Genomic DNA, 132,028 nt, shown 5'->3' on the forward strand with positions numbered 1-132,028 from the left:
AGACCCAAAAACAAAACAAAACAAAAAAAAGAAATTGAAGGAAGTATTATTTCAGAATTGCTGTATTGTCTCTTAATGGTTTATTGAATGACATATATAACATCTCAAAGGCTTATAAAAAAAAGCTGTATGTGACTGGCATTCAGGGTCCACGGACCACTGAAGATTGCTAATTGCATTGCCCACTGTTATCTTTCTCTTGGATAAGCCGGGAGAGCACTCGGATTCTCAACTCACTGTCCTGTATTTTCTTCATCCCTGGCTTTCTATACCTCTAACCTCTCTTCACTGGAGCAATCTGAATATTCCCTTGGGTATGGATCCTCCAAACTGAAAGCTCTTAGAGCCGGAGGCTGAGAAGGCACCCGTGGCAGGATAAGGAGACCACGAGCAGGTCTCCCCCAGATAAAGATGTGTCCCCTGCAGAAGAAAAGCTGCACACAGTTGATAGGTGCTTATTGGTTGAAGCAAAACACTGTCCCAAAAACTATTTGGCAGACTGCTCCTCTTCTACTCCTGTCTCAGGCTTCTCTGTCTTTAACAATATATATATAGCTTTTTACTACAGGTGTCCATATTACCAGGGGCTCAACTCTAGACACCGGCACTCCATAGGGTCTGAGACCTGCCAGGAGCACTTAACCAGGAGTACTTAGTAAGAAGTAGAACCTGAGTATCACTGGTTGTGGCCCCCAAACTAAACACAAAAAACAATGAACAAAGGAGGCCACAAACAGCAGACGCTAGAGCCCATGCTGGGAACCACACCTTGAAGCAAAATTTCTTCCTGAAACATCTCTGGGCCCCATGTGCCCTGGGGGACTGCACACTACTCCCCACCACACACACACACACACACACACACACACACACACACACACACACACTCACCTGGTCCCTCACTAAGCTTGCACTTATCCCCTACCTGGAAACAGGAGGTCAGAGGATATGACCCCATCTCCCACCTGGATTATTCCTAAAGAGCAGTAGCCAGCCCCTTTGCAGAAAGCCCAGAAAAAAAGTCACAGCTGTAAGCACCAGAGATGAGCACACACATTTGCCCTGACTGGAAGTGCCTGCACTGGGGCTACACCCCAGGGCATCAGCTCAGACCCACATGGGAGATAGGGCTAGAGACTTCTTTCTCTCCTGGGGATGCAGAAGCAGGTTGAGATCAGGATGTGGGAGGACTGGAACACCAGCATCATTCTGCAGGGTAGAAATAACATAAATCAGGGATCTCCTGATGAATGCTGATGCAAAGATCTTCAACAAAATCCTGGCAAATAGGATACAATGCATCATCAAGAAGATCATACACTATGACCAAGTAGGTTTCATCCCAGGAAAGCAAGGATGGTTTAGCATCCGTAAATCTATTAACATCATATACAACATCAACAACAAGAAAAATAAAAATCACATGATCATATCAATAGATGCAGAGAAAGCATTTCATAAGGTCCAACACCCATTCTTGATCAAAACTCTCAGCAAGATGGGAATGGAAGGAACCTTTCTCAATCTAGTTGAAGCCATCTACCACAAGCCAATGACAAATATTATCCTCAATGGAGAAAAACTAAAAGCCTTTCCTCTAAATTCTGTTACAAGACAAGGCTGTCCGCTCTCACCACTCCTCTTCAACATAGTACTGGAAGTTCTTGCTATAGTGATCAGGCAAGAAAAAGATATCAAGGGAATCCAGATAGGAGAGGAAGAAGTTAAGCTCTCACTGTTTGCAGACGACATGATATTCTACTTAGAAAACCCTAAAGACGCTACCAAAAAGCTTCTAGAAACAATAGACGCATATAGCAAGGTGGCAGGCTACAAAATCAACCTACAGAAATCAATGGCCTTTTTATACACCAATAACAATAGGGAAGAGATGGAAGTCAGGAAGGCAATCCCATTCACAATAGTGCCACACAAACTCAAATATCTTGGAGTCAACTTGACCAAAGACGTGAAGGACCTATACAAAAAAATCTATAAAGCCCTGCACCAAGAAATAAGAGAGGACACACGGAAATGGAAACACTTATTCTGCTCATGGTTTGGCAGGATTAACATCATTAAAATGGCAATACTCCCCAAAGCATTATACAGATTTAATGCAATTCCCTTAAAAATACCCATGACATTCTTCAAAGAAGTGGATCAAACACTTATGAAGTTCATCTGGAACAATAAACATCCTCGAATAGCTAAAGCACTCCTAGGGAAAAGGAAAATGGGAGGCATTACTTTCCCCAACTTTAAACTGTACTACTAAGCAATAGTTATCAAAACAGCATGGTATTGGAATAAAGACAGACCCTCAGATCAGTGGAATAGGCTTGAGTTCTCAGACATTGTCCCCCAGACATACAATTACCTAATTTTTGACAAAGGAGCAAGAAATCTTAAGTGGAGCAGGGAAAATCTCTTCAACAAGTGGTGGTGGCAGAACTGGTTAGCCACTTGCAAAAAAGCGAACATAGACCCCCAGTCAACATCATGTACGAAGGTAAAATCCAAATGGATTAAAGACCTTGATATCAGACCAGATACCATAAGGTATATAGAACAACACGTCGGTAAAACACTCCATGACATTGAGACTAAAGGTATCTTCAAGGAGGAAACTGCACTTTCCAAACAAGTGGAAGCAGAGATTAACAGATGGGAATACATTAAACTGAGAAGCTTCTGCACCTCAAAAGAAATAGTGCCCAGGATACAAGAGTCACCCACTGAGTGGGAGAAACTATTCACCCAACATCCTTCAGATAAGGGGCTAATATCCAAAATATACAGGGCACTGACAGAACTTTACAAGAAAAAAACATCTAATCCCATCAAAAAAATGGGGAGAAGAAATGAACAGACACTTTGATAAAAAAGAAATACAAATGGCCCAAAGACATGAAAAAGTGCTCCTCTTCACTAATTATCAGAGAGATGCAAATCAAAACAACGATGAGATACCACCTCACACCACAGAGATTGGCGCACATCACAAAAAATGAGAACAATCAGTGCTGGCAGGTATGTGGAGAGAAAGGAACTCTTATCCACTGCTGGTGGGAATGCCGTCTAGTACAGCCTCTATGGAAAACGATATGGAGGTTCCTTCAAAATCTGGAAATTGAGCTCCCATTCAAACCAGCTATTCCACTCCTAGGGATATACCCTAAGAACAAAAGAATACAATACAAAAACCCCTTCCTCACACCTATATTTATTGCAGCACTATTCACAATAGCCAGGCTCTAGAAACAACCAAGATGCCCTTCAACAGACGAATGGCTAAAGAAACTGTGGTACATATACACAATGGAATATTATGCAGCCATCAGGAGAGATGAAGTCATGAAATTTTCCTATACATGGATGTACATGGAATCTATCATGCTCAGTGAAATAAGTAAGAAGGAGAGAGAGAGAGAGAGAGAGAGAGAGAGAGAGAGAGAGAGAGAGAGAGAGAGAGAGAGAGACAGAGACGCAGAATAGTCTCACTCATCTATGGGTTTTAAGAAAAATAAAAGTCATTTTTGTAACAATTCTCAGAGACAATGAGAGGAGGGCTGGAACACCAGCTCACTCCATGAAGCTCACCACAAAGAGTGGTGAGTACAGATATAGAAATAAGTACACAGAGAACTACCATAATCAAGTGAATGAATGAGGGAACGGGAAAGACTGTCTGAAGTACAGGTGGGGGTGGGGTGGGATGGAGGGAGATTTGAGACATTGGTGGTGGGAATGTTGCACTGGTGAAGGGGGGTGTTCTTGACATGACTGAAACCTAATCACAGTCATTTATGTAATCAAGATATTCAAATAAAGAGAAAAAAATTATATATAATAAAAAATAGTTTAAAAAAAAACATAAATCAGGGATCTCAAACTCAATTTACCTAGGGGCCGCAGGAGGCAAAGTCAGGGTGAGTCAGGGCTGCATAAGAAATTTCACAAAAGAAAAGTCCTCAAACATCGTTATTACCTGTTTTAATTATTTCTTCTGAACATGAATAGAAAATTGAGTAAAGATCATGAACAGTTCTTCTGAACATGGTGTCTTTTGCCTATTCCTTGCTGCCAGAAACTTGACAGTGCTTCTCACAAATCTGAACCACATTTGGATTTAGAGAGGAAGCAGTTGAGCCCTCAGTATGGCTTGAAGATGATCATCATTAAGTCTAGACCTGTACTTTGACTTATTGAAGTTCAATGTGGAGAATAACTTTTCACACAAATACGTGCTCCCAAAAAGGCACATGGTGCGCTTGAACATTTGGGAAAGCTCAGGGAAGCTGGGGGACAATTCTCTCAAAAATTGCCCATGCATGTCTGCTTTTCCACGAATATCCCTGAACTTGGCTTTGAGATCAGAGTTGCATTACAGGTCAGTGAGCTCCATTTGAAGCACAGGAGGGGCATCTTGCACATCAAAGGAAAAGGGGTCCACAAAAATTTGGAAAGTGGCTCTGTGCTTTTTGAAGTCTGCAAATCAGTGATCAAATTCCTTCTCTAGCTTAAAATTTGCATCAACATATTTCTCACCACTGAATGGTATGCCTGCATCCACAAGTTCCTTGCATGCTGGGAAATGGCAAAGGTTTGTCTGAGAGAGCTGGGATTTCCATTACACAAGTTTTGTGGAGAGTGCTCTCACATTTTCATAGGCAGCACTGATAAGCTGCCCCGGGCCTTGTAACATCTTGTTTAGTACATTCAGCTTATGTGTGATGTCAACAAGAAAAGCAAAATCCATGAGCCTTTTGTGATCACTCAACTCAGAAACAGCATTCCCATACTTCTCCATGAAGGCTTTCACTTCTTCTCTCAACTCAAAAAATCTTTTCAGGACATTTCCCCTGCTGAGCCAACGTACCTCAGTGAAATAGAGCACATCTCCATATTCTGACTCCATTTCCTTTAAAAAAAAAAAAGAAAGAAAAAAGCACAGAACCTCCTGTGCTTTAAACCCCTGGATCTGATTTGGTTGATGCATTTCACAACAACAGACATCACATTGTCACATGGCAGGCATTTACTGCAAAGAGTCTGCAGCTCAAAAAATTAGAAAATGACCAACAAAAGGAACCAAAACTAGGAAGACAGAGGAAATAACAAAGCTGAAAGTAGAACTCAATAAAGTGGAAAACCAAAAAACAATCCGAAAGATCAACAAAAGGAGAAGTTGGTTCGTTGAAAAAATAAACAAGATTGATAGATCATTGGCAAAGCTCACAAAGCAAAAGAGAGAGAGAAAATTGATAACGCAAATTAGAAATGAAAAGGGGGAGATCACGACAGATATTGCAGAGATCCAAAAGGTAATCAGAGACTACTTTGAGAAACTTAATGCTACTAAACATGAGAACCTAGAAGAAATGGAAAAATTCTTGGACAGTTATAACCTTCCACATTTAAGTAAGGAGGATGTAGCATATCTAAAACCCCCATCACTACTGAGGAAATTGAAACTGTAATCAAACATCTTCCAAAAAGAAAAGCCCAGGCTCAGATGGATTTTCCTTTTTTTTTTTAATGCTGTTGTAACCAGTTTTTTTTTGTTTGTTTGTTTTTTGCTTTTGTTTTGTTTTGGTTTGGTTTTTGGGCCACACCCAACATTGCTCAGGGGTTACTCCTGGCTGTCTGCTCAGAAATAGCTCCTGGCAGGCACGGGGGACCATATGGGACACCGGGATTCGAACCAACCACCTTTGGTCCTGGATCGGCTGCTTGCAAGGCAAATGCCGCTCTGCTATCTCTGTGGCCCTCAGATGGATTTTCCAATAAATTTTTCAAATCTTTCAAGAGGAGCTACTACCAATCCTAGCCAAGCTCTTCCATAAAATTGAAAAAATGGAACACTCCCAAACAGCTTTTATGAAGCCAGCATCATCTTGATACCAAAATCAGACAGAAATGCTGCCAAAAAAGAAAATTACAGTTCAATATCCATGATGAATGCTGATGCAAAGATATTCAACAAAATCCTGGCAAATAGGATACAATGCATCATTAAGAAGATCATACACTACGACCAAGTAGGTTTCATCCCAGGAATGCAAGGATGGTTTAACATCCATAAATCTATAAATATCATACACAAAATCAACAAGAAGAAAAATAAAAATCACATGATCATATCAATAGATGCAGAGAAAGCATTTAATAAGGTCTAACACCCATTCTTGATCAAAACTCTCAGCAAGATGGGAATGGATAGTTGAAGCTATCTACCACAAGCCAATGGCAAATTTTATCCTCAATGGAGAAAAACTAAAAGCCTTTCCTCTAAATTCTGTTACAAGACAAGGCTGTCCGCTCTCACCACTCCTCTTCAGCATAGTACTGGAAGTTCTTGCTATAGCGATCAGGCAAGAAAAAGATATCAAGGGAATTCAGATAGGAAAGGAAGAAGTCAAGCTCTCATTGTTTGCAGACGACATGATATTCTACTTAGAAACCCTAAAGACTCTACCAAAAAGCTTCTAGAAACAATAGACTCATATAGCAAGGTGGCAGGCTACAAAATTAACACACAGAAATCAATGGCATTTTTATACACCAATAATGATAGGGAAGAGAAGGAAGTCAAGAAGGCAATCCCATTCAAAATAGTGCCACACAAACTCAAATATCTTGGAGTCAACTTGACCAAAGACGTGAAGGACCTATACAAAGAAAACTATAAAGCCCTGCTCCAAGAAATAAGAGAGGACACACAGAAATGGAAACACACACCCTGCTCATGGATTGGCAGGATTAACATCATTAAAATGGCAATACTCCCCAAAGCATTATACAGATTTAATGCGATCCCCTTTAAAATACCCATGACATTCTTCAAAGAAGTGGATCAAACACTTATGAAGTTCATCTGGAACAATGAACAGCCTCGAATAGCAAAAGCACTCCTAGGAAAAGGAAAATGGGAGACATTACTTTACCCAACTTTAAACTGTACTATAAAGCAATAGTTATCAAAACAGCATAGTATTGGAATAAAGACATGCGGCTTTCTGGGGACCCCGGCCAGCAGGGTGAAGGGGATGAATGCCGCATCTTATTCGTGGGTTCACTGAAGCCGACCCGATCTGAAATATCTATGGGAAAAATCTGTAGAGGTTAGAAAGAAGGCCTAAGTCTTTTATCTGATCAAAGGCGATTTATTAAGCAAGCAAGCACTTATATATATTTTTTACACAAGGGGAAGTATGTCTCAAAAACTATTGGTCATTTTAAACCATCTCTTATCCAATTATATTCCAAGCATAGGCACATAACCAAAAATGAATAAAGGTACTAAACATTAAACTTATGGGGCATACAAGCATTGGTCAATTCAAACAAGCTTTTCACCAATTATATGCTTACTACAGGTATTTGGCCAAAAAGGGAAAAAGGATAGAGTATGTTTTGTTAAGCACAGCCCAAAGGACGTGGGAAAGAAAAAAGGGGGAGGCATGACTCAATGACTCAATGACTGATCCTAGCAACCTTTAGCTCGACCGGAATCAGACATATAAGGAAATATTATCTTATCCCTGGCCTCATGGCCCTGTGGTTAGTACAAGGGGATATGTTGTTCCAAGATTTCCTATTTGCTCATGGGCTAGGAACCTGCCGACAGTCACGTATGCAGCTCAGTGGAACTTTCCACAGAGATAGAGGCTAAGGTTGATAGCATCCATTTTGTGCAAGCTAGAGCAGTCTCCCACAAAGACAGACCCTCAGATCAGTGGAATAGGCTTGAGTTCTCAGACATTGTCCCCCAGACATACAATTACCTAATTTTTGACAAAGGAGCAAGAAATCCTAAGTGGAGCAAAAACAGCCTCTTCAACAAGTGGTGCTGGCAGAACTGGTTAGCCACTTGCAAAAAAGTGAACATAGACCTCCAGTTAACATTATGTATGAAGGTAAAATCCAAATGGATTAAAGACCTTGATATCAGCCCTGATACCATAAGGTATATAGAACAACACGTCAGTAAAACACTCCATGACATTGAGACTAAAAGTATCTTCAAGGAGGAAACTACACTTTCCAAACAAGTGGAAGCAGAGATCAACAGATGGGAATACATTAAACTGAGAAGCTTCTGCACCTCAAAAGAAATAGTGCCCAGGATACAAGAGTCACCCACCGAGTGGGAGAAACTATTCTCCCAACACCCATCAGATAAGGAACTAATATCCAAAATATACAGGGCACTAACAGAACTTTACAAGAAAAAAAAACATTTAATCCCATCAAAAAATGGGGAGAAGAAATGAACAGAAGCTTTGATAAAAAAGAAATACAAATGGCCAAAAGGCACATGAAAAATGCTCCTTGTCACTATTTATCAGGGAGATGCAAATCAAAACAATGATGAGATACCACCTCACACCACAGAGATTGGCGCACATCACAAAGAATGAGAACAATCAGTGCTGGCAGGTATGTGGAGAGAAAGGAACTCATATCCACTGTTGGTCGGAATGCCATCTAGTCCAACCTCTATGGAAAGCAATATGGAGGTTCCTTCAAACTCTGGAAATTGAGCTCCCATTCGACCCAGCTATTCCACTCCTAGGGATATAGTCTAAGAACACAAGAACACAATACAAAAACCCCTTTCTCACACCTATATTTATTGCAGCACTATTCACAATAGTCAGGCTCTGGAAACAACATAGATGCCCTTCAACAGACAAATAGCTAAAGAAACTATGGTACATATACACAATGGAATATTATGCAGCCGTCAGGAGAGATGAAGTCATAAAATTTTCCTATACATGGATGTACATGGAATCTATCATGCTCAGTGAAATAAGTCAGAGGGAGAGAGAGAGACGCAGAACAGTCTCACTCATCTATGGGTTTTAAGAAAAATAAAGTCATTTTTGCAAAAATCCTCAGAGACAATGAGAGGAGGGCTGGAACTTCCAGCTCACTTCATGAAGCTCACCACAAAGAGTGGTGAGTCGAGTTATAGAAATAACTACAGAGAGAACTACCATAATCAAGTGAATGAATGAGGGAACTGGAAAGCCTTCTAGAGTACAGGTGGGGGTGGGGTGGGATGGAGGGAGATTTGTGACATTGGTGGTGGGAATGTTGCACGGGTGAAGGGGGTGTTCTTTACATGACTGAAACCTAATCACAATCATATATGTAATCAAGATGTTTAAATAAAGAAAAAAGTTTCAAAAAAAGAAAAAGAAGAAGATGCAACTTCAGTAACACATGAAAATCAAAGAGGAGAGGAAGAAAATAAAAGAATACAGAAATATTAACAAAGGATTAGAAAGGAAACACATAGCACAGCAAAATCAGAAAAGAAATACAACCATAATTTTTCATTCTTCATTCTTCACAGCATGTTCAGCTCTCAATTAGGTAATGTTGCACTTGGAAACACATGTAAGAAAAAAGCAGTAGGAAAAACACAAAGACCACTGTAAAATTGTTCAAGCTTCAGCAAGAAGAATGTTAAAGAAACTTAAGGAACACAGGTGAATCAAATAATGAGATGAAGAAATACCAAAAACAAAGCAATATTCACAAAGGATTAGAACAGAAACACAGGCACAGCAAAATAAAAAATGAATAAAAGAATCATGAAGGACACAACTCAAATGAGTACTTTTGCACGCGAAAAGCAAAAGTACAAAGAAAGCAGTAGGAGAAACACAAAGACCACTGCAAAATTATTCAAGCTTCAGCAAGAAGAAAGTTGAAGAAACCGAAAGAACACAGGTGAATAAAATGAGATGAGAAAATACCAAAAAGAAAGAAATATTCACAAAGGATTAGAATAGAAACACAGGCACAGCAAAATCAAATATGAATAAGAAGAATCATGAAGGATACAACATTTTCAGCTCTCAAATGAGTAATTTTGCACGTGGAAATAAAAGTAAAAAGAATGCAGTGGGAAAAATATAAAGATCACTGCAAAACTGTTCAAGTATCAGCAAAGAAGATGCAACTTCAGTAACACATCAAAATCAAAGTAGGAGAGGAAGAAAAACAAAGAATACAGAAATATTAATAGAGAATTAGAATAGAAACACAATGCACAGCAAAATTAGAAAAGAATAAGAATATAATGAATAACAAAGCTTTTTAGCTCTTAATTGGGTAGGGTTGCACATGGAAAGCAAATCTAAGAAATCAGTAGGAAAAACAAAAAGATCACTGAAAAATTCTTCAAGCTTCAGCAAGAATAAGAAAAAAGAAAAAAATTAAGAACATAGGTAAATCAGATAATGAGATGAAGAAATATCAAAAAGAAAGTAACATTCTCAAAATATTAGAACAGAAAAAACAGGCACAGCAAAATCAAAAATGAATAAGCTTCAGCATGAACAAGAAAAAGAAAAAATGAATAAGCTTCAGCAAGAATAAGAAAAAAGAAAAAAATTAAGAACACAGGTGAATCAAATAATGAGATGAAGACATATCAAAAAGAAAGTAACATTCTCAAAATATTAGAACAGAAAAAACAGGCACAGCAAAATCAAAAATGAATAAGAAGATTCATGATTACCCTTTGGATCTCTACAATATCTGTCGTGATTTCCCCTTTTTATTTCTAATATGGTTATTAGATTTCTCTCTCTTTTTGAGTTTTGCTAATGGTCTATCAATCTTGTTTATTTTTTCAAAGAACCAACTTCTCCTTTCGTTGAACTTTCGGATTGTTTTTTGGTTTTCCACTTCATTGAGTTCTGCTTTCAGCTTTGTTATTTCCTTCTGTCTCCCTAGTTTTGGTTCCTTTTGTTGGTCATTTTCTAATTTTTTGAGCTGCGTCATTAAGTATTTCAGGTATGCCCCTTCTTCCTTCCTGATGTGTGCTTGTAGAGCTATAAATTTTCCTCTCAGGACCGCTTTTGCTGTGTCCCATAGATTCTGGCAGTTTGTATCTTCATTATCATTTGTTTCCAGGAAAGTTTTGATTTCCTTTTTGATTTCATCTTGGACCCACTGGTTGTTCAGTAGCAGGGTGTTTAATTTCCAATTGTTAAAGTTTTTCTTCTGTGTACCTTTGTAGTTCACATCTAATTTCGGAGCCTTGTGGTCAGCAAAGGTAGCCTGCAAGATTTCTATCCTCTTGATTTTATGAAGGTATGTTTTATGTGTCAGCATATAGTCTATCCTGAAGAATGAACCAAGTACATTGGAAAAGAATGTATCTAGGATTTTGGGGATGGAGTGTCCTATATATATCTACTAGTCCTCTTTCTTCCATAACTCTTTTCAGGGCTAGTATGTTTTTCTTGGGTTTCAATCTGGTTGACCTATCAAGTATTGATAGGGCTGTGTTGAAGTCTCCCACAATTATTGTGTTATTACTGATTTCTTCTTTCAGATTTGTCAGTAACTGTATTAGATAATTCACTGGTCTCTCATTGGGTGCATATATGTTTAATAGTCTGATTTCTTCCTGTTGCATATATCCCTTGATGATAATGTCCATCTTTGTCCCTTACCACTTTTCTGAGTATAAAGTTGGTGTCATCAGATATTAATATGGCCACCCCCGCTTTATTGAGGGTGTTGTTTGCTTGGATGATTTTCCTTCAGCCTTTGATTTTGAGTCTATGTTTGTTCTGACTATTCAGATGTGTTTCTTGTAGGCAGCAGGTTGGATTCATCTTTTTGACCCATTTTGCCACTCTGTGTCTTTTAATTGGTGAATTTAGTCCATTGACATTGAGGGATATGATTGTCATAGGATTTAATGTCATCTTTGTAGATAAGTTTGCTGTGTTTGTTGGTCTCTCTTGTCTTAGAATAGACCTGTCAGTTTTTCCTTTAAGGCTGGTTTCATCTGTGAAGTTTCTGAGCTGTTGTTTATCCATGAAGCTATGTATTCTTCCTTCAAACTTGAACATGAGTTGGGCTGGATGCAGTATTCTCAGTGAGGCATTCATTTCATTCAGTCTTGTCACAATATCCCACCACTGTCTTCTAGCCTTGAGAGTTTCTTGTGACATGTCTGCTGTAAGTCTTAGGGATGCTCCTTTGAATGTAATTTTCCTTTTTGATCTTCCTGCTTTTAGTATACTATCTCTATCTGTGGTATTTGTCATAGTAACGAGGATGTGTCTTGATGTGCTTTTGTTTGGGTCTTTTTTAGCTGTTACTCTTCGGGCATGCAGGATTTGATCACACAGAAAAATAGAAAAAAATAAGAATATAATGAAAAAACAGCATTTTCAGCTCTCAATTGGGTAATGTTGCACATGGAAAGCAAATCTAAGAAAAAAGCAGTAGGAAAAACACAAAGATTACTGCAAAATTCTTCAAGCTTCAGCAAGAAGAAAAAAGAAACTTAAAGAACACAGGTGAATCAAATAATGAGATGAAGAAATACCAAAACCAAAGTAACATTCACAAAATATTAGAATAGAAACACAGGCACAGCAAAATCAAAAATGAATAAGAAGAATCATGAAGAACACAACATTTTCAGATCTCAAATGAGTAATTTTGCACGCAGAAAGCAAAAGTAAAAAAGAAAGCAATAGAAAAAACAAAAGATCACTGAAAACTGTTCATGTATCAACAAAGAAGAAGCAACTTCAATAACACATGAAAATCAAAAAAGAAAATGAAGAAAAACAAAGAATACAGAAATATTAAAAAGTATTAGGAAGGAAACACAAAGCACAGCAAAATTAGAAAAGAAATACAATCATAATTCTTCATTCTTCCTTCTTAATTCTTCAAAGCATATTCAGCTCTCATTTGCATAATGTTACTTGGAAACACATGTAAGAAAATAGCAGTAGGAAAAACACAAAGACCACTGCAAAATTGTTCTAGCTTCAGCAAGAAGAAAGTTGAAGAAACTTTAAAAACACAGGTTAATGAAATAATGAGGTGAAGAAATACCAAAAACAAAGCAATATTCACAAAGGATTAGAACAGAAACACAGGACCAGCAAAATAAAAAATGAATAAAAGAATCATGAAGGACACAACTCAAATGAGTACTTTTGCACGCAAAAAGCAAAAGTACAAAGAAAGCAGTAGGAAAAATCACAAAGACCACTGCAAAATTGTTCAAGCTTCGGCAAGAAGAACGTTGAAGAAACTTATAGAACATAGGTAAATCAAATAATGAGATAAAGAAATATCAAAAAGAAAGCAATATTCACAAAGGATTAGAATAGAAACACAAGCACAGCAAAATCAAAAATGAATAAAAGAACAATGAAGGACACAACATTTTCAGCTCTCAAATGAATAATTTTGCACTCGGAAAGCATCAGCAAAGAAGAAGCAACTTCAATGACACATCAAAATCTAAGAAGAAGGGCCCGGAGAGATAGCACAGCGGCGTTGTTTGCCTTGCAAGCAGCCGATCCAGGACCAAAGGTGGTTGGTTTGAATCCCGGTGTCCCATATGGTCCCCCGTGCCTGCCAGGAGCTATTTCTGAGCAGACAGCCTGGAATAACCCCTCAGCACTGCCGAGTGTGGCCCAAAAACCAAAAAAAAAATCTAAGAAGAAAACTTTTGGAAAAACACAAAGACCACTGCAAGCTTCAGCAAGAAGAAGAAAGCAGAAGACACTTAAAGAACACAGGTGAATCAAATAATGAGATGAAGAAATACCAAAAACAAAGCAATATTCACAAAGGATTAGATTATTCACAAATGATTATACACACAGGCCCAGCAAATTAAAAACTGAATAAGTAGAATCATGAAGAACACATTTTCAGCTCTCAAGTGAGTAATTTTGCATGCGGATAGCAAAAGTAAAAAGAAAGCAGTAGGAAAAACACAAAGATCACTGCAAAACTGATCACGCATTAGCAAAGAAGAAGCAATTCCAAAAACACATCAAAAGAAGGAGATGAAGAAAAACAAAGAACACAGAAATGTTTTTGTTGTTGTTGTTGTTGTTTTGTTTTGTTTTGTTTTGTTTTGTTTTTGGGCCACACCCGGCGTTGCTCAGAGGTTACTCCTGGCTGTCTGCTCAGAAATAGCTCCTGGCAGGCACGGGGGACCATATGGGACACCGGGATTCGAACCAACCACCTTTGGTTCTGGATCTGCTGCTTTCAAGGCAAACACCGCTGTGCTATCTCTCCGGGCCCTGAACACAGAAATGTTAACAAAGGATTAGATAGAAAACCCAAAGCACAGCAAAATCAGAAAAGAAATAGAATCATGAAGAACACAGCATTTTCAGCACTCAATTGGGTAATGCTGCATTTGGAAAGCAAATTAGATTTGAAAGCAGAAGAAACTTAAAGAACACTGGTGAATTAGATAAGGAGATGAAAAAATATCAAAAACAAAGCAATATTCACAAAGGATTAGAATAGAAACACAGGCACAGCAAAATCAAAAATGAATAAGAAGAATCAAGAAGAACACAACATTCACAGCTCTCAAATGAGTAATATTTCTTATTTAACTTCGGAAGGTTCAGTAGTTGAGCGCTGATTTTACTGTGTTTTCTGAGATGTTCTGATTTTACTGAGTTGTCTGTGGTTCTGTCTCTTCTTCCCTGCTTTTGCTGTGTTCTTTACTTTCTTCTACCTTTTGCTGATTTTCAGATGTTCTTTGTGTTTCTTTTTCTACATTTTTTCTGATTTTACTATTTTCTTTGTATTTTTTCTTATTATCATCACATTTTCTTGTGTTCTTTGTGTTTCTTCATCCACTTTCTTTTATCTTCTTATTTAACTTTGTGAGTTGTGGCAATTGGGAGATGATTACTGTGTTTTTTGTTGTCCTGCCTCTTCTTCCCTGCTTATGCTGTGTTCTTCATCTTCTACTTTTTTTGATTTTGAGTTGCTCTTTGTGTTTCTTTTTCTAAAATTTTGCTGATTTTGCTATTTTCTTTGTATTTCTCTTATTCTCATTACATTTCTTATGTTCTTTGTGTTTCTTCATCAACTTTCCTTTTTCTTCTTATTTAACTTTGTGAGTTAAGGCAATTGGGAGCTGATTACTGTGTTTTCTGTGGTTCTACCTCTTCTTCCCTGCTTTTGCTGTGTTCTTTATCTTTCCTCTACCTTTTGCTCATTTTCTGGTGTTCTCTGTGTGTCTTTTTCTACGTTTTTGCTGATTTTGCTATGTTCATTGTATTTCTTCTTATTCTCAACAGATTTCTTGTGTTTTTGTGTTTCTTCATCAACTTTCTTTGTTCTTATTTGACTTAATGAGTTGAGGCAATTGAGAGCTGATTACTGTGTTTTCTGTGGTTCTTTCTCTTCCCTGCTTATGATGTATTTATGCCTTAATTTCAGTATTGTTTTAGGTCATTATTTTTTTTAATTTTTTTTAATTTATTTAAACACCTTAATTACATACATGATTGTGTTTGGGTTTCAGTCATGAAAAGAACACCACCCATCACCAGTGCAACATTCCCATCACCAATGTCCCAAGTCTCCCTTCGCCCCAACCGACCCCCGCCTGTACTCTAGACAGGCTCTCCATTTTCCTCATACATTCTCATTATTAGGACAGTTCAAAATGTAGTTATTTCCCTAACTAAACTCATCACTCTTTGTGGTGAGCTTCCTGAGGTGAGTTGGAACTTCCAGCTCTTTTCTCTTTTGTGTCTGAAAATTATTATTACAAGGGTGTCTTTCATTTTTCTTAAAACCCATAGATGAGTGAAACCATTCTGTGTTTTTCTCTCTCTCTCTGACTAATTTCACTCAGCATAATAGATTCCGTGTACATCCATGTATAGGAAAATTTCATGACTTCATCTCTCCTGACAGCTGCATAATATTCCATTGTGTATATGTACCACAGTTTCTTTAGCCATTCGTCTGTTGAAGGGCATCTTGGTTGTTTCCAGAGTCTTGCTATGGTAAATAGTGCTGCAATGAATATAGGTGTAAGGAAGGGGTTTTTGTATTGTATTTTTGTGTTCCTAGGGTATATTCCTAGGAGTGGTATAGCTGGATCGTATGGGAGCTCGATTTCCAGTTTTTGGAGGAATCTCCATATCGCTTTCCATAAAGGTTGAACTAGACGGCATTCCCACCAGCAGTGGATAAGAGTTCCTTTCTCTCCACATCCCCGCCAACACTGTTTATTCTCATTCTTTGTGATGTGTGCCATTCTCTGGGGTGTGAGGTGGTATCTCATCGTTGTTTTGATTTGCATCTCCCTGATGATTAGTGATGTGGAACATTTTTTCATGTGTCTTTTGGCCATGTGTATTTCTTCTTTGTCAAAGTGTCTGTTCATTTCTTCTCCCCATTTTTTGATGGGGTTAGATGTTTTTTTCTTGTAAAGTTCTGTCAGTGCCTTGTATATTTTGGAGATTAGCCCTTTATCTGATGGGTATAGGGTGAATAGTTTCTCCCACTCAGTGGGTGGCTTTTGTATCCTGGGCACTATTTCCTTTGAGGTGCAGAAGCTTCTCAGCTTAATATATTCCCATCTGTTAATCTCTGCTTTTACTTGCTTGGAGAGTGCAGTTTCCTCCTTGAAGATGCCTGTAATGTCCTGGAGTGTTTTGCCTATGTGCTGTTCTATATATCTTATGGTTTTGGGGCTGATATCGAGGTCTTTAATCCATTTGGATTTTACCTTTGTGCATGATGTTAGCTGAGGGTCTAAGTTTAATTTTTTGCAAGTGGCTATCCAATTGTGCCAACACCACTTGTTGAAGAGGCTTTCCCTGCTCCATTTAGGATTTCCTGCTCCTTTATCAAAAATTAGGTGGTTGTATGTCTGGGGAACATTTTTTGAGTATTCAAGCCTATTCCACTGATCTGAGGACCTATCCTTATTCCAATACCATGCTGTTTTGATAACTGTTGCTTTGTAGTACAGTTTAAAGTTGGGGAAAGTAATTCCTCCCATATTCTTTTTCCCAATGATTGCTTTAGCTATTCGAGGGTGTTTATTGTTCCAAATGAATTTTTTTTTTGTGGTTTTTGGGTCACACCCGGCAGTGCTCAGGGGTTACTCCTGGCTCCATGCTCAGAAATTGCTCCTGGCAGGCACAGGGGACCATATGGGACGCCAGGATTCGAACCGATGACCTTCTGCATGAAAGGCAAACACCTTACCTCCATGCTATCTCTCCGGCCCGTTCCAAATGAATTTTAAAAGTGTCTGATCCACTTCTTTGAAGAATGTCATGGGTATCTTTAGAGGGATGGCATTAAATCTGTATAATGCCTTGGGGAGTATTGCCATTTTGATGATGTTAATCCTGCCAATCCATGAGCAGGGTATGCGTTTCCATTTCCGTGTGTCCTCTCTTATTTCTTGGAGCAGAGTTTTATAGTTTTCTTTGTATAGGTCCTTCACATATTTAGTCAAGTTGATTCCAAGATATTTGAGTTTGTGTGGCACTATTGTGAATGGGGTTGTTTTCTTAATGTCCATTTCATCCTTATTACTATTGGTGTATAGAGAGGCCATTTATTTTTGTGTGTTAATTTTGTAGCCTGCCACCTTGCTATATGAGTCTATTGTTTCTAGAAGCTTTTTGATAGAGTCTTTAGGGTTTTCTAAGTAGAGTATCATGTCATCTGCAAACAGTGAGAGCTTGACTTCTTCCTTTCCTATCTGGATTCCCTTGATATCCTTTTCTTGCCTAATCGCTATAGCAAGTACTTCCAGTGCTATGTTGAATAGGAGTGGTGAGAGAGAACAGCCTTGTCTTGTGCCAGAATTTAGAGGGAAGGCTTTCAGTTTCTCTCCATTGAGGATAATATTTGCCAATGGCTTGTGGTAGATGGCCTTCACTATATTGAGAAAGGTTCCCTCCATTCCCATCTTGCTGAGAGTTTTGATCAAGAATGGGTGTTGGACCTTATCAAATGCTTTCTCTGCATCTATTGATATGATCATGTGGTTTTTATTTTTCTTGTTATTGATGTTGTGTATTATGTTGATAGATTTACGGATGTTAAACCAGCCTTGCATTCCTGGGATGAAACCTACTTGATCGTAGTGGATGATCTTTTTAACGAGGCATTGAATCCTATTTGCCAGGATTTTGTTGATGATCTTTGCATCTGCATTCATCAGTGATATTGGTCTGTAATTTTCTTTTTTGGTAGCGTCTCTGTCTGGTTTAGGTATCAAGGTGATGTTGGCTTCATAAAAGCTATTTGGAAGTGTTTCTGTTTGTTCAATTTCATGAAAGAGTCTTGCCAAGATTGGCAGTAGTTCCTCTTGGAAAGTTTGATAGAATTCATTAGTGAATCCATCTGGACCTGGGCTTTTGTTTTTGGGCAGACATTTGATTACTGTTTTAATTTCATCAATGGTGATGGGGGTGTTTAGATATGCTACATCCTCTTCCTTCAACCGTGGAAGATTATAAGAGTCCAAGAATTTATCCATTTCTTCCAGGTTCTCATTTTTAGTGGCGTAGAGTTTTTCAAAGTAGTTTCTGATTACCCTTTGAATCTCTGTCATATCAGTAGTGATCTCTCCTTTTTCATTCCTGATACGAGTTATCAAGTTTCTCTCTCTCTCTTTCTTTGTTAGGTTTGCCAGTGGTCTATCAATCTTGTTTATTTTTTCAAAGAACCAACTTCTGCTTTCGTTGATCTTTCGGATTGTTTTTTGAGTTTCCACTTCGTTGATTTCTGCTCTCAGCTTTGTTATTTCCTTCTGTCTTCCTATTCTTGGGTCCTTTTGTTGAGCATTTTCTAGTTCTATTAGCTGTGTCATTAAGCTACTCAGGTAAGCTCCTTCTTCCTTCCTGATGTGTGCTTGCAAAGCTATAAATTTTCCTCTCAGTACTGCTTTTGCTGTGTCCCATAAGTTCTGATAGTTTGTGTCTTTATTGTCATTTGTTTCCAGGAACCTTTTTATTTCCTCCTTGATTTCATCTTGGACCCACTGGTTATTGAGCATGAGGCTGTTTAACTTCCAGGTGTTAAAGTGTTTCTTCTGAGTCCCTTTGGAGTTCACAAATAATTTCAGAGCCTTGTGGTCAGCGAAGGTAGTCTGCAAAATTTCTATCCTCTTGATCTTATGGAGGTATGTTTTATGTGCCAGCATGTAGTCTATCCTGGAGAATGTCCCATGTACATTGGAGAAGAATGTGTATCCAGGTTTCTGGGGATGGAGTGTCCTATATATATCCACTAGGCCTCTTTTTTCCATTTCTCTCCTCAGGTCTAGTATATTCTTGTTGGGTTTCAGTCTGGTTGACCTATCCAGTGTTGACAAAGCCGTGTTAAGGTCCCCCACAATTATTGTGTTGTTGTTGATATTATTTTTCAGATTTGTCAATACTTGTATTAAATATTTTACTGGCCCCTCATTCGGTGCATATATGTTTAGGAGAGTGAATTCTTCCTGCTCTACGTACCCCTTGATTAATATAAAATGTCCATCTTTGTCCCTTACAACCTTCATGAGTATAAAGTTTGCATTATCTGATATTAGTATGGCCACTCCAGCTTTTTTATGGGTGTTGTTTGCTTGGATAATTTTTCTCCAGCCTTTTATTTTGGGTCTATGTTTGTTCTGACTATTCAGGTGTGTTTCTTGTAGGCAGCAGAAGGTTGGATTGAGTTTTTTTTTTATCCATTTAGCCACTCTGTGTCTCTTAACTGGTGCATTTAGTCCATTGACGTTGAGAGAAAGAATTGTCCTGGGATTTAACGCCATCTTTATTTCAAAATTTGGTGTGTCTTTTGGGTAGTCTTGTCTTAGATTAGGTCTTTCAGTTTTTCTCTTAAGACTGGTTTTGTGTCTGTGAAGTTTCTGAGCTGTTTTTTGTCTGTGAAGCCATGTATTCTTCCGTCAAACCGCAAAGTGAGTTTTGCTGGGTATAGTATTCTGGGTGAAGCATTCATTTCATTCAGTCTTGTCACAATATCCCACCACTGCTTTCTGGCATTGAGTGCTTCTGGTGACAGGTCTGCTGTAAATCTCAGGGAAGCTTGCTTGAACGTGATTTCCCCTTTTGATCTTGCTGTTTTCAGAATTCTGTCTCTATCTGTGGGATTTGTCATTGTGACTAGGATGTGTCTTGGGGTGGTTTTTCTGGGGTCTCTTTTGGTTGGTACTCTTCAGGCATGCAGGATTTGATCACATATATTCTTTAGCTCTGGAAGTTTCTCTTTAATGATGTTCTTGACCGTTGATTCTTCCTGGAAATTTTCTTCCTGGGTCTCTGGGACTCCAATGATTCTTAAGTTGTTTCTGTTGATCTTATCATAGATTTCTATTTTCATCTGTTCCCATTCTTTGACTAATTTTTCCATTGTCTGCTCATTTGCTTTAAGTTTTTTGTCCAATCTCACCTGCTGTATGGAATTGTTATGTATCTCATCTTCCACAGCACCAAGTCTATTCTCAGCTTCTGATACCCTGTCCCAGAGCTTATCCATTTTGTCATTCACTTCGTTTACTGACTTTTTCAGTCCTGTTAGTTAACATGTTATTTCAGTTTGGAGTTTTGTGATTTCTGTCTTCATATTTTCTTGGTTCTTATTCGTGTTCTGTTCAACTCGATCCATGGTTTCTTGGAGTCCGTTGAGCATCTTCCATATTGCTAGTCTAAAGTCCTTATCTGAGAGGTTGATTAGTTGGTTGGTCATTATCTGGTCCTCAGAATTGTCGTCTTCATTCTCTATGTCTGATGCTGGCCTGCGTTGTTTCCCCATTGTCACACTTGTATTGTGGGTTTTTCTACGTGTTGTGGTGGTATTCATTGTCTATATGATGCAGGCAGCACACTCCTCTGTCTCCTCCCTTTCTGGATGGGCTGACTTGCCTCTAAGGGAGGGGAGTCCTCCGTGGATGAAGCCTCACACTGGGTCAAATCTTAGGCCCGAGTATGCAACAGAGAAGACAGTCCAGAGAGAAATGTTTGCTTCTGTGATATAGCACCGTTCTTAGTGTAATTTTTCCTTCTTGTTGCAATGGTGTTCTTTCCTTAGAAAGAGTGCACGGCCGCGTAGCGAAGCGGAGCAGCCGTGCTCCGCTGGAGCCTCTTTTTGCCCCACTCGCAAGAGTTTCACGCAAGAGGACAGTAGACAGACATAGACAGGTCACACTCACAGTTTTTCACAGTTGGGCTCCACTGGGTCGGTGTACTTTCGCGGATTTTCCCCGCCTGGTGTCGCACACAGGGAGCCGACTTTTGCAAAGCTTAGCCGGTTTTCATGCTCTGTAGTCCCTCCCTGAAAATGGCGTCTGGGCGAGCGAGGTTTCTGGAGCCTCTTTTTGCCCCACTCGCAAGAGTTTCACGCAAGAGGACAGTAGACAGACATAGACAGGTCACACTCACAGTTTTTCACAGTTGGGCCCCACTGGGCTGGTGTACTGTCGCGGATTTTCCCCGCCTGGTGTCGCACACAGGGAGCCGGCTTATGCAAAGCTTAGCCGGTTTTCATGCTCTGTAGTCCCTCCCTGAAAATGGCGTCTGGGCGAGCGAGGTTTCTGGAGCCTCTTTTTGCCCCACTCGCAAGAGTTTCACGCAAGAGGACAGTAGACAGACATAGACAGGTCACACTCACAGTTTTTCACAGTTGGGCCCCACTGGGCCGGTGTACTTTCGCGGATTTTCCCCGCCTGGTGTCGCACATAGGGAGCCGGCTTTTGCAAAGCTTAGCCGGTTTTCATGCTCTGTAGTCCCTCCCTGAAAATGGCGTCTGGGCGAGCGAGGTTTCTGGAGCCTCTTTTTGCCCAACTCGCAAGAGTTTCACGCAAGCAGACAGTAGACAGACATAGACAGGTCACACTCACAGTTTTTCACAGTTTGGCCCCACTGGGCCGGTGTACTTTCGCGGATTTTCCCCGCCTGGTGTTGCACACAGGGAGCCGTCTTTTGCCAGGTCATTATTTTTTATTGTAAAAATTTATTCAAGAGACAAAATTGATTAACATATTGAGGTAAACTGACATAACATAATATAGTAACATAACATAAATAATATAATATAATAATACATGTAAGTCAAAGAACATTTCTGAATAAAACACAATTTTTTATCATAATGACTTACATATCTTTCACAGTAGTATTTTAGGTACATATTAACATTGAATCATGGGAATATCCATCACCACCAGTGTTGTCCTCCCTTCATCCCTTTCTCCCTCCTTTATCCCCCAGAATGCTAGTGTAACTAAAAGCATATATGTTAACACTAATGTAAACCTTTTTTTTTTTTCAGTTCCAGATATTTTTACTAGTGGTTTCTTTCAAAGGAGCACTGTATAAACAATGTTAGAGTGGCAATTATCATTTGCATGGGCCCACCAAAGTATGGGGGTCATAGAAAGGAAAAACTTTTGGCTTAAGTACAAGGAGACCTTACCCCTGAAGTTTCCTGACATAAGACCATTTCTAGGCTCCAGGCAAACTAGTTTGTCCAATCCTGGTCATTGTCTGTAGTGCCCATACAGTTATATTTTTCACAGCCTCTGTTGTTGGTATCCTGTTTCTGTATTGAAGGTCCTGGAATCTGAATATCCTACATTGAAGTCAGGATGGTGCGGAGCAGCATCTAATTTCAACTTAGCATTAAAGGGCAATGCAGAAAGTCCTGTCCAGTACACAGGTCGTTGTTGTTGTTGTTTAAATCTTCTCAGTGTTAAGGGAAGACTCTTTTGAGTAAATCAATGTCAGAGCAGCAGTAGGGTCTTCTCTGGTAGAGAATTGCTTTTCAGGTGATGTCATAGACTACTTTGGATGTTTCGTAGATGGCTTCCCTGGTTCAGGGGTGACTGGAAAATGCCCAAACCTCTGAGGCCTGTGCCAGATTATCATGTCAATGTTCAGGGTGTAAGGTTCCGTTGTATGTTTTAGGTCATTATTAATTAGAAAATTTTGTTATATATTGATGTTACTTAAGACCTATATGAGAGAAAGATCTTAATCATATTAATGTTGCTTTATGGTTGTGTATTGAGATATTCATTTGGCAACTTTTGACTTTTTATTGTAACATCATTGTTTTATTGCCCTCAATGTAGATTTTGAGATGGAGGTATAATCATAGTTTTAATATAATCATACTTTTTGGGTAGACTCTTTTCACAGTGCTCATTATCGATGACTGATTATGATAGATTTACTGTTTCATATTTGCATTATAGGACTTCATGGTTGTATTGCGCATGTAATTCTTTTTCAGATTTACTCAATTCTGCTTTAAAAATAGTTTTTTGTTATTGTGAATTTGAAGATATCCATCTAAACAGTTTTTCCACTATTGTATTTTTAAAGTGCTTTTTTGTTGATTCAACTGAATTTTTTCTTTGGCTCTATTTTAATTCCTTCCCAATAGATATTTTTGGTAATTATGAGTAAGTGTTATTCCCATAATTTTGTATAATATGTATTTGCATGTCTTATTGCTTGTCTGTCTGTCTTGCATGTTTTGTATATGGCTCCCTTTTCCTGACATTTTATCCCCTAATTTATTATTCTACATCATTCCCTCTTTCTTCCTAGTCCTTAACATTTTATTTATAGGGATCCCTTCACATGTGCGGATCGCCTTTCACCCACAATTGCAAGCCTCCTGATTTCGGACTGAAGAATACATCGTTAACTGTTCCAGTGCTGTATCCTGTATCAAGTTACAACTCATCTTCCCTGATTCATCAAATGTCTTTGGTTGGATTTTTAGGAGTTCTATACTCCCTATCTTTTTAGAGTAATTTTGAACTTGGTATGTATTTGTATTCTTTACGATTGGAATCCTTTGAAATGTATTTGATTCTATATTTTTTATTATTGTAACTGATGTTTTTATATTTTAGTTTTTTTTGGGGGGGGGTTTGTTTTTTTTTTTTTGGTTTTTGGGTCACACCCGGCAGTGCTCAGGGGTTATTCCTGGCTCCAGGCTCAGAAATTGCTCCTGGCAGGCACGGGGGATCATATGGGATGCCGGGATTCGAACCAATGACCTCCTGCATGAAAGGCAAACGCCTTACCTCCATGCTATCTCTCCGGCCCCTATATTTTAGTTTTTAATCTTATAAAATTGATGTATTTTATTAAAGTTTTGCTTTTGTAACTATGGGTTTGGGGTTAGATATTGTTACATTATTATTATTATTGTTATTGTATTGTTCATTATTATTGTTTGCTTACAAAAAGGGAGAATTGTTGTGTATTTTTTATAACATTGTTTTTGCCCGTTGTCCCAACTGGATCTTTCAGAAGGGGGCGATTAAGGAAAGAATAAAATAGCTTGTTGGGAGGCATAAGGGACTTTTTTTGGCAGAGCTGATAGCTGGTTCGGTTTGCTTTTTGGAGCTGGCTACAGCCTGACAAAAGACTCTATTTACTGAACTTTCCTTTACTGAACTAATCTTTTGTCTGTGTTGATTATTTACTCCGGATATTGTTACCAAGGTCTCCCCCAAAAGGAGGGATGGAAGAATGGGATTTAATTTATCTTTCTGGGAGCTATTTGTGGACTCAGAAACAATCAATAAGGAGTTCAAATTTCACCAACAGATGTGTTCTTTGTTTTTCTTCTTTTTGAGCTTCTTCCCTGATTTTGCTGTGATCATTGTGTTTTTCTTCAACTTTCTTTTTTCTTTTCTCTCTGTCTCTCTCTCTCTTTTTTTTTCCTATGTAAGATTAGGCACTCAAGAGCTGATTTTTCTTTGTACTTTTTGTTCCTTCTTATTCTTCTCTGATTTTGCTTTGTGATTGTGTTTATTCTTCCTTTTTTCTTCTTCTTTGACTACACAAGGTTAAGCACTTGAGAGCTGAGTTGGTGTTCTCTGTGTTTCTGCTTCTTCTTGCTGATTTTCTGTTTTCTTTGTCTTTTGTTTTTCCGATTTTGCTGTATTCTTTGTTTTTCTCTAATATTTTGCTACTTATTTTGTGTGCTGACTTTGCTGTATTCTTAGTGTTTTTTCTTTCTTCTTTATTATTTCTTGCTTATACGAGGTTAGGCAATTGAGAGCTGACTTGAGAGAAATTTTGCTGTGATCTTTGTGTTTCTTCTTATTCTTCTCTGATTTTCCTGTGTGTGTTTCTTCTTCCTTCTTCCTTCTTTCTTCTTCTTTGACTACTTCTTTCTGATTTTGCTGTCCTCTTTGTGTTTCTTCTTCTTTGACTACATGAGGTTAGGCACTTGAGAGCTGATTTTACTGTAATCTATATGTTTCTCTTTCTTCCTGATTTTACAATGTCCTTTATTTTTCTTCTTCTTTGCCTATACGAGGTTAGTAAGTGAGTGAAAGCATAAGTGAAGTCATGGTAAATTGAGTTGTTTCCTTTTAGTGTAGGAATTTTGTATTTCGTGGTGTTGCTTATTGGTGAAGATCTTAGGTGAAGATCTAGCAAATAATAATGTATATAAAATGAGTAGAGTAGGTGAGTTGGATGTATTTCATATAACTTCTTTGTACAAGTAAGTGTTTGAAGATCGGTATGTTACATCGGTTAACATAACAAACTGTAAGTGATGCGACTAACAGCATCAAGAAAGAGAAAAGCTACAATTTGAGTAAGATGTAACAGATCCAAAAGATGTACCCTTTAGTTGAGGGATGAATTAAGAAAGTGGAAGTTGATGCAACGTTACTGAAAATGAGTTAGATTGTTGAGTGATGTGAAGGAAGTTGAATGAGATATCAGTTAGATGTAACCTAGTAAAGAGATTTCTCAATGAGTTGAAGTATGGGAGTTCCATTTCACAGATGGAACCATTGCAACGATGTGTTCAATTAATGAATTGCAGAAGTAAGATGTAACAGAACAAACAGAAGTAGTGTGTTAAGTATCTGATATAGATGTAATAAGTGTAACCAATGTAACGGAGTAAACTGAGTTATGTTAATAATTTTAATGCATGAGATCAAAAATATGATACAAATATATGAGAAGGTACAATAAGTTAGTTTTCTTAAGTTTATGTTAAGTTTTAATGTTTGTTCTTTTACACCAAAAACATAACATAAGACCTAAAAAATATAACATTTATGTAATATAAACAATGGAGTAGTGTGTAATCTGAATACTGTGAGGAATTCGGGGGGTGAGGGGTATCAGATGCAGCAGCGCTCAGGGATTACTCCTGTCTCTATGCTCAGAAATTGCTCTCTCCTGGCAAGCTCAGGGGACCAGATGGGATGCCTGGATTTGAACCACCATCCTTCTGCATGCAAGGCAAATGCCCCACCTCCATGCTAGCTCATCGGCCCCTAATGTGAGTAATTTGAGGATGATGTTGCAGATCCAGGCGATGTAATCTTTAGTTGAGCCATGTGTTAAGAAAGCTGAAGTTGGGGGGGGGGAAAGAAAGCTGAAGCTGATGCAACGTTACTAAGATTTGAGATATGTGAGGTCACTGGACTTTGATATAACAGTTACATGTAACCTATAAAAGATATTTATCAGTGAACTCATTGTGTTTAGCATTTAAGTTAGATGTCACAGACCTGAGCATAGCAACAGTGTTCAGTTGATGAGTTGCATAACTACATAAAAGGTAACAGAATTAACAGAAGCAGTGTGTTCAGTATCTTAAGTTAGATGTAACAAGTGCAAGCAATATGAGTAAACTGAGTGATGTTATTAAGTTAAATGCTTGAGACAAGACAGACAATATGAATTGAAGAGTAAGTTAAATAAGTGTGTTCTGTTAAGTGCTTAGGTGTTAAAAGCCTAACCAATATAACAGTCTATAAACTGAGTAGTATAGGTGAGTGAGATAGAATTTCTCAAAATGATGTACAAGTGAGTCATGTGAGATAATGTTACATCGCTCAAACATAACTGACATAACTTTGAGATAGGAAAGTTCAGATAATTCATTTGAGCAGATCGTATCTAACAGAGGTGGTAATCCCTTTGATAGGTTGTGGAGATGCAAGAAACAGAAATGATGCAGAAGTGTGTTATGTATATAGGACCAGTCATTTGTGTTAGATGGAACCTATCCAAGAGATGGAACCATTAAGGTGACGAAGTTGAAGTAGGTTGATTGCCATGCGAGTTTTGTGAGTGCAGTGGAATCGGCTACAACAATCAGGTTCCTAACAAACAGATGTGACAAGAAGTTAACTCCTTGATTAAGGATCAGGATGGGTATTAGATGTTGCATGTCTAGTTTTTGCCACAGTGAGTGAGTTCAATTAGCGAGTTGTATATGTTCATTTCAGTAGATGTAACAAGAAGGACAGACGCAATAGTGTGTAAAGGAACTTGGCATAGACGGAACATTGGTGCCAGATGTCACAACAGTGACTTAAGTGAGTTCCATTAGTAAGGAACATATTTGCCTAAGTTTGGACACTGAAGGAAAATCATAGTAACTTAAGGGTTAAGTTTAGCTGTATTGACTGTGCTCAGTGAAGATAGTTTTCAGCTGTGTTGTATAGTTGAGAGATTTTAGGTGTAATGGATATAACAATTAGAGGGGAGAGAGTAGGAGAGTTGGCCGTAAGAATACATCTCACCTATGTACAAGTGAGTCTTTGGACTGGACTAAGTATGTTACAACGGTTAGCATCAGAGCTGCCAATGACCTAACATTTACTGTGAGAGTTGGATAATTCAGTTAAGGGAATGATGTGGATTACGAGACAATGCCACTAAGATTGAGTTACATGAGATTCCTTGACTAGATCTACCTGGTAGATGTAGCCTAGACAACACATTTAACAATGATGTAACCAATCATGTATGTTAAGCATGTGAATTAGATCTCACAGATCTAACCGTTGTGACAGTGTGTTCAATGAATGAGTTGTCTATGTTAAATACATAAGTGGATCAAGTGTAACCAATGTAACCATGTAAAGTGAGTTACGTTAATACGTTAAATGCATGGGATAAAACAGACAATATGAATATAAGAGTAAGTGAAATAATTTAGTTATGTTAAGTTTATGTTGTTTTAATGTTAGGTCTTTTACAGTATGTTCATATATATATATGATAATTATTGTTACCCTTTTGTCACTCCCAAAACACACGTGTTTTGGGGTAGAAGCTTTTGGGAGTGTTCCCGTATCATACTGTACACCCCTATTGGTGGATGCCTTGAATCTCTGGATTGACTGTCATGGTGGGGCTCAAGCCCTTTCTCCCCAGGAGGCTTTCTGAGTGGAGAAGGATCAGCCAGGCTTCAGGCTCAAGCTTCAAATGATTTTTACTAAAAGAAAAGTCAGGCTATAAAGTAGAAATGATCTCATTTGTGTGTTTCTTTGAGCTATTACTTAGCAACTATCATTCCAGAGACCAGAGGAGATGGAAATACATGGCTTCCACAGGTCTTTCTAAGAAAAGGTTTATCCCTAGTTTCACTCAGAAAACAGCATATAAATAAATAATGATATCAGAGATGATCTCCAAAGTTTCTCATCTGGGCATCTTAGCATGAAAGAAAAGACTAGTCATTGAAGAGAGTGAAAACAGAACATAGCTTTGTTCTCCTAGGCTTCCAGATCTCTCACCCCAAAACCATTCAGAGAATTCAGCTGGGAATTCTGAAAGAGGGCATCTTTTGTCTCCTGAATCTTAGGTAAAATTTTCATTCTGGGTGGTCAGGCCTGTTTCTGGTGTGATCTGGACCTTCAGAGGCAATAGTTTTCAGTAGCAAGCAGGAGCATGAAAGGAAGAATCTGACAAATGCTAAAAACAAAAATTCCAGTTTTAGAAACAAAAATCCCAGATTTAAAATGTGTTTTAATTATTGGGCACTGCCATACATATTCATTTTCATCTTTACTTCCTTCCTGTTTTCTGGATTTCAAGAAAGAAAATGCTTCAACACTGGAGTCTCGTGCCATAATACTACTGCTGTAGATTCTCTGCTACAAAAAGACTGAGGAGAACATCTGAAGATGTGTGACTGGTGAGGCATCAAGTCTTGCTGAGGGAGTGAAACAAAGCCTTCCCATATTGTCACCATTATAATAATCACTTCCATTTTAGTTTAAAGGATAGAAATAACTTTTCTTATGTGGCTTATTTAACTATTAAAGAATATAGGCCATAATGCAACTAGTCCCCTTGAATATGAAATAAATAAGAGTGTAATCACTTCCATTGGCTTGAAATCCAAGTAGAACAGAAATGAAGACTCAGCATTCTCACCATACTGAATGAGGTGGTAGGCATCCTAACTTGAGGTGCTTTGTCTACAAAGAGAGGAAGGTTTCCTCCCAGCCAAAAGATGGCTATGGACCACTCTGAAGCCTCAAATGGACAACTCTGTTAACAATTGGGGCCTGGAAGGTGGCGCTAGAGGTAAGGTGTCTGCCTTGCAAGCACTAGCATAGGACGGACCATGGTTCGATCCCCCAGCATCCCATATGGTCCCCCCAAACCAGGGGCGATTTCTGAGCACATAGCCAGGAGTAACCCCTGAGCGTCAAATGGGTGTGGCCCAAAAACCAAAAACAAAAACAAAAAGAAACAAACAAACCAAAAAACAATTACACTACTTGCGGCCAGAGTGGTGGTGCAAGCGGTAAGGCATTTGCCTTGCACAAGCTGACACAGGATGGACCGTGGTTCGATCCCCCAGTGTCCCATATATGGTCCCAAGCCAGGAACGATTTCTGAGTACATAGCTAGGAGTAACCCCTGAGCATCACTGGGTGTGGCCCAAAAATAAACAACCAAACAAATAACCCCCCCCAAAATTACATTACTCCTTCAGGAACACTGGCAGGAACAGAGTTTCCCTTGACAAAGAAATAAAGGGACTGACCTTTCCAACATATCAGCTAATCCTACATTACAATTTCAAATAGAAGCTATATTGAGTCATTAGAGAGCAAAGGGAACTATCTTTCACTGCTGGTGGAAGATTGAACTAGTTCAATCATTTTTAAAAATATGAACATTTTTCAAAAGTCTAAGAATTGAATTCTCAGATGGCATAAATTTTACTTCTTGGCATATACCCTGAGGACCCAAAACATTATTCAGAAATAACATTTGGACGTCTATGTTCAAAATAGCACTATTTGCAACAGCCAAAATCTAGAAAATAATTCAAGTGTCTAAGAACAAATTACTTGATAAAAGAAACTGATATACATACATATATATGTATATATACATATATATATATATACACACAATGGAGTGCTACTAAGCAGTGAGAAGACAAAATCATGCAACTAGATTCTACATGGATGGATCTGAAGGATATCATACTGAGAGGAGTTAAAGAAGAGAGACAGATACAGATACAGAATAATCTCTTTCATATGTGGTATATAATGGAATATTAGAAGGAAATAACAAAAGGTCAAAGACAAAAGGACTGAGTTTTTAATCATGGAGGATGAAGGGTAGAAAGCGTTATGTTAATGTGGGAACATTTTAATGGTGTTGAAACACTGCATCTCTGAAACCCTGTTATCAGCTGCTATCAGCATTATTATTAATCACTGTGCCTAAAATAAAATAATAAAATTTTTATGTAGAAAACAAGATGATAATACATATGAAACTTGTAGATTGGGAGTGAAGGTGGGATCTGGGACAAATTCCTCCAAAATCAATTATGTAATTTTACTTATATCCTCTAGATAAGGACTCCCACCTTTTTCTTTTTTTGTTTTGTTTTGTTTTGTTTTGGGGCTATACCCGGCGGTGCTCAGGGGTTACTCCTGGCTGTCTGCTCAGAAATAGCTCCTGGCAGGCACGGGGGACCATATGGGACACCAGGACTCGAACCAACCACCTTTGGTCCTGGATCGGCTGCTTGCAAGGCAAACACCGCTGTGCTATCTCTCCAGGCCCGACTCCCACCTTTTTCATTGAACTTGAATTTTTTTTCTGCCTCATATTTCTATGTCCATCTATAAATTGAGAAAAGAAAGAAAAAAATTGGATGGGGCCCAGGGGCCAAGTGGTCTCAGGAACATTGAATGGAAATTAAAAATGGACAGATCTGAATGTCCAAATCAAAGTTAATGACAATAGTATGAGATTTATGATGAGTTGGTGAAGGAGATCAACACTGGTGGTGAGAATGGTCCCTGAAATACAACTATGAAAAACTTGTAACTCACAATAGTCTCAATAAAATGTTTGTTATATATTTGCTCTGGGGTACCTTTGCTTTTTAAAGCCTCATTGGTTGGCAGCCTAGAGCAGTGGTGGGCAACCTTTTTTTTCATCTGAGCCAAATCTCACCAAAACCACTATTGAAATTTATTTTGAGAGCCACATTTTTAAAATGGAAAATACATAAAGTGGTACACTGTTTTTAGTTTCAATAAGTTTTTATTGAGAATATTCTGCATGCAAGCATCCACATAGGTCGGGAGGATACAAATAACAGAACTCATAAAACAAAAACTTTAGAACAATATTATTTGGGGCCGGGAAGGTGGCGCTAGAGTGCAAGTGCTAGCATAGGACAGACCACGGTTAGATCCCCCCGGCGTCCCATATGGTCCCCCCAAGCCAGGGGCGATTTCTGAGCGCATAGCCAGGAGTAACCTCTGAGCGTCAAACGGGTGTGGCCCAAAAACCAAAAAAAAAAAAAAAAAAAAGAACAATATTTTATCGATAACATTAAATTCTGGAAAATTTGCCTTACAGTGTAGAGAAAATTACATCCTGACAATGACTGACAAAGTCACAAACACTAATGTGAACATTGGTCTTGCATTTCCTTAGATAGTTTGAGTAAGTAAGGTTTGTATGATGTTTTTAATTTTAGGCATGATTCCAGGTTGTCATCAATGAGACGATTTCTCAATTTACTCTTAATAAGATTCATGCTTGAAAATGATTGTTCGCATAAATATGTGGACTCGAACAAGAAAAGAACAGCAAACACTAGCTTTTTTAGTTGATTATGTGAGTCAGGAATACTATTTCAGGTGTTAAAAATCAACATGTCTTCCTTCTCCAGGTCTTTCAAAGCAGACCGACCAATTGTGCTGTGAACTAAGTACACATTTGTGTTTCTCCAATCTTTCTAAATTAGCATAAAGACATTCAAATTTTGAGCTCCACAGTTCTTTGTTTTTTAAATCCAGCAATCGCATTTCAAAGTTGCCAATGTCGATATTAAAGGGAGAAAAAATTTAATTCCGTTACAGTGGCATCCAGAGTTGTTGTTTTTTAACAAAGGCCAATGTCACTTTGCTGTTTCTGAAATCCTGAAACTTCTTAAGAAAAGCTTCCCTCATATTTAAAAGTGCTATTTTAAAATAGGTAAGTCAATATCAGAATTATTTTCTTGGCAATGTTTCAACAGGCTTGGAAAGTAAATGAAAGTTTCTCTGTCAAAATCTTGAGCAAAAACAGTTTGTTTTTAAACAAAATAACTTCTAATATCGAAAAAATTGTGTTTCCTTTCCCCTGTAGTTTATGGTTAAGTTGCTTTAGATGTGAAGTAACATCCACCAGAAATACAGTTTTTGAATCCACTGATCGTTTGTTAATTTTGGATAGTGAACACCCCTCTCTAGGAAAAATGCTTTGATTTCTGATAAGAAAGCAAAACGTTTCAAACGTTTCCTCTTGATAAACAACAGGGGAAGGGATGGGGCGGGGTCCAGGCTGGACAGTGACTCACCAGGTGCACTGACAGAGGCTAGGAGGCTAGGAGCAGCCGCCTGGCACACAGAAGAGCCGCATTAAAAAGTGTAAAGACTTGGGAAATGGAGAGCCTGTTTAGAGTACAGGCGGGGGTCGGGTGGGTAGGAGGGAGACTTGGACATTGGTGATGGGAATGTTGCACTGGTGATGGGTGGTGTTCTTTACATGACTGAAACCCAAAAACAATCATGTATGTAATCAAGGTGTTTAAATAAAAAAAATGTTTAAAAAAAAGAATTGAAAAATCAAAGTGACAGTCCACTGCTAATCTGTTTAGGAAGGCATGAATTGTTAATCAGGCTTCAGGCAGCATTGTTTCATACCAAGTTTAATAAAAAGTCCGCCTGGAGGAAAAAAAAAAAAGTGTAAAGACGGTCCCGGAGAGATAGCACAGCGGCGTTTGCCTTGCAAGCAGCCAATCCAGGACCAAAGGTGGTTGGTTCGAATCCCGGTGTCCCATATGGTCCCCCGTGCCGGCCAGGAGCTACTTCTGAGCAGACAGCTAGGAGTTAACCCCTGCAGCACCGCCGGGCGTGGCCCAAAAACCCAAAAAAAAAAAAAGTGTAGAGCCGCATTTGGCTCAGGAGCCTCAGCTTGCTGACCTAGTCTTTTCTTTCTTTCTTTTTTTTTAATGTAATTTTTATTTTGAACATAGTGGCTTACATATTGTTGACAATAATATTTTAGGTACATATTTACATAAAATCGGGGATTCCCATCACCGATTTGTCCTCCCTACACCTCCGTTTTCGTCCTACCTCCCAAATCCTCCTCCCTCACCCCCAGGGCTGCTAGAAAATGTGGTCCCCTCTGTACCTAGTTTACTACTTAGTAGTCTTGCACCTGTTTGGTCTTGGTGCCTCCCTTATTTCCCCCTCTAACTGGGAGGCAGGACTAGATAGTTTAAGTTATGTGGTTTTGTTTGAAGAAGAGAAAAGTAATAAACTGGGGTAAAAGTCTAACATGCCGAAAATGGGCAGGATCCTTCTAGAGGCTCTCATCATTGGTTTGAGAGACGAAGGAGAAAAATAAGGTGTAACAGCCCAAAAGTACAAAAAGAAGTGTCAAATATCCAGTGAGCACTCCAACAATAACAACGATAAGCACCACAAAAATAGCCATGGTCTTGAGGTAAAAAACATGGCAGGGCATATAAAGAAAGAAAGAAAAGAAGGAAAAAACATAAATGTAAATGGGGACAACAACTTCAATAACCACACCAAAACAAGGAAATCGACAAGAATTAGATAGGTAAATAAAAATAAAAAATAATAAAAAAAGATGAGTATTTTTTTTAAAAAGTAATATATATAAAAAAATAAAAAATGTTTTGTGCTTTTTGCCTTTTTTTCCCTCCTGCAATGGCACAGTAAATATTGGGGTCATTCGAAAAGGAATTCACTTGGCCTAAGAGATATGGGGTTTCTTCATCCTTGGAGTATATTGTCATGGGATTAACTATAGACTCCATTCAGGTTCATTTACTCTCCCCTTGGTGCTTTCGTGGTGTTTGGAAGGCTTCTGCTCCTTCCTGGGTGATAAAATCAGACCTCTGTATCTAGAGATCTCAGTATCTGCACAGGTCCAGGAGTGGGATTTATGATGAAGTCTTTCTTTGCTGACCTAGTCTTTTTACTGGTCTCCAATGTGTACCTTTTCTCCCCACCGGGTTGAATGCTTTTGATTTTCCAATTTTTCAAAAAGGCTGATGGATTTCGGGCATACATAGGAGTAAAGACAGTGGATGAGGAAGTTTCTGTAGCAGCCGCTGCTGCTGACGGCTTGAGTTTGTGGGGTCTGATTCCACCTGGAGCTGCTCACACACCTCTCCAAGGGGCAGCACCTGGATGTGTTCAAGAGAAAAAGCCAAGGCCCAAAATCTTCGTGGCCATTGTTGGAGAGCTGCTGCTCCTCCCACAGCTCCCTTTGTCATCTGAGCCAGAGGATTAGGGTGTGCCTCTAGGTCAGCCCAGACAATACCCATTTCCCCAATAATAGCTCATAATTAGATCAGAGGGAAGTCACAGAGCAAATAACACTGTCAGTGGAGAATAAAATCTAATGATTTATGCTCTTTTCTTTTAATTTTTTTATTTTCACGAAGTCCCATTACTCAGTCTAGGTTTGAGTAAGCTGAAGCTTACAAGTCCTAGAGGAGGATTTTGGGTATTGTGCCTTCTGCGTAAACTTCCCTAACTTCAACTCTGGGCCTTATGAAAACTTATCAATCCACAAAGTTCCACTAAAAAATCACCCACTGTCTAGCAGGGGTCCTCAAACTTTTTAAACAGGGGGCCAGTTCACTGTCCCTCAGACCATTGGAGGGTCTGACTATAGTAAAAACAAAACTTATGAACGAATTCTTATGCACACTGCATATATCTTATTTTGCAATGAAGAAACAAAACAGATACAAATACAATATGTGGCCCGCGGGCCATAGTTTGAGGACTACTGGATAGTCTTCGAAAGTAGAGGTTACTGAATTATAAGATTACCAGAGACCATCTACAAAGGAGACTAAACATAGCCAAGCGCCACATTAAACAGGAGTTCTATAGCAAGAACTGGAAGAGGTGTTATAAGGTGGGTGATAAATAGTACTTACCATTGTAATATGACATTTTATATATTCTACCTACCTCTTCTCATTTATCTTAATCATAGGATATTCACATATTGTTTGTTTTATCCATCCAGACACAGGATGTTATTACTTTACCTTTCATAACATTAATTTAAAATCTACCATATACATGGAGCTGAAGAGATAGTACAGAAGGTAGGGTGCTTGCCTTACACGAGGCCAATCTGGGTTTGATTCCCAGCTTCCCACATGGTCCCCCAAGTAGTACCAGGAGTAATTCCCAAGTACATAGTCGAAAATAACCCCTGAGTAATGATTATTTTTGTCCTCAAAGGAAAAAAAAAAACAACAAGAAGAAGTTTTGGGAGCAAGAGTAATATTTCCGGAAGGTAGAGCATTTGCTTTGCATATGGCCAATCTGGATTTGATCCCAGACATCCCATAATGATCCTTTGAGTTCACTAGGAATAATTCTTGAGTGCAGAGCAGGGAGAAAAAAAATATGTCCAGATATTTATAGCTATGAAACTACAAATTTTAAGGGCATGTACTAAAGTGCAGGACATCCCAAACAGAAAATGGTAACTGTGTTTGTGGGCATGGTTACAATTGCTAGGTTTTCCCAAGTAAAAAGGAGATAAGAAGGAGATTGATACTCATCCCCCAAAAGCCCTTGTGGTTTCAGCTGAACACCTGACATACATTGTGCTCATTTATAAGAGTATCCAAGCAAGGAATCGTAGAAGATAAGTGATGAAGAAAGCCATGGGGTAAATAAACAGTGAGTGTGGATGATGTAGGCAATGAGCATTTTTTGGCAGGGTAGAGACTTGGCCCATGTATTCCTCCTGAGATGGCCAGCCTTGTGCTAAGTGGACCCATGGAGCCATTTTCACATCTCAGTCTGCATCTCATTCAAGAAAAGACCGAGTCTATGGAGCTGGTACAGTTCAAACATAGTGTTTGTGTGCATGGTTAGAGTGCAAGGATTTCTCGAATGAATGGAGAGAAGGGGTAGGGTGCCCACACTCATCCAAAAAAGCCCTCATGATAGGCTAATACCCATTATACCAGAGGTGCGGTCAGATAAACGTCCCCACAGGATACAGTAGAGGGTCAGTGATGACACAGGATATCAAAGAACTGGTGATTATAATTATGTAGGCAGCAAACATGACTTTGGCAGGGCGAGAACTTGGCCCGCAGTCTCCTCCCAAGATGTCTAGCTTTGGGGACTGCTTTAGTCATAATCTTTCAGTTTCGTAAGCATTTCATTTGATAAAAACTGAGTCTATGAATATTGCCTATTTTAGAGGGTCAGTATTGAGGCAGGAATTGGAAAAAGTGATTGTGGGTTAAATAGGCAGCCAGTATTGCTTGGTTTGGCCCACCCTCTACTCTTGAGATGGCCAGTTTGTACTCTTCAGGCCAGTGTAGCCATAATCTTTTATGACTTTGTATACATTTCTTTTAAGAAAAAACTAAGTTTATGGAGCTGGCCTGGTTCAAACATGGAGACTGTGTCCATGGGCATGGTTACAGCTACCACACTATCCTGGAAGAAGGAAGATATGAGGGAGGATACCTGCTCTTGTCCAAAAAAAATCTCAGTGATATTAGGCAAACACGTGGCTTACTGAAGTGTGCTCACATAGATGTTCACATAGGGAATTGTAGAGGGCCAGTGATAAGGCAGGACTGGGAAAATTATGACTGTGGTGATGTATGTAGCAAGCATAGTTTTGGCACGGTGAAGGATTGGCCCACCATCTCTTTCTGAGATGATCAGCTTTGTGCTGTGTAACAAGCCGGTGTAGTCATAATCTTTCATGGCAAAGTGTACATCTTTTTTTTTTTTCAGTGTACATCTTGTTTGAGAAAAAAACTGAGTGTATGAATCTGGCCTGGTTCTAAATGGCATGTTTACAGATGCCAGTCTTTCACAGAATAAAGGAAATATGGGGGAGGTTGCCCACACTTTTCCAAAAATGCCTGGAGATTTAATCCCAACACCCTACCTACCTACATGTATTGTGGCCAGATCAAGCTCTACAACAGGGAATTGTAGAGGCTTATTGATGAATCAAACCATCAAAAAATGGTAATTGTGGGTCATGTAGACACAGCATGGCTTTGGTAGAGTGGAGGCTTGGTCCACATCTCCTGAGATGGCCAGCCTTGTATTGAGTGGGCTCGTGATGTCATAATTTCCACATCTCAGTGAACATATCATTCAAGAAAAGACAATCTATGAAGCTGGCCCAGTTTGAACATTGCGCACTATGTCTGTAGGCATGGTTATAGTGGTAGGATTTCCTGGGAGAATGGAGATATGTGGTAAGGTGCCCACACTCATTCAAAAAACTCTGGTGATTTCATGCCAATATCCAGCTTATAAAAAGTGTGGTCAGATTGACATCCCTGAAGGATATCACAGATAATCAGAGATGACACAGGATATAAGGGTGTTGGAGGCCCTTTAACTAGAGAGCAATATGGAGTCTCTGATGCCTGAGAAGTCAAAGGCCTGTGTATGTGACAAGCTGCTGGTGGCGCTTCCCCCATGAACCTAAAAAGAAAGAGCTGACCATAAAAAGAGCCATTACCAGAGGTCAATGGATAAGCAAGAACAAACATGCTATGTAAAGGCTACAAGTTAAGATTAGATCTGTAGTACTGTTAACGGAACAGAGCACCCCAGGACCACTTATAGTAAATGTATAACTCACTAAAAAAAAAAAACCTGACATATTTGATGTATGGGAATGTTACGGTGGAAAAGTACTGAACCACACCTTCCCCTCTTTTGTCTGAAAACATGCTCATGCTTGCTATAAAAACTAGCCCCCTTTTAATAAACTTTGACTCTTGACCGGAATCTCGCCTTGAGTCCATCAATTTTCCCAGCCCTCTTTTATTTTTCAGGTCGAATCCTCTTCGTGACTCACGAATAACTTCGTGACCCTCATCCACTCTGTGGGCCGGGGTCCCCGGGGGTCGCATAAGGGAAATGGTGATTGTGGGTGATATAGGCAGTAAGTACAGCTTTGGCAGAAATGGATGTGTTCTACTCTCTCCTTCTGAGATGGCCAGTTTTATACTGTGTAGGCTGATATAGCCTTAACCTCTCATGGTTCAGTGTACATCTTGTTCAAGAAATACTGATGACTTAGGTTTCAGAAGATTAGATATTGGCCATTTCACCCCTGAACCTTGAATCCCATCTATGAAATCAGCATGGTTTTCTGTCCAGCACCAGGAATCAGACTTCAAACAGGGAAGGTCCTAATGCTGCCCTGGCACAAAATTGCTCCAGAGTGAATTCATATGCCGCCCTGATGACATGGAAACAGTAACAATTTGCTTTCAGGGCTGCACACATTTTTCTTTTCCTCGACACCACTCTAAGACCGGCTGGCTGGAGGGAGTTGCAGGCTAGTGATCCTGGGCTGGCAGAGAAAGGCCTCTCCCTCCCTCAATCTCACCATCTTTCACCACCATCCAGGACTCAATTATTAATATGTTTTTCAACAACTAAATTTAAAACATCTTCTCTTACCAAAAGTAAACTCAATTTAACACTTCACTCACTCAGTCTCTTTTAACTAAGGCTTACTAATGTAAGGACTTACTAATGTAAATGAGGCAAGTCACTTGTTACATCTAATCCCCGTTATGCCTTCATCTTGTTACCTCTACTAAGATTAACAACATCTGCTGTTCACTGTTGAGTCCATGCCTGGACTCAAGGGCAAAAAGGAGCCGTCTCAAACCCCGAGTTCAGGGCAGAGCCGGTTTTTATACTTTTCAGATCATTCCATTACATCTTATCAGTTACACAAAAGGTGATAAATTCTAATTTACACCATACAGTCCCTTTTCCTGGCACCCGTGAAGTTTGTGCCAGAGATTGATAGCCAGCTGTCAGGGCCTCAAGGGGAGTCGGAAGTGCCTGCAGTGGTCCTTGGGCCTAGAGGTGCCTGGGGTGGTGAATCCTAGAAAACAGTTGGGGACGGGGAATTTCTCTTAACCCTTTCATTCCCCCCCCTTTGGTTTTGGGAAAGTTCTAATCCTAGAATATACACTCGGCCTCAGGAACCATCTGGTACTGTTGTTTTAGGACCAACAGTTTCATTGCACTTATTCTTTATTGTACAAATTCAACCAGTTTGTTAATTAAACAGGGTCCTACTATTAGTAAGATAAGGAATAAGACTATGGGACCAGCTAGGGGCGACAGTAGTGTAGTTAACCAGAGTGACTTATCGAACCAGTATCTTTGTATTGCTTATCCAGCCTTTTTCTTAATTGTGCCATAGAATCCTTAAGTACCCTAGAACCCAAGCCCATAGATTGATTGGTATTTACTTTTCTTAACACTTACACCTCAGTAGGAGCACCAAATCAAAGTTTAGGGAAGGAATCCCCATGGTGACAGTCTGACCCACAACACCCCCATCCATTCTGGGTAAAAGGGTGTCATTCTTGCTAGTAGCCATGCAGTCATTATGGTCACTGCCGCTGAAACGCCAGGTCTGTCTGCCTTCTATTCTGGTCCTGTGATCTGAGTCAGCTGGATCTGCAGGGTTTCCTTCTTTTTCAGGCTGTGATTCCACCACAAAGAAAAGAAGGTTCCTGCTGCCTCTTCAACCCTGCAACTTAAATGGCTGTTGGGGTTGGGGGGAGGGGGGAACATAGAGCCCTAAACTCCTTGCCTTACCTGCACTGGGTAAGACAGAGATGAAAAATTTCATACCTAGCAATAATGTTCTTACCCTTAACATTACCAAGGGAAGCATAATTTTTGCTCCTTCCCTTATACCACTCATCTTTGTTAAATGTCAGTGTCGGTTTATTTTTGCTACCTGCTCCAACCTCTGGGATAGATAGACATAGAGTCATTTCTAATTGTCAACTTGGCTCATTGAATTCCTGTGGCCCTTCTTTCCCCTTATTTCCCTGGAAGCTTTTCCTTATGACTATTCTGCTCCATGTTCTCCCTAGAGATTTCACCACCCTAAGAAGTCATTAAAGGGAATGTGATCAAAGACTAATCTCTGAAGCTACTTCAGGCTGAAAAGGGACTGCAGTCTTCATTTCTAGATAGGGTGAATCTCGTGTTACCCTAAAAGAGCAGTTAACTGGGTTTGTTTTGTTTTGTTTTGTTTTGTTTTTGACAGTTTTTACACCTGAAAAGGATCAAATAAATTAGACAGGGGAATATCAGGCCCTGGAGCCAATAAGGCCCTGGAGCAGTAAATGATATAGCTTGAATGGTTACAGCTGTCCTAATTACCTGTAATGATAATACAAGTTAAACAACAGAAATCAAAGCATCATAGCATTATCAATAAACACAACTCTGAGTTACAGCCAGACTAATGCTTGCATTTACAATTTATGATCAGGTCTAGTACAACCAATAAGAACATTTCCACATAAGTTACTTCAAAGAAGTGGGTTTTAAGTTAAGCCCACTAGAATGCGTTTAATCAGCGACAAAAATAGTTTTTCTCTCCACCTTCACCTTATACCTTGCCAGATATTTGAATAATGTTTGGCTCTTTCCTTTGCACAAATACAGCACTGCTAGAGAAATCTCCATCTGGGGTACCCCCATTACTTATGGAGCATTTCTGAGGATAGGGTGGGGACACAGCAGGTTTATCATGTCACAGTCACTCAGGCTTGGCTGATGAGTTGGTCAGTTCAGCATGATGATCTCGTGGATGGTCGTGGGCATCTCACCCTCTGCAGGATTTCCCTAGAGTTGGCCTGTCCCACTCCTCTTTAGGTTTGGAAGAGACTCCGACCTCGAGTCCTCTTTTCCTTTTCTGGAGACTGAGGGTGGAGGGTGAGAGCAGGGCCCAGGCTGTGGCCAGTTAGTGCAGGTCCAGAAACTCCTAGGAAATCTCTAATTTCCTTTCTCAGGCCATTTATCTTGGTGTCTTCCTGGTCTTTAAGCCAAATGCTTAAGGGTGCCTGCTTGTCACACCACCTCAAGTCTGATTATTCTATTGAAGAGGGCTCTGGGGTCCCCTCACTAATTTTAGTATTTCCTGTCTACATGGGGATCATTCCTCATGCAGAGAGGAAAGCCACCTGCTTGTATCTTATGCAAAGCAACATGATGCCGTGACACCTAAATGTTACTAAAAGGTGCTAGGAGAGAGAAAAAGCAAATGTTTACTTAAATTTGAGCAGAAACTCCTAAAACTATTTGATTATTGTCTAAACTCTTTTACAATATGATTTCCCATATTTTTAATTCTTTAAACCATGACCATGTTCACAAAGCTTCTTGTGATACACTTATTAATATTCTTGGCAGCAAATAATGAAAAATCGTAAAAACATTTTAATCATGCTTAATTCTACATACAGGAAGTAGAATTTTACCTAGTCTCCTGGCCTCAGTTTACAGGCAGAAGACACCAGCAATTCACATGAGACAAATTAATTTTTAATACCAGGAAAAATGCCCACTACTTTGGCAGACTTCAGACTTTTAAAAGATTTACAATTAACAATCACCAATTTTTTAAAAACCTTTAAACTGAACCTCAATTATTCTTCTCAAATTCTTGATTATTTCCTTAAAAACTAAAACTTTTATCTTTTAGATGTTTATTGATCTTATTACCCCATTTTCAACCAATAGCATAAAAATACTATAACATGTTTTGAAAAATTCAAAACCTTTTTTAATGCAACACATTAGCTAAGGTTTAATCACCTAGTTCGATCTGACAGTCTTTTAATACATATTCTTAGTCCCTTTTTCACATCCTCAAACTTTCTGCCTGCATCTACTTTTCCTCTTTTGATAATATATATTATTTTCTGCATACCCACATATCCTCCTTCATAAGTATTTGACAAGATTTTTAAACATTTAACCAAAAGTAAATAAAAGCTTATAGTCTGATCAAGTTTATAAGTATTCCATGTTGAAATTCCTATATGCCAGATTGACAAAATTCTTACATCAACATAAATTCTTCTTTTTTCTTTTTTTTTTTCTTTTTGGTTTTTGGGCCACACCCCGCATTGCTCAGGGGTTACTCCTGGCTGTCTGCTCAGAAATAGCTCCTGGCAGGCATTGGGGACCATATGGGACACCGGGATTCCAACCAACCACCTTTGGTCCTGGATCAGCTGCTTGCAAGGCAAACGCCGCTGTGCTATCTCTCCGGGCCCAACATAAATTCTCTTAAGAGATTTTCAAGTTTGCAATATAAAAAAATTAAAATTTTAAGACATGACCTTTCCTCACAATTTTAATTATTGTTCTCCTGTATAACTTAGAACACCATCTAAGATAGTTCTTTTTCTGTAACTATTTCAGGCATACCAGTTAGCATTTCTTACTGCTTTATTACTAGTCATAGGTCTACTACAAAACAACCCTGGTGATTTTCTTTATTAATCCAAATGCCAAATTTATGACAGTGCCCCTAACATTTATCTTAAATCCAAATTACCAAGTGATTTTATGCTTTGCAAGACCATACAACTTTAGCGAATGAGAAATAGGCAAAGTATAATCAAGGATAACTATTACTTTTTAAAACCAAGCACTATAGTAACTTAAGTTGTAAAGTCTTAGAAATATAGAATAAGACTGATTTTACTCCAATTTTAAAAGGCCTTCACTTTATACAAATACTTAAACTCTTATATTTTTATTTCAATTAAAAAATTGCTAGAAACACTTCCATCTGACAGGACCAAGTTTTCCCCTATTACACTTAGTAAAAACAATTTAGGCATTTTCACCTTGAGACCTTTAACCACATTAAATTTTATATTGTTATCTAGATTTAGTTATTCGACAATATTAAGCGTTCACAAGATTAACATTATTAAAATGCTAACCACAAAATTCTCTACAGTTTCAACTTTTAAAAAGTAATATGGATTTTTAATAGAAACATAAAGATTCACATTATAGCTACATTACAATGCTGTTGGAACCTGTTTTAAACTTGTAAAAGTTTCTGATAATCCTCCTCCCTTCCCTGATTTTCCACGGGTGGGTGGCACTCTTTGCTGTCTGTATTAGAACCCAATCAGAAAGCTTAATCATAATAATTTGCAACATTACCCATCCCATTTTTCATTTTAAGAAATTTCTAAGTCAGAGGAAGTCTCTCAGTAGAAATGTAAAAAAAAAAATTTTCCCCCCTCTGGGCTTTCAGTCACTATCAAAACAAAAGGCAGGGTTTTTTTCTCCTTTGATACTTAAAGGGCTCACCTGGATCCCTCTGCCTAACCCCAATCCCAGCAGGGGAGCCTGGGATTAGACAGACAATAAACTTTTTTTTCAGAAGCTCAAACTGAACCTTTTTTTTTCTTTTTACTCTTCAGCTGTTTTCCTTTTCAGCCATTCTCCAGTCCAGCCAAAGGCGGCATGGGGTCCTCAAACTTTTTAAACAGGGGGCCAGTTCACTGTCCTTCAGACTGATGGAGGGCCAGATTATAGTAAAAACAAAAATTATGAACAAATTTCTATGCACACTGCATATATCTTATTTAGAAGTGAAGAAACAAAATGGGAATAAATACAATATGTGGCCCGCGGGCCGTAGTTTGAAGACCCCTGAAAGGGACCATTTATTTTCTCTCCAGCCAAAAGCGGCCAGTTAAAAGCAGCCAGCACAAGCTTCCATGAAGTTTTGATTCTGCCCTCCCCCTCTCTTTATCCACGTGCAGATAAATTCATTTTCCTCTGGCCTTAACTAAAGCATGGCAGGAAACCTGGGTGTTCGCAAAATCCAGATATTCTCCAAGGAAAAGTTATCCCCTATGGCCATTGAGAAATCTGGGGTTTACGACCCCTGACACCCTCTGCCATGTCCCTAGAAGAACAAAGCCGGCTCAACACAAAATTTCTGACCCGAGGGGTAGCATTCTTCCTAGAGTTTCCCTTCATGTTCAGACCAAACAAAGAAAACACAGAACACAGACGAAGAAAACACAGAATACAGAACCACAGGAGGACAAACACAACTTTCACGGAAATACACGTAGGAATGGACGGTCCCACTCTCGCACTCACTCACCTGAATTAAGCCAAATGGAGTCCACTTACTCCAAAACTCCAATAGAACTTCTCCTTCATAGGAGCCAGGATTCTTGCTCGAATTAGTTCCATTGAGAAGGTTTCTATTGACCTTTTTTTCTGCCAAGGAGGCCTTGCCTGACCTCCTCCCTGTTGAGAGGGTTCCACCTGACTCTCTCCCTGATGAGAAAGGTCCCACTAGACCACTTCTCCCTAGGGCTCCCCACTTGCCAGGAGGAGGCTTTCGGCTGAAAAACTGAGCTCAAAAAAGTAGAAAAAACGGTGCACCGGCTGCAGTTTAGAGTCCAGCTTCTTTCCCAGTCACAGCTTATTTCACTGGGGCCTCCCAAGAATTGCCCTACAGAATTGCCCGGGCTGGAATAGAGTTATAGATTCAGAATATACCTGATATGAGGGTGCCAGGCGTCCTTGGTCCTCCAGAATCCCCAGAGCGTCCCCTAGGGTGTGGCCTGTGATCCTGTGACACGTCTGTCAGTCACAGTTCACAGGACCTTTACAACCTGAATGAACAGCTACCACTGTCCCGTACGTCCTTGCCAATTCGTCCATCACACAAACTCACATGCACACAGTCACAGAGAGTCGACACCAGACTGACAAAGACAAGACAGACAAGGCGCTGACCTAGTGCCTGATGTCTTGGACCACACTGCTTCTGTGTGCCAGCACCATCTCAGTGAGATCTCCAAAATGTTGGGGTCCACAAGACCCCAAACCCCGAGGTGCTGCATGCCAAAGAGGCAGAGGCAATGGTCCAAGACAGCAAGGCTTTTATTTAGGCATGCCTGGACTCAAGGGCAAAAAGGAGCCGTCTCAAACCCCAGTTCAGGGCAGAGCCGGTTTTTATACTTTTCAAATCATTCCATTACATCTTATCGGTTACACAAAAGGTGATAAATTCTAATTTACACCATACAGTTCCTTTTCCTGGCGCCCGTGAAGTTTGTGTCAGAGATTGATTGATAGCCCGGCTGTCAGAGCCTCGAAGGGGTTAGAGGTGCCTGCAAACTGCAGCGGTCCTCGAGCCTAGAGGTGTCTGGGGTGGTGAATCCTAGAAAGCAGATGGGGATGGGGAATTTTTCTTAACCCTTTCACAAGTGGCAGTAAATAACGAAAACCAACCTATACTTCAGTGAGAGGCCAGCCCTAAAGGAGTTTAGAAAGGAAGCTTCATGGAAGAAATGGGGGATTTCCTCCATTTACTATGGAGGGTACTAGAGTACCATAGGGTACTATGGAGTCAAGGATTCACTGCTCAAACCTGTCTAGAAACACAGAAGGAAAAATGGTGTAGAGAGGGCTTGGGGGAGAGTGCAATGCTTTTGTAAGAATTTATGTGGAAGAAATTTGTCTTGGTGCATTTCTGCAAACCCACAAAATTTCCTCCTCCAGCACTAATCGAAACATTCAACTAGACTCTGGGGGCCAGAGTGATAGTACATAGTACATTTTGTATTGAATGCAACATACCCAGGTTCAATCCTGGGCATCCAATAGCATGCCCCTGAAAGGCTCGGTAGTCCAGATGCTGCTTTGACACAGAGAAATGAAGAGACAGTCACTCAGTCAAAAGCTCAAGTGGGTTCTTTATTCTGGCCGGCCAGGGTCCAGTGCCCATCTAGAACCTAACAGAGGCAAAGGACCACGTAGCTTTCTTTGTTCATCCTTATATACCATAAGAAGGGGAGAGGGGGAGAGGGGGTAGGAATGACTTCCTTATAAAGGCATAACATCCGCTGAGGTAATACAAGTTCCTTATAAGGGCATAACATCCACTGAGACAGTACAAGTTATCACATGAGCTTAGGGTTGATATAAACTTTCTTTTTAGGACAAAAAGGGTTAGATACAAAAAGCAGGTATAAGCATAGAAAATTACAGAATTCTGGTTACAAAACCTGACCTTTAAGTTCCATGAGCTACAGCTGTGGGGGCTGGTGTAACTAGTTGTTGACTTTCCTTTTCACCCCAAGCACTGCCAGGAGGAATTCCTGAGTACAGAACCAGGAAAAAGTGCTGAGCACTGCTGGGTGATGCCAACAGCTAAAAGGGGGGAGGGGAAACTCTGGGCAATAATGATGCACCAGCATAAGCTCATTCACTGTGATGAAGTTTTCCCCCAGGTGATATGTGGACAGTGGGAGAGGTGAGGAGTGATGGCTTCCCTTGAGGGCCAAAGAACAAGGCTAGGCAGCAGTAGGGGAAAAAATAGGAGATTCCCGTGTCTTCTACTTTGAGTCCCGCCTGCTCTGCCCTAGCCGCCATCTTTCCAGGGCTCTTCTATCTCGCTCTTTTCATTTATGCTTTTCTTCCTCTGGGTGACAGAGGGGCTGTACTGAGAGATCATGAAAGGCATTTGGGAAGCCTTGAATTGACTGCAGGATAGAAAGTGAGGTGTTGTTTGTTTGGGCTGGAAGCATGCTCTGAGCACCTTGTGCGGGGTACATTCAGGAGGTCACACCTGGAGAGGGAGAGAGAAATGGACAGTTGAAGGTGTCCCATCCACCCATATTCAATGCCCTTCCCTCCTCAATGGAAAGACCTAATTGGCAGTAAGCACCTGCCCATCCCCATGTCATTCTTCCTGTCGTAGGGACACATTGTTCCAAAGGTAACCCTGACCCTTCCATAGCCCAGAGAGTGAAACAGAAGTCAGGACAGGTTGAGGAGAATTCTAGGAGATGGTCCTCTATACTCACCTCTGTAGTATGGTTCCTGTTACCTGACTCACCTCCACCCAATTCTCGTCAGACATGGCCCCACTCACCTGAGGCCCGGAATTTTCGGAGGAAGATCAACATAACTGAGAAAATGAGGCATTTGTTCAGAGTGAAGCCACAGGCAAGAACAATGACTGAAACAGGCAGGCCAGACTGGTCAGAGGCCAATGTTTCATTGACTGACCCTCTTGCATCTGAAAGAGGAACAGAAAATTTTCTGTCATGCTGGTACTGCTCCTGCCTCTGACTATGAGAGCCATCAAGCAGGAGTTGGCATCCTTTCAAGATGGAGCTTCTTTCTTTTCCATAAGCCCAAGTCAGGCTCTCATCACAAAGGAATCCAGCTGAGAACACCAGCCTGCAGGAACTAGTGGTACCTGCTCAGTCCCAGCCTAACATCACTTGAGGATCCTTGTTCTGTAGGTATGAATAAACTTTGGGAGACTGCAGTGCTTTATCTAGAAATTTCTGCAAAGAAGAGGTTTCTAGGCACTTCTCCACTGAAGCTAAACTTTTAGAGTGTGTGGAACCCAATAGTGAATTCATCCAAGAGAAAGGGTGTAACCCATGTAAGATAATAAAATCTTCTCAGACAACAAACATCTGTGACACCAGAGAAGACCTGGCTAGGTGTGGGACTGCCTTTGGGCAGCTGAATAGGGTCACTGCTCTTTATTCCAGAAGGCAGCATAAATGGCACGTAGGCATGCCAGTGTTGTCTAGGATAGTACTGTGAAGTTCAATTTCATCCAAAGACATTCAGGGAGAAGCAGGAAGTAAACCAGGGTGTCCTTGGAACACTGACTCCAAAGGAGAAGTTTTATGGAGAAGTTTGAGGCCAAAATATTGGACTCCCTTTCTGCTCTGTAGTTCCCTATGGGTAGACAGGTATGCTGATAGAAAATTAGGGTGTGTTATAGACTCCCCTCAAAGATAAGCAGCCCCGTCAGTGAGGGACCACTTTATTTACTCTGTAACAACTATCTCTCTTCTGTATATTTGAAGGCTCTTGAAAATAAACAGCCTTTTATTGGCCACTCTCCAACCACAGCCAACATTGACCAAAGCAGATAGCTTTGCAGGGTTCCAACTGCACCTAACTGGGGAGAAGACGTAATTGTGCCTTCTTGTCCATTGGACTTCCTGTGTGCAAGGACAGCTTAGCAAGTTTTTTGTGAAAGTAAACTAGGGGAGTTCCTGGCACGTAGGCCATCTGTATCTTTTCCCCTAGAAGTGTCTCTGCCACAGAAGAAAAGGAGATTTAAAATCACCTAGTACAGGGCTGAAGTGATAGCACAGCAGCAGGGAGTTTTCCTTGCAAGCAGCCAACATGGGGATGGACCAAGGTTCGGTTTCTGGCATCCCAGATGATTCCCAGAGCCTGCCAGGAGTTTTCTGAGTGCAGAGCCAGGAGAAACCCCTAAGTACTGCTGGGTGTAGCCCAAAACAAACAAACAAAAAAGAAGAACCACCTAGTACACCTTCCTCATTACATTCTTTTTGATGTTGTTGTTTTTGGGTCACACAAGGCAGCACTCAGGGGTTACTCATGGCTCTGCACTCAGAAATTACTCCTGGCAGGCATGGGGGACTGTATGGGATGCCCAGGATTTGAACATCATCCTGAATAGGCTGCATGCAAGGCAAACCCCCTACTCTATCTCTAAGGCCCCTCCTCATTTTATTCTGGGAAATTCTCTCCATAAGTGTTTAGTGGTCAACCAAGTCACACCCAGCAGTGCTTGGAAACCACAAGACCAGGAAGAAGTGGTACAGGTATAAAACCCAGGGCCTCACACATGTAAAGTACAGCAGGCCTCATCCTGGACTTTGAGCTACCTTTCCTGCACCAACTGTCTTGATTGGATTGTTGAATTGATCAAGACCCACAGAGGAACTCTAACCCAATCATGAAGTGAATCAAAACTTCCCTGGGGCACTGAACAGAATTGGGGTCACCTGCCACCCCTAACCCCAGCCTGCTCACTCCCAAAGCAGCTTTCTTGGTGTTTGGAGCACCAGTGATTGTGGCTTAGCCTCTGCCCAAACATTTCCCTATTGGAGAACACACAAATGCTCACCTTTACAGTCTATCAGTCTAAATCGAGGGTTCAGGATTACATGATTCTGGGGTGAGAGGTAGATCACACACTGGTACAATCCTATGTCCTGCCTCTGCACCTCCATCACTGTCACCATGAAAATGGATTCCGTGGGAAAATCTTTCAACACATATCTGCCCATCTGAGCCCGGTTAAAATTGGCATCTCTAGAGTTTGTGCGCACCAGTGTTTCTGGAGGGCCCCGTTGATGCACCCTCTGCCAAGCCTTGAAGTTGGACGAGAATTTCATGTTGTAAACACAGTCTGTTGTCATGTTCTCTCCTTCCATCAGGCACATTTGCTCCTCATCATCCTCTTGGTCTACAGCTTGGAATTCTAGAGGGAGGAGAAATATTCTTGAACAAACCTTCTCCCTCCAGCACTGGATGCAATATCACTATCCAAGAGTACAAGGAACAAGGCCTGGTAGGTTCAGCAAAGCAGAACACCTGCTTTGCTGGCTGAAGATCCTCTAGCTGACTCTCTAGCACTACCCCTATGTGAGACCCAAGCCATAGCAGCAACAAACTAGAAATAAATAAGGTTGTTAGCAGGGCCTCTCAAATGATAAGTATTCAGAAACTCAAGGAACGAGAGGGAGGCTAAAGCTGGACCCAGACGATCCCACATGCCAGGATTCCTATTCCTCTCCTATGGGTATGGCTAGGAATCTGGGCAGACAGCTGTCCAATGGCCTCCTGAGCTGACCATCTAGTCCAGGAGACTGAGATCCCCCCATGCTAAACTGGTCTTCAGGGCCAGGTTTGGCAACTGGGCTGTGGGGGGACGGGGGAGGAGGGAAATTCCAATCCCATGCTTTTTCACACTGGAGAGGAAGGCTGCAGCTGGACCCAGAAAATCCCACATGCCAGGATTACTGCTCCTCTTCTACTGGCATGGCTGGGAATCTGGACAGACAGCTGGCCAAAGGCCCCCAGGACTGACCAGTTAGTCCTGGAAACCGAGAGCCCCCCATGCCAAGCTGGCTTTCAAGGCCAAGTCTGGCATCTGAGCTCTGGGGGGATGGGAGGAGGCAAACTCCTCCCTCATGCTTTTTCATAATGGAGAGGGAGGCTGCAGCTGGACCCAGATGATCCCACATGCCAGAATTCCTGCTCCTCTCCTATGGGTATGGCTGGGAATCTGGGCAGACAGCTGGCCAATGGCCTCCTGGGCTGACCATCTAGTCCAGGAGACCGAGATCCCCCCCATGCCAAATTGGTCTTCAGGGCCAGGTTTGGCAACTGGGCTGTGGGGGGAGAGGGGAGGAGGGAAACTCCTCCCATATTCATACTGGACCCCCTGCAGCGGTGTCTTTTCTTACTAATACTCATTTTTATAACCGTGCAGGCACATTTGCGCCCATGCAACAAATATACTCTTTAAGCATTATCTAATAATGTTCTTCATTCTAGACGGTTCCTAGGAAAGGAAACGGAATACCAAAGTTTGGATGATAACACTCAAATAGATCTTAAAGTCAGTCTTTATGGACGTGACTTTCCGTACTGACTCCAAGCCGAAATCACAAACAATTCATATATATGTATTGTATATAGCCCCTGTCATGTATTGCCTCTCCCCTACCCCTGTGTCTCCTCTATCCCCTCATTTTTCAATCCTGATCCATTATCTTCCCCTAATTTAACCCTCTTTACCCTCAATTCCTAACTCGGTAGGCACCAAGATTGACCTCCTGCCCCAACAGACCACCTTCCAACTCCTCAGTGAAAGACACCCTCTGGGTCCCCGTTCTCATGCATCGGCAAAGAACTACAACCAGCAAGCCTGCTGATTCATGCCCTCTCATCCCCACCAAATTGTGGACTGTTACACGATACAGGAATCGGCCTCAGCAAAACTCTCAGCTCAATGACACTATATGGTCTCGTAATGCAGCAAATTATCTCTTAAACTCAATTTCAAGGCCTGTGAATCGAAAAGTACTTTGTCTTTTACTCCCCACAAGAATATATCAAAAGATTAATTGGGAGTCTTATATTGCCTATGGAGGCTCAATAACTGTATAACAATACACCTTAAGATGTGTATTCCTGGGCCCGGAGAGATAGCACAGTGGTGTTTGCCTTGCAAGCAGCCGATCCAGGACCAAAGGTGGTTGGTTCGAATCCCGGTGTCCCATATGGTCCCCCGTGCTGCCAGGAGCTATTTCTGAGCAGACAGCCAGGAGTAACCCCTGAGCACTGCCGGGTGTGACCCAAAAACCAAAAAAAAAAAAAAAAAAAGATGTGTATTCCTAAATATACAAGTAGACTCCTCCACCACTTGTTTTATTCAAATACCTTTTCTTTTTAACTCAGTTTTATTTATTTGTTCTATTTTAATATATATTTTTTTTCTCTATCCTTACCATTTTTGGTGCTGCTTGGTACAAAAAGCCTTGACAGGGATAAAAGCTCAGAACAAAACCAGACGACAGAGACTGTCATCCTTACCCAGAATAGCACCAGCAACACAGTATGACACCATACATTTTTGTATGGGCACAGTAAAAAAAGGGGAAACCATAGACACAGAAACAAGATCTTATCTTCTAGGGATAAGAACTCACTTTTTGGGGCCGGGAAGGTGGCGCTAGAGGTAAGGTGTCTGCTTTGCAAGCGCTAGCGTAGGACAGACCTCGGTTCGATCCCCCGGCATCCCATATGGTCCCCCCAAGCCAGGGGCGATTTCTAAACGCATAGCCAGGAGTAACCCCTGAGCGTCAAACGGGTGTGGCCCAAAAACCAAAAAAAAAAAAAAAAAAAAAGAACTCACTTTTTATAGCAGAAGGGTGCCTCCCATCCTGAACATGTGTCATGTGGATACAACCAGTCCCCAGGAGATTGGACAGTGTTAGTCCAATCCAAAACCCCAGATCACCAAAGTAGAAATGATACAGCTCCGGGCAACACCACCAGGAACTAAGCTCCATTGGGAGATTTATAACACTACTCTGGCACCAACTTGTGCCAGTTTTGATATGACAACGAAGAAAGGAAAACTTGACCTAAGACCAGGCTGTCCTATCACATCACCTGACACAGAAGAGCTATCGTCCTTTGAACTGTGAAAAATAAGAGCACCAACAACAGAAAACTGACTTTGACAACTGTGACTGAACAGAGCCTATGTTGGGACTAATAAGGAAAACCCTACCCTAGACTATAGTCCAGGACACATAAAAAACAATAACAACAACAACAACAAGATGTCTTATTGCAGAGGTCCAACTTGGACAACAGAGACTGAGCAGAACTTTTGGATCCATAATATCCTAGGCTTCGGCTTAGTGACTGAACAGGAGCAAGTGTTACAGAAGACTGAACACCACAACAACGATGGATAGGAACCTCTAGAACCTAGAGACTCTATCCTAGACCCTGACCTATAACCTGCGCAAATACCAGGATCACTAGCTACAGTGGCTTTGTTTTCTCACACACAACTGAAAGGAAACTTTCCTGGCATCACAAAAAAGCCTTTGGGATGGGGTAATGAGTATATATGGACCAGGGGTTGATCCCAGAATGGTATGCTTCAAGGATGGAGAAACCCTGAATCTCTTAGGCCACAGGAATTCCCTTACTTCCCCAATACTTACTGTGCCTATGCAAAAAAAAAAAAAAAAAAAGTGGGGGGAACGCCAAACCCTACCACTCCAGCACCCATACTTTTTCTTGTTTTGTTTTGATTTGTTAGTTTTTGACTTTATTTTCCTTCTCTTTTTTCTTCCACTTTTCTCTTTTTCACGCTTGTGGTTATTATTTAGAGATTTTTTTTTTTTTTTTTTGGTTTTTGGGCCACACCCGGCACTGCTCAGGGGTTACTCCTGGCTGTCTGCTCAGAAACAGCTCCTGGCAGGCACGGGGGACCATATGGGACACCGGGATTCGAACCAACCACCTTTGGTCCTGGAGCGGCTGCTTGCAAGGCAAACGCAGCTGTACTATCTCTCCGGGCCCTAGAGATTTATTTTTATTTTTATTTGCCGGGTCCATTTTTTTTCTTTTTTCTTTCTATTTTTTTTCTCTCTCTCTTCTTTCTATTTTTGGTAGTTGTCACCAATTTTTTTCTCCCCTTTTTCTTATCCTTTTTATCTCCAATGATGGTGGAATGGATGCTCAATCTACAACAAGCTGTAAAGTGGAGACCAGTTGCACTAGCATACTGGGGGTAGAGGAGGGAGATATGGGATGCATACTGGGAACAGGGGCGGAGGGAGGACAGCGCTGGTGGTGGGAATGCCCCTCATTCATTGTCACTATGTACCATAAATGATGCAATGAAAGATTTGTAATCCACTTTTGTCACAATAAAAATAAAAAATAAATAAAAAAGAAACTCAAGGAACACTTCTGAACAATTTCATTTGAAAACTATAGTCTAAGACTGTGGTGCTGACAGAAGTGGAAGAGTCCTCCAGGCTTGTACCTATAGACTAAATGATGTTAAAGAGGCCATGATCATATGTCAGATAGATGTCAGGCACATAGAAAGGCTGCACTATCTCTCTGATCCCAACAAAAGGTTCTAGGGGCAAAAGCAACTGTAGAGCAACGCAAGGAAGGTGTTGTCTTGCATGAATCTGACCAGATGGTCAGTCCCCTGAGCACCACCAAGAGTAATTGCCTAGTACATAAATCCCCCTGAGTATTACTGGATGTGGCCCCGCCCCAAACAAATTTAATTTTTTAATTTAATTTAATTTTTAATTTAATTTTTTTTCTTTGGTTTTAGGTCACACCTGGCAGGGGATACTCCTGACTCTGTGCTCAGATATCGCTCCTGGCAGGCACAGAGGGGGGGGAGTAACCATATGGGATGCCGGGATTTGAACCACCATCCATCCTAGATTGGCAGAATGCAAGTAAATGCACTACTGCTGTGCTATTTAAAAGGTTTTAAATTGTTAATTTAAAAAAAGGGGGAGGCAAAGATATAGTACAGTGGGTAGGCTCTTCTTGCCTTATATGTGGCTGACCTGGACTCAATCCCCAGCACTCCATATGTTTACCTGATGTCAGACTGCTAGCAGAGCCAGGAGAAAGCCACAAGCACTGCCAAATGTGGCCCCAAAATAAAACAAAACAAAATTCTTAAAAAAATATAAACAAATGTGGGGCCAGAGCGATAGCACAGCAGCACAGCATTGCCTTGCACACAGCAGACTTGGGAAGGACCTGGGTTTGATCCCAAGCCTGCCAGGGGTGATTTCTGAACACAGAGCCAGGAGTCACCCCTGAACACCACTGGGTGTGCCCCCCAAAAAAAACAAAAATAAATAAATAAATGAAAAAAGGAAACAAGGACCAGAAAGATAGTACTCTGGGTAGGTTGCTTGCATCTGACCCACATTCAATCCCCTGCATCTCATGTGTTCCCCTGAGCCCAGCAAGAATGATTTCTGAGCACAAATCCAGCCCTTCCTGGATATGGTCCAAAAAAAAAAATGAATAAATAAATAAAAGCAAAATAGTTTAATCACCCAGATTTGATTCTATTTGGATTTTTCTCAGGTAAATTTCCTTCTGTCTGGTACATATTACTCAATAGTAGCTCAATAGTGTATCCAGTTGATACCCTTCCTGCTCCTCTCCCCAATACCATACATCTCATCCCAAGAAGTGTCTGCCTAAGCCTTCAGCTGACACCAATCTCTCTTCTCATCCCTCCCACTTTTCCATTGTTCACCTGCACAGCTTAGACATCATTAGGCCCGTTATGCCGTAAATTCTGGACCTACAATGTCACATCCATAGGAACAGTTCTATGATGTGTGCGCCATTTACAAATTAGGATGCTTGAGGAACTGAAACATGAGCAAATTTGCTAAAGTCATGCTTGTAGAAAGCAGAGGTAAGAATTGAACAACTCAATCTAATTCTAGAATTCTCTCTGTCTACACACTTACCTTTGTACCTTACACCATATATATATATATATATATATATATATATATATATATATATATATATATTGTTTTGTTTTATTTTGTTTTGTTATTTGGGCCACACCCGGTGATGCTCAGGGGTTACTCCTGGCTATGAGCTCAGAAATCGCTCCTGGCTTGGGGCACCATATGGGATGCCAGGGGATCGTACTGCTGCCCATCCTAGGTTAGCGCTCGCAAGGCAAATGCCTTACCTCTAGTGCCATTGCTCCGGCATTACACCATATATTTTTTAGCACATCTAATTGTGGGACAGGATACTCCTATGTGTTATTATGCTCTTGGCATTTTCTCCCCAGCAGATCAAGGGGACAAGTGAGGCAACACATGCTGTTGAAAGAATGGCATGCAAAGCATTTTGTAAGACTTCCCAAGAGTTATCCCCCTGCTGGTTCTATATTTTTGTTGTGTTGCTGCCATTTGTACCTTTCCTCTACTAGACTTCCCTCTGCCTCTTTTATTCCCTGAAGAAGAGATTTTGCTTTATTTCTCCTTCCAGCTGCAAGAAATCTGATAGTTTGTCTGACTTTTCGCCACTTTTTTCACTTTGAGAGGCACTGGAGGTACCTCTTGCAATGATCTCATTGCTGAATGCCAGTCAGGTTAAGGTGGACCAATAGGCTGCATCTCCTCCCTTTCTTTCTCTCTTTTTCCTTTCCTGTCTCTACTGCATCTCTTTCCTCCATGTAACGAAGCAAATGCCCTCTTGGAGGAGGTGCCTTTCCTTTGTCATCACATCCCCCTAGACCTCTGCTTACCTGATACCCAGAGCAGCAACAGCAATCTCCAAGGCCACCACCCCCAGGATCCTGTCCCCCACATTCTCTCTGCAGCCTGGATCAGCTGTGAGTTGAGAGTCCTGGGATACTTTCAGTTGTGAAACTATATTGAGTCACCTAGCTGTCTTCTCTCATTGGAGAATATGTTGTTGACTGTGATTTTGCAATTAAGCAATATGCTGGGAGCTGTAATAATGGGAAGCAGCTGATGCAGAAAAATGCAACAAAGGGATTCTAACCCTTGTGACAGCTTCCTTCCTTCCTGTTTTCAGAGTGTCACAAGGTCCTCTGAGCAACACTCAGGACTTCCAGGTGTCAGGTGCCCCATTTAATGTTCCACCTGTTCACTCTCCTCCTCACATACAACACAGTCTCCTCTCTGGCCAGAGACCAGAACATCTGCACCACCCCTCATGCTTCCCATGCTGAAGTCTCTCATATGTCCTCTTTGACTGACCTTTAGGGTCCACTTCAACCCTTCTGATGAATCACCTTCTTGAATCTTTCCACATCCTCTTTCTCAAATGTGGGCAATTTGCTGAATAATGCAGGAACGTTAGCATTCAGTGACAGTGCAAGACTGATTGGTGAATCTGGGAAGCACCCAGGAATCTGAATTTGATACAAAGTCAGGTGAAAGCCACTGAAGCCAGTGGCCCAAAAGAGTTGCCTATAAAAACTGTTTATGCAGTTAGGGTTACATGCATTTCCTGACCAGCTTCATAACCAATGATGCATTCCATACATGCACTTAATATTACTAAGAGTGGTCCCGAATGCCCTCAAGCACCAGTGGGTGTAATATTGGAGGCTCCTGAACATTTATGGGGTAACCATAAATGGGTCACTTCAGTAACCAAGCAATGCTACATTCTTTTTTTTTTTTTTTTTTTTGGTTTTTGGGCCACACCCCGTGACGCTCAGGGGTTACTCCTGGCTATGCGCTCAGAAGTTGCTCCTGGCTTCTTGGGGGACCATATGGGACGCCGGGGGATCGAACCGCGGTCCGTCCTAGGCTAGCGCAGGCAAGGCAGGCACCTTACCTCCAGCGCCACCGCCCGGCCCCGCAATGCTACATTCTTAGGCCCTTGCATTAAATGACCAGCCATGTTTGTCAAGAATTGTTGTATGGGGCATTCCAGGGCACATCAGCCTCATTTAGGACTCATAAAATATAATTTAAAATTTAATAACATCTTTACACAGAGAGGTATGAACTCTATGTACTTTGTTGGGCATGAGGCCTGAACTCTGCTCTAAGCATGCTCATTCAGTTTTAGTAATTCTGGGAGAACTGGAAAAATGCCACCCACCTGTTCAGAGGTAATTATGCACTTGATATTGGTTATCTCTTAGTAACTCAACCCAAGAAGCTTTTCGATTTGGAGAACTTGACCCAATGTGTGGGTCCCACTTTAATACATAGCCTACTCACCTTCTCTTGGCTACAGGGACAGATGTCTTTCCTGATTCTCCTCTCTAGCACAAGTAGTAAAATCCTAACACATGACCACAGCTGTGCCCAGCTTATGATTTAGCCTCATTTTTAGGATCACAAATTTGTGAGAAAGATTATGACCACTGTGAGATAACCTACACAGTGGTCAAAGAGATACTGAGAGTCCAAGATGAGTATGTGGGTGGCTTCTCCTGTCTCCAGTGGACATGCTGTGAAAGCCCTAAAATGACACTGTTGGGTTCACTTTCTCTCTGTGTCTACTGCCTTCTAAACTACAACTTCTTCCCAGTTCTATGAGTTGCAGATATCCTTAATTTTCTGTCCTGAGTCAAATGGCCATAGATTATGTCATGCGCCAAAGGATCCCAGTTGATATCATTCTGTCTGCTCTTGGAAACAATGAAGAACATCTTCAGACTGAGACTCAGAGATTCGGGGAATCACTCAAGATCAGATACACTTGGAGGATTATGAGAGCAAGTGAACAGATCTGGTGTTTAATCCCAAAGCCTATGTGAGTAACCACACGCCACATGTATTGCTCCCAGTGTCTGCAGGAAATAGAGGCTCAAGTGAATAATCAAGATGTGTTCCTTCAAAGTGTGGGTAGTAAGGCAGCGAAACATCTCAAAGTACCAGTGCATATGCACTGCTACGTGAAATTGATTCATGACAAAATACCACATTGCACAACCACTTGTGGAGGGAAAAATCTTGTGGGTAGGATTTGGTGAACCAGAAAAAGGAAGCTGCATTTTCTTGAGGCTGGTGGAGCAGCTATAATCCTCCTCTATGCCAGTAGGCCTACTGGTGGAGTGTCACCCAAACTTGAAGAAAGGAGCTATTTGGCGAAGTGCTCCAGGGGCTTTCAATAGAGAATGTAGCTCCACAAGGAGGATAAAGACCCTAATGTCAATTCTCTTCCCACTGTTATGATGCCTTATGGTTGAATCAAAGATAAACCCAGTAGGCAAGGAAGCCAGATATATAGCCCCATTAGTCAAGCTCACAAGCATGGAGCAGGGAAGAGAAAATAGTGTGGAGAGAGCCTGCAGGAGCCATGCGGAGACTTTCAACTTGTGGCACGTAGATACACTCTGATGCAGGGAGAACTTGTGCCCAAACTCCCTAACCCTAAAGTATAACAATGTCTTATGGTTAAGGCTCAGAAGAGGGTGTCCTCACCCAAAGGATAATGTGAACCCCTGAGAAGGTGTCCCAGAAGTCTGCATTTTCAATAGGCATATCAGGTGACTCTGAAGAGGAAGATTAAGGAATAGCTTGAAAAAGTCCACCCAAGATTTCTCTGCCTCCTAGAGAGCATTTGACTCTGGAACTTCCATTCTCTGACCTTCCTGTCAACCTCACAGACAGGAACAACACTAGAGTGCAGGTCTCAAAGGCACCAGAGAACTCAATAGTATATCAGCCTTGCAAATGTGAGACCAAGAAGCCAATTGCTTGCACTTTCTAACAGACACAAAAGCAATTCCAGGGCAACTGCCTTTAGGGATTCCCCCAAGAAGCTTTACTGTGTGGTCTCATGGTAAGCATCACAAGTCATGTGTGCAAGAATTCTAAGTGATTCTGACATATGGCTTTTAGGGGGTTAGTCTTGAGTCAAAGCATACTTCTGGAGAAAAAAAAAGTCAGAACTAAATACCCAAGCCAAAGTTAATGACAATAGAATCAAGAGACCCAGATTATAACCATCTAAACTTAAAATGGGCCTCTTACATTGGCAGGCCAGGGGGCTAAGGGTGGTAGTATAGGATGCATGCTGGGAACTTTGGTGAAGGGAGGTCAACACTGATGTTGGGAATGACCCTAATTCACTGTCACTGTATGTCTGAAATCCAACTATGAAGGACTTGTAAATTCACAAAAAAAATTAATGTAGATGTACACACACATAAAATCATTCTTCTGGGACCAGAAAGATAGTACAGTAGGTTGGGTGTTATAGCTTTTCTGAGGATAGTAAAGTATGAACTTATAGAAATTATAATTACAAAAACCTTCTGGCAATGTCTCAGCATAGACTTAGTACTGCTATGTTATGTACCAACATGAAAGAAAACTAAGAAAGAGGTGTGGAGACAAAACACAAATTAGATAGTGCTAGGGCTCAATCCAAGGCCACGTATAGGCAAGACATGATCTTTCTCACTGAGTCATATCCCCAATCCATGTTCTAAGTTGAATGAAAATTTAATTATACTACAAAAAGATAAGTGCCAGAAAACTGAGAGATTCTCGTCATTCTATACACATAAAACAGTCTTCTATATGTCTTACAAAAAATACACTGAGACCTGCCCTCTCTTCCAGAAATTTATTCTGTTAGTCAGAAGAGTACATGAAATGGAACCAAAAAACAAAAAAACCAGCCAAACCAAAAAAAAAAAAGACAATTTCACCGCTAGAGGGTGCTGGAATGATCCAGGGAAGCAGTTTGCCTCGGATGCAACTGGGGAAGTGAGTTTTCCTCTGCCTTCTTTAGCTCAGCCAATCAACATCTACAAGGCCCCACTTTGTGCCAGACACTACTTTAGTTGTCATGGCTACAGAATTGTGCATGGCCCAGACCATTCATTCTGGTTCTAGGGGAGAAACATGAGTAAAATGGTCACTATTATGGAAGACAGTAAAGATTCAGCTCTGGAGCCTTCTCAAAACAAAAACCAGGCACAGACAGCACTGAAATCATCTGGAAGATGATCAGAAATACAGAATCCAGATGCTACACAACCCTACCTATTGAACTGAAGAATGTATTTGAAATAAGATGGTCAGGCAGGTAGTACCCAAAGAAGAAATTGAGAGCTATTGCTTTGGAAGAACCCAGAAAGTGCTCCAGAACAAGAGGGTGGTTTATAGGTATTTCCCTGAAAATATTTCATTGTGGAAACCTGATGGATGAGACTAATTCATCCCAAATATATCATTCACTTTTCAGTGCTGCCCAAAACTGTGCTTCCTAAAACTGAACCCTTAATTTGCCTCAGCTTCCCAAATGAAATCACATACATAGAATTAATCTCTGGGCTGAAGTGATAGCACAGAGGTAGGGTGTTTGCCTCGAACATAGCCTACCCAAGATGGACCTGGGTTTGATCCCTAACATCCCAGATGGTTCCCCGGGTCTGCCAGGAGCAATTTCTGAGCATAGAGCTAAGTGTAACCCCTGAGCACCTCCGGGTGTGGCCCCAAAACAAAAACAAACAAAAATAGAATCAATATCTTACTGTTGGCTCAAATGTCACTCATTGACCTAAAATGAGAAATAGGGTGAGTCTGAGAGAAAAACAGGCTGCTAGGAGTTTTGAGCCTCAACTCTGCTGTTGTACCTCTACTACTCCTTCTCCTTCAAGGCCACCTGTCTCCATCTTCCAAGAACCCTCTGCCAGTTACTCACCCTTGGTACCATTAGGTTGATATATCAGGGGAGACAGATTTCAGGCTCCTTGGGAGGGCGGAAGGTCACATATGGCAGGTGTGACACTGACCCATGAACTGGTTGCTCCAGCTAACATGTAGGAAGACTTCACTGTGGATGACTTCTGGGAAGTTCCTCTCTGCCTGGACTTGACTAGATATCTATCCCAGATTACCTCTGAATACCAGAGTCAGGGGCTCCCATCCTTCCTTCAGCCCCTCCAAAGCCTGCAGGCTGTTGGCAGATTCCAGAATGAAGAAGGGGCAGCTCATTACCAGAGTGTGCCCCTCAGGTTGCACAAATGTTGCTTCAGATTCTGCTGTCTGTGAGTGAGGAACTCAAGTTAAATTTGGTTAGGAATAACTTTTCTCACTTTGGAAAAAAAAAAAAAGAAAGGAATCACACACAATTTTTTCCCTTGGGTGGATTTAGAGTTATTGTGCTAAGCAAATGAATCAGAAGGACAAATACAAAATGATCCCACTCATATGTGTCCTATAAAGAAGCAAGGAAAGATATAGATAAATAGGGGCCAGAGAGATAGCATGGAGGTAAGGCGTTTGCCTCTCGTGCAGAAGGTCAGTGGTTAAAATCCCAGCATCCTATATGGTCCCCTGAGCCTGCCAGGAGTGATTTCTGAGCATAGAGCCAGGAGGAAACCCTGAGCACTGCCGGGTGTGACCCCCCCCAAAATATAAATGACCGATAAAAACAAAACAGGTTTTTGGGCCTGATGTTTCACTTTTGCAGATGCAGTAATGCTAAGAGGCACCAGAGTTATACACATCAATGCTCAGGGAACCAGCTGGTGCAAGGGATCAAACCTACAGTCTTGTGCATGCAAGATATGTGCTCAAACCCTTTGAAGTGTTTCTCCTGGTTCCTCACTCCAGGATTTTTCTGAGTAAAAGCCTATCTCCTTTCATCCCCAAGACAATTTACACCTGCACTTTCTCTCAGCATCCCACCATGTATGTGATCAGGGAGCACATGGATGGGGAGAAACCTCTGGTGTCATTCGAGAGAATGCTGCAATTATTAAATAAGAAAATACTTCCAAACAGATGCAGCTCAATGAGCTGAGTGAAACCTTTGTGTGCAGGAAGCCTAGGTTCGATTCTAGGTAGCACACAGTCCCCAGAGTTCCACCAGGAGCAACCCACAAGTATAGAGCTAGGAGTAATCCTTACTGGTCTAAAAATATAAAGCAAAATAATATGCATATATAAATTTTTAAAGCAACAGAACCAGAAGTAAGCCTTGACCACCAGTGGGTGTGACCCAAAACAATTTTTTTTTTTTTGGTTTTTGGGCCACACCCAGCGGTGCTCAGGTGTCACTCCTGGCTATCTGCTCAGAAATAGCTCCTGGTAGGCACGGGGGACCATATGGGACACCGAGATTCAAACCAACCACCTTTGGCCCTGGATCGGCTGCTTGCAAGGCAAACGCCGCTGTGCTATCTCTCCGGGCCCCCAAAACCATTTTTAAAAGGAGACCAAGATTACTAAATTTCCAACAGAAAAAAAATTAATTTAAATAAAGACTCCTGATACTAAAAAAAATAGGGAGATAAAAAACTTGATTGCTTCAAAGAATTGATAAGAGCTCTCAGACTTCTATGATTGGTAAAAGAGGTAGTAGACGATTGGGTAAAACATTTTTCTCCAAAATTTTAAACCTAAAATGGTTTTTGTTTTTTTAGTATAAAACATGGAAAAGATACTATCATATACACACTTTTTAAAAATATATAAAAAATACTGAGAGCCCTGCCATCTGGCCATATATCTGTGCCGTGGGTTCTCTCCCATGTCCCTGGCTCTGGGCTTGCTTTCTTCTCTGTGCTAAGTGATGGGAATGTGAGGAAAAGTTGGCTCTTCCCCCTTTCCTGACACTGCCTTTCTCTTGCATTCAAGGACTCTGCTGGTCCATCTTGGTCCTATTCAAGGATACTTAACACATTTCCCAAAGTGGGTAGATGATGCTGGAAAGATCCAGGGCTCAGGAGTCACTTGCACAATCTTTACTGATTTTATTGGCTTTTTCTTTTGCAAAAATGTGTAATGTGATCATTATGTGAAAACATTTTAGCATATTTTGCCATTGTTACCTGAGAAATGGTGAGATGAGGGGCCAGAGAGATAATACAGTGGATAAAGTTTTTGTCTTGCACATGACCAACCTGGGTTCAAACCCAGCATTGCATATGGTCCCCCAAGCACTGCTAGGAGTCATTCTGATTGCAGAGCCATTTGGGGGTGGTTCAGGATCCACCCCTGAACATTGGGTGTGGCTCCAAAACAAAAACAAACCCAAAATATAGTGGGTGATTATGTAGTGCAATAATTATGAGGTGAAATACAGTAACCTTGGGTACAATTAGGGTTTATTTATAGAAGGTTCTTTTCCAGAGGAGCACTGAATGATTTTCTTTCTGAGAAAATATGGAAGAAGAAAAGAAATGAAGAAAAAGAGTGTTTTTTACCACAAAAAAAAAAAAAAAAAAGAGTGGGGCCGGAGAGATAACCTGGAGGTAGTGAGTCTGCCTTGCATGCAGAAAGACAGTGGTTGGGGCCGGAGAGATAGCATGGAGGTAAGACATTTACCTTTCATGCAGAAGGTCATCGGTTCGAATCCCGGCATCCCATATGGTCCCCCGTGCATGCCAGGAGCAATTTCTGAGCGCGGAGCCAGGAAAAAACCCTGAGCACTGCCGGGTGTGACCCAAAAACCACAAAAAAAAAAAAAAAGAAAGAAGAAAGAAAGAAAGAAAGAAAGAAAGAGAGAGAGAGAGAGAGAGAGAGAGAGAAGAAAGGAAAGAAAGAAAGAAAGAAAGAAAGAAAGAAAGAAAGAAAGAAAGAAAGAAAGAAAGAAAGAAAGAAAGAAAGAAAGAAAGAAAGAAAGAAAGAAAGAAAGAAAGAAAGAAAGAAAGAAAGAAAGAAAGAAAGAAAGAAAGAAAGAAAGAAAGAAAGAAAGAAAGAAAGAAAGAAAGAAAGAAAGAAAGAAAGAAAGAAAGAAAGAAAGAAAGAAAGAAAGAAAGAAAGAAAGACAGTGGTTAAATCCCAGCATCCCATATGGTCCCCCGAGCCTCCCAGGAGCGATTTCTGAGCATAGAGCCAGGAGTAACCCCTGAGCGCCGCCGGGTGTGACCCAAAATCAACAAAACAAAACAAAACAAAAAAATAGTTTAAAAAGTATTAGAAAAATTTTAAAAGTATTGTTATAAAACAATAAAGCAAATACAGAGAAATATGAGTAATTGTTAAGTTTTGGGGTTGTTTTTTTGTTTTTTGGGCCACACCCGGCGGTGCTCTCAGGCGTTACTCCTGGCTGTCTGCTCAGAAATAGCTCCTGGCAAGCACGGGGGACCATATGGGACACCGGGATTCGAACCAACCACCTTAGGTCCTGGATCGGCTGCTTGCAAGGCAAACACCGCTGTGCTATCTCTCCGGGCCCAATTGTTTAATATAGATATTGAATATACAAATGTTGGTCATACTAGTCTCTCCGCTTTTATATTTGAACCTGCTCATAAAAAAGGCAAATATATCAAAATGTTGACTGTTGTTCCCTCCAAGATATGAGTATATTTTACTGAATACTTGTTTACAAAAACGTACTATTTTTGTTTTCATAATCTTAACATGTAAAAACGGTCTTTGCTATGTTTTTGTTTGTTTTTTTTTTTTTTTTTTTTTTTTGGTTTTTGGTTTTTGGGTCACACCCGGCAGCGCTCACGGCTTACTCCTGGCTCTATGCTCAGAAATTGCTCCTAGTAGGCTCAGGGGACCATATAGGATGCCAGGATTCGAACCAATGAGCTTCTGCATGAAAGGCAAAAGCCCTATCTCCATGCTATCTCTCCGGCCCCTATGTTTAATTTTTAATAATCATTATAATTCCAGATAATAAGCTAAATTAAATTTTTTTGTTTGTTTTGGGTCACACCAGGCAGCACTCAGTTACGCAGGCTCAGGGGACCATATGGGATGCCAGGATTCGAACCACTATCTTTCTGCATGCAAGGCAAATGCCCTACCTCCATGATATCTCCCGGGCCCCATAAATTATTTTTAATTATGTATGACTCTTCCTTTTGCTCACACATTTTTTTTAGTTGAATGACCATGAGATAGTTACAAAATTGTTCATGATTTTCACTCATACAATATCCAACACCCATTTCTTCACCAGCACATTTTCCCCATCACTAATATCCCCAGTTTGCCCCCTCTGTCCTCACCAGCCCTCTCCTCCCTACCTGCCTCTATGGCATTCTCTCTCTCTCTCTCTCTCTCTCTCTCTCTCTCTCTCTCTCTCTCTCTCTCTCTCTCTCTCTCTCTCTCTCTCTCTCTCTCTTTCCCCTTTATAGGCACCTTCAGTAACAAGATTATATTATATATTTTTAAAGATGTTTGTTCCCTCATAATAACCTTATGGCAAAAATAGGTCAGTTACCATCTTACTCTTGGGAAATAGTTTACGTGATTTAGTAAGTGGCAGCATGGCTTCAAATCAAGATCATCTGGCTCTTTTTCAAAAATTATTTCTCACTACATTACTTCATGCTTGTTTATATCTTTTTTCATGTACTCTGTGCTTTCACAAACACTATTTCCAAGTAAGCATCACAACTCCAAATTAGCACAGAGAATCCTTTGTTTAGACTCTTAGTTAACAAACAGAATTTAGACTTTGCCTGTGTTTGTTTTTCATAATAAAACATCACATAGAGGACACACACTTTGGTACACAAATATTTTCATTTTATTTACTTACAGAAAAAAATAGGTTAAAGAAGACCTATGATTTGGGAAAAAAAAAAAACAACCCTCATAGTGAACTGGTTTGATCCCTGACACCCCATATAGTCCCCTAGGCCCCACCAGAAGTGATTGCTCTGTGAAGAGTGAGGAGTAAATTTTGAGCACCACTGGGTGGGAACCCTCCCTAAATAAAATAAAATAAAATAAAATAATAAAAACAAAGTTTTTTTAAAATAAAAATATTTATTTAAGCACCATGATTACAAGCATGATTGTAGTTGGTTTTCAGTCATAAACAGAACATCCCCCTTCATCAGTGCAACATTCCCAACATGCCCCCCCTCCTGCCTTCCCAACCCTTGCCTATATTCAAGACAGGCATTCTACTTCTCTCATTCATTAAAATTGTCATGATAGTTGTTAGTATAGTTATTTCCCTAACTGCGCTCACTGCTCTTCCGGCTCTCATTTCTATTGTCTCTGGGCATTATTACAATAATGTCCTTAATTTTCTTAAAACTCACAGGTCAGTGAGACTATTCTGTGTCTCACTTAAACATGTTTTGTTTTGTTTTTGTTTCATTTTGTTTTATGGGCCACACCCAGTGACGCTCAGGGGTTACTCTGAGCTATGAGCTCAGAAATCGCTCCTGGCTTAGGGGGGACCAAATCGGATGCTGGGGGATTGAACCTCGGTCTGTCCTAGGTAGCAAGGCAAACTGCTCCAGCCCCTCACTTTTTTTTTTTTTTGGTTTTTGGGTCACACCTGGCAGCACTCAGGGCTACTCCTGGCTCTACGCTCAGAAATCGCTCCCGGCAGGCTCAGGGGACCATATTAGAACCACCGACCTTCTGCAACCCTCTACATGTGAGGCAAATGCCTTACCTCCATGCTATCTCTCCAGCCCCATTTAAATGTTTTTTAAAAATAAAAATTTTATAGTTTTCCTGTTGTAGTTTAGTGGGTAACTGGAATTTCTGTAAGCCTAAAATTCTCCTAATTTGAAAAATATGTATTTGGGGGATAGTTTTCTTTTCAATTGCACCTTATTAAAAATTTATATAAGATGTTAAAGAAAAAAAAAAACACTTTCCCACATTCTCGGTTCTGAGTTCAAAATGAGACTCATATTTATAAACAGGCATGGGAGCCAAAGAGCCTGTAAACTGGTGGCAGTGAAAAGTGAGATAAACCTATTGTCAGTCGACATGCAGCCTCTGCTGCAGTCCAGGACAGGCACATCTACATTTCTGTGCTCTTCCTGTCTGAGTCCCACTTCTCTTTACGGAAATTGGCTTAAACTTTAAATCTCAACTTGAGCGTGCTATGTGTGCTTTTGTTGTGTTTGGGCTTCCCAAGCAGTGCTCAGGGCCTCTGGGGGCCATTTTGGGCCAGCTCAATATAAAGGTCAAGGATGTGGTGGCTTGTTGTGTATGTAAATATTTTGGGGGATTACTATGTTGCTCACCCTAATCTGTGCCCTACCCTAGGGTGTGACCTGGCATTATGCCCCCACCCTAGGGTAGGACCTGATTCTGCTTCCACCATTGGTTGGTATCTGATCCCACCATTGGGTGGGACCTGACTCTGGAGTATAAGAGCAAGGGTCTGTGGAAGACGAGGGGCTTTTTGCTGGCTGGAACTGAATCTGAGTCTTTGGACTTCAGTTTTGTCCATCCGAATAAAGCAAATATTTCCACGAGCCTGATTGTCTGCGAGCTGTTTACCCGCCGTTTCACCTCAGAACCGTGGGCTAGACAGGGTGGCAGACGCGTGCTCCGAGCTGGAAGAAAAGGGCCTCATTCTCCATCCCTCCATCAGTCAACCTCTTCAGGGGCTGTCCTGCTACATAATGGCGCCCGGACAGGGACCTGAACCCTGGACCCTCAGAACTGTAAGTGAAATACTTCATTGGAAATTTCCTATGCTGACCATCAAATGGTTTCTGTGGTTAGTTATGTGGATTTTACCACCCTTAGTCTTACGCATTGGTGCTCTAGTATACAAGTGGATCATTCCATTTTGTTTAAAACTAATTGGTTTTGATCTAAGGACAATCACTGCAGTTGGATGGTTGTGGTCTATATTTCAAATGAAAAGTGTAGTGTCTCTAGCCATCATAGTTTGTGGAATTTCTGTGTTGACTAACGTTATTATTATGAGCATAGTTATTTGCTGTTATTTCTATTTAGGAAATAGAAAGTGTAGAAATGGTGAGGCTAAAACCAGTATAGATAATAAGGAAATTTATCTGACGAAAACTCAGACCAAGGTGCAGGCTGACGAATCCAGCCCCACCATCAACAATATAGAAATTTTTGCTGGAAGAAAAACAACTCAGAATGTTAAGCCTGATTCTAGTGAATTGCTTGACAGTAGTGACTCAGATAATGATCTACCTCCAGTGCTAACTCGACGAGGGATGCCTCCTTCTAGTCACAAAATTGAATCGCAGAGCAGAGCAGATTCAAACGATGAACCACATGCTTGGTCTCAGAGCTCTATTCAGAGTAATTTTGCTAATCAGGCCTTATCCACTATAGACGGGGTAAATGTTTCTAACTATGTACCCTATCAGATGGAAGAATTAGATCGGTTTAAAAGATCATGTAAAGAAAATGGGCCAAAATCGCCATACAGTGTGGAGTTATTAAGACTTTGGAGTCATAACTCATCTTGGACTTTGTATGATTTTAAAAGAATCGCTGAAATATGCCTGTCGTCTAAACAGCGAACTGAATGGGAAATGTACTATTCAGAAGGCGTAAAAGCTAAATTATATAGTCCGGATGGTATGAAAAAGCAAGTGGCAGGTGTTACTCTATCGTATGAATTATTGATGGCAGAAAATCAATTTGCAAATATTCAGACACAAGCAGCTTTACCTAAGGAAATCTTAAATTTAATCAGGGAGATTGCATTGTCATCATGGGAAAAAATTGATTCTAACAGCATTGGTAGAGGAAACTTTTTAAAAATTACCCAAGGCCCTTATGAGTCATTTGCAGAGTTTGTAGGTAAGATTAAAGATGCTCTGAAGTTACAGGTGGAAGATGAGGAGATTAGAAACTTCCTAGTAAAATCTTTGGCCTATCATAATGCAAATTCAGCCTGTAGATTAGTATTGAATACATTAAATGAAAAGTCAGATCTGAATGATTACCTTTATGCCTGCCGGAATGTCTATGTGGAACCCCAACCCCCACCCCACTTAGACTCAGTACAAACCTTCCCAGTTACCAAGGGAACAATGCCTTACTCCCCTCGGGGACAGAACACTTTCTGGAAACCAGGTCTTTGCCCAAAATGCAAAAGGGGTCGCCACTGGGCGAAAGATTGCAGATCCAGAAACCTCATTAATAATAACCTAAGTAGAGGTTTCAACACAGTCCCCAGGAGGCAAATCGCCTGCTACCATTGTGGAAAACAGGGACATATCAAAAGAAATTGTCGTCTCCTTATAAATTCAGCTCCCCAAGAACACTCATACAAGATGCAGGGAAACGCCCACAGGGCCTCCCCCCAGGCCCTTCCAAATCAGGGGCAAAGTTCACAGACAATAATCCTTCCAAGCCCAGCCCAAGAAAATTCATCACGATAAGGGAATTAATCCACTCCACTTCAGGGAGTGCCGGATTAGACATATTATGCCCAGAGGACATTACAATTTGCCCGGGAGCATGCCCTTACATGTTAGAAACTGGCATTGTAGGCCCGCCACCCCCAGATAGTATGGGTTTGATTCTTGGCAGAAGTTCCCTCAACATAAAGGGTATATCAGTAATCACTGGTGTCATTGACTCAGATTCCATGGGAGAAATCATTGTAGTTATTACTGTACCAGTTACATGGACCTTTAAAAAAGGAGAAGCGATTGCCCAGATAGTAATAGTGCCTTATGTCAAATTTGGGACTTCAGATAAGACTAGAATTGGAGGTTTTGGAAGCACAGATCCGGATGCTGCTCAAAACCCAATCGTGGCTCTGGTTACTAAATGTAAAGATGAACACCCAATGATCAAACTTCACTTGGAAGGCAAACCCTTTGATGGAATGATAGATACGGGTGCTCAGGTTACCGTAATTTCTGATAAAGAATGGCCAGAAAATTGGCCTCTTCAGGAAATCCCGTATTCCCTAGAAGGAATAGGAGGCCTGAGTTCCTGTCTGTTGAGTACGAGGACTATGCTATTTTACGGCCCAGAAAATCAAAAAGCAATAATCAGACCTCACGTGGGCCCATTTTCACCATCCCTGTGGGGCCGTGACCTACACAAACAATGGAAAGCAGAATTCCACATCCCATTAGCTCCAGAAGAGCCCGAACCTTCTTTTGATTTAAAAACCAAAAATTTTTAGTGGGGGCCACTACCGTAAAAACACCAGCACCAATAAAAATAAAATGGAAATCTGATGAACCAATTTGGACAGGTCAGTGGCCCCTTAAAACTGATAAATTAAAGGTGCTGACAGAATTAGTGGAGGAACAGCTAAGTTTAGGACATATTGAACCATCTTTTTCTCAATGGAATTCACCTATATTCACTATAAAAAAGAAATCCGGTAAATGGAGACTTTTGATGGATCTTAGAGCTATAAATTTATCCATGATACCTATGGGCAAATTGCAGACTGGTTTACCATCACCTGTAGTTATTCCAAAGGAATGGCCACTAATTATAATTGATCTGAAAGACTGCTTCTACCATATTCCTAACCACCCAGATGATAAAAAACGTTTTGCATTCTCAGTTCCTTCTCTCAATAATACCCATCCCTGCAGACGTTTCCAATGGACTGTTCTCCCCCAAGGCATGCTGAATTCCCCAACCATGTGTCAGTTTTTTGTAGATAAGGTTTTGAGCCCTGCTCGTGAAAAATTTCCTCAAGCCATGATATTTCATTATACAGATGATATCTTGCTCACAATGAACAACGAAACAGATTTACAGGAATTATACTCTTATGTTACTGACTGTTTACAAACATCAGGACTGAAAATAGCTTTAGAAAAAATACAGATAATGCCACCGTATCAATATTTGGGTTTTATTTTGGACCGGACGTCTATACGTCCACAAAAATTTTCTATCAAAAAAGAAAACCTCAGAACGCTTAATGATTTTCAGAGACTTTTAGGTGACGTAAATTGGCTCCGCCCTGCACTAGGAATCCCAAATGCAGAGTTATCTAATCTGTTTAAAACGTTGGAGGGTGACCCTGCTTTAGATAGCCCGAGATATTTAACAACAGCTGCCAAAAATGAATTGGACATCTTCTTGAGCAGATTACAAAAATCGTTTCTCTCAAGATTCATCCCAGGAGAAAAGGTATTACTGTTAATCTTCCCTACTATAGAAACCCCCACAGGGGCCTTGATGCAACAGTCAGGACCTTTGGAATGGGTGTATTTACATAACAAACAACCTCGCTCAGTTGTCCCCTACTTACAACTGATTTCAGAGATTATTATCAAGGCAAGACTCAGATCTATATCTTTACTAGGTTTTGATCCAGATATAATAGTTTTGCCAGAACCAAAAAAGGAAATTGAGTCAATATTGCCAATTAATGAATCTCTACAAAGGGCCCTCTCAGATTTCACAGGAGAAATATCCTCTCATTATCCAGCAGGAAAAATTTGGGACTTTTTAAAGAAAACTCAGTTTGTTATTTCTTCAATTGTTCGGGATTCCCCTATCCCCAATGCCAAGGTTTTTTACATTGATGGATCCCAAAATGGAAAAGGAGGAATAACTGGAGACAACATTAATATGACCATAGATACCAAATATAAATCTGCACAGAAAGTTGAATTAGCAACGTTAATTTACCTATTAGAAAATGTATCTGAAGCCATGAATATAGTTTCTGATTCTTTGTATGTGGTAAATTTATGTCATGTGATAGCCACTGCATCCCTTAATGCTAATAACCCGATCATACAGGACTTACTTAAACAATTACAGCAGCTTCTTCAAAAACGAACTGAGCCCATCTTCATCACACATATTAGAGCCCACTCAGGTCTTCCAGGACCTATGGCTCAAGGAAATAAAACTGCTGACTTGCTAGCAATGCCTATATTTAAATCACCTATAGAGGAACATTCAGCCCTACACACAAATGCTCGCCGTTTACATGTGAATTACCAAATTCCATGGAGGCAAGCTAGAGAAATCGTAGAAAACTGCAACATATGTGCACCGTTAACAAAAAAGACTCACATAGCAGGAGCAAACTCAAGAGGCTTACAGTCTAACGAACTTTGGCAAATGGATATAACTCAAACAGATTTATTTCCAAGGAAACCTTATCTTCATGTTGTGGTGGACACTTATTCTCGGTTTATGTGGGCAATTCCCATGTCTTCTCAAAAATCTAAGGCTGCTTGTAGTTTTCTTTTACAATGTTTCTCTGTGATGGGTATTCCATATTCTATAAAAACTGATAATGGGCCAGCCTATGTTAGCAAAACTTTTGAATTTTTTTGTAAGGAATGGCAAATAAGACATCTCAGAGGAATTCCTTACAATTGTAGGGGACAGGCCATTGTAGAAAGGACTCACAGAACCTTAAAAACTCAATTGCAAAAAAATAGAAAAAGAGGTTTACCACCAACGGATTTGCTATCTTTGACTCTTATCACACTAAATTACTTTAACTTACCCCAAGGGGAAAGCTACACTGCAGCGGAAAGACATTTTAAAGAAGATATTCAGAGACAAGAAACAACCCATAAACCTATTTGGATCAAGGAGGATGAAAAATGGATAGCTGGCTATCTTCTCCTAAGAGGAAGGGGTTATGCCTATGTTTCTATAAATGATGACCCTCCCAAGAAATTTTGGGTTCCATTACGTCTTGTTAGAAACCGGGCTAGCACAAATGATCAGGTTCAGACTACAAACTCCCCTTCAGAGAAAAAGCAGAATACTTCAGACACTAACAGCAGTAATATTGCTGAGGTCTCTGGGGCAGGGAACGATTTAGCTGTCACACACCATACAATGAGTGAGACTGATGGTAGTGATAAACCCTTACACTCCGAGATGCAAAAGGAAAGACAGGAACCTGTCTTAACTGGGCTCCAAAATATAGGAAACTCTTGCTACATGAACTCAATATTGCAATGCTTGTATAATATTTCAGACTTAACTCAGTATTTTTATAAAGATCATTATAAAAAGGATATTAACAAGAAAAATCCGATGGGGCATGAAGGTAAATTAGCCGAAGAATTTGGTCGGCTCATCAAAACCATGGGAAATGGATTTCATAGATATATTAACCCTGAAAGCTTCAAAGTAACAATTGGTTTACTTAATGACCAGTTTGCTGGACACAATCAGCAGGATCCTCACGAACTACTGATGTTCCTAATAGAGGGATTACATCAGGACTTGCTTACTGTAAATCTAAGGATAGACAAAACTACACATCTCATGGGAAATGAAAATTATGAACAATTTAGTCCAGACCACCAAAAGGCTCATAAATCTATTATTTATGATCTCTTTCAAGGACAATTCAAATCTATACTCCAGTGTCTCACTTGCCACCAAAAGTCTGAGGTTTATGAGACATTTGTTCATTTGTCTTTGGCTGTTACATCTACAGATAAATGTACATTACAGGAATGCCTCTCTGAATTTTTTAAAGAAGAAGAATTAAGAAATGACAACAAAGTTCTGTGTAACAGTTGCAAAACTAGAAGGGATTTTTCAAAGAAAACGTACTTATGGAAACTGCCACCAGTACTTATAATACACTTGAAACGTTTTGCTTTTGATGGCAAACAAATAAAAAAATTGCATACTTATGTAGATTTTCCTTTAGAAGACCTCAATTTAGAGGAATTCACTTCAGAGAATAAAAGCAAGATTAAGAAATACAACTTATCATCGGTGTCAAACCATTATGGTAAAGTTCACTATGGGCACTGTACTTCATACTGTAAAATTTCTGCAAAACAACACTGGATCAATTTTGATGACAAGAAGATCAAAAAAGTCCCTAATACATTGGTGAAATCCACAGCAGCATACATCCTGTTTTATACTTCTTAAAGATCTAATATGAACACCAGATAATCATTTCACTTCCTTATCAGTCGCTATTAATACTCTAGGATTCTTTCCACAGGCATGATCAATGAATATAGATTGAAAATCATGAATCCCCAATGTGTTTCCTTGTAGGATGGATTTATGTCTTAATTTCATTATTGCTCTAGGTCTCAGTTAATCATGGAATTTTACAAATTAATTTAGTCAAGGTTCACCTGAAAGAGAAATTTCTCATCATATTAATGTTGTTTTTCTTTCTAGGTATACTCATTTAACGACTTTCACTCTTTTTACTTTAACATCATTGCTTTATTTCCCTCAATTTAGGTTTTAAGACGCTGACATAATGATAATTTTAGGTGGACTTTCTTCACAGTGCTTCTTGCCTATGATTGATTATCATAAAGTTACTGTTATACAATAACTTTGTATATATACTGATATACACGTATAGTAGAGTTTTCCATGTTTGTATTACGCATGAAATTCTCTTTCAGATCTGCTAGGCAAAACCATTAAAAAAAAATTTTTTTGTGAATTTGAAATGATTTATCTAAACAATTGCCGGCTATTACATTTTAAGGAGCTTTTAGTTGATTCAGCTGAATTCTCTTTTCTTTTGCTCTATTTTGGATCCTTTCCAACAAATATTTTTTAGTATGAGTGAGTGTTATGGCCATATTTTTTGTGAAGTCTGTGTATGTATGTCTTGTTTAGTGTCTGTCTGTTCTGCATATTTTGTATATAGTTTCCTTTTTCCTAACTTTATCTTCCCCAAATTAGTCTTCCTTATCCTTCCTTCTCTCTTCCTAGTCCTTAACATTTTAATTTTCAGGATTTCACATGTGCAACCCATCTCCTTCACCCACAACTACAAGCTTCCTGATCTCGGCGGGAAGAAGAAATCCATGACTGTTGGAGTTTTACACCATATATGCTGCAAACTTGTTGGAAATGAAGCCACCTGGAATTTGTGTCACAATATAACCCCAGAGAAAAGATCCATGGACAAGACCCACAGTCTCTGGATCCCAGTTAAACTGTGCTATCTGAATTTCTGGTTTTCCATCCACATACACAATGCTATTGTTGACCGTTTCTACAATGGCTACCCCAAGATTGCACCGATCCCAAAGGAAATACAGAAGCCCAACCAACTTATGATGTAATGATGTAACGCTTGGGGATGCCCCAACACATGGATGACTGTACTGGCCTTCCTTCTTCATTCAGCTTGATGTTATCTCCTGTACAAGGCTTCAACCCGCTTTTCCAGACCCATCAAGTGTCTTCTGCCGGTCTTTTTGGAGTTCCAGACCCCTCATATTTACAGATTGGTATTGAACTCTGTAGAAATTACATCTGTTGTTTTTCCTATAACTGTAATCCTTTGAAGTTATATTTGGTACTACACTTCTTTTGACTATCGTAATTAATGTTTTTCTATTTTAGTTTTTAATATTAGGAATCGATGTTGTATTACATTAAGGTTTTGCTTTCTTGACTTTAGGTTTGTGAGTTAGATATTATTGTCTATAATTTCCCAAATGATATTTTTGTCTGTTCTCAGGGTTTTTTGCGTGGGCGCATCATAGGCAAAATACTAGGTTTATAGAAGGTTCCATCCATTTTGGATGGGCCCTCAAGTTGTTTATTTACACAGGGAGGGTCTCTGCCTTAAACATTTTGTTTTGGTTTGTGACTTAAGCTCCCATCTATAAATAGTCGACATCAATTTCAGACATCTTATGGACTTCAGACCGGATTAAGAACTTGGACTAAGTTCAGATACCTATTGATCATCATTGCAGTGGCTCCCCACTGTGCAGAGGGTGTATGTGCCACTTCTTCCGAAATAAAGGCCTAGTTCAATGCCCTCAAAGATGGGCTTTCTGGTCTACCTGAACTTGAATGAAAATGGAGCTGGAGAGATAGCATGGAGGTGAGGCATTGGCCTTTCATGCAGAAGGTCATTGGTTCAAATGCCGGTATCTGCCAGGAGCGATTTCTGAACGTGGAGTCAGGAGTAACTCCTGAGCACTGCCAGGTGTGACCCAAAAACGACCACCACCACCACCAACAACAACAACAAATAAAGAAAAGGTGCTTCTTCTTGCCTGCTACACAACCTTTCTGGTGTCTCTTCGAAAGATCTATGTACGTCTTAGATTTATCTTCTCAGGAGCTTGTAGTTGATTCCTTGATACATGTTTCTGGTTTTAGACACCCTGTGCTTAGGTTAGAAGTTTTTCTTTACATTTTCCTGTGATGCGCTTATGCAAACAGCCACTCTTTTATTATTGACTAATTTTTCTTTTAATAATTGTAGACAATATTGTTTGTTTACTAAAAACAAAAGGGGGAATTGTTGTGTATGTAAATATTTTGGGGGATTACTATGTTGCTCACCCTAATCTGTGCCCTACCCTAGGGTGTGACCTGGCATTATGCCCCCACCCTAGGGTAGGACCTGATTCTGCTTCCACCATTGGTTGGTATCTGATCCCACCATTGGGTGGGACCTGACTCTGGAGTATAAGAGCAAGGGTCTGTGGAAGGCGAGGGGCTTTTTGCTGGCTGGAACTGAATCTGAGTCTTTGGACTTCAGTTTTGTCCATCCGAATAAAGCAAATATTTCCACGAGCCTGATTGTCTGCGAGCTGTTTACCCGCCGTTTCACCTCAGAACCGTGGGCTAGACAGGGTGGCAGACGCGTGCTCCGAGCTGGAAGAAAAGGGCCTCATTCTCCATCCCTCCATCAGTCAACCTCTTCAGGGGCTGTCCTGCTACAGGCCACCACCAAATGGAGCTCCAGATGCCGTGTATTCTGGGATCTGGACTGGATCTTACATATATCCTAACCCCTCTACTACCTCCCATGTTTCTTATATATTTTTAATTAATTAATTTGCTTTTTTTGGAGCCACACCTGGTGGCATGACAGTGCTGGGGATCAATCCTGGGGTCCACCATATGCAAGGCAAGTACCCTAGCCACTGTACTAATTCTCCAGCCCCTCCCCAGAATATCTTCTAGGAATTTTCTCTCTCTCTCTCTCTCTCTCTCTCTCTCTCTCTCTCTCTCTCTCTCTCTCTCTCTCTCTTTCCTTTCCCTTTGTTGTCATTATTGGTATAGTATGGCATACAGAAGGGTATTACATTTGGTTGTGGTGCTGGCACATTTCATTTAAGTCTCTTTTTGAAACTTTACTATCTCTTGGTAAACACAGGCTTCTTGGCCCATGGAGTCTCCCTCATTCAGGACTGCAGAAGGCACAAGAACCATGCACTGCAGCACTTTCCTTGTTCCGTGTACAAAAAGCATGTGTATGTTAACTAATCACTTAAACGTTTTGATCCTCTCTGATGATGTATTCAAGGTACAGACTGTTTCATTCTGGAAAGAAGTCTTTGAGACTTTCACAAAGAGGTTGGAAATAAAGGGGAAAAGATGGAAATGAGGTGATAAAAAGAGTCCAGTGAATGTCTTGTGTTCATATGCAGCTTTTCCTGCAACCGCCCTTTATAAAAGTCAGAAATGAAATAAAGATTTACAGCTTCATTTTTGTACAGTTTGGAAATTCCAAGTGAAAGTAGTTTTTCAAAACATATTTGATATGACAGTGATCAAGAAATCATACCTGGGGCCGGGCGGTGGCGCTGGAGGTAAGGTGCCTGCCTTACCTGCGCTAGCCTAGGAGACGGACCGCGGTTCGATTCCCCGGCGTCCCATATGGTCCCCCAAGCCAGGAGCGACTTCTGAGCGCATAGCCAGGAGTAACCCCTGAGCGTCACCGGGTGTGGCCCAAAAACCAAAAAAAAAAAAAAAAAAAAAAAAAAAAAAAAAAAAAAAAAAAAAGAAATCATACCTGGGGGCTGGAGAGATAGTCAATGGCAGGGCCTTTGCCTTGCATGCTGCTGACCCAGGACGGACCTGGGTTCAATCCCCAGAGTCCCATATGGTCCCCGGAGCCAGGAGCGATTTCTGAACACATAGCCAGGAATAACCCGAGTTACCAGATGTGGCACAAAAACTGAAAAAAAAAAATAAGAAAGGAAGGAAGGAAGGAAGGAAGGAAGGAAGGAAGGAAGGAAGGAAGGAAGGAAGGGAGAGGAAAGAAAGAAAGAAAGAAAGAAAGAAAGAAAGAAAGAAAGAAAGAAAGAAAGAAAGAAAGAAAGAAAGAAAGAAAGAAAGAAAGAAAGGAAGGAAGGAAGGAAGGAAGGAAGGAAGGAAGGAAGAAAGAAAGAAAGAAAGAAAGAAAGAAAGAAAGAAAGAAAGAAAGAAAGAAAGAAAGAAAGAAAGAAAGAAAGAAAGAAAGAAAGAAAGAAAGAAAGAAAGAAAGGGAAAGGAAAGAAAGAAAGAAAGAAAGAAAGAAAGAAAGAAAGAAAGAAAGAAAGAAAGAAAGAAAGAAAGAAAGAAAGAAAGAAAGAAAGAAAGAAAGAAAGAAAGAGCATTCAACATTTTTAAAAAGTAAGTGTATTTGCTTTGAAAAAGAGTTCAGAAATCTTGTGCATGTGTGGGGGTTAGAGGAGAAGAATGGTTCACATTAGCATTCCTTCAGGTTTGATCCCTAACACCTCCCACAACATACTAAATGTGTTTCCAGCAGCACCGCCTTGAGAGCCTCAAAACAACAAAGTGACCAGCTGTGTGTGAACATAGCAGCCAAGCACACAACCTGGGGTCATCACAGCCACAAGAAATAACAAGAAAGAATGGGTGCAGGGCCCGGAGAGATAGCACAGCGGCGTTTGCCTTGCAAGCAGCGGATCCAGGACCAAAGGTGGTTGGTTCGAATCCCGGTGTCCCATATGGTCCCCCGTGCCTGCCAGGAGCTATTTCTGAGCAGACAGCCAGGAGTAATCCCTGGGCACCACCGGGTGTGCCCCCCCCCAATAAAAAGAATGGGTGTAAAAATCCTTAGGAATTGGGGGTTGTTTTTATGTTTACCACATGACCTGTTCTATGGAACAGGAGGATTAGTTTCCCACACGGCAACTAACTGATAGCTATCACTTTGAAATTTTTTTTTTTTTTTTTTTTTTTTTTTTTTGGTTTTTGGTTTTTGGGCCACACCCGGTGGTGCTCAGGGGCTACTCCTGGCTGTCTGCTCAGAAGTAGCTCCTGGCAGGCACAGGGGACCATATGGGACACCGGGATTTGAACCAACCACCTTAGGTCCTGGATGGGCTGCTTGCAAGGCAAACGCCGCTATGCTATCTCTCCGGGCACAAAAACATTTTTCTTTCTGAAGTCATCAAGTTTCTTTCTTTGCCTGTAACACGAAGGCATTTAAGGTGCAGTTTACCAGGAAGCAATTGGGAGGAATTGCCTACATTCAGATGAGCTAACCTAGAACTTTAGGGTCAGATGAAGAGTCTCAGTGCCCCAGTACCCCCTAGTAGTAGTTTACTCATAAAGACACTTTGTCTTACTGTCTTCATGTATAAATCTGTCATTCCAGATCCTGACATAATTAGGCCATGAAAATACTGGGAGAAGTATAATATTTAGTAGTCATAATGAAAATACATGTTTTGGTTTTCAAAATCAGTCTTTGACTCCAAAACACAATTTCACCACACAGGTATCTGATCACCATTTGCAATGTACAGAAATGAGAGTCGACTATTTTCTCATTTCTTTCCACTGGTTTTTAAGACATTCTATAAAGAGCAAGAAGTGGACTCAGAATGTATGCTCTTCTCGAAAAATGGCTTTCAACAGCGTTTAGAATTTGCATAATTATTTTTCTATTAATTAATGTGTTGAATTTAATTCGCATCATAGCTTTTAATAATGCAAAGTCACTACCAATCAGAATAGTAAGCAATGACGCTTCTATTTTTTCCCCAATATTCTTACATAGGATAGAAACAAAAAAGATTGTAGATAGGGTGTTGAGATATTTTTATTCTAAAATCAGTCTTTCGGTCACTTACCTATGCTTGACATAAAATTGCCAATAAATTTTTGGGTGCTATAAATATAGTTTCGCTCCACACCGGGCCCGAGGGGAAATGTGGGGGTTTTGTGTCCTTTTGGCCAGAAGACATCAGCAGGGCCAAGCATTATTTCCGTAAGCAACGCCATTCGGCTTCTAGCATCGTGGCGGCAGCATTGGCCCTCTTGGGTGGGCTCGAGCTTATTCTGCAATTCCGGCAACCACTAAGTTTCCCATTTTGCACCAACAGTCTTTGACAGTGTCCGCAGGTCCGGGAGGGGGCCTCGAACCCGCGAAGCCGGAGCGGGCGCAGGCGGGGCGTGCCGACCGGACCGGAAGGAGACTCCGCGGCGCGCGGCCCGAGCGAGGCCCGAGCGAAGCCTTCCCGGCGTGCCCCGCGCGGGCGAGCTTTCGGAGCGCGCCGCGCCGTGACTCAGCCGCGTGCGCGCGCAGGCCCGGGCGGGGGCGCGCGCGCCGCTGCGGCACAGGCGGCCGGTCCGGCGGGGCGGCTCCTCTCCCGGCGCGGTGTGCGGCGTGCGGTGTGCGCGCGCCTCCCGGGCGGATTCGGCGCCGGCGCCAGAGCGCTGCCGGGAGCGGCGGGTAAGCGGGCGTTTGTGGGGAAAGGCTCCGGGCTCCGAGAGAGAGACAGAGCCAAAGAGAGCGCGCCGTTGAGAGGGCGGCCGCCTCGAAACCTGTGTGCCTCCCTGTGTGTGGGGTGCTCGGGTCCCTCCGACGCCGCTCGGGCGAGCGGGCCGGGCTCACCCCGTCCGAGAGCCGCGGGCGGAAGTCACCGCCCGCCGGGACGCGACTTCCGGTCGAGGCGGCCCCGGCGCCGCGCCGGCGTCTGAGGCCTCAGGCTGGCGTCGTCTCGGCCTGCGGGCGCGCCTGGGCTAACGGCCGTCCGCGGAGACCCCGAGTGCCCCCCAGCCCCTTGTGCGGTGGGTCGTGCGAGGCTTCCGGAAGCGCCCGACTGGGTTTCCGTCAGCAGCGCGCGTGGGGACTCGCGGGAAGCAGCGGGGCCGAGTGTCCGACAAGCCCGCTTCCGGGTCCTGCTCCTCGTCCCCTGCCCGGCGGCCACACAGCCGGCTGCTAGGAAACGCGCCGTTTGGAACCCCTGGCCTAAAGCAGTGCTTTCAATTATTTTCTGTCATGCCCCCCCTAGGAAGAAGAAAACATTGTTCGCGCCCCCCCGCGCGGCTGTAAATAGTATATTTAAAATTTTTTTTAATTTTTAACCTGCAAAACAAAAATATATAAAATAATTTGAGCTGATTTTTTAATCCGAGGTGATGTCTGGACTCATGGCTACCATGAGCACGTTTTGCAAGGCATAGCTTTTTGAAGCGGGGTTGGAAGCAGGACACAGCGACTCTCAGCTCCAGAGACATACAGAGACATAGACACGGGGCTTAGCTTGTGAGGACAGTGTTTGCCGAGGTCAAACGCGCCCCCCCCCTTTACGGAGTCTCCTGCCTCCTCTGGGGGGGGCGCCCCACTATTGGAGAACCACTGGCCTAAAGCATCGTTTCAAGGGGTCAGCAGCGGTGATGGCACTGGGGTAGACCTACGCAGGATCCAGGCCTCCCCAAATACCGGTTTGGAACCTGGTGTTTCTTTTCAGAATGACTCTTGCATAAAGTTGCAGTTGCCAAGAACCTTTTAAAAGCACCAACTTGCTTGGTTCGAATCCCGTTGTCCCATAGGGTCCCCCTGCCTGCCAGGAGCTATTTCTGAGCAGACAGCCAGGAGTAACCCCTGAGCACTGCCGGGTGTGGCCCAAAAAAAAAAAAAGCACTAGCTTGGGTGCTTAATGTACTTGGTGGAATGACCGCCAGAATGTCTTGTTTTAGATCCTATTGATATTTTCTCGAAATTGTAGGACAGTAGAGGTGACTATCTTTTAGTGGCCTTCAAAAGTAAGTGTTAAAATGATATGAGTTGGAGGGGCTGGTGTGATCTCTGAGCACAGATGTGGCTCCAACCCAAAAAAATAATAGTTGGAGTGGAGATTGATTGTTCAAGGTGCACATCCCTGGTACCACATTGTGGAGCCTTACTCCCCCTCCCCCGTGCCTTCCTCTCCAGCCCCAATTTAGCCAACTGTAGTCCTAGAGGCACCTGAGTTGCTTTAGAGGCAACTGTCACGTATGGTTGGTCCAATATCACTAGAAATGTCCCTTGAGCTCTGCTTGGGAGTAGTCACCCTACACAAATAAGTCATGTGATTCAGATGTAATGAATACAGAGGGCAGAGAGATGGCCAGAGCACCTGTGTGTGGGAGCCCGGATTCACTCCCTGGCACCGCATACATGGTCCTCCAGCACTTGGGTATACATCCCTCTCCCACAAAACAAAGCCAGAACAGATGTGATGAATTTGTCCGTCAAAGTTTCATCCTCAGCAGCTCTGACCCTCCACCCAAATTCTAAGTAGATCTGAGAGATATTTGTACCCCCCCAAATGCCATTACTTTGTGATTCTCAAGGATTGTGATGGATCCCAGAGTCTGCATTTCAGGCATGCACCCTTCCTTAGTGTACTTAATGATGATGCAGGAAACACCCTTTGAGGAACAGTACTTTGAGGCTTGTAGGACCAGGCGACAAAGCCCTGATAGCACTTTCTCCCTACCCACTCCAGTGATAAGCCCAAAAGCTCTGACTCCCTACTAGGAAACCAGAGAAGATAGTGTTTTCTTGACACCAGATTAGACAATGGCTTTCATAAACATTCTGAACTTACATAGGTGGGTTTGCTAGCCTCATGCTTTTTGATCTGGCCTCATCAGGGCTAAACTAATGCCATCAGTTAAATATCCTGATTTTCAAAAAACTTATTTCTCCCTTAGAACCAGCCATACAATTCTTAAGGCAGTACTGGGATTCTTGTTAATCTCGATTATGTATGAGAAAGCACATAGGAAGGCTTTCATTTGAAGCGAGCATGATTTCAGTCATCAAATACCCCTAGCAATGTCTATGCTGTGCAAAAATTTCCTGTTGGAAGACTCTGAACTATGATGTTAAAGATAACAGGGAGCCATTTGTCTGGTGCTGTCTTCTGATCTTTTGGACAAAAACTCAGAGAAATAAAATGGCAGGGGAACTGCCCTAGTGATCTTCCCACCAAATCATCTCAAGAAAAATGCTTTAATAATGAGAAGGGTGTGGGAGAAATTCAGTTATACGTACATTAAGAAAATGTGGAGCTTTCAGTTCAGGTGAATGTTAATTTAGACATCATATTCTTCAGTAATGCTTGTTTTGTGCAAAGCATTGTAGTAGGTGATTTTTTCCCCAAAAAATGTAAAAAACAATAACAGCAAACAGGCATATCTGTAATTCCAAGAAATGTTATTAACTTTTTTAAAAACAAAGAGAAAAGTACTTTGCTGAGCTTTTATTAAGTACTATATATGTGGTCATTATAACTTTTGAAGTTCTCAGGAAATTATAGCCCTTCCTAAAGTGATTAGGTATTCAGAATACTGGCCTGGCAACTAGTCTAATTCATTATATTTCTTTGTTCTTAAGAGAAATAAGATTATTGAAATAGTTTACACATTCCTGAAATAGTGGAAGTATTGGGTGGGAAGACCTTTTGATGTGTTTGGTTGGACATCCCATATTAGGAATTATTGAATGTTCTTATATATTCATGATAGTAAAATTTAAATAAAAAGTCTTAACAAGTAGATTATGTAAAGACACCTTGATAAATGTTTTCATTATCATAATAGTTCAAAATTTCTAGGACAGGAATTTAATTAAGGTAAGAGATTAAGCTTAACCAGAGTCCACCATCTAGAAAGTGTCAGACTCCATTTTCAAACTTGACTCTCCTCCAAAGCATTGAGTTCTTTATTCAGTCATACCCTTCCTGTGCTTCATTGGCTAGTGATCAAGATGGCTTTGGGCTGGAGAGGTAGCTCAGTGTACTGGAGTGAGTGCCTGGACACTGTGTGGTCCTCTGAGGTGTGACCTGAAACATCACTCACATCACCCCTCTTGTCTCCCCCTCCCCCTCTGAAAAAGAATATAAGTTTGGAGACTGTCTTTCCTGGACTCATCTGATTCCTTCATTTACTTGCTTGGATAAATAACTCACTAATTTACTTTCCTCTGAAATAAAAATTGAGAAACACATTGCAAATTCTCTGGACGTACAGGCTTTTTTTTTTTTTTTTTTTTTTTTAATTATGACAACAAAGATGCAAAGAAAGAGGACAGGGTAAAGTTACAGTGGAAGCCCAATCACCCATAAACAAAATTCACGGTATTCCCATCGATGATATCCCAGCCTTGAACTTTCAGCCAAAGAACATTGAGAAAAACAAAACTAAACCCATGTACAATACAATTACTTTGTCCCTCAAATCCCTAGTTGTAGTACATACTATTTCTTAGCAGCACACAATATAATTTAAAGACATTAGACTTATGTAACTCCTTAAACATTGAGGGGAAAGTACATGTCTCTAGTTCCATGCACATGCTTACTAGTTTAAGTTAACCTCAAAAGTTTTAGTAGGTTGTTTTTCTTAAGGATTGGCGTCAAGGGAACTTAGTAAAAGACGGTATTAAAGTGGCATTTGTTTGCATAGGCCCACCAAAACATAACATGGAAAGACAAATTATGGTCTAAATACAAGGAGACCCTACCCCTGAAGTTTCCTGGCACAGGACTGACTCTAGGCTCCAGGCAAACTAGTTTGTCCAATTCAAGTCATCGTCTTTAGTGGCAATACACCTCGATTCCTCACATAGTCTCTGTTGTTGGTATCATGCTTCGTACAGGCTTTTTTTAAAATAAAAAGTTATATACTTACCTGGCGGGGGAGGTACCATGCTCATGAAGGTGGTTTTCCCAGGGTGAGGCTTAGCCATTGCACTTCGGATGTGCTGACCCCTGCGATTTCCCCAAATATGGGAAACTCGACTGCATAATTTGTGGTAATAAATAATAATGCATAAATAAAATAAATAATGCAGTGGAGGACTGCATTCGTGCTCTCCCCTAAAAAAAGTTATGTTTCATATATATGTATATATTTCGAATTTAGATTGCCTTTTCCATAATTGAAAACAAAACAGGCTTCTTTTGTTTTAGGGCCACACCCAGCAATACTCAGGGGTAACTCCTGGTGGTACTAGGGATCATTTATGGTGCTGGGCGTAGAATTTGGATTGGCTTCTTGCAAGGCAAGCACCTTACCTCCTGTACTATCTCTCCAGCCCTAGATCTATTTTGTTGTTGTTGTTGTTGTTGTATAATGTTTTTGGTTTGAGTGCCATACCTGGCAGCGCTCAGAGTTTTCTCTGGGCTTTGTGCTCAAAGATATGTCCTGGTAGAGCTCAGGGGACCACATGCAGTGCCTGGGATTAAACCCAAGTCAGCCACCTGCAAGGCAAACACCGCACCTGTGGTACGATATCTCTGACTCTGGAATTTATCAAGGTTTTATGGAGAATTATGGTTAAGAAGGGATAAACTTTTTGTCCTTAACCCAAAGAAGAGCCTTACTATTTTGGAAAACACTTGGGTGTAGTAGAAAGAGCTGTGAACCAGGCTAAAGGACTTACTTAGTTCGCACTGTAACTGTGATCCTATTTTTGTTTCATGGAAAAGATACCAGGATCAGATGTAGGATCAAATGTCATAATAGTATGAATGAAATGTGAATTGTGTATACTATACAAATGTCAAGTACTATCATGTAAATTAGAAGGGAAAGCTGCCTGAGAGATAGCATGGAGGTAAGGCATTTGCTGTTCATACAGAAGAACGGTGGTTTGGTTCGAATCCCAGCATCCATATGGTCCCCTGTGCCTGCCAGGGACGATTTCTGAGCATAGAGCCAGGAGTAACCCCTAAGCACTGCTGGGTGTGACCCAAAAACCAAAAAAAAAAAAAAAAGAAGGGATAGCTATAATATGTCAAGGTATTAAAATAAAGATCACCTCTTCAATAAACAGGTAGTGATTTGTGCATCAGTGTGAAAAGTAATCTGTGCTAGTGGTTTTCCTCAATCAGGAGATGGAAAACCACTGTGTATACATAAAGCCATTTAACTATTTCCATGTTATTCTCCTAAACTTGTGTTTTGGTGAGGGAAGTGATATTTCATGTTTTATAGTTGTATCTGTGTGTTTAGTGACTAAGACTGCCACCACAGTAAAAATGAGTTTTCCCCACTGTGGAGGCTCAAAGTCTTAAGATCATGGCGTCAGCATGTTTGGTTTCTTCTGAGGCTTCTCTCCTGGTCTAGTAGACAGCAGCTTTCTCCCATTGTCTTCGCATAGTCTTTCCTCCATTTCTGTCTCTTGCTTATTAAAATTTCTTGTTTCCAAATAGTCACGATCTGAGGCTTTAAAACTTAGGACTTCACATATGAATTTGAGAGGAAAATGTATTTCACTCCTAACAATCTTTTTAGGGAATGAAATGAATGAAATTTTTTTGCTTAAATTTTAAACTTTTTTCTGTGGTCAGAAACATTCAAGCACAGTAGAGATATGATCCCACTTTGATTCCCTTAAAGCTGCTCCACCTCTTTCAGCACCATGAATATCCCTCTCCCCCAAGAAAGGAAAGCAAAAGTATTTCAACATTTTCTTGAGAATGTTATTTCCCCTCTATTTTTAAAGATTGTTAACTTTTTTTCTCTTTTCAAGAGTAATAATATTTAGATTCTGGACTACTCGCTAAAACAGTAATAACAGTTCTCATCCTATAATTTGGAGAAAATAATGTCTTCAAACATTTTTCTCTATTATTTCAAACTGCCTTAAAAAAAAAAAAAACACCTCAGTATGTCAGTGTGAAAGTGACAATCCCAATCCCAAGGGAAAAGGAAAAGCAGGTCTGGAACAGGGCTGTCACAGGAAATCTAAACCTGGCTAGAGCAAGATGAAAGGGATCTTGGAGCTTTCACCACATGGATAGGATAAAGAAGTCCAGAGGGCCACTAGTGTTTTTTTGTTAGGAAGATAGAACCACCCTCATGGGTGGAGAATAAATTGGGGAAAAGAGCCTGTCCAGAGGTTCTTCCTGCCCAGGTGGGTTTTTGATATGTAAAAGGAAAACCACAGTGGTTAAGGGTGAATTCTGATACGCCATACCGATTTAGGATGAAGACTGATTACTCCAATATGTCAGTATTGTTTCATATTATTATTATTTTCTTGTTGTTTTTACCCTAGTAAATTATTTTGATTATAGGGTGTTAACCCAACCTTTGCCATACTGATTTCATTTTTTTGTTAATTCATTTAGGATTTTTTGTTTGTGTTCATGAGAATAAGTGACCTGTAATACTTTTTGTAATCTCTGTTTTTGCTTGTCTTTGAAGACAAAATATTTCTCTTTTTTTTCTCTGAAAGAGTTTGAGTTTGATATAATACTTGTTTTCTTTAAGAACTGTACCTTTTTATGTTTGTTTTTTTGGATCACAACCTGGTGGTGCTCAGGAGTGACTCCTGGCTCTTCACTCAGAAGTTGCTCCTGGCAGACCTGGGGGACCCATATGGGATTTGGGATTCAAACTCGGGTCCATCTTGTGTTGGCCATGTGCAAGGCAAACACCTTACTATTGTGCTATCGTTCCGACCCCAAGAACTGTACCTTTTATTATAAGAATGAAGCAAAGAGGCCCGGAGAGATAGCACAGCGGCGTTTGCCTTGCAAGCAGCCAATCCAGGACCAAAGGTAGTAGGTTCGAATCCCGGTGTCCCATATGGTCCCACGTGCCTGCCAGGAGCTATTTCTGAGCAGACAGCCAGGAGTAACCCCTGAGCACCTCCGGGTGTGACCCAAAAACCAAAAAAAAAAAAAAAAAAGAATGAAGCAAAGTAAATATAAAAAGTAAGGAAATTTTCTAATTGTAAGTCTTTTTTTTTGTTTGTTTTTGTTTTTTGGTGTTTTTGTTTTGTTTTTCTTTTTTGGTTTTGTAATTACACCCTTGTCTTACACTCAGGGATCACTCCTGGCTGGACTCAGAAAACTATATGAGTTGCTTGGGGTCAAACCCTGATTGGCCACCTAGAAGGCAAATGTCCTACCTGCTGAACTTATTCCAGCCCTTTCTTCAGAAATTTTGACATGATTATTCTCTTGGTACAGTACTAATTCTTTTTTTTTGGGGGGGGGGGGGCCACACCCGGCGGTGCTCAGGGGTTACTCCTGGCTGTCTGCTCAGAAATAGCTCCTGGCAGGCACGGGGGACCATATGGGGGGATTCGAACCAACCACCTTTGGTTCTGGATCGGCTGTTTGCAAGGCAAACGCCTCTGTGCTATCTCTTCGGGCCCACAGTACTAATTCTTGACTCTCCCCTAAGACCTTCAGATATTTTCTTATTGTACAGACATTTAACTTTTTCTTATTAATGGCCTATGTTGATAAAATGTTTTTAATGCATCTACATTATTAAAGTTCTTTTAATACATTATTATTGTAATTATTTTGGCTATTTCCTGGATGTTTTGGCTTTTTTCTGGACATTTGCCACTGAGTAATCTTTTTTATTTTCTTTGGTTTTTGGATCACACCCGGCAGTGCTCAGGGGTTATTCCTGGTTCTCTTTTCAGAAATCACTCTTGGCAGGCCTGGGGACCATATCGAATGCCAGAATTCGAATCACCATCCGTCCTGGATTGGCTGAGTGCAAGCAAACATCCTACCACTGTGCTATATCTCCCACCCCTGCCATTGAGTAATCTTTAATTGTTTATCGCTTTCTTTAGAAGCTGTCAGAAAAAGCAGAAGAGTGTTCTAGACAATAGCGATCCTTCAATATTATGTCATATGTTGACATTTTTTTTTAGGCGTCATCAGCTGTATACCGAGTCTGTTACATGCCTGTATTACATGCCTAGCTTACAGGTGTCATTAGAAAAAGTTGATTCCGGGGCCAGAGAGATAGCATGGAGGTAAGGCGTTTACCTTTCATGCAGAAAGTCATCGGTTCGAATCCCGGCGTCCCATATGGTCCCCCGTGCCTGCCAGGAGCGATTTCTGAGCACGGAGCCAGGAAAAACCCCTGAGCACTTCCGGGTGTGACCCCAAAAAAAAAAAAACCCACAAAAAAAAAAAAAAAAGAAAATGTTGATTCCTATCAAATGATAAAAAGGTCCTATGTGAAATGATATACCCATTTTCAGGTAGTAAAGTTGAAAGGTAAAATCAACTCCCATCTACAAATATAATGTTTTTAAAATATGGAATGCTTATCAGATTTATGTGTCATCCTTGCACAAGGGCCCTGCTAATCTTCTCTGTATTGTTCCCCAATCACCATTAGGCATGATCACTGTGCATAGTTCAGAGTAAGCCCTAAACACTCCCAAGTGTGGCCCAAAAACAAAAATAAAAGAATACTGCAAGGACTAGAAATATGGTAGTAGGATACTTGCTTTGCCCATGACCAACCTGGGTTCAATCCCTGGCACCCCATATGGCCACCCAAGTCCTACCAGGAGTGATTCCTGAGTGCAAAGTAAGGAGTAACCATTGAGCATCACTGGATGTGACCCAAAAACAAAAGCAATGCTGCACTATTTAGAAATTTATTTAATTAGTTTGCTTTTGGGCCACACCTAGTGGTGCTCTGGGCTTACTCCTGGCTCTGCCTTCATGAATCACTTTTGGTGGGGGTTCAGGAGACCATATAGTATGCTAGGGATCGAACCCCAGTTGGCTGTGTACAAGTTGGCAAACACCCTACTTTCTGTACTATATCACTCTGGCCCCAGGAACTTTTCGCATTAAGATTTTATTCCGGGGCCAGAGAGATAGCATGGAGGTAAAGCATTTGCCTTGCATGCAGAAGGATGGTGGTTTGAATCCCGGCATCCTATATGGTCCCCAGAGCCTGCCAGGAACAATTTCTGAGCATAGAGCCAGGAGTAATCCCTGAGCGTTTCCGGGTGTGACCCAAAAATCAAAAAAAAAAAAAAAAAAAAAAAAAAAAAAAAAAAAAAGATTTTCTCCCAGGGTAGAAATGTTTCAGGCAACAGATGCATCTGACTTTTCTGCCTTGCAGCACTTGGGAAGTTTTTGGTTTGGTTTAGTTTGATTTGACTTAAATTCTATTTTGTAGATTATATAGCTTGATCTGGGTATTCACCTCTTTTTCATCCTATACCCATTTTTTTCTATTGATCTCATTTCATAAATTTTGATAAGTCCTATTGAATATTGGGATAATAACTGTAATCTGTTGCAAATAGTTTTAGTCTGGTTTGGTTTTTTTTTTGGGGGGGGGGGGTTTGGGCCACACCCAGCATTGCTCAGGGGTTACTCCTGGCTGTCTGCTCAGAAATAGCTCCTAGCAGGCACAGGGGACCATATGGGACACCGGGATTCAAACTAACCACCTTTGGTCCTACATCGGCTGCTTGCAAGGCAACCGCTGTGCTATCTCTCCGGGCCCTCTAGTCTGGTTTTGTTTATAAAATCTCTTGTACAAAAGTTTCTCTGAACTCTGTGGTCAAATTGGCCTTTCTCCCCCCTCCCCAAATTGGTCTTTTAGATTTGTAGTCTTATTTATAATCTCCAACCTAGACTATTCCCCCACCTCCAGTAGTATTGCTTGAGAACTACTGTGACAACATAATCACTGAGGCCTTTTATATCTCTGAAATATTAGTTTTTCTCTATTTTGTATCTTGTCTCTTGCAACAGTTTCATAATATGAAGGACATGTTTGTAATAATATTCACTACTAGGTTATAGGACAGATGGGCTGAACGCCTACAGGAGGCCAGCATTTTTTTTTTTTTTTTTTTGGTTTTTGGTTTTTGGGCCACATCCGGTGGTGCTCAGGGGTTACTCCTAGCTGTCTGCTCAGAAATAGCTCTTGGCAGGCACGGGGGGGGGGGGCGGGGGGGGGGACCATATGGGACACCCACCGGGATTCGAACCAACCACCTTTGGTCCTGGATTGGCTGCTTGCAAGGCAAACGCCGCTGTGCTATCTCACCGGGAGGAGGCCAGTATTAATTTCCCAGAACCAACCATTTAAGTCCCCCCAACTACCATGAGTGTGACCCCAAAACAGAAATGTTGTTATGAAAAATTTTTTGATATGAAAGATACATTAAAAGAGTAAGGAGAAACTATAACGTTGCATTTGAGTTGAAAATAATGATAAATTCAGTTTTAAAAAGAACCCAAACACCAGCTTTGTCTACTGAAATAGCCTGAAAGCAGTGGCTTTAGTTGTGAGGATAGCTTTGTGCTCTCCTTCTGACTTATAAGTGCTACTACTGCTCACTAAAAGGAATATAAATTTGAGGGGAAAAGGAAAAAGGAATATTGATTACAGGCAAAAAAAGGTTATAGGGGCTGGAGAGATAGCATAACGGTAGGGCGTTTGCCTTGCAAGTGGCCAATTCAGGACGGACGGTGCTTCGAATCCCTGCATTCCATATGGTCCCCAAGCCTGCCAGGAGTGATTTCTGAGTGCAGAGCCAGGAGTAGCCCTTGAGCACTGCCAGATGTGACCCCTCCCCCCCAAAAAAAGAGGGTTATAAATTCTGGAATGAAAGAACAGAACCTCCAACTGAGCAAGATGCCAAAAATAAACAAAATAAAAGATGTTAAAGAGGGTTTTGCAAATTGGATAAAGTAGCCTCAAGAACCCACAGAATTGTATTAGAATTGCACAAATGGGATTTCAAAAGACCTCCTCTAGCTGTGTTTTGGAGAATTAGACCAAAAATTATGAGCAAGGTTTTTTTTTTGTTTTGGTTTTTGGGCAACACCCAGCGGTGCTCAGGAGTTACTCCTGGCTGTCTGCTCAGAAATAGCTCCAGGCAGGCACGGGGGACCATATGGGACACCGGCAAATTGCTATAATCTTTTCTGAGTAAATATATAAAGATATATATACTGAGTGATGAACTTAACTTCCTGTATTGGGGTGACCTGGCACTATGTGCTTCTTTTTTAAAACTTTATTTATGATTGATTGATTTTTGGGCTGTGGCCCTGGGAGGGCCGGAGAGATAGCATGGAAGTAGGGTGTTTGCCTTGCATGCATATGGACGGTGGTTCGAATCCCAGCATCCCATATGGTCCCCCAAGCCTGCCAGGAGCGATTTCTGAGCATAGAGCCAGGAGTAACCCCTGAGTGCTGCTGGGTGTAACCAAAAACCAAAAAACGAAAAAAGAAAAAAAGAAATTGCCCCTGGGATAGGCTGGGGGACCGTAAGGGATACTGAGACTATAACTGGGTCCCTCCCGTGCCGGCCTCATGCAAGGCAAATCCCTACTGCTGTGCTATCTCTCCGGCTCCCACTGTGTGCTGCTTTCTATATGAAGCAATTGGTAGGATACAGCTGGTATGTAGGGAAAATAATCTGTGTTCAGTTGTGCAGAAAAGTAATGATAATATAGGATTTGGACTTTTTATTTAATTTTTTTTAATATTTTTTATTTAAACACCTTGGTTACAAACATGATTGTGGTTTGGTTTCAGTCATATAAGATGATACCCCCCCCCCCCCCATCACCAGTGTAACATTCCCACCACCAATGTCCCAAATATCCCTCCTCCCTTCCCGGCTCTCACCTGTACTCTAGGCAGGCTTTCTATTTCCCTCATATATTCTCATTGTTAGGATAGTTCGCAATGTAGTTATTTCTCTAAACTCATCACTCTTTGTAGTGAGGTTCATGAAGTGTACTGTAACTTCCAGCTTTCCTCTCTTTTGTCTCTGAAAATTATTTCAAGAATGTCTTTCATTTTTCTTAAAACCCATAGATGAGTAAGCCCATTCTGCATCTTTCTCTCTCTCTCTGATTTATTTCACTCAGCATAATAGATTCCATGTACATCCATGTATAGGAAAATTTCATGACTTCATCTCTCCTGACGGCTGCATAATATTCCATTGTGTATATGTACTCTTGCATTTGTATGATGCTTTGTGCTTTCTGAAAGCTTTCCCTTAGATTCTGTTTGAGAAAGGACTGTTGTGGTAATTCATGTGCCTATGTTTATGCCCATTTATGTTTATGCATGAAATGCTAGAGCTAAAAGAATATTTTCTTAGTGGCATGGAGATTTACAAATAACCAAAGCACTAACCTGCCTTACTTAGTCTCAGAATGGTCTTTTCATCACCCCATTGTCATCTCTCAGACTTCAGGGATGGTGCAGGCATAGTCTTGGGGCACTGTCAAGTATTCTAGTTCTGGGCTTTTAAAATGTTTTTTCTTTTGCCTCTAAATTGTTTACATAACCCCAGATGTTTGGTATAGTGAAGCATGCAGATAAAGCATATAATCAGGACAGACCACAGTTCGATCCCCCCGGCGTCCCATATAGCCAGGAGTAACCCTGAGTGTCACCAGGTGTGGCCCAAAACAAAACAAATTATTTTTAAATGGCCCTACATTAAGTTAGGTATGTGATCTCTAGATGAGGTCACAGCCCATAGTCTAAGAAACTAGTTTCAGGGCTGGAGCACAGTGGTAGGGCATTTGCCTTGCATGTTGCCGACCCAGGACGGACCCGGGTTCCATGCCTGGCTTCCCATATGGTCCCCTGAGTCTGTCAGGAGTGAATTCTGATTGCAAAGCTGGGAGAAACCACTGAGTGCCACTGAGTGTGACCCAATAACCAAAAAAAAAAAAAAAAAAAAGAAAAAGAAAGAAAGAAAAAAGAAAAGAAATTAGTTTCTAGTCAAGCTCCAAAAACTTGATATGAATTAATAAACTATTGCTCTTAATAGGATCCATCCAGAATGAGGACTTAAAAGTGAGACTTTGGGCTGGTCCAATGGCAGTGGTTTATCAGAACTTATTAATGTTAGTATCACAAAAGTTGGTATATAACCCCCCACTGCTCAATTTGACTGCCTTAAAAAAATAAAAATTAAATAAAAATTAAAAAATGTGAGACTTTGGTTGTATTAGTGAAAATGAATTATTTTAATGATCACATTAAAATAAGCTTCTATATTTAAATTAACAATAGTGAGGAAACCTTGAAAAGTATTTGAGGGTTCTAGAAAATAGGCATTCCATACTACTGGAAGGAGTGTAACCCTGATTTTCAATTTTTGTAGTTGTACATTACTCTGACTGATAGGATGGCATTGATCAAAATAGTTACATAGCAATAGAGACCTATATTGATGAAGTACTTATTTCTTTCTTCTTTTTTCCCCCCTTAGATCTGTTCTGAGGACCAAGATTCATTTGGGGGATGGTTACAGAATTGAACCATGGTAGGCAAAGAAAATATATATTCAAAATAGAATGACTTGTACTTGTTCTTCATGGAAGGGAAGTAGCTCCTTACTGTCACATTGAAACTGGCTATTCTGTTGTCCAACAGACTTTGGCATCAGTCCTGGTCTCACAAGTCAAGTGTTCATAATTCTCTAGGATTATAGAAGAATTCATTGAGGGATCAAAGCTGTTACACAGCAGTAGGGCGCTTGCATTTCGTGTGGCTGACACAGGACAGACCTCGGTTCAATCCCAGCGTCCCATATCGTTCCCCAAGCCAGGACCGATTTATTAGCTCATAGACAGGAGTAAATCCTGAACGTCACTGAGTGTAGCCCAAAAGCCAAAAAAAAGAAAAAGAAAAGAAAGGAAGAACTTATTGATTGAGGACTTTGAGAATTGTTAGTTTATGTGATTACCTAAAGTGTCTATCACTAAGCATTAATCATGACATGGTTTTTGGGATGAAAGGAGTCCTAAAGAGAAAAGAACAGCTGAGAACATTGAAAACAGGATTCTTACGTGGAGGTAATTTCATTACATTCTGATCATTTTCATTGAAGTATTATTTATAATAGAAAAAAATGGCAGTTCACATTGTAAGTTTTTATTCATACCTGTAATGCTTGTATGTCAGAAAATTTAAAACAGTAAAACAGGTTAACTGTCTTTAAAAACTTTCCTAGAATGTGCATAAAAATAGGTGAATTATTTAGCCAGAACACCAAGTTCTGATGTTAGTGGTGAAATTAGTGTACCCGAACTTGAGAAGTGAATAGCCTGAACCTTTGGAAATGATTCTGTATTTATGGTTTTTTTGTTTTTGTTTTTTGTTTTGTTTTGGGCCACACCCGGCAGCGCTCAGGGATTACTCCTGGCTCTATGCTCAGAAATTGCTCCTGGCAGGCTCTGAGGACCATATGGGATACAGGGATTCGAACCATCATCCTTCTACAAGCAAGGCAAACGCCCTACCTCCATGCTATCTCTTCGGCCCCTGGAGATGTTTGGGTTTTTTTTGTTTTTTGTTTTTTGTAGGATTTTTTTTTTTGTGTGTGTGTGGTTTTAGGGTCACACCTGGCAGTGCTCAGGGGTTATTTCTGGCTCCAGGCTCAGAAATTGCTCTTGGCAGGCACGGGGGACCATATGAGACACCGGGATTCAAACCGATGACCTCCTGCATGAAAGGCAAACGCCTTACCTCCATGCTATCTCTCCAGCCCCCCCTGGAGATGTTTTTGGTTTTTTTGGTTTTTGGTTTTTGGGTCACACCTGGCAGTGCTCAGGGGTTACACCTGTCTACATCTCTCCAGCCCCCACCCTGAAGATGTTTTGGTATTTCATAAACATTAGAAAGTTTGGGGCCAGTGAGGTGGTGCTAGACGTAAGCTGTCTGCCTTGTAAGCGCTAGCCAAGGAAGGACCACGGTTCGATCCCCTGGCGTCCCATATGGTCCTCCAAGCCAGGGGCAATTTCTGAGCACTTAGCCAGGAGTAACCCCTGAGCATCAAACGGGTGTGGCCGGGAAAAAAAAAAGGAAGTTTGATGTTTTAGTAGTATGAATATAGTATTGAGGATGCTTTTGAGTATATAGGATAAGTGTTGAGCTCCCACAGATGAAAGGGCTACAGAACATGCTTACCTGGAAGAAAGCTATAATTCCTCGTGTATGACCCTTCCATTCTTAATCAGCACATGCCTTGCACATGGCAATCCCTGATGACAAGTTTTTTCATGATATTTGTGAACTGCTTGGTAGAATCTTAGTCTTATAGCCAGTGGCATTTGGTGTGATTGGGGAGAAGGGGGGTTGTTTTAGGAGTTAAGCATAAAGTACAGAAAGTATTGGAAAGAATTTTAAAATGAGAACTTGAGTTTTAGAGGACAAAAATTTGCATTTTTGTTTTGATTTAGCATGGGTGACTTATAGTTTCAATTTTTTTTGGGGGGGGGTCACACCCTGCAGTGCTTAGGGGTTACTCCTGGCTTTATGCTCAGAAATCGCCCCTGGCAGGCACAGGGGACCATATGGTATGCCGGGATTCGAACCACCGTCCTTCTGCATGAAAGGCAAACGCCTTACCTCCATGCTATCTCTCCAGCCCCTAGTTTCAATTTTGTTTTGTTTTGTTTTTGGTTTTTGGGTCACAGCCGAGAGTGCTCAGGAGTTACTCCTGGCTCCAGGCTCAGAAATCGTTCCTGGCAGGCTCGGGGGACCATATGGGATGCCAGGATTCGAACCAATGACCTTCTGCATGAAAGGCAAATGCCTTACCTCCATACTATCTCTCCGGCCCCTAGTTTCAATTTTTTTAAGACTACATTATGGTTACTGTTTAACTTTCTGGTGCTTAATTGCTGTCAGGAGTATATGTTTTGTTTTTGTTTTTTTTTTGGTTTTTGGGCCACACCCAGCGGTGCTCAGGGGTTACTCCTGGCTGTCTGCTCAGAAATAGCTCCTGGCAGGCACGGGGGACCATATGGGACGCCGGGATTTGAACCAACCACCTTTGGTCCTGGATTGGCTGCTTGCAAGGCAAACGCCGCTGTGCTATCTCTCTGGGCCCAGGAGTATATGTTTTGTTTTTAAAATATCTGTGAGCAGGTTTTCTTTATTTGGCCATTAGAATTCTTCCCTTCTCTCCTTGGTATTTCTGAGTTATAAGCCTCCAAATTATTACACCACATTTTAATTTTTTGTTGTTTGTGGGGTCACACCAGTGATGTTTAGGACCTACTCTTGGCTCTTAGGTCAGCCACATTCAAGGCAAGTGCCCTACCCTCTGGACTATCATTTTAGCTCCTGTTACACCACACTTTTTTTTTTTTTTGGTTTTGGGCCACACCCGGCGGTGCTCAGGGGTTACTCCTGGCTATCTGCTCAGAAATAGCTCCTGGGACTTCGGGATTCAAACCAGTCACCTTAGGTCCTAGATCGGCTGCTTGCAAGGCAAACGCTGCTGTGCTATCTGTCCGGCCCTGTGACACCACATTTTAATGTGTACAGTTGACCATAAATGTGACCAAGAGCAGTGGACTGATGTCTTTAGGAATAATGCTTAAAATTATTTCTTTTTTTTTTCTTTTTTTTTTTTTTTTTGAGTTACACCCGGCAGTGCTCAGAGGTTACTCCTGGCTCTACGCTCAGAAATCGCTCCTGGCAGGCTTGGGGGACCACATGGGATGCCGGGATTCGAACCACCAACCTTATCTTCATGCTATCTCTCTGGCCCCTTAAGTTTTTTTTGTTTTTTTTTTGTTTTTGTTTTTTTTTTTTTGTTTGTTTTGTTTTGGTTTTTGGGCCACACCCGGCGGTGCTCAGGGGTTACTCCTGGCTGTCTGCTCAGAAATAGCTCCTGGTAGGCACGGGGGACCATATGGGACACCGGGATTCAAACCAACCACCTTTGGTCCTGGATTGGCTGCTTGCAAGGCAAACGCCGCTGTGCTATCTCTCCAGGCCCTAAAATTATTTTTTGTTTGTTTGTTTGTTTTTTGTTTTGTTTTTGGGTCACACCTGGCTGTGCTCAGGGGTTACTCCTGGCTATCTGCTCAGAAATAGCTCCTGGCAGGCACGGGGAACCATATGGGGTATCGGGATTTGAACCAACCACCTTAGGTCCTGGGTCGGCTGCTTGCAAGGCAAACGCCACTGTGCTATCTCTCCGGCCCCCTAAAATTATTTCTTAAAACTCATGTATCAACCAACATTCTTAGCGATTTGTAAAGATCATTTTAATCATTTAAATTGGTGATTTAATTCATTAAACCAGTGCTTCTCAATATAAAGTCCCAGAAATGTTTTATGTGTTATTTTACCTAAGAACAAGGGGCCAGAGAAATAGCACAGTCATTTGCCTTGCATATGACTGACCTGGGTTCGATTCCTCCAGCCTCCTGTTCTTCTCCGGTGTGATTTCTGAGCTCAGAATCAGGAGTATCTCTGAGTACTGCCACTGCTGGGTGTGGCCCCCAAAAAACAAAAACAAAACAAACAAAAGAACAAGAATGAGGTTGCTGTGTTACTTTTCTGTTGGCTTTCCTACATGCAATTCTTTGGAATCCTCTTTTGAGAGTGATCTAAACCATATCTACTCCTGTCTTGCAGGATTTCTCTCTGATAGAGCAGACAATTCAGGATGCAGAGTTCAAGAATGAATGTTCACCGGGGCTGCGAGAGTGACAGATTATTGCGGCAAGAGGCCAGCTGCCTAATGGATGAAAATCCAGTTGCAGCCCAAGCAAAAGAAACAAATAGTGTGGCTTCTTCTGGTCTTCTAAATCATACTTGCCCTATGTGTCCCAGGACTGACGGTATGGTGATTGATTCTTGACTTAATTATGGGGGACTTTCTGATATCCACCCTGAACATCTGAACATCCACCCTATTCAAAAGCCATCAGTTTTAAATAAGTTTATATTAAAGAACTGTACTTTAGGGGACGGGGGAAAAAATAACTGTAGTTTAAAAAGTTATTGATAGTTAAGTTTAGGCCAGTCCCACAACCAGTATCAATTTCCCTCCACCCGTATTCCCCTACCCCCACCCCTTCTGCCACCTTGACAGAGTTGGTGGTGGCAGCTTGGATTCCAGTTCAAATGTTGTAGAGTCTGTGCTTTGGATATATATGCCACTTTCTCACATCACCAGTAAACAAAATCCCCTGTCCTTGATCTCCCATTAACTTCCTTTCTGATCTCCCCCCCCCCCCATTTTTGCCCAAGCTTGATTTTCTTTCTTCCCTGTCCTTCTTAGCATCAGTGATTTTGTTTATTATTGTTTGAGGGCCACACCCAAACAAAAGGTGCTCATGTCTTACTCCTAGTTTTATTCTTAGGAGATACTTCTGTTGGGGCTCAAGGGCACTATATGAGGTATCAGGGACCAAACCCATTACTGCTATACTACTACGCAGATCTTCAGCCCCAAGACATCAACTTTTTTTATTTTAAATTTTATTATTTAGCTTTTGGGCCCATATCCATCGATGTTCCTGACTTTACTCCAGGCTTTGCACTTAGGTCACTCCTGGTAAGCTCTGGGAACTATGTGGGTTTCTGGTAAAGGAACCCAGATCAGCTATATGCAAGGCAAGTTTTCTACCCACTGTAATGTCTCTTGCCCTGGCATCAGTGTTTTTTTGTTTTTGTTTTTGTTTTGCTTTTAGGTTAAAAAAATGCCATTTTATTTGGAGGTGCAGAGAAAAGAGAGGGAAATGATAAGAAAAGGAGAGAGTAAGAATGCTCAAGAGATAGCACAGGCTTTTCCAAAGGCACAGAGAGGAGCCAGAGTGATAGCACAGCAGGGAGAGTGTTTGCCTTGTACATAGCCAACTGGTTCAATCCCCAGCATTACATATGGTCCCCCAAACCTGCCAGGAATAATTTCTGAACATAGAGCCAGGAGTAACCTGAACACCACTGGGTATGGCCCAGAAACCCTATAAAAAAATAATAAAAAAAAAGGTTGGTACACAACCCAGCATGAAAGTAGGAAAATACACATCTCAAGAAGGGAGATGAGGTGGCATGTGCTTGGGCACACATACTGACATCATTATTTCATTGTTTTCATCTAAATCTAAACCAGCTAATTGATTTAGCTTTCATATTATGGTTATAAAAGAGCTGGTCTTACAGGACATTCTGAATTGGCCTAACACATCTAACTTACTTTTAACTATGTTCAAAATAGAAATTAAAATTGGGGGCCGGAGAGATAGCATGGAGGTAAAGCGTTTGCCTTACATGCAGAAGGTTGGTGGTTCAAATCCCGGCATCCCATATGGTCCCCTCTGCCTGCCAGGAATGATTTCTGAGCATAGAGCCAGGAGTAACCCAGAGCACTGCCAGGTGTGACACAAAAACAAAACAAAAAAAAAAGAAATAAAAATTGTAGCAATGGGACCAGAGTGGTGGCACTAGCGGTAAGACATCTGCCTTGCCTGCGCTAGCCTAGGACAGACCATGGTTTGAGCCCCCAGTGTCCCATATAGTTCCCCAAGCCAGGAGCGATTCTGAGTGCATAGCCGGGAGTAACCTCTGAGCATCACCAGCTGTGGTCCAAAACCAAAAACAAAACAAAACAAAATTGTAGTTATGCTATTTTTTTCTTTCTTTTGTGTGTGGGAAGATTTGGTTTGGGAACCATTCCTGGCCATGCTCAGGGGTGCAAAGCATACACTTAACGCATTATCCCATTCAGCTTCATCCCTAGTCTTGCTCTAGAAAACAGGGATATTAATATCATTCCTTTCTCCCAAGACTAGAAGATTGAGTTAATAAATGTGAAGTTTCTTGATAAATTGTTAGGTTCATTTGTAATTTTAATACAAACAGTAGTAGGAATAACCATAGTAGTCACCATCTATCACTCACTGGGCTAGGAACTTTATAAACAGTGTTGTAGATAAGTAAGAGCAAAGTGGTCGAACTTGAACTGCTATTGTTTTTGTTAAAATTATATTGAAGTAGAGCATCGTGCCCATTTGGGTCTGTTCCCTATGACTGTTTCCTGTTAACTGTGGCAGACTGGTCTGCAAAGGCCAAAACATTAACCCTTTGGCCTTAAAATGAATCTTCATAATCTTACTAACATTTTTTGACAGATAAAGCAAGGCATAGAAAGTTTAGGTACTTTCCTAGGTCACAGTGCCCAGAAGATGGAGCTCTGAGATTTGAACCTCTGTCTTTCTAACGAGGCAGTACTGCTGTTTATTTTTATTTTTATCTGTCCCTCCCTCCCACTTTTATTTATTTTTTTTTTTTTGTGGTTTTTGGGTCACACCCGGCAGTGCTCAGGGGTTACTCCTGGCTCCATGCTCAGAAATTGTTCCTGGCAGGCACGGGGGACCATATGGGACGCTGGGATTCGAACCGATGACCTCTTGCATGAAAGGCAAACGCCTTACCTCCATGCTATCTCTCCAGCCCCAAAAATCTTTTTTTTTTTTGTTTGTTTGTTTGTTTGTTTTTGGGCCACACCCGTTTGACGCTCAGGGGTTACTCCTGGCTATGCGCTCAGAAATCGCCCCTGGCTTGGGGGGACCATATGGGACGCCGGGGGATCGAACCGCGGTCCGTCCTAAGCTAGCGCTTGCAAGGCAGACACCTTACCTCTAGCGCCACCTTCCCGGCCCTCCCACTTTTATTGTAATAACTGGGAGACACTGTTGTGCTCATCAAGGTTACACTTCCTGGTGATGGCGTTTATATATCTCACTTATACACACCTGGTTATGGTGCAGCCAGAAATTGTTTTCAGCACCAGGAATCACCACAGTAGACTAGCCAGACTCAGATAGCAGAGCTGCCAGTACATTTAATACATACAGAAATTTGAACACCCTGGCCGTATGTTTGTAAAGCAGGTGCTCTAAGCCCTTATGCTAGTCTTGGACTCTGTAATGTTATTTTATTATATACATATGCACATGAATGCATGTGCATTCACCAGAAAAGCAAAGTGACTACCATTCCAGGATTTCTGCAGTCATTTATTTCCCTGCTTTCATGTTGAAGTAGGTGGAATAAGCCTGCAGAAGACTTCAAGAATAACTTTAATTGAATTGCTTCCTTGCTAGAGGGAAAGCATGAATTTTAAATATCTGAATGAATTCATTTTAATTACCTACTTCCATTTCCAAGAGCATCATGAGTGCAATAAGTACTCTGGGTAATTTAAGAATTTCTTCCTATTATTTGGCTCTTTTTATATATAGGGTATGAACCGTAAATAGGTTTTTGGTCTAAATTTTGACTTCTTTTTCTCTATAACAAATGAGAAAATATTACTGTAGTTAAAAATTTGCCTGATCAGAGGCTGGAGTAATAGTTTAGCAGGTAAAGCATTTGCCTGGCATGTGACCAACCCAAGTTTAATCCCCATTACTCGATATGGTCCTCCAAGCTTTGCCAGGAGTGATCCTTGAATACAGATCCAAGAACTGAGCATTACCAGGTGAGAGCCCCAAAAAACAGAAAAACGCAGAAATATTAAGTGCAAACTCAGGAGTAACCCCTGAGCACTTCCAGTTATGGCTCAAAAACATAACAAAAAACTGTAATTTGGTTAGCTAAGTGCAGGAAATTAAAATAATTTCCCAGAGGTTTCCAGCAATAATCTCATGTGTGATTCAATCACATTTAAAATAGATAAGGAGGGGCCGGAGAGATAGCATGGAGTTAGGGTGTTTGCCTTGCATGCCGAAGGATGGTGGTTCGAATTCCAGCATCCCATATGGTCCCCTGAGCCTGCCAGGAGTGATTTTTGAGTGTAGAGCCAGGAGTAACCCCTGAGTGCTGCCAGGTGTGACCCAAAAAAAAAAGAAAATAGATAAGGAGGAGATGTAACAAGACATTCGCATTGACATTTTATTTTCCCAAAAGGAGTTTGAAGACTTAGGAAAATGTTAATTATGGAGGTGAGGGCAAACTGGCTTCCATATCTGTTACCTCATTGATCACCAGGGTTGATTCAGCTGATCTGGCCTGCTAGGTGGGTGTCCACTTCCTCTCGCACCACTCTTTGTGCATCTCTCCCAAAGAAGAGAACAATCTTCTCCAAATAGAGACAGACTGTTTTTGGTCAAGGGTAGAAGGGTATATTAGTAGCCGTGCTCCCTGCTAGAACCTCCAAACAAGCTCTCAAGGAAAATGTTAATTATAGTTACCATACCAGATGTTGGGATTATAAGTCTTATTTCTAAGCCTGTTTCTCATGATATATCATTATGCTTTTTCTTATTTTGGGCTTTTGGGCCATGTTCTGTGGCTTACTCTTTTTTGTTTGTTTTTTTGTTTTTTTTGATTTTTGGGTCATACCTGGCCATGCTCTGAGGTTACTCCTGGCTCTATGCTCAGAAATCGCTCCTGGCAGGCTCAGGGGACCATGTGGGATGCCGGGATTCGAACCACCAACCCTCTGTATGCAAGGCAAATGCCTTACCTCCATGCTATCTCTCTGGCCCCCCCTGTGACTTACTCTTGACTCTGTTCAGGGATCCCTCCTACACAACAGCCATATACTATGTAAGGAATCAAATGGGGGTCATCTACATGCAAGGCAAAGTGCCTTAGTCCCTATACTATAATGACCCGGTATTATATATTAAGTATGCTATTAATTTTTTTTTTTTGGTTTTTGGGTGGCTCGGGTTATTCCTGGCTATGTGCTCAGAAATCGCTCCTGGCTTGCAGGACCATATGGGACACCAGGGGATTGAACTGCGTTCTGTCCTAGGTCAGTGCATGCAAAACAAATACCCTACCATTTGTTCCAGCGCTCTAGCCCTTATTAAGTTATTTTTTATTTCAGTTTAATGTTAAAAAAAAAAAAAAAAAAAAAAAACTCCTTAAGGGGACCGGAGCCATAGTACAGCGGGTAGGGCTCTTGCCTTACATGTGAACAACCCAGGTTTGATCCCTGGCACCCCATATGGTCTCCTGAGCTCACAGGAATAATCCTTGAGTGCAAAACCAGGAGTAAACCCTGAGTACCATACGGAGTAGCACAAAAACCAACATAAATAACTTTAAGATAGGTGGAGTGCAAACTACAGGGCTACCCCTGGGCCGCATGCCCAGGGAGCCAGTGAGGTGGGTGCCAGCTAGGAGTTTAAAGGGGACCCCAGGCTTTCCCCAGTTCCCACCCTGCTCAGAAGGGTGGATTACTGACTTACTCAGGAGGGTGGGGGTGGTGAACTTCCAGGCTTCCAGCTCTTTAAGGATCTCTTTCTTTTCTGGGAGCCTGAGCTTCTGCCAGCATGGGAATGGCAGCACAAGAGCACAAGAGGGGATGGCTTCAGGAAGTCGCAGGCATCTTTCCTTCCCACCCCTGTTCATTCTGAAACTGCGTGGAAAGTATAGACAATTATTTGGATATCATTGGGTTTAATCTATTTATTATATATAGAATGTCAGGCTGGAGAAATAGCGTGGAGGTAGGGCATTTGCCTTGCATGCTGAGGACAGTGATTTGAATCCCGGCATCTCATATGGTCCCCCAAGCCTACCAGGAGCAATTTCTGAGCATAGAGCCAGGAATAACACCTGAGTGCTGCCAGGTGTGACCCTAAAACAAAAAACAAACATATACAGAATGTCTATGTTGTATACTTTCCTTTCCTCCTTGACTCACCACCCAGGAGCTCATTTTTAGTCCTTTACTCACTCACTCCCACCGCCTATAACCCCACATTTAACCATTTTTACCCTCAGTTCTTGGCTCCCTACGAAACATATTATTATCCCCACTCAAGCCAGCTGCCAATCAGCTACCAAAGTGAAAAAAATAGACTCTCAGGCTGAGAAGAATCAGTACTCTGTTCCTACTTATCTACTCTCAGCAGCCTCCCGTCCTCTACCTTTCTTCACTGTGTAACTGTGGTTGCTACCATACTAAGTTTTTGATTAGTTCCCACTCAAAGGCATTTCCCGATATGGAACTGCTGGGAGTCATTTTGCAGACTCCAGAAGGCCAAATCACAGACCAAAGTGGCATCCAGGATTTAGCACCCACCTCCTGACTATTTCTAATGACATAAAAGGGACATGTGTATCTCCTTTGAATATCTCAGATGTATTCCTTGAACCACTATAACTCTTATTGAATATCCCCTTATACAGTGACAATTGTGCCCACTGTTTTTGTTGTTTGTTTGGGGTTTTTTTATCTTGCTCTTTGTGATCTGTTCAATAAGGAATTCTGATAGAAGAGTCTTTCGCTTTAGAATTCATGCTAGAACCTAGTTAAGGAGACAGTTGGACTTGTTCCCTTGACTCCCCAGAGGCACCAATAATACATTGTGGCATTGTTCCTCTTTTGCATAGGTGCATTAAAATGGGAAAATACTATATATGCAAACAAGTTCTTATCTAATAGAGATAGGAACACAAATTTTGTAATGTAGTTAGTCCTTATACCCTGAACACTGGCATAATGACTTGACTCAGGCCTCAGAAGAATGGGCATTGCCCATACACCCCTGAACTATTGACCATCTACGGAAACAACCACAATTGTCTACAACTTCACCAGGAAGCAAACCTCTACCAGGGAAGACCCTACTGCTACCCTGGCATTGGCTTACTCCAAAGAGTGCTCCCTTAACACCCAGATGACTCAGCAATAGCAGCAATTTGCTTGCAGGGCAGGACGCTCCGTATCTAATGGTGAGGTGAAGCTAGAGGACGCTCCACATCATCCTGATTTCGATGAAGGAAATGCACAGAAACCAGAAACTATAGAAACCGGACACCAACAACAGCTAATGTGCAAAAAAATTTCACTGTGACCACAGAGAATGACTCGATTTGGACAACCTAGAATGCCTGGAACACAGAGTCAGTCTTATGCCAGAAAACTTCAGGGATAAGGTTTCTTTGTATTTAAGCCAAGGCTTTTTTTTTTTTTTTCCATTTTACCCATATTTTGCTGGGCCTATGCAAACAACAATTGCCACTTTCACATCGTTATTACTGTATTTTTTCAAATTTTAACCTTTCTTTTTTTTTTTTTTTTTTCTTTTTTTTTTTTGTGGTTTTTGGGTCACACCCGGCAGTGCTCAGGGGTTACTCCTGGCTCCATGCTCAGAAATTGCTCCTGGCAGGCACGGGGGACCATATGGGACGCCGGGATTCGAACCGATGACCTTCTGCATGAAAGGCAAACGCCTTACCTCCATGCTATCTCTCTGGCCCCAAATTTTAACCTTTCTTTTTTTGGTTTTTGGGTCACACCCGAGCACTCAGGGGTTACTCCTGGCTCTACTCTCAGAAATCGCTCCTAGCAAGCTTGGGGACCATATGGGATGTCATGATTTGAACCACCGTCCTGCATGCAAGGCAAATGCCTTACCTCCATCTTATCTCTCAGGCCCCTACTCTTATCCTTTTGGAGGGGGGGGTTCAGTTTTGGGTTTTGGGATCACACCCAGCAGTGCTCAGGGGTTACTGCTGGCTCCACGCTCAGAAATCGTTCCTGGCAGGCTCGGGGACCATATGGGATGCCAAGATTCGAACCAATGACCTTCTGTATGAAAGGCAAATGCTTTACCTCCATGCTATCTCTCCGGCCCCAACTTATCCTTTAAAAGAGCTTACTAAACTTTCTGCTGGTGCTTCAATGAATTAATTGTGAGTCAATGATTTTCAAAACTATTCTTTCCTTTCTCTTTCATCTCTTTCAATTCTTTATTTTTTAAAGAAAAAACATGTTGCTTTTGTTCTTCCTAAAAAAATGTATTATTATCAGTTATGTCAACTATGTAATCTATTTTCTTTAAATAAATTAATTTAAAAAAAATATAGGTGGAGCGAACATATTTTCATTTTACAAATGATGGCACAGTGTTTTTCTTTTTTTTTCTTTTTTTTTTTTTTTTTTGGTTTTTGGTTTTTGGGCCACACCCGGTGGTGCTCAGAGGTTACTCCTGGCTGTCTGCTCAGAAATAGCTCCTGGCAGGCATAGGGGACCATATGGGACACCGGGATTCAACCAACCACCTTTGGTCCTGGATCGGCTGCTTGCAAGGCAAACGCTGCTGTGCTATCTCTCCGGGCCCTACAGTGTTTTTCTTAAATGCAATAAAAGCAGAGAGCTAACTTATGATGCTGAGTGTATGCTGTGAGGAGCCCTGGGTTTGATCCATGGCATTCATGATCCCAGTAGCCAGGAGTTAGTTGCCCCTGCATACCAATGGATATGGCACCAAAACCACCAATAGAAAATGCTTAAAATGCCTTATTGGTGATGCTAAGACAAAAACTCCAGCCTGATGAGTAAAGTCATTTGCATATGAACATTCTCTTGAGAATGTTCTCAGTACTCTCTCTTGAGAGTATTTCTCTCTCTGCTTAGTGTAGATGGTATCAAGGGTATGCTGTACACAGTGAAATGCCTATTTGTCAGAATTTCTATGAAAAATTATGCCTAGGCAAGTAGACTATCCTTCCTGGAAAATAAAATTTAAAAACTATGAAGGTTATGGGCATGAATAGTTATAGAGATTGAAGGGAACTTTGCACTTGACAAACCCCTCTTCGATCCCTGACTCTGAATAGGGTCCCCCAGGAACCCCCAGGGGGAATCCCTAAGCACAAAGCCAGTGTATCCCCAAAGCACTGCTAGAAGTAGTCTCCAAGTCCTCCTTGCCCCCTTCACAACTTGAGTCATCTTATTCTGCCTCATGAATTGAGGGGGAAAATAAAAAGGAACAGTACCAGGACCAAACAGCCATATGAACATTGAGTGGAATTAAAAAAAAATGATCAGGGCCCGGAGAGATAGCACAGCGGTGCTTGCCTTGCAAGCAGCCAATCCAGAACCTAAGGTGGTTGGTTCAAATCCTGGTGTCCCATATGGTCCCCTGTGCCTGCCAGGAGCTATTTCTGAGCAGACAGCCAGGAGTAACCCCTGAAAACCGCTGGGTGTGACCCAAAAACCAAAAAAAAGAAAAGATCAGAATTAAACACCAAACTCGAAGTCAACAACAGAATCGATACCCTATATACAACAAGCTATACACAGAGGGAAACAGTTAAACTAGCACTTGGTGGGGGAGGGGCAAAGGAGGGAGATATGGGACACATGCTGGGAAGAGCGGGAAGGGAGGACAATCCTGGTGGTGGAAATGGCCCTGATTCATTGTCACTATGTACCTTCAATATTACTTTGAAAGATTTATTACTCACTTTGGTCACAATAAAAATTATTATTAAAGAGGAGAGAGAGAGAAAGGAAGGAGGAAGGAAGGAAGGAAGAGAGAAGAAAGAAGAGAGAGAGAGAGAGAGAGAGAAGAGAGAAAGAGAGAAAGAGAGAAAGAAAGAAAGAAGAAAGAAAGAAAGAAAGAAAGAAGAAAGAAAGAAAGAAAGAAAGAAAGAAAGAAAGAAAGAAAGAAAGAAAGAAGAAGAAAGAAAGAAAGAAAGAAAGAACGAAAGAAAGAAAGAAGAAAGAAAAAGAGGGAGGAAGGAAGGAAGGAAGAAGGAAAGGAAGGAAGGAAAGAAGGAGGGAGGAAGGAAGAAAGAAAGAGAGAGAGAAAGAGGAAGGAAGGAAGGAAGGAAGGGAGGGAGGGGAGGGAGGGAGGGAGGGTGGTGAGGGAGGGTAGGGAGGGAGGGAGGGAGGAAAGAAGAGATTATCTCTGAAACCAGACTGTGAGGTTATTACATGGGATATGATAGTGGACTGTTGACCTTTTCACAAAAAGTTTTCTAGTGTATAATTTTTTTTGAACCATGTGCATAGTTCAGATAAACTTTAACATAAAAATTTTTTTTTTTGGTTTTTGGGCCACACCAAGCAGCACTCATCCGGGGGTTCTCCTGGGCTCTGCATTCAAAAATTGCTCCTGGCAGGCTCAGGGGACCATATAGGATGCCAGAAATCTAATCCAGGTTCGTCCTGGGTCAGCCAAGTGCTATCGCTTCAGCCCCTAAAAGAATCATTTTAAAGTGTGGTTACTGTCTCACCTCCCAGCATACAAATATAGAAAAAAGAATGTAAAGGAATGTATTTCTTTATTTGCTGTAGGCAAGTGGTTTTACCTGTGAAAAAGGATTACAAAGTTTTTTAAAGAAGACAGTGTTAGCTTTTGTGCTATTAGGTTAATTTGGTTTCTTTGTATGATCTTTCAGACCTTTCACTTGATTATGTCTGTCAGTCATCGAATCTTCAGTTCTCTCACGTAATGCCACTTCCCGAAGATATCCAAAGCTCTTGTTTCCAAAGTGGGACTAAACGGAACCATGAACCCTTTATTGCTCCAGAACGATACGGAAGCAGTGCCGTGTGCTTCAGCAGTAATACTCATTCCCAGGCACCAGAGAAAGTGACACTTCTCGTGGATGGCACTCGTTTTGTGGTGAATCCACACATTTTCACTGCTCATCCAGATACCATGTTGGGAAGGTAATGGTGCTAAAGGTTTCTCTGTTCTGTTGATAGCAATACCTGCTGTCTCTTACATTGGAGATGAGAATAAAATGGTTGCTGCTTTTTTTCTTTTCAGACATATATGAGCCATAGAGGGCAGTCTAGTCTGAGCCTGACAGTGCCGGTGGATGTTTGGTTAGTGTTGTGCACTACCCTGTAATGATAGGGACTGGTGTTCAGGATGATGGTCACATTCGAGTCTTTTGTAAATGCCCTCTGAAAAAGCACTCAGGCCTTGATTGTCTTTCCTCCCAATTTGTATCAACTCACAAAAGTTCCACAGGTCAGAGATAGATACTAGAGTAAGGAAAGCTTAGGTCATGTTCTGTGCCTGTCTTGAAAAGAGCTAGAAATGGGCTGGAGAGAGAGAGCATGGAGGTAAGGTGTTGCCTTGCATGCAGAAGCACAGTGGTTCGAATTCCGGGATCTCATATGGTCCCCTGAGCCTGCCAGGAGCAATTTCTGAGCTGCTGAGTGTGACCCAAAAACCAAAACAAAAAAAAAAAAAATGAGGCTGGAGTGATAGTACAGCAGGTCAGGCACTTGTCTTGCCTGCAGCCAGCCCAGTTCAATCCTCTGCACCCCAGATGATTCCCCAAAGCACCACCTGGAATGATTCCTGAGCACAAACCTGGAATAAACTCTGAGCACCATCAGGTGGCGCACAAAAATCAAAATAATAATCAGATACGTCTTCCACATGACAATCAGAACAAAACCTTTTACTGAAAAATATTTTTGCATAACATCTATCATCAGTTATATTTGGCAATAGATCTTATAGTAGAAGAGACCATACCATCTAGAAGAGTTGGGGAATACTCTTGTGTTACTTGGTAAATCTGTGCGGGCCTGATGCTTAGATACTAGGGACCTGTGCTATAGGACTACCCAGCCAAACTGGTGGTGAAAGCTGAGTGATTACTAGGATGGCACTTAGTGCTCTTCACATGTTGCATGTATGCTCTCGATACTGGAGCCCATGAAGTCGTTTATTTTCTGATACCTATTGCAGTTTTCTGAAACCATATGTGATATATATATATTGGCCTCCCTTAAACAGTAAGAAAATACATTGTTTCACATACTAGATATCAGAGGTAGGAGTGCACTTCAGATTTGGCTGAAACCATTCACTAGTATTATCTGGCACTCAGAATAATATCAGTTCTGTACTTAGATAATTTCTGTTATCTTAGGATAGTGTTAACAATTGGAACTTGAAGCTGCTTCATTAAAAAGATGATGTTTGGGGGCGGGAGAGATAGCACAACGGCAAGGCGTTTGCCTTGCATGCAGGATGACAGTGGTTCAAATCCTGGCATCCCATATGGTCCCTGGAGCCCACCAGGGGCAATTTCTGAGCATAGAGCCAGGAGTAAACCTTGAGTGCTGCCGGGTGTGACCCAAAAACAAAAACAAAAACAAAAAGACTAGAATTTATTCAAATTCAGCCAGTGTGGGGTGGGAGATAGAAGTTGTAAACATTTAAAAAAAAAAGTTGTAAACATTTGTTGGGAATAGCAGGACTTCCCCATTGGTTGAGAAACTAAATGTCAGTCTTCTTTTGGAATTCAAGTCAGGCCAGCTAAGGATACCAACTGCTGGCCCAGTCTCTAATACTGGGTTCCCATTCCATGACTCACAAAAGTGCTACTGGAGTAGAAATCATGGTGCCAGTTTACTGTAAGATCTAAGAAAATGGAGGAAGACTAAAAAAGGTTTGCTTTATCTTCCTCCCTACCAAATTTGAAAAGCAAAACTCAGGACTGTAGAGATAGTATAGTGGATAAGTCATTTGTCCTCCGTGTTTAGTTCTCAACACCACATATACATATGGTCCCTAAACCCTGCCAGGAGTGATTCCCTTAGTGCAGAGTCATAGTATACCATAGAGCACCACTTGGTGTAACCCAAAGAAACAAAAAAGCAAAACTTAGAAATCTTGAGGATTGGCATATTGGCTTGTTAGACATTGATAAGGAGGAGTCCTGAGCATGAGGCGCCCCTGTTTTCCTGAGCTGCAGATGTGGCTGAAGGTTCCTGGGCAGTGGGAGGACATGAAAGGCAACTTCCAAGACTCCTGAGATTCTTCCCAGCAGAGCAATGCTATAGATGCTGTTTTGCTTCACTTTCTGCCACTGAAGCTCACTAGAGATAAACATTACAGCTTCATTGAGGAATTGCAGCGTCATTCCTCCTTGCATTCAAGAGAAGAATGCAGTCGATGCCTTCTTTTCCCTGTCTGGAAAGTTTCCCAAGTTTTCATCTTGTAGGGATTCAGTCCCAATGACTGTTTAAAAGTATACTCTCAGAGAGTGAAATCTCCAGAATAAGGTGAAGAAAAGAAATGCTATATAAGAAGAATTCTGCTAGAGAAAGTAATATTGTTGCGTGGGTGTCTTGCAGGATGTTTGGACCAGGAAGAGAATATAACTTCACAAGGCCCAATGAGAAGGGAGAATATGAGATTGCTGAAGGAATCAGTGCGACTGTATTTCGAACTGTGCTGGTGAGTACTAGTCAATTTATCCTTTTTTCTCAGGGGCACACATGGCCAGAAGCCTTGAAGGTTCCATCAAACTAAAGTATTGATGAAACTCTTAATTTCCTTTCATTGCCTTTCTGGTTTTGTTCCTGTATCTCTAAAGTCCTTTTTGCTTGTGAAAGCTCACTCAGATAGCCAAGGTTTCACTTAGTACATCAGGATATCCAGGTGCCACTCTGGCATCTGATGAATCAACTTATTGTTAATACCAGTAAACCAATACCATCCTTATAACAGAATCAGCAGTGAATAGGGGGTTGAAGAGGTACTTTTTTGTATTGTGCTTTATGTACATTTCTTTTTCCTAATCTCTTTACAGGATTATTATAAAACTGGTATTATCAATTGTCCTGATGGCATCTCTATCCCAGATCTCAGGGATACATGTGATTACCTCTGCATTAACTTTGACTTCAACACTATCCGGTGTCAAGATCTAAGTAAGTACAGGAGTAGTTGCCAGTTGTATTTAAGCAGCTAAACTTTGCATTCGCTTAGAAGTAAATGATACTTTTTTTTATTAGTAAATAGAAATAACTAATTGTGGTTCAACACCATCTGCAGGGCAGAGACATACTGTTAACCTTAATTACTCGAAGCTCTAGCAGGAAGTGGAGTTAAATTAAGAACATATAATGGGATCTAAATTAAGTTTGCTCCATGAGTCACTAAGCTAATTGTTTTCCCTCTTAGATCTTGGGGTCTTGATTCTTTAACAAAAGATTAAGAGATAGGATTTTCTGATGAGAAGGCTTAGTAATAAATCAAGGAGCGTAAGTTAACTGGGTTCTTGGGAGGGTTCACAATGCTGGGGCTACTCCTGTATTTGATGCTCAAGAATTGCTTCCAGCAGTGCTAGGGGGCATGCATGTGAAAGGCCTAGATTGATGCCTGAGCTATCTCCCTGGCTATCTCCTTTGAGTACTCCTCAAGATGTTGGGTTCCATAATACAATATTAACACATTGATGCCTGCACTGCAATTTATGTGTATTAAACCACATTTAAGCATAGACCACCAGTGATATATGCACCAACATACTAAATCTAAAATCATAGTTGTGGGCCAGAGTGGTGGTGCAAGGTGTAAAGTCGTCTGCCATGTGAGCCTAGACGGATCGTGGTTCGATCCCCAGATCCCCAGCGTCCCATATGGTCCTCCAAGCTGCTGGGTGTGGCCCAAAAACCAAAAATAAAAAGTCACAATTGCAAAGTGAGTCACAAAGGGTTTTTTTTTTTTCTCCCATTACATATAAGTTATGTTTACTGGGGACAGAGTGATAGCACAGCAGGTAGGGTGCTTATCTTGCACTTGGGCAACTCATGTTCAATCCCTGACACTTCTTATGATCCTCTGAGCCTATTGGGAGTGATACCATTGTGCAGAGCCAGGATTAACTTCTGAGCACCGCTGGATGTGACCCAAAACCAATATAAAAACAAAATAAACCACAGTATCTTCAAAAAACCAAAAGCAGTGTCTGCTAAGCATAGTAAAATTAGCATAATAAAGGTCTCCTTGCGATTGCTTTTAGGGTTAATATTGACTTACTGTTTGCAATGATGTAAATGTGTGAATTCACTCATATCTTAAAACAGCCATGAAATATGGGTGACAGTTTCATTTATCTACTAAGGACAAATTAGGAATTAGAAATTAGACTGTTCAAAGCTCTCAGCATTAAAGTGGATTGAAAACTGTATCCTTGGGCCTGGAGAGATAGCACAGCGGCGTTTGCCTTGCAAGCAGCCGATCCAGGACCAAAGGTGGTTGGTTCGAATCCCAGTGTCCCATATGGTCCCCCGTGCCTGCCAGGAGCTATTTCTAAGCAGACAGCCAAGAGTAACCCCTGAGCACCGCCGGGTGTGACCCAAAAACCAAAAAAAAAGAAAGAAAAAGAAAACTGTATCCTCATTACTTAAGATTTGTGAAATGACTTACCTTTTTTTTTTATTTTGGGCCTCACCCAGCAGCACTCAAGGGTTCTTCCTGGCTTTGCACTCAGAAATCACTCCTGGCACGAGGGACCACATGGGATGCCAGGGATCAAACCTGCACCTATCCCAGCTTGGCTGCTTTCAAGGCAAACATCCTACTGTTTGTGCTATCACTCCAGACCGTGAAATGACTTACTTTAAAAGCTATTGTTTCTATGAAGTCTTGTGAACTTTGGTTTCTCTTCTGGGCCCAGTACACAGAACACACTTTTCTGTAGTTTTTTTGCCAAAACTCTCAGTATGTACTTTTTGTGCCAATACGTGAAATTGGGCTTCTGAACATCTTTAAAAAAAATCAATACAGGGGCCGGGGAGATAGCATGGAGGTAAAGCATTTGCATTGCATGCAGAAGGTCAGTGATTCAAATCCTGGCATCCCATATGGTCCCCCGATCCTGCCAGAAGCGATTTCTGAGCGTGAGCCAGGAGTAACCCTGAGTGCTGCTGGGTGTGACCCAAAAACCAAAAGAAAAAAAAAAAAAAAAAAAAAAAAATATATATATATATATATATATATATATCAATACAAAGAATCATCCCTAAATGATAATGTCTCTTGCAGAGTTCATATTTATGTCCAACAAAGCCATATCCAATCATAATACTCAGGAATTATTAAATATGATTAAATTGAAGGGTGATAGAATATGATGCATTTCCAATAAGTCTAACAAACTGCTTACATATTGTGTTGGAATAAGATAGGGCTTTCTCGGGCCCATATTCTTGGTGATATCTGTTACCTCAGGCTTTTCCACTGCAGGATATTTGCACTTGGAAAGGATCAGGTGCTCACCTGCACCTTTTCTCCTCAGGTGCTCTGCTGCATGAACTGTCTAATGATGGTGCTCACAAGCAGTTCGATCACTACCTTGAGGAGCTCATCCTGCCCATCATGGTGGGCTGTGCCAAGAAAGGGGAGCGAGAATGCCACATCGTTGTGCTGACAGATGAGGATTCTGTGGACTGGGATGAAGACCACCCCCCACCCATGGGCGAAGAATATTCCCAAAGTAAGAATCCCTGTATAATTCAGATGCTTCCAGCAGGAAACTGCTGCCCAGGGAACAGCCTGATCCTAGGGCTGATGTGAATAGCACTGTCAAGTCAACAATGAGCACTGGCAGCTACAGATAACTCCTGGCTAGTGACAGAGCTAACTGATACCAGGAAGAGAGAATGGTATCTAGTCACCACTGCTCCCCCTGCCATCTGCTGCCGGGCTGCTGAGGCAGCATATCATATGGTGGTGCCATTCTTCTCTCCGTTTCATTTTTTAATCCTTTTGAGTTAATAGTAAATCATATCAGAAAGTACACAGATATGTTGGTAAGTTCCCATCCCTGCTGCTACAATTTTTCTTCTCTGTCTCATTTATATTCTTCTAAGTATAATTGCATACTTTTTTCTCTTTTACAATTGATACCATATTATACAGAGTGTTCTGTGCTGTCCATTACATGAAAAACCTCCTCATTACTGTACAGTATTCCATTACATGATCATTACTATATTGACTTTGTCAATATAGTAGTCATCCTTGTTGATGGGAACTTAAGCTCTTTTTTTGTTTGTTTGTTTTTTTGTTTTTGGGCCACACCCGGCAGTGCTCAGGGGTTACTCCTGGCTGTCTGCTCAGAAATAGCTCCTGGCAGGCACGGGGGACCATATGGGACACCGGGATTCGAACCAACCACCTTTGGTCCTGGATCGGCTGCTTGCAAGGCAAACGCCGCTGTGCTATCTCTCCGGGCCCTCTAAATTATCTTTTATAAATGTTTGTTTATACTCACAAGACAATATAGGACAGTTGTTTTTTACACCCTCACAAAACTACTTTTATCTTAACCATCTGGTAAGTGACAAAGAGCAGTAGTTCATTTGAGTTTCATTTACATTTATAATTACATGTGATGTGGAGTATATTTTAATTTTTAGGAGCCATTTTAATTTCCTGTTCTATTATTGTAGTCTTCTTCCATTACACAATTGGATTGCCTTTTTACTTGGTGTTTTGTTTTCTCTTTATTAAGGAAAATTAGTGCTTTATTGCAGATATTTTTCCCAGTTGTTTGTCACTTTAGTTTTTTGTTTGGGGTCACAGCAGCAGTGCTTTGGAGACCTTACAGTGCAAGAGATCAAACCTAGAACTCCTGCATGCACTCAGTCTCTTGATCTATATCTCTCCAGTTTGTTGGTAGTGGTTTGAGCTATATATAAATAGGCTGGATTTTATTTGTGTTTTTTTGGCAGCTGTACTCGGCTTGTTCCGAATGATATTCATGGTACTTGGGCTATCAGATGCTTACCAGAGCTCAAACCACATTGACCACATTAAAGACAAGCATCCTACCCACTCTCACTCCATAAACCACGTATTTTCATGTGATCAATGCTATCTTTTTGTTTTGTTTTGTTTTGTTTTAATGACATTTGGGTTTTATGTTATTGTTAGAAAGATCTGTCTCGGGGCCGGCAAGGTGTCACTAGAGGTAAGGTGTCTGCCTTGCAAGTGCTAGCCAAGGAAGGACCACGGTTCGACACCCCCACCCCCACCCCCCAACCCCACCCACCCCCCCCCCCACCCCCCCACCCCCCCGCGTCCCATATGGTCCCCCCAAGCCAGGGGTAATCTGAGCTCCTAACCAGGAGTAACCCCTGAGCATCAAATGGGTGTGGCCCGAAAAACCAAAAAAAAAAAAAAAAAAAAAGATCTGAAGATCTGTCTTCTCCTGAAACTAAGAAAACTTCAACTGGTTTCTTTCTTATGACTGATTTATTTTTTCACATTAACTCTGCCCATCTGGATTTTTTGGAATCAGGGTTTAGGTATACCTTTCAGTACGCTGATTTCATTAGTTCCTTTCTTTTTCAGAGATCTTCACTCCAGGGCTAACTCCAGGCTTTTGTTTGTACTCTTTCTGTTTCAGTTCTTTATAGCTCCAAGCTCTACAGGTTCTTCAAATACATTGAAAATCGGGATGTCGCTAAAACAGTGTTAAAAGAACGAGGTCTGAAAAACATTCGCATTGGAATTGAAGGTAATGAGTACCCCATTTACTAGTGAGCTTGCCAGATATGGATGAATATTGAATATATGTACATAACTGCTGCCTTTAAAACTCAGATTCCCAGCCAGCATGATAGTACAATGGGTAGGTTATTTACCTTGCACACAGCTGACCCATGGTTAGTCTCCAACATCCCTGTGGTCCCCCACATACTACATGTAGTAATTCCTACAAGTGCAGAGCCAGGAGTAAAGCCCTGAGCATTGCTAGGTATAGCTCAAAAACTAAAATAAATAAAACTTAAATCCCAAGGCTGGGGATGAGAGCATGTGCAGATGCCCCGCCCCCTCCCACATCATTGTTGATACAGCTTTGGAACCAAAGTTCCCGCTGGTATCCCTGATAGGAGTTTCCAGTACCACATGGTCCAAGCAGTGCAGCTGTTGGGTTCTGACATTGAACTGCCAGCCCCATTGACCAGAATCTGAGTCATTCTTAGGTCTCCTGGCCACCACTTGAAAGTGCCCATCCATTTCATCTCCTATAACCACATGTCAAACTACTTTTCACTAGAATATTTTCCTTGAAGCTAGGAGATAATTGCCTCTCTCTTCTGTTCTTCTGTACAGTAATAAAAAATTTTTTTCTTTCAGCATATTTCCTTTCACTGCACATTTCCTTAATTATTTCTGATGACAGTCACCTCCTCTAAGCAATAGAATCAGAAGGCTGGGAAAGCTCTGCCCTGGCAGGATTTTTCTATAGTGTTGCTGCAAGTAACTAAAGACTTACAAATGAAGGAGACTTCTTTCCTTCCATTTGAAGGGATAGAATTTTTTGTTAATTTGCTTCTAGGAATAAAACCTAACTAACCTGAACTGGAATGAAAGGAGCTTGTTGGTTATTGGCATTGGAAGGGCACAGTTTTTCTTTACTTTTCTTTATTTTCTTTGGATTTGGGAGGGAAATGTATGTGGCTTGGAAGGAAAAAGCATGGAGAGTAGAGTAAGCAATTTGCTGGAGCCCTGAAAATGGCCTTTTCCTGTTTCAGGTTACCCTACCTGTAAAGAAAAAATTAAGAGGCGACCAGGAGGCCGGTCTGAAGTCATCTACAACTATGTACAGCGCCCCTTTATCCAGATGTCATGGGAAAAGGAAGAAGGAAAGAGTCGCCATGTGGATTTCCAGTGTGTTAGGAGCAAATCACTCACTAATCTGGTAGCTGCTGGAGAAGATGTCTTGGAGGACCAGGAGATATTAATGCACCATCCACCGCAAGTGGATGAACTTGACCGACTGAATGCTCCACTTTCTCAGATGGCTTCTAATAACTTTCAAGATTAGGGTCCACCCCCCTTTGAAGCTTTTCTCTGTTTGGAACGTCCACAAACAATATTCTCCATGGTTTGTCTCCCTCGTCCTTTCCCTTTTTTCCATAGCTAATGTGTGTCCTCAGAAAGTCTGTGCCTCCAGTTCGGGGGTTGGGAAAGCTGAACTATCAGCTTTGCACCAACCCTAGTAACTTAGAATTGGGGGGTTGGTGCTGTTCAGAGTCCTTGCAAAACTGCAAATGCAGGAAAGGAAGTCAGTCCTCTTTAAACTTTTGTCCTTGAGTTTTGTTTTGTACCAAGCAAATGACCCAACAGCAAAGGGACCAAATTTAAAAGAAGACAACCCCTAACTCTACAAGCAGAATGCTCATTAGATATTAATGAAAATGCTGTTCCTGGCAGCCTCTGAGCTGAAATGGCATCTGGAAAGTACTAGGCCTCCTTCAAAATGTCCAAAAGGAAATTTTTAACAGCTTAAATCTGGTTTTGTTCTTTATAATGTGATGAACAATCCAAGGCCAAAGATTCCTTGACAGGATGGTTAAGAGTAAGCAATGTTTATGAAACCTTAACATTTGGTTTCACAGTTTTTGAGCCCATAGATTGTTTAGGATAAAACAAGTGAAGTAATCCCTTCAAATGAGGCCACTTTCCTATCCTGGCTGTATTCTGGTGTGAAGCCACAAGTCTATACCCCAGCATAGTACATTGCTTGGTGTTGTGACTGGGAGACCCTTAAGAAAGGGTGATTTAAAGGCTTTCAAGATCTGGGTAGAAATTCCTTACACATGCTCAGTTTTATAAGAGCTTCAGGGAAGGGAGCCTTTGAGGGTAAAACTGGGAGGATAAATATTACCTGGTTTGGCTTTGTCCCAGTACAATTTACAATTTTTTTTTTCATGCTATGGAATTTGAGATATCAGAACACATCAGTTTTGGAAGTATCTGCTGCTCACTCACTGGCTAAGAAAGACTATTCTTATCCACAATGGATTGATGAGCTAAAGGGACTTGGGGCCTAGTTATTTGGATCTGTCAGCTCTGTTAGTCATGCATGGTGTATTGCCATTCATTGTTGATAAGCCCCAAGCCCCCCAAGACTAAATCACCTTCCCTTAATAACTCTGGAGCTGTTAACAGTAGAGCTTAGTTTAGAGCCAGTATTTCTTGAGGATATTCCCCATTTGTGATAGAAAGTGACCTTCAAACTTTCATTTATCACAAATGACTGATGTTCCCACCTTAAGAAAATGATTTCATAAATGCCATTCCCAAGAGATAAGGGGTATGGTAGTTGATTCCATTTATGACTGCCCTCCAAAGAGAAATTCAAATGATCTGCTCTTCCCAGGCTTTCAAGAGTGTTCTTTGCTTTTGTCCAAACTGTTCTTTACTCAGACAAGTGTTAAGGGGGTTAAACTGAGCCACCTCCACCTAACATTCTCATTACCACTTGCACAGTTTTGCAAGATTGATGGCCAGAGTTTAGATTTAAGATTAGGGTCATTTTTCTGTAATAAGTGGTTTTGGGATTTTGTTGTTTTGTTTTGTTGGGTTTTTTTTTTTTTTTTAATGTATGTAAAACCTATTTGAGGTCAGGTTTAGCTTTAGGCCTTACCCACTGGTAGTTGGCCATCCTGAATAACTGTTTGGTGCTTTCTTTATTTTTTATTTTTTCATGCCACCCCAAGGAAACTTGAATGGACTGTGTGTTATGTGCTAATAGTTAATGTATTATATTACTGTGTAAGTGTAAAGTCACCACTGACATGCTAAAGCTAATCAGTCCTTACTTTAAAAGTAAAAGCCAGGAAGTATGGCATGAACTTGTGCTTTGTTATATAAATAATTCATTTCTTTGGTCTTTCAAAACTAGTTAATATCCATTGTGCTCTCACATAACATACACAGATTGAGTTGATGTTCTTTGAGTCCTAATCTATGAAATCTGAGTTAGAAAACTATAGAGGCAACTCTGTGTTTCCAAGTACTGGCGACTTGGTGGGGGGCACAGGTTTCTTCTATACCCAGCTCTTCCCCACTTGAGCTCAGCATCACTGTCATTTGATGGGTCCCCTCCCAACTGCTGTTTCCAGGGCCAAGAACATTCCATAGTGGCAGATCCCTCTCTTCACAGGGACACGAGTGAGCTGCACTACAGTTGTTCCCTTCAATCATGGAACACAGGGTGTTCCTAATTTTAAAAAAGTGGAATTCAGGTTTGATGGGTTTTTCTAAGTGCCTAAATAAGTAAGCCAGACTGTTTATAAGAAGTATTTTCATAAGAAAACTATTTTACCCAGAATCTCTTACTCAGAGGCCTCTCAGCAAGCAAAGATAAACCTGAGTTTGTGTTGGATCATATTACGTATAGTTGATTCAGAAACATTTGCCACTGAAAAGCTGGAATGGGCTAAGAGACTGTTAAAAGTGTGTCAAGATTGAGTAATGGTTTCTTCAGAATGGAGGAAATGACAGCTAAAACAGTAGGGAATGTACGCTGGATTTACAATACAGAATACAACAGGCTGCATTAAATTCAATTTCAAGAGAATGATGTAATAACTAATGTAGGCAGGTCTATGAAAATACTGTGGAATAAGCCCAGGAAAGATTCTGTATTTACGAATAGTGTTCCCTTGGGTCCTTCTGTCAGTAAAACTATCAACAAAAATGTCCAAAAGTGTAATGTGGCTCCTTAGTAACCAGTTGTCGATAAAGAACTGAGGTTTTTCGTAATTATCCAATGCCACTTCTTGCCATTGTCTTGAAATTATTAAATGGGCATAGTGAGTTCCGGCAACAAACCTGATGCCTTTCTGGGAAGATGGAGCACATTTATCCTCTGAGCAGGCAAAAAGCTTTTAAGGTTTGCCTCTTCATATTTACTTTTATTGCACTTGTTCACCTACCAGTGTTTACGAAATCCTCTATTTGGGATGCCTTTTCTAAAATAAAATATTACCATTTGTGTGGCCATGTTTTTGTGTTTGTTTTACAGAAAATAACATTTAAAATCAAAGTGTTAAAAGGAATTGAAAGTAGCAGCACCCCAGGTGCCCAGAGCAAAGCCTCTTCCTTTTCTAGGCAGAACCTTTGTGACCACATCCTGTTATCCTAATGCAAGTTCAGAGCCCCATTGGTAATCTCCTGGAAATCTTTTTTTTTTTTTTAATTATATAAACACCCTGGTTTAAAGGATTGTTCATGTTACAGTTGTGGGTTGGTTTGTTTTTTCAGTTACAACGTTCTTGATTTTCGGTCGTACCATCTACAGCACCCTTTAGTAGTGCACCAAAGTCCACATGAGAAAGGTTAAACAACTCACAAACTAGGTTTTGATTTAAAGAAATGAGCAACCGAGACAGGAGTGAAAGACAAGTTTAAAAGGGTAGTGTGTGGGCAGGTAGGTACCTTAAAAACACTGCTAGTTTTTGGGGGTTGCTTGCCCATCTTTGATCTCTCTCTGATTTAGTCCTTGGGCTTCCTCAAGTTACTTAGCCAGGGGGCTTGCTTATTAGTGACATAATTTCAAGCCTGTGCCTTCCAGGCTTGCCTTTCTCAGCCAGTAGAAGTTAAGAGCTTGCCTTGGAGCCGACATCTGCTTAGAATTTTCAGTGCAATTGGGTTACTATGACAGTAATGCAGTGCTTCTCAATTATTTTTTGTCATGCCCCCCCCCGGAAAAAGAAAACATTTTTTGTGCCCCTTGCGCAACTAAATCGTATCTTTATTTAAAAAAAAAAACTTTATGGGGCTGGAGAGGTGGCGCTAGAGGTAAGGTATCTGCCTTGCAAGCTCTAGCCAAGGAAGGATCACGGTTTGATCCCCCGGCGTCCCATATGGTCCCCCCAAGCCAGGGGCAATTTCTTAGCGCTTAGCGAGGAGTAACTCCTGAGCCCCCAAAAAAGAAAACTTTAACCTGCAAAACAAATATATATAAAATAATTTGAGCTGATTTTTTAATCAGAGGTGATGTTTGGATTAATGGCTACAATGAGCACGTTTTGCAATGCATAGCTTTTCGAAGCGGGGTTTGAAGCAGAACACAGCAACTCTCAGCTCCACAGACATAAACATGGGGCTTAGCTTGTTATGACAGTGTTTGCCGAGGTCAAACGCGCCCCCCTTTATGGACCCTTGTGCCCCACTATTTGAGAACCACTGCCTGGTAAAGGGACTTTTTGGGGGGCCACACTGACAAGTGTTTCAAGGCTTATTCCTGGCTCTGCTCAGGGATAACTCCTGGTAAGGCTCTGATGACAGATTGAACTTGAAGCAGCTGCATGCATAGCAAGTACCCCACCCACTTTCCTACCTCTGGCCCTTCAAGGAGCACAAAGATTGGTCTGGAAAGGCAGTCTGGCTCATTCGGCAAGCCCCATAAGAGTAGATAAATTTTACTATGAAAGAATTCACGGGATTCAAGAAGTGGCACATGAACCAAATTGTGAAGGACAAGAATTATGGACCCATGAATATGAAGAAGTATCTAGACCAATTCAATTGTGAAATTCAAGTCATCAGAAAAGAAGATTGGGTGATTCTGCAGAGATGAAAGCAGAGAAAGGAAGGATTCTTTCAGTTCAGATTATTTGGACTCATTAAAACAACTAGAATCCCTAAAGGACTTAATGCAGAATGACATGATCAGATGTGAAATATATGTCAATTTCTTTGGCAGCAGAAGTAGGGAGGCGGTGGACAAATTTGTACAGGGAAGGGACAGTGATAAGCTAAGAGTCTCCTAAAATAAACTTGGTGGTGATGGAAGGGGAGAGAGGAGAGCCCCTTTTTTGGGCCATACCTGGCAATGAATTATTAGGACATAATAAAAACCATGGATTTGGGGATTTGAAGAAATTAAATAACCGTAAGACTGCTGAAGCATTATTGCCAGACCCACTTTGTGGACACTTAAAACAGAGATAAAGGCTCTCACTGATTCATCCCCAATACCCATGTGGTTCTAAAGCTTGACAGTAATTCTTGAGTATTGCCAGGTATGGCCTAAAAATCTAAAATACAGGGCCCGGAGAGATAGCACAGCGGTGTTTGCCTTGCAAGCAGCCGATCCAGGACCAAAGGTGGTTGGCTCGAATCCCGGTGTCCCATATGGTCCCCCGTGCCTGCCAGGAGCTACTTCTGAGCAGACAGCCAGGAGTAACCCCTGAGCACTGCCGGGTGTGGCCCAAAAAACCAAAAAAAAAAAAAACAAAAAAAATCTAAATACAAAAACTGGGGCTAGAGTGCTAGCACAGAGGGTAGGGCACTTGCCTTGAGTGTAGCCAGCCAGAGTTCCATCACTGGCAACCCATGTAGTCCCCTTAACTCTCTAGGAATGATTCCTGAGCACAGAACCAGGAGTGAACCCTGAGCTTCGCTGGGTGTGGCCCCAAAGCAAAACAAAAAAAAGTTAAGAAAAATGGTTGTGCAGCAACCTGCTTTCAGGACAGAGCTGTCCACATTGCCCTCTAATTGTGAGGTGAAACTAGAGGACACTCCCCATCATCCTGACTTTAATGTAGGATATGCATAGAATCTAGAATATTTAACTACAGAAACCTGACTGCATGAAAAAAAATAAAACAAACTCAGACAATGACCTGGGTTGGACAACTTAGTATGTTCGGAGCCTAGAGTTAACTGGTCTTATGCCAGAAAACTTCAGGGGTAAGGTCTCCTTGTATCTAGACCAGTGTTTTTCCTTTTCATGTCTCCTGCATTTTGCTGGGCCTCTGCAAACAACAATTGCCATTCTAACACCGTTTTTACTGTATTTCTTTAACTCATCCTAAAAGAAAGGAGGAAAGCTTATTAAACCTTCTGTTAGGCCTTTAAAAAAAAGAAAAGAAAAAAGGTTGTGATAAGTACATGGAGGTGAATGATTTAAAGTTTCAAACTCTCCTCCACACCATAGCAAGAGACGCTTACCTAGGTAGAGTGTCCCTACATAGTGGTCTCATAAATGGTTTTTACTTCACTATCTCGTCTCATCTTGAAACTCTTCTTTGAAGACAAGGTGACAGACTTGAAAAGCCCGAATAAGGTCTAGGACTGACTTTCCCTTTCCTGTAGAAGAATTTCTCCCTCCAGACTGAGTCCAAGACTTCCAGAAATTGGGTGGCAGAAATCATCTCCCATGCTGGGCAGAAGAAATTGACTTCAGCTCTAGCCCCTGTGGGCTGGCAAGATGTGAGGTCTGTGTTGTGCAAGGACTCATCATAGACTTGTTTCTTTGTTTGTTTGGAGGCCAAACCCCACCATGCTCAGAGTTACTCCTGGCTCTGCATTCAGAAATAGCTCCTGGTGGTGCTCGGGGACCATATGGGATGCCAAAGATCAAACCTAGGTCAGCTGTATACAAGGCAAGCACGCTATCTGCTGTACTCTCCTTATCATAGAAATTTATTAAGAGTTTAACTTTCATCAACACCTTTAGTTTCCTAGATGCTTCGGGACGACAGAGGTAATAAAGAGGTAAGATTTCCTTCTTGAAGCTACCATCTCTTGCCAATCAACTATGAGGTACCATCTCATGCCACAGAGATTGGCACATATCACAAAGAATGAGAACAAGCAGTGCTGGCGGGGATGTGGAGAGAAAGGAACTCTTATTCACTGCTAGTGGGAATGCCAACCTTTATGGAAAAATGATATGGAGATTCCTCAAAAAACTGGAAATTGAGCTCCCATATGATCCAGCTACACCGCTCCTAGGAATATATCCTAGGAACACAAAAATACAATACAAAAATCTCTTCCTCACACCTATATTCATTGCTGCACTATTTACAATAACCAGACTCTGGAAACAACCAAGATGCCCTTCACAGATGAATGGCTAAGGAAACTGTGGTACATATACACAATGGAATATTATACAGCTGTCAGGAGAGATGAAGTCATGAAATTTTCCTATACATGGATGTACATGGAATCTATTATGCTGAGTGAAATAAGTCAGAGGGAGAGAGATAGACACAGAATAGTCTCATTCATCTATTATTTTTAAGAAAAATGAAAGACATTTTTGCAATAATCATCAGAGACAAAGAGAGGAGGGCTGGAAGGTTCAGCTCACGACATGAAGCTCACCACAAAAAGTGGTGAGTGTAGTTGGAGAAATAATAGAACTATCATAACAACGTGAATGAATAAGGGAAGTGGAAAGCCTGTCTAGAGTACAGGTGGGGGTGGGTGGGGAGGTGGGAGATTTGGGACATTGGTGATGGGAATGTGGCACTGGTGAAGCAGGTTGTTCTTACATGACTGAAACCCAACTACAATCATATTTGTAATCAAGGTGTTTAAATAAAGATATAATTTTTTTTTTGTTTTTTAGGCCACACCTGTTTGATGCTCAGGGGTTACTCCTAGCTAAGCACTCAGAAATTGCCCCTAGCTTGGGGGGACCATATGGGATGCCGGGGATCGAACCGTGGTCCGTCCTAGGCTAGCGCTTGCAAGGCAGACACCTTACCTCTAGCGCCACCTCACCGGCCCCTAAATAAAGATATAATATTAAAAAAAGAAGCTATCATCTCCTCCCCACTTTACATAGTGGCCCAAGGGAAGCTCCACCAGCAACAATGGCTGGGAGGGTGGATGTCCACATTCTAGAGCTGTAATGTTTGCAGATGGGAGAGTCCAGGAAGTTTGAGTCAGCTATGTCAGCTGCTAGAATGAGGCTCTGGAACTTGCCTGAGGTACAGCAGGTTGGGCTTTTGGCTTGTACACAGCCAACCAGGGTTCAATCCCCAGTATCACATAGTTCTCCAAGCCCCTGAGCACCTCCTGGGGCTTGGAGAACCATGTGATACTGGGGATTGAACCCTGGTTGGCTGTGTACATATATATATATATATATATATATATATATATATATATATATATATATATATATGCAGGAAAGTTTAGTTGAAGCCAGTAGGAGGCCTTCCAGGAGGCAAAATTCTTGAGCTGAGCATCAACAGTACTTAACACCTAAACTAGGTGTCAGCAAAGTTTTTAATATTTTTTGGGCCACACCCGTTTGATGCTCAGGGGTTACTCCTGGCTAGGCGCTCAGAAATCGCCCCTGGCTTGGGGGGACCATATGGGACGCCGGGGGATCGAACCGCGGTCCTTCCTTGGCTAGCGCTTGCAAGGCAGACACCTTACCTCTAGCGCCACCTTCCCGGCCCCAGTTTTTAATATATTTAAAAACCATGTATTCACAGAGTTGACATAGTTGATCATAATACATTTGTTTCTATGTATGGTGGAGCTAAATTATTTTTTAAATAAAAATAAAAAAGGAGGGTAGAGATGGTTTGCCTTGCATTTGGTTTACCCAGGTTCGATCCCGAGCATCCCATATGGTCCCCTGATCACTGCGAGGAATGACTCCTGAGCACAGAGCCAGGAGTAACTCCTGAGCATCACCAGGAATACCCCTAAAAAAGAAAGGGATAAAAGGGCTTATCTATAGGAAACTTTGTAAAAATTATATCCCAGTGAGGTCATTACTGTCAGAAGGTTTAATAAGTTCTTATTGCTAGTTGATCATTCTGTTACTTTTGTTTCTGAACATTAGGTAGGTAGCTTTAGATACACATTGGCATGTAAGTTGGTGTATTCCAACAGAGATGACAGTATTCTAAAAGAAAATTGGAACATTCATGCCTCATGGTCCAAGAATTCCAAGCACTACTGCTGATACTGCTGCTGATACTGCAGCATGTTTTCTGCTACCAGCTTTCCAGAAGTACAAGTAGGCAGGGGGAGGACGCCTGCACTTACTCAAAGTCTTGGTGATGCCAACTCAAATACGAGCATACCTGGAGTTTTGGTCAGATTGGAAGTCTCTACAGAGAGCAGCTATAGAAGTGTGAAGCAGAGCCATTGGCGAAGTGGCAATTGTGGGTGATGTGTGCAGCTGGTGTGACTTTGGAAGGGCAGGGACTTGGCTTGCCTCTCCTCCCCAAGATTGCCAGCTTTCAACTGAGTGACCAGTATACCCATAGTTTTTCATGGCTTGGTTTACCATCTCTTTTGAGAATAGACTGAGAGGCTGGAGTGATGGCACAGTTGACTGGGACCAACCCAAGTTAGTTTCTCAGCATCCCATATGGTCCCCTGAGTCTGCCAGGAGCAATTTCTGAGCTCAGAGCCAGGAGTAACCCTTGCTAGGTGTGTCCCCCGCCTCCCCAAAAAACACACACACAAATAAAACTAAAAAATGATAATAAAAAGAATAGATTGAGTCAATGGATCTGAAAGGGTTTTATTTGTTTGCTTTGTTTTTGTTTAGTCTACAATGTGAATGCTGCAGGTTGATAAGATGAGGACAAAATTCAATGGACATGGCGGTTGGGACACAGGTGGGCCAGGAGAATGGGGGAAAATATCACTATGTTTTATCCATAGATCAATAACACACACAAGGAACAAAGGAGGGAAATGAGAAAGTAACAAAAATAACTGAAGACAGTTCTCCACAAGGTAACATTGACAGCTCCATGACATCAACACCACAGTACGGGCCTTTTCCACAGTATAAAACATCCCAGAGCCTGCAAAGAAAAGGTCATGGGTAAGGTACCTGCCTTACCAGTTTAGTCCGTGGCACATTTAATCCCCTTAGCAATGCCAAAAATGCACCCCCCAAAATAAAAAGGCATTAGCATTAATTCAATCTGGCAGGAAAGTAGGAAATAATTACCAATGATAAGAATCATCGATGAGCCAACATTAAACCAAAGTTTCCAACATGCTTATTAGAAATCATGTGCCATGAAGACATTATACTTTCTAGCTGCATTTTGTTTTTGTTCTTTTTTGTTTTATTTTAATTAAATTGTTGTGAGAAACAGAGTTAAAAAGTTGTTGATAGTTCAGTTTTGGTTTTACAATATTCCAACGCCCATTACTTCAGCAATGTTTATTTCCCACCATCCATTCCCCAGTACTCTCCCTTCATCCCACACTCACCCTCAGCCTGCCTCTATGGCAGACACTTTCCTTCCCTTACTACCTCTTTCCATTTTCCTTTGAGACAGTGGGTTTTGCAATACTGTTGCCGAATGGGTACCATGCATCTCACTTTATCACCTTTCAGCACCATTTCTTGTACAGAGTGACCATGTTCAACTGTCATTGTCATAGTGGTCTCTTCTCTGCCCTGCTACTTTATGGCAAGCTGCCCACCATGGACTGCTCCTCCTTGACTTTCTCTATTACTACCATATTATTTTTAATATATATCTCACAAATGAGTGTGAACATTCTATGTCTATCCCTCTCCCTCTGACTCATTTTGCTCAGCATAGGACCTCTCCATATCTACCCATGTATAAATAAATTGTATTCATTTTTAATAGCAGTTGCAGAGTATTTCATTGTGTTTCTTTATCCACTCATCTGTTCTTGGGCACTTGGGTTGTTTTCAGATTTTGGCTACTGTGTATGTATGTAGTGAACATAGGAGTGCAGAGGGTTTTTCTGCATTGTTTTGGGGCCCCTACGGTATAATCTTAGAAGCAGTATTGCTGAATCATACGAGAGCTCAATTTCTAGTTATTTAAGGAATGTCCATATTGTTTTCCACAAAGGCTGGACCAATCAACATTCTCACCTGTAGTGAATAACTCCCTTTCTCTCTGCATCTGTGCCAGCACTAGTTGTTTTTGTTCTTTTTGATGTTTGCCAATCTCTGTGGAGTGAGATATCTCACTCGTTTTGATTTTTTTTTTTTTTTTTTGGTTTTTGGGTCACACCAGGCAGTGCTCAGGGGTTATTCCTGGCTCCAGGCTCAGAAATTGCTCCTGGCAGGCACGGGGGACCATATGGGACGCCGGGATTCGAACCGATGACCTCCTGCATGAAAGGCAAACGCTTTACCTCCATGCTATCTCTCCGGCCCCTCGTTTTGATTTTTATCTCACTGATGATTAATGGTGTGGAACATTTTTCATGTCTTTTAGCACCTGTATTTTATCTTTGAGGGAATTTATAAAGTTCATCTCTTCTTCCATTTTTTTGATGAGGTTGTATTTTTTTTCTTGTTAAGCTCCACCAGTGCCTTATATATCTAATAAGTCAGATGGGATTGGGGTGAATAATTTCTCCCATTCTGTGGGAAGTCTTTTGCATCATTTTCTTTGAGGTGCAAAAGCTTATTTTAATATAGTCCAATCTGCTTATCTTTGCTTCCTCTTGCTTGGTCAGTGTTTTTCATCCTTGAAGATGCCTTTAGCTTCAATGCATGAGGAGTTCTGCCTATGTTTTTTTTTCTATGCTCATTATTTCAGGTTTGATATCAAAATATCCATTTTGATTTGACCCATGTGCATGTAGTTGACCAGTTTTTCCAGCAGTACTTGAAGAGGCTTGATTTGCTCCACTTCATATTTTTTGCTTTTATCAAAAATTAACTTATCATATAACTGGCTGTCTCAGGATATTCTATTTCACTTATAGGAGAGTCTCTCTTTACTCCAATAAATTGCCATTTTAATTACTACTGTTTTGCAGTACAGTTTGAAATTGGGGAAAGTGATGCTCCCCAATCTTTTTTCTCAAGAATCTTTGGCTGGGGCCAGAGAGATAGCATGCCTTTCATGCAGAAGGTCATTGGTTCGAATCCCGGCGTCCTCCCCAGCCTGCCAGGAGCATAGAGCCAGGAGTGACCTGAGTGCTGCCGAGTGTGACCCCCCCCCCCCAAAAAAAAAGAATCTTTGGCTATTCATGGAGATTTATTGTTCTATATAAATTTCAGGACTGTTTTATCTATTTCCATGAAAAATGTTCCTGGGTGTCATAGGAACTGCATTGAATCTGTACAATGCTTTGGGGACTATTGTCAATTTAATTATGTTAATTCTCCCAATCCATGATAGGTTTCCACTTTTTTGTGTCCTCTTTTATGACTTGAAATAGCGTTTTATAGTTTTCTTTGTTTAGTTTTTCCCTTTATAACTGATAAGGTACTTGATTTTCTGAAGCACAATTGTGGATGGGATTTATTTTTAAATGTCTTTCTTCTGGGGCTGGAGAGAGAGCACAGCAAGTAGGGCATTTACCTTGCACATGGCAAACCCAGGTTCTTCCCCTGGGCCTGTGCGGAGTAATTTCTGAGCACAGAGCCAGGAGTAACCTCTGCCAGGCATGGCCCAAAATATTTCTTTTTTCATTATTTGTATGTAGGAAAGCCATAAACCTTTGCTTGTTAATTTTGTATCCTGCCACTTTACTATTAAAATAAATTATTTCTAAAATTTTTGTAGTATTTAGGGTTTTCTAAATATATCATTCGAAAATAATGAGTTTGGGGCCAGAGCAGTAACAGCGGTAGGGCTTTTGCCTTGCAAGTGGCTGACCCTAGACAGACCCAGGTTCAATTCCTGGCATCCCACATGGTCTCTGAGCCTGACAGAAGCGATTTCTGAGCACAGAGCTAGGAATAACCCAAGCGTTGCAGGGTGTGGCCCAAAACCCTAAATACATGTTTAAAAAATAAATGATGCCTTCCTGTCTGAAGCCTTCGGCATTGTCTCCAGAATGCTTCATGTCAAACAGGACCACACTGCACTGGCCAGCAATGTCTCCCACACCGTGGTCCAGTGGACACTTCAACTTTACTTGCCACTCTTACTTGCCTGGCCCAGGAGAACAGTCCTGTGGTGGTCAGCTACACCAGTGCACCAGGACAGGGCAGCATCCTGGCCCAGAGAGGGTTTGATCGTAGATTCTCCCCACACCTCCTGGACTGGGCAGCCTTTGGGATCATGACATTGCCATCCATAAGCATCCCATTGCTGCTATGGAACTCTAGCAAGCGTAAATGCGACACTCCCAAGACCAACAACTGAGTCGGCGACTGTGTTGCTTTCAGCCTAGGTGCTTTACAGACTCCGAAGGGCACCATCATTGATGCCATCTCTGCTCGTCACCCTCAGCCACCTGCTCTTGGATCCCAGCCCAGGAGGCTTTGAGTAGCTCGTGCCTTCCCTCCTGACACCTTATCAACAGGAACAGGAATGCAGCTGGCAGTGTGAACTCTCAGGGAGGGGGCACCTTGGTGACTGCCTGACACCACACTACCCCTGCCCTTCCCTCCTAGGAAATAGAATGGAAACAGCTGCCTGGTCTGGTCACAGGCTGAGGGAAGCACTTAACCAAAAACCTGTCACAGAAAAAAAAAAAAAAAAAGTGAGTTTGACGTCTTCCCTTCCTATCCAGATGACCTGGATATCTTTTTTTTTCTAATTGCTATAGAGAATACTTCCAATACTATAATGAAGTGGTCAGAGTGGACAGCCTTGTCTTGTGCTTGATCTTAGAAGACTTTTAGTTTTTACCCATTGAGTATAATGCTTGCCGTAGATTTGTGATAAATAGCTTTGACTATATTGATTAGTTATCCTTTAATTCCCATTTTGTTGAGGTTTTATCATGAATGGGTGCTAAATCTTATCAAATGTTTTATGTATTGATATATATGGTTTTGAATTTTTCTTATATTGATATGTATTATGTTGACTTGCATATATTAAACCATCCTTCCATCCCTGGGTATGATTTTTTTTTAATGTATTGTCGGATTGTATTTGGTAGTACTTTGTTAAGGATCTATGAACCTATGTTCATCAAGGATAATGGCCTGTAATTCTTTTTTGCGGTGTCTTTTTGCTATCAGGATGATGTTTATTTCATAGAAACTATTGGGGAGTGTTTGTTTCTTCGATTTTCTGGAAGAGCCTGAAAAGGATTGGCAGTAGATCCTCCTTAAAGGTTTGAAAACACTTACGAGAGAATCCTTCTGATGTGGGCTTTTGCTTTTGGCAAGACCTTTTAATACTATTCCAGTTATCTCAATACTGATAGTACATTCAGGTACTCCAACTCATCTTGGCTCAGTGTTGGGAGGTTATAGGAGTCCCAACAATATTTCCATTTCTTCTAGGTTCCCTTTCATTTCATGGCATAGTTCTCAAAGTGGGGCTGGGGAGATAGCATGGAGATTAGGCATTTGCCTTGCATGCACAAGGACAGTGGTTCGAATCCTGGCATCCCATATGATCCCCCGAGCCTGCTAGGAGCGATTTCTGAGCGTAGAGTCAGGAGTAATCCCTGAGCACTTTCGGTGTGACCCCAAAACAAAAACAAAACAAAAAGTTCTCAAAGTAATCTCTGAAAAGATTCAAAAGATGTTTTGAATTTCTATGTCTGTTGACTTCTCCCTTCCATTTCTGATGTGGTTTCTTAGGGCTTTTTCTGTCCTGTTAGTGTTTTATCTTGTTTACTTTTTCCAGAGAATCAACTACTGGCTTCACATAATCCATTGGATTATTTGGGATTCTGGTTTGTTAATGTTCTAAGTTTTAATATTTCCTTCCTCCTATCTTTTTTGTGGTCCTTTTATTGGTCATTTTCCAGTTTAAGTTGTGCAGAAAAGTTTATGTAGGTACTTTCTTCATTTCTGATGAATGCTTTCAAAGCTATGAACTTTCCTCAGTTCTCTTAACAGTGCTTTTGCTAAGGCCCAAAAGTTCCGATAGCTC

General features: G+C 41.3%; 2 protein-coding genes, 1 non-coding gene and 1 pseudogene across 3 annotated transcripts; 2 read left to right on the forward strand and 2 right to left on the reverse strand.

Moving 5' to 3' along the window:
• Nucleotides 1–45,159: 45,159 nt before the first annotated feature.
• Nucleotides 45,160–76,764, reverse strand: LOC125995749 (triggering receptor expressed on myeloid cells 3-like). The gene is made up of 5 exons (XM_049764749.1): nucleotides 76,690–76,764; nucleotides 60,813–60,960; nucleotides 48,987–49,343; nucleotides 46,953–47,099; nucleotides 45,160–45,236 (listed from the first exon to the last, which is right to left on the reverse strand). The coding sequence occupies exons 1-5, from the start codon at nucleotides 76,762–76,764 to the stop codon at nucleotides 45,160–45,162; spliced, it is 804 nt and encodes a 267-aa protein (XP_049620706.1).
• Nucleotides 76,765–79,899: 3,135 nt separating this feature from the next.
• KCTD20 (potassium channel tetramerization domain containing 20) lies at nucleotides 79,900–117,693 on the forward strand. The gene is made up of 8 exons (XM_049765384.1): nucleotides 79,900–80,023; nucleotides 97,774–97,979; nucleotides 108,298–108,571; nucleotides 111,005–111,107; nucleotides 111,463–111,583; nucleotides 113,956–114,153; nucleotides 116,071–116,181; nucleotides 117,203–117,693. Exons 2-8 carry the CDS (start codon nucleotides 97,805–97,807, stop codon nucleotides 117,493–117,495), a joined length of 1,275 nt encoding a protein of 424 aa, XP_049621341.1. The 5' UTR covers nucleotides 79,900–80,023; nucleotides 97,774–97,804; the 3' UTR covers nucleotides 117,496–117,693.
• Nucleotides 84,245–84,386, forward strand: LOC125996813 (uncharacterized; annotated as a pseudogene).
• On the reverse strand, nucleotides 88,637–88,741 carry LOC125996798 (U6 spliceosomal RNA). The gene has a single exon (XR_007491475.1). It is a non-coding gene; the product is annotated as a U6 spliceosomal RNA (small nuclear RNA).
• Nucleotides 117,694–132,028: the final 14,335 nt, after the last annotated feature.

Source organism: Suncus etruscus, chromosome 18 (assembly GCF_024139225.1).
Source record: "Suncus etruscus isolate mSunEtr1 chromosome 18, mSunEtr1.pri.cur, whole genome shotgun sequence".
In the NCBI taxonomy this organism is placed as follows: Eukaryota; Metazoa; Chordata; class Mammalia; order Eulipotyphla; family Soricidae; genus Suncus; species Suncus etruscus.

Bases quoted from the DNA above. Each gene is read 5' to 3' on its own strand.
- LOC125995749 (XM_049764749.1), bottom strand. From the start codon at position 76,764: ATGGTTCTTGTGCCTTCTGCAGTCCTGAATGAGGGAGACTCCATGGGC. The intron at 49,344-60,812 runs GTAATCTGGGAT...TCCTCCCTCTAG, and splicing joins CCTGACTCTGGTATTCAGAG to AATTCCAAGCTGTAGACCAA. The intron at 47,100-48,986 runs GTGAGCATTTGT...TTCCTCTTTCAG, and splicing joins TAGACTGATAGACTGTAAAG to ATGCAAGAGGGTCAGTCAAT.
- KCTD20 (XM_049765384.1), top strand. From the start codon at position 97,805: ATGCAGAGTTCAAGAATGAATGTTCACCGGGGCTGCGAGAGTGACAGA. The intron at 111,584-113,955 runs GTAAGTACAGGA...TTTTCTCCTCAG, and splicing joins TATCCGGTGTCAAGATCTAA to GTGCTCTGCTGCATGAACTG. The intron at 116,182-117,202 runs GTAATGAGTACC...TTCCTGTTTCAG, and splicing joins CATTCGCATTGGAATTGAAG to GTTACCCTACCTGTAAAGAA.